A 134,915-nucleotide genomic window follows, 5' to 3' on the forward strand; every position below is an offset into this window, starting at 1 on the left:
GTGTTATGGAAGCCCAGGTTGCTTTGATAGCAGCCTTCAGCTGGTCTGCATTGTTGGGTCTGGTGTCTCTCCTCTTCCTCTTGACAATACCCCATAGATTCTCTATGGGATTAAGGTCACGCGAGTTTGCTGGCCAATCAAGCACAGTGATACTGTTGTTTTTAAGCCAGGTATTGGTACTTTTGGCCGTGGGGACAGGTGCCAAGTTCTGCTGGAGAATGACATTTCCATCTCCAAAAAGCTTGTCGGCAGAGGGAAGAATGAAATGCTCTAAAATTTCCTGGTAGACGGCTGAGCTGACTTTAGTCTTGATAAAACACAGTGGGCCTACACCAGCAGATGACATGGCTCCCCAAACCATCACTGATTGTGGAAACTACACACTAGACCTCAAGCAGCTTGGATTGTGTGTCTCTCCCCTCTTCCTCCAGACTCTGGGACCTTGAATTCCAAATGAAAATTGGAACTCTGGGACCTTGTGGAGTGTGTCAATGACTGCCTTCTGGACATCTGTCAAGTCAGCAGTCTTCCCCATGACTGTGGAGCCTACTGAAACAGGCTAAGGGAACTTTTAAACGCTTTGGAAGCCTTTGCAGATGTTTTTGTTAATAGAGATGAGCGTTGTTCTACTCGAACTGTTCGCCAATCTCAAATTCGAGCTGTTTTGGGCGGTGTTCGAGCCGTTCGGCGAACACGAACAATTTGAGAAAAATTCGGCTGTTCGAGGTTATGTTCGATAACTGTTCGTGCACCAAAATCATAACTGGATTTTTTCTCAGTAATGATGAAAATTAATGTTAATACGCAGTTTGAGTGTACAGCGGGGTGGGGGGAGGGGCAGGGGATGGATCTCTGCAGGAACAATGAAGATCTCCATTTTTTTTTCTCTTTCCCGCATTTGCAGTGGGGAGGTGCAATCTGTCAGCCTATCAGCAGCGCACACACGGAGCGAAGTGCTTTTTTTCACACAAGCAAGGGCATGTGTCATTGGCAGTGTATGTCACATGTCCTTGCCCTATAAGACCAAGCCATTTTCCCCGTCGCCACCATTTTCTCACTGCTGCAGCTGCGTGTTAGACGGCACCGCTGTTGCTGTGTGCGCTATACCTTGTTAATTTCAAGCCAATTTTCGCACAAATATACAGATAGCTTGGGAGTAGGGAATAGTTGTGATTGCAGTCCTTTTAAGGACTAGGTTACAGCATTTCCTACGACTTTTATCAGGGAGGTCTGTGCTCTTAAATAGATAGGTTGTGGGAGTAAAGACTAATTGTAATTGGAGTCCTTTTCAGGACTAGGTTACATGAGTTCCTATCAGTTTTTGCCAGGCAGGTCTGTGCCAGTGCTGTGCAAGTTTTTTTCACAGCATTTGGCTGAATCTAGCAAAGCTAATCCTTTTTGGCCTATTGCAGAGTGTGTTAGTCAGTGGAGTAGCCTATCTGTGTTGCAAGATATAACACCTGTGTATAGAATACCAATTTTTTTACTGCACCTAGTGAAGTAAAATCTTTTGGGCATAGCATCATTCTATTAGTCCATCTATACTGACCTCCATCAGGTTGCAAACTGAATATAATTTTTTTCTGCATCTAGCTCTGAAAAAATATTTGGGCTTCTAGCAGTGTGTGGGACTTGGTCTATTAGTCCATCTATACTGACCTCCATCAGGTTGCAAATTAAAAATAATTTTTTTCTTCATTTAGCTCTGAAAAAATATTTGGGCTTCTAGCAGTGTGTGGGACTTGTTCTATTAGTCCTTCTATACTGACCTCCAGCAGGTTGCAAATTGAATATAATTTTTTTCTGCATCTAGCTCTGAAAAAATAGTTGGGCTTCTAGCGGTGTGTGGGACTTGGTCTATTAGTCCATCTATACTGACCTCCATCAGGTTGCAAATTAAAAATAATTTTTTTCTGCATCTAGCTCTGAAAAAATATTTGGGCTTCTAGCAGTGTGTGGGACTTGGTCTATTAGTCCATCTATACTGACCTCCATCAGGTTGCAAATTAAAAATAATTTTTTTCTTCATTTAGCTCTGAAAAAATATTTGGGCTTCTAGCAGTGTGTGGGACTTGTTCTATTAGTCCTTCTATACTGACCTCCAGCAGGTTGCAAATTGAATATAATTTTTTTCTGCATCTAGCTCTGAAAAAATAGTTGGGCTTCTAGCGGTGTGTGGGACTTGGTCTATTAGTCCATCTATACTGACCTCCATCAGGTTGCAAATTAAAAATAATTTTTTTCTGCATCTAGCTCTGAAAAAATATTTGGGCTTCTAGCAGTGTGTGGGACTTGGTCTATTAGTCCATCTATACTGACCTCCATCAGGTTGCAAATTAAAAATAATTTTTATCTGCATCTACAGTACCTCTGAAAAAATATTTGGGCTTCTAGCTGTGTGTGGGACTATTTGTATTAGTCCATCTATACTGACCTCCATCAGGTTGCAAACTGAATATATTTTTTTCTGCATCTACCTCTGAAAAAATATTTGGCCTTCTAGTAGTGTGTCGGACTTTCTCTATTAGTCCATCTATACTGACCTCCATCAGGTTGCAAATTAAAACTAATTTTTATCTGCATCTACAGTACCTCTGAAAAAATATTTGGGCTTCTAGCTGTGTGTGGGACTATTTGTATTAGTCCATCTATACTGACCTCCATCAGGTTGCAAATTCAAAATAATTTTTTTCTGCATCTAACCCAGCCAATAGTTTTGGCCTAATACCACAGTTTGGCCACTCAGCTCTGCTCGGTTACCATCCATTGTTTTTTTGTGCAAACAACTCCAGAGTTGTGAATTAGTTAACCACCAAAATGAGTGGAAAAAGGCCTGCTGCTGGTGGAAAGGGGAATAGGCGTGTTGGGAAGGGGAAAAAAGGTTGTGTCCGTGGGGTAGGTGTTAAAGCAATAGTAACATCTGCAGAAGAAAGACCATCTTCCAGCCAAACTAAAATGTCTACTTCTTTTAGCGGACAATGTGATAAGATCCCTTTCTTACGGCCACGCCAATCGCTACAAATTCCAGATGAGGCACAAAAACAGCAGGTGCTTCAACGGATATCAAGTGCTCCTTTAAGTGGGCTCTCCTCCACATCAACTTCAACATCACAAATACTCCAGTCCTCAAAGGTGTCACCCAAATCGCACTTGCTTCCTCACAGCTCCCAAATCTCCAGCTGCCCGTCTGAGTATGAGGTAGAACAGATGGTTGAGTCTGCAGAGCTGTTTACTCATACTATAGCCTGGGAATCAGAGGTCGACTCCAGCGCTTCTGTGAATCCAGACGAGGAAATGATCTGCACTGATGCCCAGAATCTTTATGAGTCGGATCCAGGACCAGACGCAGAAGGTTCTGACCATAATGTAGACCCTCATTCCCAAACTGTAACTCCTGTTGGTGGAGACAATGAGGAAGACGATGATAAGACTCAAATACCTGATTGGAGCGACAACTTTAGTTTTTTGTCAGGGCAGGAACAGGTTGGCTCTGAGGACGACGGGTGTGATAACGCACAGGGTGATGATGATGAGGTCGGAGATCCCACTTACTGTCAACCCACAGTCAGCCAAGAGATGAGGTCAGCAGAGGAGGTGGAGGAAGATGCTAGTGACGACGAGGTCAGGTTGCGCCTTCCTGGACAGAGACGTAGTACTGGAAGCACGTCAACAACTGCATCCTCAAACACAACTCTGCCTCTCACCACAAGTCGTGGTGGCTCTTCAGGTCGCATGGGTGCTAAGCCTTGCATAGCCTGGGCATTTTTTCAGATCGATAAAGATGACCCAACTCGTGTTATCTGTAACATTTGTCAGCAAAAGCTAAGTAGAGGCCAAAAAATACATAGTTTGAGTACTTCATGCATGAACCGGCACATGGACATGAAGCATAAGTTGCAGTGGGAAGCTCAGTGTGCTACAATGCGGCCTAGCCGGCCGGGCCAATCACCGTCTGCCATATCTTGTGCATCCGCGGCCTCTTCATCCTCTGTGACTGGGGGGACAGCAGTCACACCTGTTTTGGGGCGCAGACCTGCCACCTCTTTACCCGCAACAGCCAGCGTGATTGGCAGGTCATCATTTTCTTTGGAAGTGGTAACACCAGCTGGTGTTGAGCGCTGTCCGACATCGATAGCACCACCTTTGGATCAAGGCAACCTAACATGTCCGCCTGCATCTTCCTCACAGACCGGCAGTTTGCCGGGGACACCCTTATCAACCCCGTCTAAGCACAATAGCCAGCCCTCGGTCCCTCAGATGTGGACAAGTAAAAGACCATTTCCTCCTAGCCATGAGAAAGCTAAGAGGTTGAATTTCACCATCTGCAAGCTCTTGGCTACAGAAATGCTGCCTTTCCGCCTGGTGGACACAGAGGATTTTCGAGACCTTATGTCCGTCGCAGTGCCCCAGTACCAGATGCCCAGTCGGCACTACTTCTCAAAGAAAGGTGTGCCTGCGCTCCACCAGCATGTCGCACACAACATCACCGCTTCTTTGAGAAACTCTGTGTGTGACAGGGTGCATTTCACCACAGACACTTGGACGAGTAGGCATGGACAGGGGCGTTACATGTCGCTGACTGGGCACTGGGTAACTATGGTGACAGCAGGACAAGGGGCTGCTGTCCAAGTCTTGCCGTCCCCACGAGTTGTGCGTCAATCCTCTTTATGTCAAAGTTCCTCCACTGCTTCTGCCTCCTCAACCTCCTCTCGGTCTTCCACCTGCACCCAAAGCCTGTCTGGTCATGCCACAAGCTTTCTAACTGCGCAGAAGGGATCCTGCACACCTCCTTACTATGCTGGCAGTAGGGCTCAACGTCATCAGGCAGTTTTTACATTGAAATGTCTGGGAAATGTGAGTCACACAGCTGAGGAGTTGTGGTCAGCTCTGGAGAACCAATTTCATGAATGGTTGTCTCCACTGGACCTGAAACCAGGGAAGGCCGTGTGCGACAATGCTGCAAACCTGGGTGCGGCCCTTCGCCGGGGCAATGTCACACACGTGCCTTGTATGGCTCACGTGTTGAACCTGGTTGTCCAGCAATTTTTAGCCCACTATCCCAGACTAGATGGCCTTCTGCAGAGGGCACGGTCGCTGTGTGCTCACTTCCGCCGTTCGCATCCCGCAGATCAGCGACTTACATCTCTACAGAAGTCGTTGGGCCTGCCACTTCACCGGCTAAAATGCGATGTGCCTACCCGGTGGAATTCAACTCTGCACATGTTGCAGCGACTGTGGCAGCACCGACAAGCCCTGGTGCAATACGTTCTGACGTATAGCCTGGGCCAACGAGATTCAGAGGTGGGGCAAATCACGCTGGAGGAGTGGTCTCAGATCAGGGACCTATGCACCCTTCTGCACAGTTTTGAAATGGCGACGAAGATGTTTAGTGCTGACGATGCCATTATCAGCATGACTATTCCGGTGATTTACATGCTGGAGCACATGTTAAACAGAATTCGGAGTCAGGTGGTGGCACAAGAGGAGGTGGAGGAAGTAGAGGAGGAGGAGTTGTATGCGGATGGGCTAACATCTGCAAGGTCCAGACGGTCGGCAGCACCAAGGCGGCAGGCATGTGAGGGTGGGGGAGATGGTTTTACCAGGGCGCATGGTAGCAGCCAAACTAGTGAGGAAGGTGCAGGAGCCCAGGAAGAAGTGGAGGACGAACTGATGGAAGACTCATCAGATGAGGGAGACCTTGATCACATTTCTGTTGTGCGAGGTTGGGGGGAGAGGACAGAGGAAGGAAGCATGATTGTTACCTCGCCACCAACACAACAGGGACTTGGTGCTCCTGGATGCGCAACACACATGAGTGCCTTCTTGCTGCACTACCTGCAACATGACCCTCGAATTGTGAGAATTAGAAATAATCCTGACTACTGGGTTGCCACACTGTTAGATCCCCGGTACAAAAGTAAATTTGCAGAAATTATTCCTGCCATAGAAAGGGATGCACGCATGCAGGAGTATCAGCAGAGACTGTTACAGAATCTTACATGTGCTTTTCCACAAAATACCAGTGGTGCACGTAGTGAATCTCACAGTTCCAACTTGCCAACCGTGGGACCGTCAAGTGTTCAGCACTCAAACCGTAACAGAACCACAGTATCTGCTGGTAACATCAATTTTGCGGAATCATTTCACCACTTTTTTAGCCCATCCTTTGCAAGGCCACAGGAGACAAGAAGTCTGACACATAGTCAACGCCTAGAGACGATGGTACAGGAGTATCTCCAAGTAAACATTGAAGCCACGACTGTGTCACTGGACCCTTGCTCTTTTTGGGCTTCCAATCTGGATAAATGGCCGGAGCTAGCCACTTACGCCTTGGAGATCTTGTCATGCCCCGCAGCCAGCGTTCTGTCTGAACGTGTGTTCAGCGCTGCTGGTGGTGTGCTGACAGATAAGCGCACGCGGCTCTCCACTGATAATGTAGACAGACTCACGTTCATAAAGATGAACAAATCATGGATCCGAAACGACTTTTCTACCCCTGTGTCATCCTGGGGAGAGTAAAAGCTTGAGGATTGGTTAAAATCACCCTACCAACCGTTTTAAGCTTTCAAATTACTAATCATGTTTATCTGTATCTTGACTGGAAAATAATTTGGGCTTTGTAGCAGTGTGCAGCACTGATCCTATTAGGCCATCTATACTAAAGCTTCACCAGATTTAAAATTAAAAATAATTTTTAGCTGCATCTAGCCCGGAAAATAATTTTGGGGCTCCGAGATGCGCAAGGCACATAAGTGCCTTCTTGCTGCACTACCTGCAGCATGACCCTCATATTGTCAGAATTCGAAGTAATCATGACTACTGGGTTGCCACACTCTTAGATCCCCCAAACTTTTCGATCAACCTTTTCATTTTAATAAAGACCAAAAAAATGGTCATTTTTGAAATTATAAGCATTAGCAGGTTGTTAGAAACTGAAATCAAACAGTTTTCAACTCAAAACTTTATTCTAGGTGATGTTACATTTTCACATAGGACCCCTTGTTCGAAAGGAGCTTCTGAACTCTCTCGTCCATTGAATTTGTCAGGTTTTGGATGGTTTCTGCTTCAATTGTTTTGCATGAGGACAGAATACCCTCCCAGAGCTGTTGCTTAGATGTGAACTGCCTCCCGCCATCATAGATACTCCTTTTAATGATGCTCCAAAGGTTCTGAATGGGGTAGAGGTCAGGGGAGCATGGGGGTCACACCATAAGTTTGTCCCCTTTTATGCCCATATCAGCCAGAGATGCAGATGTTTTATGTGCAGCATGAGATGGTGCATTATCATGCAGAAAAATGATCTTGCTGTGAAATACACGGTTCTTCTTGAACCATGGCAGGAAGTGCTGTTTGAGAAAATCCACATACATTATGGAGTTCATCTTTAGCGCCTTCAGGGATCCTAAAGGGGCCGACAATCTCTCTCCCCATGATTCCAGCCCAAAACATTACTCCACCTCCTCCTTGTTGGCGCTGTAGCCGTGTTTGCGTGGGGTGTCCATCAACCAGCCATCCTCCACTCCATCCATCTGGACCATCGAGCGCTGCACGGCACTCATCCGTGAACAAAACAGTTTTGAAATCAGTCTTCATGTAATGTTTGGCCCACTGGAGCCGTTTCTGCTTGTGTGAAGTGGATAGAGGAGGTCGACAGGATGGCGCATGCACAGCTGCAAACCTCTGAAGGACCCTGCATCTTGTTGTTCAGGGGACGTTGGAGGCACAAGCAGCTTCAAAAACTTGTCTGCTGCTATGACAAGGCTTTTTTGCCGCTGCTCTTTCAACCTGACGTAATTGCCTGTAGGAAAGAGTCCTCAATTTGCCCTTATCAGCACGCACACGTGTGTACTGTGAATCAGCTACATACTTCTTGATTGCCAAGACACTTCATCCTGATCATCGCACAATGTTGATTGTAGTCATGCCTTGACCTAAACACTCCACAATTTGTTGCTTCTCAGCAGCCGACACATCCTTTTTCTTTCCCATTTTGGCAGAAAATGTAGGCTGCTTAATAATGTGAGAGAGCCTTCTTAAGTAGTCTTGCCTTTCATTGGACACACCTGCCAAACTAATTAGCACAGGTGTCTGCAATTGCTTACAGTGATATAAAGAGCCCTGACACACATCACCATCAATGAGTTTAACTGACAAACAAACAAATTCTTCCCTTATCACTCCTAAACACTTTTTGTATAATAATTTGGAACGCAGTGTACATGTGCTTTTCAACAAAACACCAGTGGTTCACGTAGTGAATCTTACAGTTCTAACTTGCCAACCGTGGTCTGTATGGAGTTGTTCAATAAAGGGCCCAAAATTAAGATAACATAGATGGGAGAGGTCTCTATGAATAGGAATTCCTAAGTATTTGATACCCTGTGAGGGCCAGGCAAAGGGAAAGTTGGACTGGATGGAATCCTATATGGATTTGGGGAGGGAGACATCGAGGGCCTCAGACTTCGCTGCATTGATTTTAAAATTTTACCATGTAACAAAGTGATCTATTTCAGCCATAACAGCATGGATGGATATATGTGATTGAGTGATATATACTAGGACATCATCAGCAAATAGAGAGCACTTGTACTCGGTGCCTCCCACCTCAATCCACCTAATATTGGGGTTATGGCGAATTGATGAGAGCAGGTGCTCCGTCACTAGGATGTATAAGAGAGGGGACAGAGGACATCACTGCCTTGTCCCATTGGTGATTGTGAAAGGTGATGAAAATGTTCTGACGCACCCCCTGGGCCTTGGGACACCCGGAGCCGGACCCTTTTTGGTGGATGCTGGTGGTTGTAGTCTTCGTGGCGGTGACCCGGTTCCGTGGCTCAGGGCGGTCAAACCAGTGGCGGAACTATTTATGTGGTTTTCATGTTTAAATGTCCGACTACGCCACCCGTGGATTGCGGTCAGAGTGAACCGCCGCTACAGGGCAGACCACTGAGGCTGGTGTTGTGGGTGCAGCAGAGCGTAGCATAACTCCCCACGGGAGGAGTATAGCCTCAGGGCAGTGTATGCGGAGGATGGGGGTGATGGTGCAGGGCAGCAGCAATAACGACACGGAGTCAGTGATGCAGTTCAGGGCCTTTACTCACAGTTCTTATTATCCAGACCACGTCTGCAGGTAACGGCTGCCCATGTCGTACTGTGCTCACCAGGTGAGGGGCTCAGACAACTCCCAGATAACTTTGGAGCACTTCACAGGACCCCCTTTGTGTGTCCTTTGTCTGGCCTTTCTTACCAACACTTCTGTCCGGCTGCCTCGGGCCTCCTCTTGGTAAACTTGGCGCCAGTTTCCCTGACCCTATGTGGTGCCTTCCTAGCGGGTGTAGCGAGGGGCTGCGCCACATAAAATGTCAGAGCCTCCGGTTTCTAGCTGAGGGTCGTTTCCTGCCTCCACTAGTTCGGGGACCGGTCTCCCCCTTTGGCCTGACCCCTCCACCCAGGTGGATTCGGGCGTGCGGTGGCGACTCGCCCGTCCGCACCCCTGGGATCCCTTCATTCCTCGTTCCTGGAGCCTTCTCCGCTCCTCTTCCTTCCTTCTCCCTCTTCCAGGCCTGGGCCTCTGTTACTAGGCCCGCCTCCGGAGCAGAGCTCATGCAGAGCCCCTGCTCCCTGCCACTTCTGCTCAGACTTCTCTGCACTGAACTAAGATGGTGCCCACCTTTTATACTCCCTTCTCAATGCACCCAGGAACTGCTTCCTCCCTGCTCCTGCACTACAGGGTTCCCCTTCCTCAGTGTTCCCTCCCCCCACTCCAGCCAGGGACAGGGACTGTCGTGCCCATCTCAGGGGCATATTGGTCGCCCTGCCCCACGGCAATGTGGTGTAATGCATGCAGGTGTCGGGTCCTGATCCACACTCCATCCTTACCTGAGAGTGAGATATCACACCTCTGGGTGAGGTGCAATACGTCTGTAGCAACCGAGCCCTCAGGGTGCTACAGTTCCATTTATCTTCAGCCTAGGTGACGTATTGCGATACAGGGCCGTGATTTTGGCTATAAAAGGGTCCCCTAGACCCCTACCCCAAGCTTTTTAAGAGAATCATATATGGCGTGCCAGGAGACTCTATGGAATGCTTTCTCAGCATCCAACGAGAGTATCTAATTACAAATTTTTAACTGCATCTAGCCCAGGAAATACTTTGTGCCTAGTAGCAGTGTCTGCTAGTCAACGGATTATCCCGGCTGTTAAGCAAGCTGCACCACCTGTAGTTTAGACACTTAATTTTTTCAAAGGAAATGCTTCGGGACCATGGGATACTTAGTGAAGAGCATCAGGAGGCACCCCAAGGCATAGGGGCTGGGACTGGCAGTAGGATGCCTTGCGGTGGACAGCCGAGCTCGATCCTTATAAAAGCTTTTTAACTGCAGCAGCTTTAGTGGACGCTACTGGAGCTGGAATTACCGCGGCTGCTGGCATGAGACTTGCCCTCCAATAGATCCTTGTAAATGGATTTAAAGTGTATTCATTCAAATTAGAGAGACAATTTAAATTAAAAAGCTTAGAGCTGCCTCCACCACAGGGGGGCTCGCTCGACCCACCAGCGGACAGGCACCAGTATTGGGAGAGGGGGGCTGGCCGTCAGGGTTCACCGCGGCTCTGGCACAAACCCGGCGACACGGAGGTGGCACGGGCAGGAGCGGACTGGCCGTGTCGGCTTCTCACTTTTTGGATTTTAGAAGGGCATGACATGCCTATATCTGTGTCTCCCCCTCCTTTTACTCCTCCACCTCTTTTATTTTCGCATGACTATATGTACTTGTCACTTTTCCATGTGTTAGTTATGTCTTCTGAGCAGTTTGTCAGCTTTTGGACACCTTTGAAGGTGTTTTCTTTGTGTTTCTATGTGTTTTTGTTTGCCTGCCATTGGTTTTAACGGTGTTTGAAGGTGTTCGACGAACAGTTCGACGAACACACGGGTGTTCGACGAACCGAACCAAACTCGAACACTACGGGGGTGGTTCAACACTATTTGTTAATTATTTTAATTTACTGAGATAATGACTTTTCTGTTTTCATTGGCTGTAAGCCATAATCATCAACATTAACAGAAATAAACACCTGAAATAGATCACTCTGTTTGTAATGACTCTATATAATATATGAGTTTCACTTTTTGTATTAAAGAACTGAAATAAATTAACTTTTTTATGATATTCTAATTTAGTGAGTTGCACCTGTATATCTGAGTTGTTATGCGAAGAAATTTAACTCTCTCTAGTGATGTCCTGAAGAGATTTAAATTAATATTTGCTCTTGTATTCCAATTTTTTTAATTCATATGCAGAGAACAGTATGTCATAGAGGGTTGAAACCAGGTATAAATCCTTTGGAAGTGCTCGATTTACCTATGTGCCAAATTTGTGGCAGATTTGAGTTTCATTTTCTGGCGAATATTTCAAGAACAGTAGGTCCGAGAGAACTGAAATCTGGTGCAAAACTTTCTGAAGTGCCTGATTTACCCATGTGCCAAATTTTGTGAGATTGCTCCAGTCATTTGGCCATGCATAGAGAATGGACAGCAAACAACAGGAATTAATTTTTATATACAGCATGTACTAATAGAATTTACACAGCTTTGCATGGTTCTGTTTGGTTTAACTGTTTATTTTTTGTGTGTGGTTTAAAACGTTGCCATTAATATTTGCGTTGGTGTTTAATTTTCTTTGTCGAATATCTTGAGAATGGTAGCTCTAGAGAGCTGAAGTTGGATGCAAACCTTCGAAAGCACGTGATTTACCTGTATACCAAATTGGTGCAGAGTGGTTCCATCTTTTGGCCCTTGTAAGGTGGCTGCCAGGCACATAGTGAATGGGAGATATGTATCACATAGGTGCATGTCCTCTTTGATATAAACCTGGAGTAATGCTCTAGTACTCATAGTACTTAAGAGTGATTAATCGGCAATGTTTGGGCCAGGTCTTATTGTGAGCAGCTGAAGAGTTAGGGCGGAATGGCTGCTAACCATATCTCCACCCCTGGGTGTGGTTCACATGGTAAAATGAGACCTGTTTATCTGACATAGGGTGCTGTGTATGGAGGTGTGCAGATCTCCTGGATTGTGTGACTTTGCTAAAGGACTAAGAAGCTGGACTTTAAGCCAAGTGGGCCAAATAGCACTATTGTATGGACTGTTTACTTTATGTTTCACTTTATGCTGGACAAGGGCTGTATTTAAAGGGGTATTCCCATCTCCAAGATTATATCCCAACATGTAGTAGGTGTAATAATAGTAATATTAACAAATACATCCAATTAGAAATGTAGTATATTTCTTCTGATTCGCTATCTCTCTTTCCTCATGTGCAGTCATCGCAGGACCTTAGGTATCCATGGTTATGTCCACTGATAAAGTCAGTTAGTTAGCTAGTTGCTAGTGGTCGTAACTATGGATACCTAAGGTCCTGCGATGCCTGCATATGAGGTAAGAGATAGCGAATCAAAAATACTATACTACATTTCTAATTGGATGTATTTGCTAATATTATTATTATTATTATTACACCTACTACACATTGGGATAGGATCTTGGAGATGGGAATACCCCTTTAAGTTTTCCTGTTATGTGATTTATGAAGACTGAAATAAAGCAGCCGAACTAATAGAAACAGTTGATGTGATACCTCATATCGCTCCCAAGTGAGTAGCATTGTTACACCCTAAATTAATATTTTTTGTATTCCATTTTTTTGGCAACTATCTCGAGAAACTGTAGGTGCTAGGGAGTTAAAACCCAATATAAAACCTTTCAAAGTGCCTGATTTACCTACTGCATGTGGCAAATAGGTGCAGTTGTTTGACTATAAATTAACTAGCTATTGAACCCATTCTATGCCTGGGTGGCGAGCATTTTTATTGGTACATTTCCGGCGCCATTTTTTTTTTGAAGACACTGTATCTGCAAATTCACGTATACAGTGTCTTCAATAAAATGGTGCCGGAGATCACGGTATGCGCATACTATTTTATTGAAGTAATATGCTATAATGTCAACAAAGTAATGTGCACGCGTCGGCCGTAGGGATAATGGTGATGGGTGGTGCATGCGCACTGCTATGCTGACTTTGCAGTACATTACTTCAATAAAATGGCGCCGGAGTCAGCTCGTTCGCATACCGCAATTTCTGGCGTCATTTTATTGAAGACACTGTACATGCAAATTCACAGACACAGTGTCTTTAAAAAAATGGCACGGTATGCACACGTGCTGACTCCATTGCCATTTTATTGAAGTATTGTATTATTAAAAGGGAACCTGTCACCAGAGACAATGCTGTTAACCTGCAGATATGTGGTTAATCTGCAGGATAATAGCATTATTATGCTGCCTGGTGCCAGCATGCAGCTGAATGCAGCAGGGAGAAAATGAACTTTATTCTTCACGGCAACATTCGGTTTCAGTCATGGGGACGGGGACAGTTCAGTCACCGCTCTGAGAATACAGAGCACCACTGTATCCGTGCCCCCCGCACTGACTGACACTGGCTGGACATTGAGGTTGGCTGTCAGTCAGGGTCAGGGGCGCGGTTACAGTGGCTCCTCTGTATTCTTTGAGCTGAACTGACACCGTCCCTGACAACATGACTGAAACTGAATGCTGCAGGGGAGAATAAAGTTAATTTTCTCTCCGCTGCATTTGGCTGTGTGCAGTCGCCGGACAGAATAATAGCACTGTTAACCTGCAGATTAACCGCATATCTGCAGGCTAACAGCGTTATTTCTGGTGATAGGTTCCCTTTAGCATAGCACAAAAATGTACCAATAAAAATGCTCGCCACCCGGGCGTAGAACAGGTTCAAAAGCAAGTCGTGGTATATACTCCCTCAGCCTGGTATATGCTCTGACCATCCTGGTCTTCCATCGTATTATATGCTCCCCCATCCTGGTCCCCCATCCTATTTATATGCTCCCCCATCCTGGTCCCCTATTGTATTATATGCTCCCCCATCCTGGTATATATGCTCACCCATCCTGGTCCGCCATCCGATTATATGTTCTCCCATCTTATTATATGCTCCCCTATCCTGGTCCCCATCCTATTATGTGCTCCCCCATCCTATTATATGCTCCCCATCCTGCCTGTGCTGCTGTTGCTCCATATATACTGTGGTAGATTGACTCACTCAGTTTCTTAAAGAGGCAGAAGCAAGAACTGTTTCTATTTAAAGTGTGTCTGGTTTATTGCAGTCCTCATAGTCCAGAAAACATAAATACAGCCTTTGTCCAGCAGAAGGTAAAACATAAAATAACAAGGCCACACAATAGTGCTTGTTAGCCCACCTGGCTTAGAGTCCAGTTTCCATGTCCTTTAACAAAGGGATACACACCAGGAGACTTGAAATCTCCATACATCCAGCATGTCTGAAACAAACAGCTCCAGAGCTTTCACCTCCAGGCCCACCCCACACAAAGTGCTTTCAAGTCTGTGAATTTTATCCTCTGACCTCCTCCCTTTCTACAAGTGTTCAATCATCCTAGCACTAAAGATGACTGATTAACCCCTTTGTGTGCTGGAACCTTTTTCCTATGTTTAATTACTGGAGTTAATAATCTCAGTGTTACATATCTCCCCTCCAGTACTTTGCAAGTGATTTTGTCACAATACATACAGTACATACAAAAAACACCACTCCTACTCACCTTTCCCCCGCTCTCCTGCAGCGCATCGTCTAAATAAAATATTTAAATAAAATGGCGCCGGAGGCAGTGCGTGATCATACCGACATTTTGTTGAAGACATTGTGTGTGAATTTGTCTTCAATAAAATGGCGCCGGAGATCACGCTATGCATAGACACTGACTCAGGTGCCACACTCCTCCTCCAGCCTCGCCAGAGATTGCGGTATGTCCTCATGGCACTGGTGATTGTGGTATGTGGTCAGCGCCTACGCATACCGCGATCTCTGGTGCCACACTCCTCCTCCATCCTCGTCCTCCTCCTGGTCTATTAACGCTGGATGTATCCTTCTGACTCCGGCCACACTGCGCAGGCACAGCTTATACAGGCTTCGGACAGGACGCATCGGGCGTAATGTTATAGATATTGGCAGTTGTGTTCTATGTTTTTGCGAATATTTAGAAAACAGGAGATCCTAAAGATCTGAAACCAGGTCTAAAACTTTTCAAAGTGCCTGTTTTACCTATATACAAATTTAAGTCAGATTGGTAGTTTTGGCTGCAAAATAACATTTGCTTTCGTTTTTCATTTTTGGGTGAATATTTCAAGAACACTTTCATATTATGATTTTGGGCCAGTAGGTCCTAAAGAGCTGAAACCTGGTGTAAAACCTTCTGAAGTTTCTAATTTAGCTATCTGACAAATTTGGGGAAGATTGGTGCAGTCGTTTGGCTGTAAATAAATATTTGTATTTGTGTTGTTTTTTTGTTTTTTTTTAATGTTTCACCGCAAAACAAAAATGTTCTACTTATTCAGAAGTAGTCTGAAATATGTCTAGACATATAGACATCGGAGGCTTGTCTGACAGTAAAAGGGTTATAGGGCATTTCTAAAAGAAAACTAGTAGTAGAGTGCTTGAGTAGCCCTTCCCTTTTCTGTTTCTGGGACTATGTTCACGCCACAGTATTTTTGTCAGTATTTTCTATCAGTATTTGTAAGCCAAAACCAGAAGTGGGTGATAAATACAGAAGTGGTGACGTGTTTCTATTATACTTTTCCTCTGATTGTTCTGTGACACCCCAGGGGTCTGGTTGCCACTGTGATAGAGATATTACGTCTGAGAGCAGGTGGGAGGTCTCTTGGTCAGGGATCCTATGCATGCCACACCTCCTGCCCAGTCCTGGGAGGGGAAGAACTTCCCCTATATAAACCTAGGGCTGAGGCAGGGTTAGTGAGTAGAGAAGAAGTAGAGAAGAGAAGCAGCATAGGAAGAAACTACAGGAGCTCTGTAGGAGCAGTGCAACAAGGAGTCAGGGGCTGGCAGCTGCAGAGCTCGCCCTGACTGAGAAGATTTCTCACCGGACCCGGAGTCCGAGGCTGTGGGGACTAACTCCTATCCAGCAGCAGAAACCGACCGGCAGGGGATTGCAGGTCCTCTGGCCCAGAAACCCGAAGGCACGGTCACACGCGTGGGACCAGCACCGCCGTCGTGGAGCGGAAGCTACTAGAAGGCCCCGAGTCACCGGCCATACGGGTGAGCACCACACGGTACACTCAGGGACGTGGGCTACTTATACCCGCCTCTAGCAAGGTAGCCAGAAGAGTACAGTCAGTTTGGGAGGCCTACAACTCCGCCTGGCCAGGGGAGATCCCATCTGCTCAAGGACTGACCAGGCCCCAATCGCTAGCCAGTACTCCGGGAGGGTCTATCTTTGTCACCAGTAAAGACCCTGAACTACACCGTACCGTCTCCGAGTGGTTCCTGCTACCCCCATCGTCCACGTCGGCTGCCTTGAGGCCATACCCCTTCCATTGGGGGTTATGCTATCACGCTGCACAATCCTACCACCGGCCTCAGCGGTCTGCCCTGCAGCAGCAGCTCCTTAGCTGTACTCAACGGGTGGCGTAGTCGTCCAACATCTACCGCTGATACAGCGCCACTTAGTCTGACTCCCTGGGCACGGACCGGATCACCGCCACGAGACTACAACCCTCAAGAGATCCGGCTCCGGGTAAGCTCCCGCGTGCGCAACGCAGCGCGACACAGGCCCAGGGGCGCGTCAACTTTTGGCGTAGTCGGCAGGATCTCGTGCCCGCAACCACCGGGTACTGCGTGCCTGAAAAAGACTGTTCAAACTTACCTGTGGTGAAGATTCCCGCCATCCGGCGCCATCTCCCGCTTCCTTCCCGCCATCGGTGGAGTTTTCCCGCCATCCGGCGCCATCTTCAGCCTTCTTCCCGCCATACGTGGAGTTTTCCCGCCATTGGACGCCATCTTGAGGACGCCGCGCGGGAAGAAGAGGGGCGTGGACTCCGAAAGCGCGCGAGAACTGAAGCCCCGCCTCACGTCCAGACGTTGCGTAAGGTCCTGGAAGGAGCCCAGCAGACGCCGACGTCACAGGAGCGCGACGGAAGGTCCTCAACCCTGACGATCCACTGCGGAGCCGCGGCCTACGGAAGAGGATCATCGCAAGGTAGGCCACGGTCCACTAGGGGGGAGAAGGATGTCGGATACGGAGGAGAGCTTCACCGCTTCAACCCCCGCCAGCGCCACCGCTGTGGCGGTCATGCCTTTCACCATGCCCTATATCCCGGGGGCAGCCTGGCTACCCCAGTACTCAGGGGAGTCACATACCCTGCATGACTTTAGAGAAAAGCTGGATAGCCTCTTCCAGGTGTACCCCCTCACAGAGGAGCAAAAAGTGAGCATCCTGGTGGCCCAATTAACCGGGGCAGCCCAAAGGGAGGTAAAGTCCTGGCCACCTGGGGGGAGGACTGTCGCAGGGATACTAACCCGGCTGAGGGACACCTTTGATACCCGCACCTCAGCCGAGATCAAGCTTAGATTCTACGGGTGCAAACAGCGGGCACATGAGAGTATAAGGGACTATGCCCTAAACCTACAAGAGGCCCTGAGAGCCATTAAGCAGACCGACCCTGACGGCGTGGGAGACGAGGACAGGCTGTTGACTGAACAATTTATAGAGGGTTTATATTGTAATGCCCACCGAACCCAGTTGCGGGCAATGGCCTTACAGGACCCTCATCTGGGATTTGCACAGTTCAAGGACAGAGCCATCCGGGTGCTTCGAGAACCGGCACCAGGTGGCGTTGTGACCCACAGATGCCCCACTACCACTTACCACCAGGAGGCGGCGCCCTTGTCGGCAGGGCCTGTGGGAGCTGATGCGCAGGCTTTGAACAATGACCCGGCTCCAGACCTGCAGCATCAGGTCCAAGAGCTAGCTAAAAGCGTTGCTGCGCTAACCCGAACTGTGCAGTCTTTACAGGTTTCCACTCCAGGGAAGATCCAGCTGGCATCCGGACCGGAGGACATCCCGTGGCGTCGACCAAGGAGGACCCCACCGGCCAGAGGAAGACCCAGCGACCGATACAACGAGGACGGACGACCCATCTGCCGCCGCTGCAATCAACCCGGACATATGGCAAGGTACTGTCCTTTAAACTGGCACAACCTGGGGTAGAGGGCCAACCCCCAGGAAAAAGATCACCAGGCCCATCGAACTGGCGCGACAAATATGTGGGAGGACGTCCAGTCTTACCCGTGGTACTGGATGGCATTCCTATGAGTGCCCTGCTGGACACCGGGTCACAGGTCACCACCATCCCGTACGTGCTCTTCAAGCAGTACTGGAATGACTCGGATATCACCCGCTACCCTGACGACGACTTGAGTATCATCGCCAGCAATGGTCAGCCCGTGCCACAGATTGGATTTAAAGAGGTGACCATTAAAATCGGTAGAGTCGAATTGGCAGCACAGGGACTGATCATTGTAGACATTGACAAACACGAGAGTCACCCAAAGATAACTCTAGGAACTAATGTAATTGAAAATTGTCTTGCAGAGGTGATTTTCCTTTTACAGCAGGTTGCCAAGAACGCCAGCTCCGGCCAGCAGCGAGTGCTCCAGAAAGAGATCCGGGCACTGATGCGACGGCAACAGCTAGAACTCTCCGGTGGTGAGATTGGTAGCGTGCGAATGTGTGACCCTTTCCCTATTGCCATGCCCCCAAAAAGTGAAATGATGATTTGGTGCCGGGCAGCTATTGGTCTGAGAGGTAGAGATTACCAGGCAATGGTAGAACCAGTTTACTCAGACAGTAGGCCCACCATTTTGACAGCACGGGGGGTGGTCAATGTACGCCATGGGAGGGTGCCCGTTCGCATAATAAATATCGGGAAGAGGGAAGTGTACCTGCCCCGGTATGCCACGCTAGCCAAATTGTATACCATCAATCAAGATTCCATACAGTCCGTAGAACCCTTGCCTCCATCTTCCCCGGAGGAAGGTAACGGCTCTAAGAAAACGATGGAGGACTGGTGTCAGCAACTACATTTGGGTACTGACTCCACTCCCTCACACCAGAAACAGGGAGTCTATCGGGTGGTTCAAGAGTACGAGAGAGTGTTTAGTAAACACCCGTTAGACTTCGGGCGAGTCAAGGGGGTAGAACACCACATCCCCACGGGAGACCATCCTCCCATAAAAGAGATGTATCGACCCGTACCCCCTGCACACTACCAACACGCCAAGGGGATGCTTAGAGACATGAAGGAGGCTGGGGTGATCAGGGATAGCTGTAGCCCCTGGGCAGCTCCACTAGTCTTAGTCAAAAAGAAAGACAACACCATGAGGATGTGTGTAGATTACCGGAAAATCAACCGTATCACACACAAGGATGCGTACCCCTTACCAAGGATAGAGGAGTCTTTGGCTGCTTTAAGATCTGCTAACTTCTTCTCTACCTTGGATCTCACTAGTGGGTACTGGCAGGTTCCTGTAGCAGAGGCGGACCGGGAGAAGACCGCATTCACCACCCCGATGGGACTTAGCGAGTTTACCTGCATGCCGTTCGGACTCTGCAACGCACCAGGAACCTTCCAACGATTAATGGAGTGCTGTCTGGGCCACAGAAACTTCGAGACGGTCTTGTTGTACCTGGACGATGTCATCGTATATTCCAAGACGTATGAGGACCACCTGAAACACCTGGCGGAAGTGTTCGAAGCTCTGGCAAGCTACGGCCTAAAGGTGAAACCCTCCAAGTGTCACCTCCTGAAACCAAAGGTGCAGTACCTGGGACACGTGGTGAGCGCTGACGGAGTGGCTCCCGACCCTGATAAGATCACCGCAATTAAGGAATGGCCAAGTCCCTCCAGTGTAAAAGAAGTGCGGCAGTTCCTCGGGTTGGTAGGCTATTACCGCAGATTCATCCCCGGTTTCACCAAAAAGGCAGCTCCTATGCAGGACCTCCTGATAGGCCAGTCCCGGAAGGCCAAGAACCAGAAGCCACCCTTCAGATGGGAGAAGTTAGAAGAAGAGTCCTTCCGCCAGCTGAAGATGGCCCTCACGGGGGATGAAATCCTGGCGTACCCTGATTACAGCCAGCCCTTTATCCTCTACACCGACGCAAGTAACATCGGGCTAGGAGCCGTGCTGTCCCAGATCCAGCAGGGGAAAGAATGAGTAATCGCTTACGCCAGCCGAAAACTGCGACCCACCGAGAGAAACCCTGAGAATTACAGCTCATTTAAGCTAGAGTTCCTGGCAGTGGTGTGGGCAGTCACCGAACGCTTTAAGCACTACCTCGCTTCTTCCCGGTTCATCGTGTACACGGATAACAACCCGTTGACACACCTGGACACGGCAAGACTCGGTGCCCTAGAGCAGAGATGGATGGCCCGTCTGTCCAACTACGAGTTCACAATCAAATACCGGGCAGGACGCTCCAATACCAACGCGGACGCCCTGTCCAGGATGCCAAACCTACCGGACGTAGGAGAAGATCCAGAGGGACTGGAAGAAGTTGAACTCCCCGCGTTCCACCGTCATGGGACTATCCAGTATTCCCATCGGGTAAAGAGTAAGCAAGCCGCTACGTTTAACCCCTTGCCTCACTACAACTGGGAGGAAACGCAAGACAGTGACCCTGCCGTCCGACTGGTGAAGGAGATGCTGACTCGGCCAGAGGCTCGCCTTGACCCAGACGCTCCGGAGGAAGCCAAGCAACTATGGACTGAGAAGAGTCGACTGTTCCTTTACAAGGGGAAGTTGTGCCGCAGAATGGTTAACTCCCGGACGCATGAACTAATCTGGCAAGTAGTGGTGCCACGAAGAGACGCAGCCATGGTGATGGAGGCATACCACGACGGGGCTGGACACTTCGGATGGAAGAAGCTGGAGTTCCTGCTGCGCGAGCGGTTCCACTGGGTAGGCATGAGGGGAACCATCGAGAGGTGGTGCAGAGACTGTGGCCCGTGCAACCTAAGAAGGAAGGACCGTGCCAGCCAGAAGACTCCCCTGCAGTCCATCGTCACCCGGCAGCCGTTGGAACTGGTAGCCTTGGATCATGTAAAACTGACCCCAAGCAGAAGTGGCTACGTCTACGCACTAACCATCGTGGATCACTACTCCCGGTTCTTGGTTGTCGTCCCCGTCAAGGACTTAACAGCTCAAACAGCAGCTAGAGCCTTCCAGCAGCATTTCTGCCGTCCACACGGGTACCCGGACCAAGTGTTGACAGACCAGGGACCTGCCTTTGAAGCGGAGGTCTTCCAAGAATTCTGCACTCTGTATGGCTGCCGGAAGATAAGGACAACACCCTATCATCCGCAAACTAATGGACTTTGTGAGAAAATGAACCAGGTGGTAATGGATCTTCTGAAAACGTTGCCCCTGGAAGAACGCAGTCTGTGGCCTGAGAAGCTGCCCGATCTGGTGGACCTATACAACCATATCCCGGTAGGTTCCACCAACTGTACCCCGGCTTACCTAATGAGGGCGAGACCTGGTAAGTTACCTGTTGACCTGGAAATGGGTGTCCTGACACCCGAGGACACTTCACCAGAAGCAGACTGGGACACAGAGAGGCAGCAGCAGTACCGGAGAGTACAGGAGAGTGTGGAGCGAAGTCTCTGTCAGGCTAGGGAAAGACAAGAGAAAACTTACAACCAGTATTCTCCCGCTGTTCCCCTGGTACCCGGAGAGCAGGTCTTGAAGAGAAAAAGACGGCTCCACAAGTTGGACGACCAGTGGGAGAAGGACCCGTACACCGTACTGCCCTCAAGCCACGACAACCCAAAGGTCTGTACCATCAGTAAAGACGGATGGGAAACCACGACCATTGTATCCCGGGATCACCTGAAGAAGTGTCCCGAACAGCTACGGAACCCTGAAGAGAAACAAGAAGACCCTCGACCCGTAGAGGAAAGGGAAGACATGGTTAGTACTGTGCTCGGAGACTTCCCTCGGTCTTGGACTCAAGTCAATGGCGCAGTTGTGGTACCCGTACTCACCTTCCTCCAACCAGCATCCCAAGCACCTACGGAGCGACAGGTAGAGCTGGAAGAGCAGCCGGTCCAGGAGGCAGAAGACTCCACACAAGCAGAACAGGAGGATCAACCCTCTGCTTATAGTGAGCCTGCCGTACCCCTAGTGAGCCAAGGAGCCGGTAGACAGCTGCCCAGTTTACCCTTGACAGCTCCTACACCCTGTAGTTCAGGGCTAGACAGTCAGCTCCGTAGGTCCACTAGGGCCACTAGAGGCCAGTTACCCGCACGTTGGAGGATTTGAAGTGTATAAATTGTTTTATTTGTGGTTACCTGTTTTTCTTGTTGCTTGTGTATAATTATGTGTTTCCAGTTGTTTATAGGAGTCTTTGGTGGATTTACCGGGAATCCTGTGTACATAGTTGGAGCGTAACCCAGGACGGACTAAAGACTGTTAAGGACTCGGGGCAGGACAGACCCCTACCTGTTTACGTCTCCCTGTTTTGGTGAAATGGACACCTTGCTTTTCTTCAAAGACTGCACCCGGTTACGGACATGCCGTGACCACCTTTATGTGTTTTTCTTATTGTATCATTATTGTTATACCTTGTTATGTTTTTCCAAAAATATGTTTAGTCCCGGAGTACTAAATTTCACTAGGGGGGAATGTGACACCCCAGGGGTCTGGTTGCCACAGTGATAGAGATATTACGTCTGAGAGCAGGTGGGAGGTCTCTTGGTCAGGGATCCTATGCATGCCACACCTCCTGCCCAGTCCTGGGAGGGGAAGAACTTCCCCTATATAAACCTAGGGCTGAGGCAGGGTTAGTGAGTAGAGAAGAAGTAGAGAAGAGAAGCAGCATAGGAAGAAACTACAGGAGCTCTGTAGGAGCAGTGCAACAAGGAGTCAGGGGCTGGCAGCTGCAGAGCTCGCCCTGACTGAGAAGATTTCTCACCGGACCCGGAGTCCGAGGCTGTGGGGACTAACTCCTATCCAGCAGCAGAAACCGACCGGCAGGGGATTGCAGGTCCTCTGGCCCAGAAACCTGAAGGCACGGTCACACGCGTGGGACCAGCACCGCCGTCGTGGAGCGGAAGCTACTAGAAGGCCCCGAGTCACCGGCCATACGGGTGAGCACCACACGGTACACTCAGGGACGTGGGCTACTTATACCCGCCTCTAGCAAGGTAGCCAGAAGAGTACAGTCAGTTTGGGAGGCCTACAACTCCGCCTGGCCAGGGGAGATCCCATCTGCTCAAGGACTGACCAGGCCCCAATCGCTAGCCAGTACTCCGGGAGGGTCTATCTTTGTCACCAGTAAAGACCCTGAACTACACCGTACCGTCTCCGAGTGGTTCCTGCTACCCCCATCGTCCACGTCGGCTGCCCTGAGGCCATACCCCTCCCGTTGGGGGTTATGCTATCACGCTGCACAATCCTACCACCGGCCTCAGCGGTCTGCCCTGCAGCAGCTCCTTAGCTGTACTCAACGGGTGGCGTAGTCGTCCAACATCTACCGCTGATACAGCGCCACTTAGTCTGACTCCCTGGGCACGGACCGGATCACCGCCACGAGACTACAACCCTCAAGAGATCCGGCTCCGGGTAAGCTCCCGCGTGCGCAACGCAGTGCGACACAGGCCCAGGGGCGCGTCAGTTCCACTCCTGGTTTTGGTTTACAAATACTGATGTAAAATACTGACCAAATACTGAACATGTGAACATGTGCCTTAGTAGTATCTGTTTCTGGGAAGCATGGGTGAAACCCTATGTAGCTACTATCTTAGCTTTGTTGAAGTTGTTTCTTTAACGTGTATGGGGAACCTAAATAAACCTAAAGTCAGCTGAAACCCTCAAAATTAAAATGTTTGTAATTGGTGGCTGTGGACAAGTAGATTTTATTATGTGCTTCTTTATATTATCTCATTATGGACAATTACATAAAACATATTTGCAAACATTGTCATATCCTTTATTGTTTGCTTTGTATCAGTTTGTACCTAACACTGTACCATAGGGTGTATTATCTGTAGCATTCTCCTTTTCTGATAACATCAGTCTTTTCTAGAAAATGAGAACTTAGCAATTACAGAAATCCCCAGTCAATCAGATCAGTCAATGGGATTTTCCCATGGTGATTTCTGAAGTCAGTGGGAGGTGATGTAGGATATTTATATAGGATTCACTCCCTGGACTGTTAGTTACAAATCTTTTTCCTGTGCAGCTTCAGGGAAATCCTCTATCATATCTATTCCTAGTCATCCATTACAATGTACAGACCAGTCATTGTTGTCCTCTGTTCTCTGTTCCTTCTTCAGTCATGTGTGCAAGGTAAGTAATTCTGAATACAAAAGGCTCAATGTATTTTTTTATAAACAAATCTAAAATTCTAATTGTAATAAGAAATGATGCAGCTTCTAATAATGCATTATACTATTGGATTTGTGGTGTTTGCACAATGGCATTCAGAATTGATTGTTCCACAACTGTTCCATAATGTAAAAATCAATAGGATACCATTTTTAGGGCGCGTAAAAATTGCATGTTTTGAATTTACTGTATTCATGTGGATTCACAGTCACAAGTAAAAAGCAATTAATTATTGATAAAGGAATACTCTATATCAGGGGTCTCAAACTCGGCTAAGTATATGGGCCGCACATAGAAAAAATGTGAATTTGAAGGGCCGCATTCTTTGCAGGATGATATGAAATTTTTAATGATACCATATTGTTTTTTCTATACACCTTTTGGATCATTTTTTGAACATTTTTGGCTTTTTTTATTTTATTATTTTAAATGGCATTCATTTTATGGGCTATGGTATAGTTTTATAGTTTTTACAATTTTACAGTTTTTACAATTTTTATTTCCTTTTTATGTCCCCTAATTGGCCACATAGTGATTTTTTTCTTACAATTAGCACCATATAGTAATTCTGACCAACTTCTTATAGTAATGTGCCCATCTTGTAGTAGTTTCCCCATCTTGTAGTAATGTGCCCATCCTTGTCCGCATCTTGTAGTAATGTCCCCCATCTTGGTCTTCATCTTGTAGTAATGTGCCCATCCTGGTCCCCATCTTGTAGTAATGTGACCATCCTGGTCCCCATCTTATAGTAATGTGCCCCTGCTGGTCCCCATCTTGTAGTAATGGCCCATCCTGGTCCCCTTCTTGTAGTAATGCCTCATCCTGGTCCTCGTCTTGTAGTAATGTGCCCAGCCTGGTCCCCATCTTGTAGTAATGTGCCCATTTTGGTCCCCATCTTGTAGTAATGTGCCCATTCTGGTCCCCATCTTGTAGTAATGTGCCCATCCTGGTCCCCATCTTGTAGTAATGTGCCCATCCTGGTCCCCATCTTGTAGTAATGTGCCTATCCTGGTTCTCATCTTGTAGTAATGTGCCCATCTTGGTCCCCATCCTGTAGTAATGTGCCCATCTTGGTCCCCACCTTGTAGTAATGTGCCCACCCTGGTCCCCATCTTGTAGTAATGTGCCCACCCTGGTCCCCATCTTGTAGTGATGCCTCATCCTGGTCCTCGTCTTGTAGTAATGTCCCCATCTTGGTCCCCATCTTGTAGTAATGTGCCCACCCTGGTGCCCATCTTGTAGTAATGTGCCCACCCTGGTGCCCATCTTGTAGTAATATGCCCACCCTGGTCCTCATCTTGTTGTAATGTGCCAATTCTGGTCCACATCTTGTAGTAATGTGCCAATCCTGGTCCCCATCTTGTAGTAATGTGCCCATCCTGGTTCCCATCTTGTAGTAATATGCCAATCCTGGTCCCCATCTTGTAGTAATGTGCCCATCCTGGTCCCCATCTTGTAGTAATGTGCCCATCCTGGTCCCCATCTTGTAGTAATGTGCCAATCCTGGTCCACATCTTGTAGTAATGTGCCAATCCTGGTCCCCATCTTGTAGTAATGTGCCCATCCTGGTTCCCATCTTGTAGTAATGTGCCTATCCTGGTCCCCATCTTGTAGTAATGTGCCCATTCTCATCCCTAACTTGTAGTAATGGCCCATCCTGGTCCCCGTCTTGTAGTAATACCTCATCATGGTCCCCATCTTGCAGAAATGGCCCATGCTAATCTCTAACTTGTAGAACATTCAACTGAAAAGAATCACTGACTTCGGCGGCCCTCAGGACCAGGCCGGAACAATTATGGGGGCTCTGGTGCCTGCGGGACGCATTAAGCAGCCTCAGGGGCCGCATGCTGCCCTCGGGCCACGTGTTTGAGACCCCTGCTCTATATTGTTATCTTCATGTAACACTGAAATATCCTAAATTCATGGCAAAATAGGAATAGCCATACCTGGAACCAAGTAACAATGTGTTGACCTTCTATTTTCTATATTCTCTATATTTACACACTTAGATATTGTCCTGTCGTGGTAAGAACTTCAACTGTAAAAGCTCTCCCATGTCATAAAAACAGACACATTCATTGCTGACTCAAAGTTTCGTTTTGGTTTATGAAAGCAAAAGGTGAATCAAGATCATGAAACCAGTGACCTAAATACCTGCATTGTGCACATGGGCGAGACAAGCTCTCTCAGAGCCCAAGGCAATGGTTTCAAAATGTGCCCTCTACGCTAATCTTTATGATATTCAATGTGATAGCCTGTACCTATGCCATGTCACAAAATAGTAGAGTATTGTAGTTTAATTACTGTATACATTGGATATAAAAAATCTGCACAACCCTGTTAAAATGTCAGGTTTTTGTCATGTAAAAAAATTCATACAAGAAAAATAATTTCGGAAACTTTTCCACCTTTAATGTCATTCATGATCTGTAAAAGTCAATTGAAAAAGAAACTGAGATTGTTCCAGGTGGAAACAGAAAATAGAGAACTAAATTAATATGGTTGTATAAATATACACACCCTTAAACTAATATTTTGTTGAAGTACACTGTGAATTTATGACAGCGTTCAGGTTTTTGGGTAGGAGTTTATCAGCATGGCATCTAGAATTGGCAATCTTGGGTCACTCTTCCTTGCAGTAGCGCTCCAAATCTGTGAAACTGTGAGGGCATCTCCTGTGTACAGGTCATCCCACAGATTTTCAATTGGATTCAGGTCTGGACTCTAGCTGGGTCATTCCAAAGCTTCAATCTTCTTATGGCAAAGCCAATGTTTTATCATTTTGGAGGTTGCTTAGTGTCGCTGTCATGCTAAAAGTTGAAATTCCTCTTCAGGCCTCTGCAGAAAAGCTGAAGATGGAGGTCTTGAATAAAAAATGACTGATATTTGGAACTGTTCATATTTCTCTCTACCTTGATTAAAGCTCTAGTAACAGCGGCTAAAAAATAGTTCAATCTTGGTCTCATCAGGCCACATGGTTTTGGCAAAACATATCTGACTTGGATGTTTTTATTTGCAAGAAAAGGCTTCAATCTTCTTGCCACCCTACCCCACAGGCCAGACATATGAAAAATATGGGAGATTGTCACATGCAGTACACAACCAGTACTTGACAGAAATTCCTGCAGCTTCTTTAATGTTGCTGTAGGCATCTTGAGAGCCTTCCAGACCAATTTCTTCATGTCTTTTCTATTTTTGATGGATGCCAGTTCTAAATAATGTCACAGTTTTCTCAAATTTAAGCCACTTCTTGATGACCGACTTAACAGTGTTCCATTTGATATCTAATGAATTGGAAATTTCTTTATACCTTTCTCCTGACTGATAACTTTCAACAATGAGATCCCTTTGCTGTGTTGTAAGCTGTTACAGACCATGGCTATTGCTGTAAAATGCAACTATGAATACGTCACTTAAATCCCACTAGAACTGTTAACCTTTATATGGAGTTAATCAGAATCACTGTAAATGATGGCGGCTGTGTACTGACTACTATTTGATGAGTTTAAATATGATTGGCTAATTCTAAACACAACCACATTCTTAATTATAATTTGGTGTTCAAACTTACGCAACAAAATTATTTTAGTTTTGTTATTTTTATTTTCTACATCAAAATAATTTCAGTTTCATTAAAGTTCTGAAAAGATTCTTCCTGGTATGATTTTTTATTACATTTCAAAAACCTTGCATTTTAACAGGGTAGACTTTTTATATCCAGTATATATATATATATATACAGTACAGACCAAAAGTTTGGACACACCTTCTCATTTAAAGATTTTTCTGTATTTTCATGAATATGAAAATTGTGCACTCACACTGAAGGCATCAAAACTATGAATTAACACATGTGGAATTATATACATAACAAAAAAGTGTGAAACAACTGAAAATATGTCTTATATTCTAGGTTCTTCAAAGTAGCCACCTTTTTCTTTGATGACTGCTTTGCACACTCTTGGCATTCTCTTGATGAGCTTCAAGAAGTAGTAACCGGAAATGGTCTTCCAACAATCTTGAAGGAGTTCCCAGAGATGCTTAGCACTTGTTGGCCCTTTTGCCTACACTCTGCGGTCCAGCTCACCCCAAACCATCTCGATTGGGTTCAGGTCTGGTGACTGTGGAGGCCAGGTCATCTGGCGTAGCACCCTATCACTCTCCTTCTTGGTCAAAATAGTCCTTACACAGCCTGGAGGTGTGTTTGGGGTCATTGTCCTGTTGAAAAATATATGATGGTCCAACTAAACGCAAACCGGATGGAATAGCATGCCGCTGCAAGATGCTGTGGTAGCCATGCTGGTTCAGTATGCCTTCCATTTTGAATAAATCCCCAACAGTGTCACCAGCAAAGCACCCCCACACCATCATACCTCCTCCTCTATGCTTCACAGTGGGAACCAGGCATGTAGAGTCCATCCATTCACCTTTTCTGCGTCGCACAAAGACACGGTGGTTGGAACCAAAGATCTCAAATTTGGACTCATCAGACCAAAGCACAGATTTCCACTGGTCTAATGTTTGGGCTAAAGAACACAAGCAATGGACAAGTCTCTTCTGCTTGTTGCCTGTCCTTAGCAGTGGTTTCCTAGCAGCTATTTTACCATGAAGGCCTGCTGCACAAAGTCTCCTCTTAACAGTTGTTGAAGAGATGTGTCTACTGCTAGAACTCTTTATGGCATTGACCTAGTCTCTAATCTGAGCTGCTGTTAACCTGCGATTTCTGAGGTTGGTGACTCGGATAAACTTATCCTCAGAAGCAGAGGTGACTCTTGGTCTTCCTTTCCTGGGGCGGTCCTCATGTGAGCCAGTTTCTTTGTAGCGCTTGATGGTTTTTGCAACTGCACTTGGGGACACTTTCAAAGTTTTACTTGATGGCCACTCGTTTTTCTTTACTTAGCTGCTTTTTTCTTGCCATAATACAAATTCTAACAGTCTATTCAGTAGGACTATCAGCTGTGTATCCACCAGACTTCTGCACAACACAACTGATGGTCCCAACCCCATTTATAAGGCAAGAAATCCCACTTATTAAACCTGACAGGGCACACCTGTTAAGTGAAAACCATTTCCGGTGACTACCTCTTGAAGCTCATCAAGAGAATGCCAAGAGTGTGCAAAGCAGTCATCAAAGCAAAAGGTGGCTACTTTGAAGAACCTAGAATATAAGACATATTTTCAGTTGTTTCATACTTTTTTGTTAAGTATATAATTCCACATGTGTTAATTCATAGTTTTGATCCCTTCAGTGTGAATGTACAATTTTCAAAGTCATGAAAATACAGAAAAATCTTTAAATGAGAAGGTGTGTCCAAACTTTTGGTCTTTACTGTATATCTATGCATATATAATACTGTTATTAAGGGACATTTTTATTTTCCTATAACCCCCTGCTCCCAGGCTCAGCTTGTTTTTAAAAAAACACAAAACAAACAAGCAAAAAAAAGCTCCACTTTATTCACCCTCCTTGGGTCCAACAACCTGCCTGTGTCTGTTATTTTCTGCAGCACTGACCTGACGTTGAGATAGGTTAATCAGTGGACTTAGTGGCTCTGCATGAGTTGTCAGCAATAGTCACTTAAAGGCACTGAGCTCACTAATTGGCTGCAGCACTGTTGACATCGGGATCAGTGGTGGAGACTCATCACTGGACTGTGGAGGGTGAGCAAGACAACTGTGCCTTGGGACATAAGTTTTTGGAAATGGCAAAACCCCTTAATATATTATATTAATAGTATAATATTAATATATTGCAATATAATTATGATAGCGTTACATTGTTACTAGTGGATGACCCCTAAGTACATGGACCATGTTACTGCTTCTTTATCTATCTATCAATCTATCTATCTAGCTATCTATCTATGTATCTATCTATCTATCTACACATACACACACGGGTTTAACAATTGAGACCGCAGAGGGTATGACTGTAACTGGGTCAGTGGAGAAAGTGGGCCACCAATACTAGCACCTTTTTCAGCTGGATGTGTGTCCTCGGACGCACATTCAGATAAAATTAATTGTGGAGGAGAGAGCCTTTGCCTCCCTGCAACTTAATAGCTATACATGCCACCAGCTTATCGTGTGTGTGTGTGTGTGGGGGGGGGGTTGGACAGGTTAAAGACTATTTGAACCATGACCATGAATAAGGCTGAATAAGCTGAAACGTGTTGGTCGTTCAGTGTGTCCGCTGGATGTGTAGTATTACTACAAATTTATAAAAGATTTTTTCAATAAACAAAAGATTTTAAATATATTTCTTCATTGGATCCTCTACTTCTCTTTCATCAATTTTTGGCCTTGTTGTCTTTGGGAAGGTAACAAATTTCCTGCTGCTTTGACATTTGGAATGCTGGCTTCTAACTGGGCTAACAAGCAAGGGGTTTCTATCGGGTTCCTATCCTTCCAGGGTTTTAGCAGTTTGCCATAATATATGGGAAAGGGCTTCCTTTTCCATGGTCGGTTTACTTTATAGCTGATCTCTCCCACCTTTTCCACCACTTCATAGGGTCACTGCCACTTGATAAGGAACGTGTTCTCCCCTGTGGGCACTAACACAAGTACCCGAACCCCAGGCCTTAAATTGTCTCACTGGAGCCAACTGATTACACCCCCTGGATTTCTTCTCTTGGGCTTTGAGGAGGCACTCTTTTACCTGTCCCTTTACTTTGTTCCCACGACACAACCCATCATTATGCCTGGCCCAGTAGTGGACACAGACAGCAGAGGACCTTTGTGCCAGAACAGTCTATGGGGTCTTTTCTTTTGCAGTCCAATAGCTCTTTATAATGCACAATTCCACCTGATTTGAAGTTGAAAGTGGACCCCCTCACCTCTTGGATCCCTGTGCAGCCGTACATGCTGCACCAATGATATGTCCGCCCCTGGCCTGGCCGCTATTATTGGCTCCCATTTAACACACTTTTTCCAGAGTACCTTTTACTGTTAAGTTCCTGAGCTGGGCAGTCCCATAGTTGTCCTGGAACTCCTCCAGGTCACAGATATTGACTTCAAGGGATGCGTCCTCATCCACCTTTCTAGCCAGTGCAGTGAATGGAAATTCATTGTTTACATCATGTGACTTTGTTACCATAGCCAATTCCTGATGGCATACTGGACAACTGGGTGCTACTGCTTTAGCCCATAAGTCCCAGTACAAAGGAAAATCATAAATATAAATCCCTAGCCTTGTCCAGGCGCTAACTAAACAGTATAGACCTTGATTACTTCAGACACCGCTGAGCTAGCTCCAGTTCAGTCAAACAAAACTGCTATTGTTCATAGCAACCAACGATACTTGCGGTTTGGTGCACATGGTCCGTGCAGACTCTTCTCAGAGAGATTCTGGCTGGTCTGTCTCTCTCTTCCATCCTGGTATATACAGGTGCATCTCACTAAATTAGAATATCATCTAAACGTTCATTTATTTCTGTTCTTCAATACAAAAAGTGAAACTCATATATTATATAGTTATTACAAACAGAGTGATCTATTTCAAGTGTTTATTTCTGTTAATGTTGATGATTATGGCTTACAGCCAATGAAAGCACAAAAGTCATTATCTCAGTAAATTAGAATTCTTTATAACAACAGCTTGAAAAATGTTTTTAAAATCCAAAATGTTGGCCTACTGAAATGTATGTTCAGTAAATGCACTCAATACTTGGTCGGGGCTCCTTTTGCATCAATTACTGCATCAATGCGGCGTGGCATGGAGGCGATCAGCCTGTGGCACTGCTGAGGTGTTATGGAAGCCCAGGTTGCTTTGATAGCAGCCTTCATCTCGTCTGCATTGTTGGGTCTGGTGTCTCTCATCTTCCTCTTGACAATACCCCATAGATTCTCTATGGGGTTGAGGTCAGGTGAGTTTGCTGGCCAATCAAGCACAGTGATACTGTTGTTTTTAAACCAGGTATTGGTACTTTTGGCATTGTGGACAGGTGCCAAGTCCTGCTGGAGAATGAAATTTCCATCTCCAAAAGGCTTGTCGGCAGAGGGAAGCATGAAGTGCTCTAAAGTTTCCTGGTAGACGGCTGCGCTGACTTTGGTCCAGATAAAACACAGTGGAGAAACACCAGTAGATGACATGGCTCCCCAAACCATCACTGATTGTGGAAACTTCACACTAGACCTCAATCAGCTTGGATTGTGTGCCTCTCCACTCTTCCTCCAAACTCTGGGACCTTGATTTCCAAATAAAAATTGGAACTCTGAGACCTTGTGGAGTGTGTCAATGACTGCCTTCTGGACATCTGTCAAGTCAGCAGTCTTCCCCATGATTGTGGAGCCTACTGAAACAGATTAAGGGACCTTTTTAAACACTTAGGAAGCCTTTGCAGGTGTTTTTTGCTAATTATTTTAATTTACTGAGATAATGACTTTTTTGTTTTCATTGGCTGTAAGCCATAATCATCAACATTAACAGAAATAAACACTTGAAATAGATCACTCTGTTTGTAATGACTCTGTATAATATATGAGTTTCACTTTTTGCATTGAGGAACTGAAATAAATTAACTTTTTGATGATATTCTAATTTAGTGAGATGCACCTGTATATGTGCCCTCCATATATATACTAGCTGTACCCGGCCATGTGTTGCTGTGGCTCAGTCTGGCTAAGTGGAAAAGAAAGAAAAGAGAAAGCACACGTTTCTAAAATATTTAATTTCACAATGCTTGTGGGCAAACATGCGTGTATTCGAATGCAACGTTGTGTCAAAATTTCAAAGCAATCGGTGAAGAGATTTAAGATTTTGAACAAACGAACATTTACATTTTTATTTATATAGATATATATATATATATATATAACACACACACACTGGGGAAAATAAGTATTTGATACTCTACCAATTTTGCAAGTTTTTCCACCTTCCATTGGAGAGGTCTGTAATTTTTATCGTATACACACTTCAGCTGTGAGAGACAGAATCTTAAAAAACAATCCAGAAAATCACATTGTATGATTTTTACATAATTAATTTGCATTTTATTGCATGAAATAAGTATTTGATACAACAGAAAAGCAGAACTTAATATTTGGTGCAGAAACCTTTGTTTGCAATTACAGAGGTCAGATGTTTCCTGTAGTTCTTGACCAAGTGTGTGTGACGCCCCCCCTGAGCTCCTCCAGACTCGCTTCGGTGGGATTAGCAAAGTCTTTCACCCGGAGCCAGGCCAGAGTGCGGTAGTGGTGTTTGTAAGTCGTGGCCGTGACCCGGTCCCGTGCCCAGGTTTGTCAAATAAAAACAGTGGGCTTTCTGAGTGGTAAATGTTCGACTACACCACCTGTGGATTCTGGTGATGGCCACCAGCGCTGCCGCAGTCCGCTGAGGCCGGTGTTTGTTTCAGCTTGGGTGGTATAGCTCCCCACAGGTGGAGCTAGGCCTCAGGGCAGTGATGTGGGATGAGGTGCACGATATGGAGGTGACCCAGCCGAGTCCAAGGAAGAATGGGAGACACACTCACGTTTGGCTTCAGTACCTTTTACTGGTGGATTTGTGGTACCGTCCGGAGCACTGTAGGGTGAGGGGTGCATTGCAGGACTCTCCCCAATGAGCAGGTATAGAGCCTCCTGTATCCTTGCCGCTTCGTGATAGTCTATGGCCTGTCTGAAACTAGGCCCAACTTGGTCCTTGTGATGCGCCAGCTGACTTGGTGTTAGGGCCTTTTGTTGAAGAGCATGCTCCCAGTATGGCGGAGCCTCCGTGCCTCCTGGTCCTGCTACGTGTCAGCTCCTGGGCTATCCTGAGACCTGAAGTCTTCCAGGAAAGATCCGGCTATTTTCTACAGAGGATACACTGCTCTGCAGACTCGGACCTGGTGTCCGGTATATTTCTGGGGTGAGCTTATGAAGCTACTCTGCCCCCGATGCTACTGTTCCACTAGCCTTCGGCCTACTCTGGGCCCTTGCTAGCCTATGCACGCTGGCAGTTAGTGGGCTGCCTCTTCTGCCGCTCTTTAGAGCGTCGGCAACGCTCCTAGCTCTCTTAGCCTGAGCTACTTGAGTCACTTCTGCAGGAGCCTGGTGCTCCACTGCTGAGCTGCTCTGCTAGACTGCTTGCAGGAACTCACTTGCTAGACTGACCTGCTTTCTGGCTGCAGCAGACTCCTCTCACTTCCTGCCTCCACCCTCCTTTATATATCCCTATCAGGGCTCCCTCTGGTGGTTCTGAGGTAGGGTGGAGGTGTGTGTGCGCGCTGAGGGCCTCTTGTGGAGGAATCCTTTCGTGCACCCCTCTAGGATCTGTGGTACCTAGCGGACCAGGGCGCCACATCCCCCCTAGCAAAGGTCAGCACTCCGGGCTGAAGTACAATTTGAATAACAATAACAATGGAACATAAACAATCTTCCCTTTACGGGAGGCTCGGCTCTTAAACGTTGCATAACAAGTTAGTAATAAATACATATATACAATGCAATAAGTAATTGGCAATGAGCAACTAGAAAGTCCCAGTCTCTTTCAGGAAAAGTTGCTCAAAGGGGGCACTCCAAGGAGCGCAAGTATGTACAAATCAGAAGTCTTTGGGCTGCACAAAGTCCTCAGCCTCAGAGTTCATATATGAGGAATAAATACTGTAGATTAGGGTTAAAGTGTCCATTTCACTCAGATTGTCCATTCAAAGGGAAGAAATCTAAGTTAAATACACACATGAATACAATATGCAGTATAATACACAATACCTCATGGATAACTATCTACATGAATCATTGCTTCTATTTTTAGATTCTATACCTAGCAGGGGTTTGACCCTGTGTGGTGTGTGTAGACCTGCGCAGAAATGGGATGCGTGAGACACTAGTGTTTGCACTATTTCCCATGTGGTCATTACTAGATGTAGATGGACTGCTGGTGTGGTTTGACCTCCCTAATGGACTGGCAAGTGTACCGTTTGCTGGGCCTTCCTGCTCTGCTCCCGCCGGTGATCCTTCTTGAGCAGGCTCTTCTTCAGCATTAGCAGGTTCAACTTGCTGTGGAGGGTCTTCTGGTTGTTGGAAGAAGTAGAGTACTGGGACGATTACTGCTCCTCCTATTTGAGGCCAATCTGCCAGGAAGTCTCCTAAGTCAGTATGGATTACTGCTTCTTCAGGTTCCTCCTGGATGATGAGAGGCACTTCTTCTTGGGGTTTTAGCAGATCTGGACACAACTTCAGGTGGTCCCGAGATACTGTTGCAGTGGTTCTCCCTCCATCTTTGCTGATCAAACACGTCTTCCTGTTATCAAACTTTGAATTCAGCACAGTATAGAGTTCTCTCTCCGACTGGTCATCAAGTTTGTGGTTTCTCCTTTTTCTTTTTAGCACTACTTCACCAGGTGTGAAGGGTTCTGCTGGTGCACTTCTGTTGTATTGTGCTTCCTGCTTGTCTCTCACCCGAGTGAGACTGTCCTCGACACAGGCTTGTACTCTTCTGTACTGCTCCTGTCTGGTCGTGTCCCAGTCTTCAGTGGTCACATCTGCTTCTGGTTCTACAACACCAAGCTCCAGATCCATGGGCAGCTTTCCTGGTCTTGCCCGCATGAGATAGGCTGGGGTGCAATTGGTGGAACTCACAGGTATGTGATTGTACAGATCTACCAGGTCAGGCAGTAGGTCTGGCCACCGGTTTCTCTCCTCAAGTGGTAAGGTCTTCAGCAGGTCGATGACAATGTTGTTCATCTTTTCACAGAGACCATTGGTTTGTGGGTGGTACGGTGTAGTTCTTATCTTTTTACACCCGTACAGATGGCAGAACTCTTTGAACAATTCAGCCTCAAAGGCCGGGCCTTGGTCAGTCAGTACCTGCTCAGGGTATCCATGGGGTCTGCAGAAGTACGCTTGGAACGTCTTTGCTGCTGTCTCTGCTGTCAGGTTTTTGACAGGGGCGACCACCAGGAACCTGGAGTAGTGATCCACCATGGTCAGGGCATAGGTATATCCTGACTGACTGGGTGACAACTTGACATGGTCCAGGGCCACGATCTCCAGGGGACGAGTCTTCTTGATGGGTTGCAGGGGTGCCTTCTGGCTGCTGTAGTCTTTCCTTCCGAGGTTACAGGGCCCACAGTCTCTGCACCACCTCTCAATGGAGCTGCGCATCCCCACCCAGTAGAAGCGACACTTCAGTAGGGTTTCGAGCTTTTTCCAGCCAAAGTGCCACGCCTGATCATGGTAGGCCTCCAACACCATTTGGATGTCTGTCTTGGGGACCACTATCTGCCATACTATCTCGTGGGTCTTGGGATTGATGTACCTCCGGCACAGCTTCTCACGGAAGATAAACAGCCGGCTTCTCTCATTCCACAGCTGCTTTGCTTGGAGAGACGCATCCTTCTCCAGGGAGGAACCTTCTTGGGTTATCTGCTCCTGAATACGGCTGACAACCGGGTCGCTGTCCTGGGTCTCCTTCCAGCTGTGGTGAGGCTGGGGGTTTAACGTCTTACCACGCTGCCTCCTGGAGGCTCTTTGCTCGTGGATCATCCCGTTCCGGTGAAAGGCAGGTAGCTCAATCTATTCCAGGTCATCCACTTCTTCTGTGTCTGACTGGTGAGGCATCTTGGACAGGGCATCGGCGTTGGCGTTCTTGTGGCCCGCCCGGTACTTAATTGTGAACTGGTAGTTTGACAGCCGAGCCATCCATCGCTGTTCCATGGCTCCTAGCATGGCTGTTTCAAGATGAGTCAAGGGGTTATTGTCAGTGTAGGCAGTGAACTTGCTGGAGGCTAAGTAATGCTTGAACCTTTCAGTGATGGCCCAGACTAAGGCCAGGAACTCTAACTTAAAGCTGCTATAGTTCTCTGGGTTCCTCTCGGTAGGGCGGAGCTTCCTGCTTGCATATGCGATGACTTTCTCCTGGCCATTCTGCTTCTGACTTAGAACAGCTCCCAATCCTTCATTGCTGGCATCAGTATACAGCAGGAACGGTTGGCTGTAGTCAGGGTAGGCTAGGATCTCATCACCTGTCAGGATCTCCTTCATTTCTTGAAATGATTCAGCCTGTTCTTTATCCCAGTGGAATGGGGGATTTCTGCCCTTGGGGGACTGTCCTATCAGGAGGTCTTGCAGAGGCGCTGCTTTCTTAGTGTAGTCTTGTACAAACCTCCGGTAGTATCCTATCAGTCCCAAGAACTGACGCACCTCTTTGAGGTTCATCGGCTCCGGTCATTTCTGTATGGCAGTGACCTTCTCCGGGTCTGGTGCTACCCCTTCTGGGCTGACAATGTGGCCCAGGTATTGTACCTTTCTCTTGAGCAGGTGGCACTTTGAGGGTTTCAACTTCATCTCATACTGGGACAGTGACTCAAATACCGCCGCCAGGTGCTTCAAGTGGTCCTCATACGTCTTGGAGTACACTATCACGTCATCCAGGTATAGCAACACAGTCTCGAAGTTGCGGTGTCCCAGGCAGCTCTCCATCAATCTCTGGAATGTTCCAGGGGCGTTGCAGAGTCCAAACGGCATACTGTTGAACTCGCAGAGTCCCATCGGGGTGGTGAAAGCCGTCTTCTCCCAATCCTCCTCAGCCACAGCTACTTGCCAGTAACCACTAGTGAGGTCAAGGGTGGAAAAGTAATTTGCAGACTTTAAGGCAGCCAGGGATTCCTCAATACGTGGTAAAGGGTATGCATCTTTATGTGTAATGCGATTTACTTGTCTGTAATCTACACACATTCTCATGCTCCCATCCTTTTTCCTGACTAAAACTAGGGGAGCAGCCCAGGGACTACAACTATCCCTTACTACCCCTGCCTTCTTCATGTCATGCAACATCTCCTTGGCTTTCTGGTAGTGTGCTGGAGGTATAGGCCTGTACCGTTCTTTGATGGGTGGATGATTGCCTGTGGGGATGTGATGTTGTACCCCCTTAATCCTCCCAAAGTCAAGTGGGTATTTGCTGAATACCTGCGCATATTCCTGAACCACCCGGTGAACCCCCTGTTTCTGGTGAGCAGGAGTGGTGTCTGTCCCAAAGTGGATCTGTTGACACCAGTCCTCCACCTGGGTTGCCGGGTCATTCTCCTCCACTTGGTCAGGTGAGGCTAATGACTCCGCTGTGTGAATGGAGTTATTATTTACAGTGTATAATTTAGCAACAGTGGCATAGCGTGGTAATCTGACTTTGCCTTCCCCATAGTTGAGGAGACGGACGGGCACCCTCCCATTGCGTACATCCACTACCCCTCTGGCAGTTAAGAGTGTAGGTCTGTGTTCTGAACCAAGGGGCTCTACTACCGCCTGATAGCTCTGTCCTCTAAGACCTATTGCTGCTTTACACCAAATAAGCATTTCACTCATTGGGGGAATCACAATAGGTATTGGGTCTGTCACCCGCACATTACCAATCTCACCACCGGTCAGCTTCACTTGCTGCTGGTACATCAGGACTCGAATCTCCTTCTGAAGGATTCTCCTCTGACCCGGTCTGGCAACATCGGCGAGCTGTTGGAGTAAAAACACAACCTCCTCCAAACAGTTACCAACAATGTTAGTGCCTACATTGTGTTCCAAATTATTATGCAAATAATATTTTCTCAGATTTTCCCAAATTACCTATATGAATTGCAGTCATTGTAATTTTCCAGTCAAATAACTATTACAGTACAATTGAAAGGTTTTTGTACAAACTGCCTATGATAACAGTATATTTTTTAAAAAATAAAACACTCAAACTGCACTCAAAATGCATGTTCCAAATTATTATGCACAGCAGAGTTATCAACCTTTTCATTTTAATAAAGAAAAAAAAAAAGGTCATTTTTGAAATTCTAAGCATTAGCAGATTATTACAAACTGAAATCAAACAGTTTTCAACTCAAAACTTTATTCTAGGTGATGTAACATTTGCACATAGGACCCCTTGTTCGAAAGGAGCTTCTGAACTCTCTCATTCATTGAATTTGTCAGGTTTTGGATGGTTTCTGCTTCAATTGTTTTGCATGAGGACAGAATACCCTCCCAGAGCTGTTGCTTAGATGTGAACTGCCTCCCGCCATCATAGACACTCCTTTTGATGATGCTCCAGAGGTTCTCAATGGGGTTGAGGTCAGGGGAGCATGGGGGCCACACCATAAGTTTGTCCCCTTTTATGTCCACAGCAGCCAGAGATGCAGATGTGTTATGTGCAGCATGAGACGGGGGCGCTGCTTGCACTTTAGCTTCAGCAGCCAGCGGGGAAAAGGTGGGCGCTGCTGGCGTTGGAGTAGCCCCACCCTGATAACGTTGGATTGCAGTATCTGCTGTTTCCAGGGGTTGCAGTCCCTTGATAGCCATGTCCTTGAGGGTGTCAAAGGTAGCATCTGGATGATCACCAACGCACAGTCCTGCTCTCCTCTTGGGACCTTAGCCCCCGTTCTTTTAGCATCTTGTTTTCATCGGTTATGCTGGTTGGACTGAACTGTTTCAGAGCCCGCAGGGCCCCTTGCAAAAGGCATGCATAATCCCGAACACTATCCTCTGGTTTCTGTGAGCAGTGATAGAATCTCATGCGGTCCTCAAATACAGTCTGTAATTTCTTAAAGATTGCGGACACTGACTCCTGGTCTGCGGCCAACCAATTCTCTACCTCTCTCTCCGCAGCACCAGTCAATTGTCCCACAACTACTGCAGCTCTTTGTTTGCCGGTCATAGCGTACATATACAGTATGCTGCATATCTTGCGCTTGAACCCAGCCAGTGTGTCTGGCTTGCCGCTGTACTGGGGGAGCCACTTTGCTCCCAGGATATACGGTAAAGTCATGGGTACAATGGGGGCTACTGGCCCTGGTGATGGAGCGTCTGCTCCGTCCGGCGCGGCGCCGTCCGCGGGTGGATTATCGGGGCTGTCAGCCTTGGCCGTGGCGTTCGGCTGTTGCTGCAACATCTTGGCGCCCCCCTAACGAACCGTGACCTACCTTCTTTTTGTAGGCCGCAGCTCCGCAGGTGACGGTCTTCTGGTAGGACCTTGCGTCGCTTGCGTTCCATGTCAGAGCGTGCGCTGGGGCTTCCCGCCAGGACCTGACGCTGCGTCCGTGCGTGGGTCGTGTCTAAGACTTCGCGGCCTTTTACAGGTACGCCTCCAAGTTTCCCGCGGTTACGCCCTTCTTCCCGCGCGGTGACGTAATAATGGCGGCAATCTTCGCCACTTTACAATATACAGTTTGTTAGTAAGGCACACTGTACCCGGTGGCAACGGGCACAACTTCTTCCGTTGCCACGGGCAAGCGATCCTGCCGACTACGCCACGTTGTGACGCCCCCCCTGAGCTTTTCCAGACTCGCTTCGGTGGGACTAGCAAAGTCTTTCACCCGGAGCCGGGCCCGAGTGCGGTAGTTGTGTTTGTAAGTCGTGGCCGTGACCCGGTCCCGTGCCCAGGGTTGTCACATAAAAAGAGTGGGCTTTCTGAGTGGTAAATGTTCGACTACGCCACCTGTGGATTCTGGTGATGGCCACCAGCGCTGCCGCAGTCCGCTGAGGCCGTTGTTTGTCGCAGCTTGGGTGGTATAGCTCCCCACAGGTGGAGCTAGGCCTCAGGGCAGTGATGTGGGATGAGGTGCACGATATGGCGGTGACCCAGCCGGGTCCAAGGAAAAATGGGAGACACTCACTTTTGGCTTCAGTACCTTTTACTGGTGGATTTGTGGTACCGTCCGGAGCACTGTAGGGTGAGGGGTGCATTGCAGGACTCTCCCCAATGAGCAGGTATAGGGCCTCCTGTATCCTTGCCACTTCGTGTTAGTCTATGGCCTGTCTGAAACTAGGCCTAACTTGGTCCTTGTGATGCGCCGGCTGACTTGAAGAGCATGCTCCCGGTATGGCGGAGCCTCCGTGCCTCCTGGTCCTGCTACGTGTCAGCTCCTGGGCTATCCTGAGACCTGAAGTCTTCCAGGAAAGATCTGGCTATTTTCTACAGAGGATACACTGCTCTGCAGACTCGGACCTGGTGTCCGGTATATTTCTGGGGTGAGCTTATGAAGCTCCTCTGCCCCCGATGCTACTGTTCCACTAGCCTTCGGCCTACTCTGGGCCCTTTCTAGCCTACACACACTGGCAGTTAGCGGGCTGCCTCTTCTGCCGCTCTTTAGAGCGTCAGCAACGCTCCTAGCTCTCTTAGCCTGAGCTACTTGAGTCACTTCTGCAGGAGCCTGGTGCTCCACTGCTGAGCTGCTCTGCTAGACTGCTTGCAGGAACTCACTTGCTAGACTGACCTGCTTTCTGGCTGCAGCAGACTCCTCTCACTTCCTGCCTCCACCCTCCTTTATATGTCCCTATCAGGGCTCCCTCTGGTGGTTCTGAGGTAGGGTGGATGTGTGTGTGTGCGCTGAGGGCCTCTTGTGGAGGAATCCTTTCGTGCACAACTCTAGGATCTGTGGCACCTAGCGGAGCAGGGCGCCACATGTGCACACACTGCAGCAGGGATTTTGGCCCACTCCTGCATACAGATCTTCTCCAGATCCTTCAAGTTTCGGGGCTGTTGCTGGGCAACATTAAGTTTCACCTCCCTCCAAAGATTTTCTATTGGGTTCAGGTCTGGAGACTGGCTAGGCCACTCCAGGACATTGAAATGCTTCTTACAGAGCCACTCCTTAGTTTCCCTGGCTGTGTGTTTCGGGTCATTGTCATGCTACAAGACCCAGCCACGACCCATCTTCAATGCTCTTACTGAGGGAAGGAGGTTTTGAGCCAAAATCTCGATACATGACCCCATCCATCCTCCCTTCAATATGGTGCAGTTGTCCTGTCCCCTTTGCAGAAAAGCATCTCCAAAGTATGATGTTTCCCCCACCATGCTTCACGGTTGGGACGGTGTTCTTGGGTTTGTATTCATCCTTCTTCTTCCTCCAAACACGGCGAGTGGAGTTGAAACCAAAAAATTCTATTTTGTTCTCATCTGACCACATGACCTTCTCCCATGCCTCCTCTGGATCATCCAGATGGTCATTGGTAAACTTCAAATGGGCCTGAACATGTGCTGGTGTGAGCAGGGGGGCCTCGCGTGCCCTGCAGGATTTTAATCCATGACGGCATAGTGTGTTACTAATGGTAATGTTTGAGACTGCCGTCCCAGCTCTCTTCAGGTCATTGACCAGGTCCTCCCATGTAGTTCTGCACTGATTAGTGACCTTTCTCAAAATCATCCTTACCCCACGAGGAGAGATCTTGCATGGAGCCCCAGGCTGAGAAAGATTGACAGTCATCTTGTGTTTCTTCCATTTTATAATAAACGTGCCAACACCACCAAGCTGCTTGCCTATTGTCCCGTAGCCCATCCCAGTCTTGTGCAGGTCTACAATTTTGTCCCTGGTGTCCTTGGTCTTGGCCATGGTGGAGAGGTTGGAGTGTGATTAAGTGTGTGGACAGGTGTCTTTTATACAGATAACAGCTTCAATAATGTGGAATTAATACAGGTAATTAGTGCAGAGTTACTCCTCTGAAGGGAGTAGTACACACCGTTGTAGGAAATCTTCAGTTTCTTGGCAATTTCTCGCATGGAATAGCCTTCATTTCTAAGAACAAGAATAGACTGTCGAGTTTCACATGAAAGTTCTCTTTTTCTTGCCATTTTGAGAGTTTTATAGAACAAACAAATGTAATGCTCCAGATTCTCAACTAGCTTAAAGGAAGGTCAATTTTATAGCTTCTCAAATCAGCCAAACCGTTTTCAGCTGGCCTAACATACTTGTGCAAGGGTTTTCTAGGGTTTTCTAAACATCCATAAGCCTTCTTACACAGTTAGCAAACACAATGTACCATTAAAACACTGGAGTGGTGGTTGCTGGAAATGGGCCTCTATATACCTATGTAGATATTGCAATAAAAACAAGACATTTGTAGCTAGAATAGTCATTTACCACATTAACAATGTATAGAGTGTATTTCTGATTCATTTAATGTTAGCTTCATTGAAAAAAAATGTGCTTTTCTTTCAAAAATAATGAAATTTCTAAATAACCCCAAACTTTTGAACGGTAGTGTATATATATATATATATATATATATATATATACAGTACAGACCAAAAGTTTGGACGCGCCTTCACATTTAAAGGTTTTTCTGTATTTTCATGATTATGAAAATTGTACATTCACACTGAAGGCATCAAAACTATGAATTAACACATGTGGAATTATATACTTAACAAAAAAGTGTGAAACAACTGAAAATATGTCTTATATTCTAGGTTCTTCAAAGTAGCCACCTTTTGCTTTGATGACTGCTTTGCACACTCTTGGCATTCTCTTGATGAGAACCACTCTGCATGAGCTCTGCTCCAGAGGTGGGCCTAGTAACTGAGGCCCAAGCCTGGAGAGGAAGAGGAAGGAAGAGGAGCGGAGAAGGCTCCAGGAACAAGGAACGAAGGGACCCCAGGGGTGTGGACCGGCTGGTAGCCACCACACGCCTGAATCTACCTGCGTGGAGGGGTCAGGCCAAAGGGGGAGACCGGTCCCCGAAACTAGTGGAGGCGGGGAACTACCCTCAGCTAGAAACCGGAGGCTGTGACATTTTATGTGGCGCAGCCCCTTGCCATACCCGTTAGGAAGGCACCACATAGGGTCAGGGAAACGAAGGCCAACGTTAACCCGCCGAGGCAGCCGGACAGAAGCGTGGTCACTGGTGGGGTATGACAGGCCAGAGGAAGGACACACAAAGGGGGTCCTCTGAAGCGCTCCAAAGTTATCTGGGAGTTGGTCGAGCCCCTTACCTGGTGAGCACAGTGCGACGTGGGACGTTATGACCAGCTGAAGTAACTTGGATAAAGAACTGTGAGTAAAGATCCTGAACTGCATTACAGAGACTCTGAGTCATTACTCCCGCGCACCATCACTCCCAACATCCCCACTTGCTGCCCTGAGGCTATACTCCGCCCGTGGGGAGTTATACTACACTTTGCTGCGCCCACGACACCTGCCTCAGCGGTCTGCACTGCAGCGGTGGTTCACTCTGACCGCAATCCACGGGTGGCGTAGTCGGACATTCAGAACGAATAGACTATCCCCTCTGGTTTGACCGCCCTTGGCACGGACCGGGTCACCGCCACGAAGACTACAACCCCCAGCATCTCACTGAGGCCCGGCTCGGGGTATTCCCCTACACACACGGCCCAGGGGGCGCGTCAACTTTAGCGTAGTCGGCAGGATTTAGTGCCCACCACCAACGGGTTCTGCGTGCCTGAAAAGAGACTGTTTCACTGTATTAAATATGGCGCCCGCCCCAGCAGAACGGACGCCATAATGTGCGCGCCAAAAGACAACAAAAAGCAACCTCCCATCGTGGGCCAGGTCCCAGAATGGCACCAAAGAAGGAGCCCACCCCCAACAGCCATGAGTGCGGCTGTAGAGATGTCCATCAATGTGGGGGGGCTGCCCCTGAGAGTGATTGTCAGCAGATTGTCCCGGGACCACCCCCAACAGGGGCGGAAAGAGAAGAAAACCGAGGGGCAGGGTGTGGTTTGGATCAGTCTCACCAGACCACAGCCGGAGATGGAGAGCAGCACCAACTTCAGCACCCTGGCAAGTGGCCTGCTGCAGGCCGAGGTGGCCTCGTACAGCCTCAGGGAGCTGATGGCGCAGCTCCCAGGAGGAGACCCGGAGTTCCTCCGAACGGTGTTGGAGGATTTGGACCGGAGGATGGTCCAGACGCAGCGAGAAGCTGTAACAGAGTGGAGAGAGGAGATGGCCCGGCGGGTCGCGGCCCAGCAGCACAGGACGTCGCCAGCCCCGGCCAGCGAGTCAGCCCCTGAGGACAAGGAGCGGAGGCAGGAAGCTGAGAGCAGCGCAGCCCTGGAAGCAGGTAAGGGGGGCACCCCTGCCACCAGTCATAATGCCACCAACCTGCCTCTGGACCCTGTCACGGAGCCAGACGTTCCAGGCATCGCTGCGCCTCCCCCGCTCCCGCCGCCGGTACGCAGGCCCCAAGCTGTGAGCACCGTCGTCGGATCAAGCCCCAGGCCGTGCCCCCTGACCCCGGGTGCAGTCGGAAGCGGCCCGCACCAGGCCCGGTCGTGAGGCCTGACCTCCCCAGGTGCCTCCGAACCGCGTGCGCCCCAGGTCCCGAAGCCACCACCCCTTGGGACCGACCTGTACAGCCAGCTCGCCGGACCCGATGGAGAGCCGGTCCCTGTGCCAGAGGGATCTGTTCACCCCAGTCAGCGTAAGAACCTGTCCGCAGAGGCCGAGGCCCCGCTTGCTCCGCTCCTGCCCGCACCACAGCCAGTCGCCATCCCCCAGCTCCCGGAGTAAGAGGTCCAGATCGAATGGGACCAGACCGGGGAGGAACTGATGGGATTTGCGCAGGAGACGCGGGCGGCCGCAGCTCGCAGGCAGGAGTTCTGTGAGCAGCTTGAAAAGGAGGAGCGGGCGCGGCGCCAGAAGAGGGAGCAGCTGCAGGCCCGGAGCGCGGAGGAGAAGACGCGGACTCGTCGAAACCTCCAAGCTGCACGCAGTCCCAGGATCATAGGGACCGTGATAAAATTCCAACAAGAAAGGGGGTGCGGTTTCATCAGAGACCCGACAACAGACACGGATGTGTTCGTTACCCGGAGGGACGTGGAGAGCCACCTGCCAGAAGGTCACCGGGGGCGGGATCTGTTCCCGGGAGATCGGGTGTCCCACACCAGACACAGAGGTCTGCGGGGGTGGTATGCCCTTAACATCCGGAGGGTAGAAGAGGAGCAACACTACCCCGAACCCGGCTATTCAGAGGACCCGGACGGGTCTGAAGAATACTATGAGGAGGAAGAAGGTGCGCAAGGAGGACACCGCTACTGATGAGCGGCAGCGTACAATGTACATAGTTACCCGTCAGGGTAAGGAGAAAAAGTTGGCTACTGTTACCTGACTGTTGTCTGACTGTTACCTGTTGTTCTACCTAAAGTTACCCTAAAACGGGTCAGTTAAAACCGGCTGAGGACTGGGAGCAGCCAACTCTTTGTTTGTATCCGGCTGAGGACTGGGAGCAGCCAATTTCTTCTGTTTTGTCCGACTGAGGACTGGGAGCGGTCAACCCTGTAAATAGTTGCGCTTCTTAAAGCGCCCCCTACTGGTTTTATAAAGTACTACAACAACTGACCTCAGAACAAATACCCGTTTGGCGTGGCAGAAGACGTGGTCCAGCTACTGGATCACCAATGCCCTGCAGCCACGCCCAGGGCCTACGTTGAGGGTTTACGAACGGGTCCCTCCTGTTAAAAGTTTTACATATAGAATTGTTATATATGCTGCTAGAAGAGTTACATGATAGCATAAATGTAGTATATGATGTCTACCAAAAGAGTTCCAGTGATATTAAAATGCACTAAAATGTTGAGTAAAGAAAAGTGGCTGAAAATGTTGAAAAAGAGAAAGTGTTTCCCATAAAGGGAATTGTATAATGTTGGCTGTTTTAAAAAAAAAAAATAAAAAAAGTTTTTGCATGTCTTGTAAACCAAATGTCTTTTACTCTGTTCCAGCCCGCGGACGTGCTGTGATTTACCAAGGGGGAATGTAGCACCCCGAGGGCTCAGTTGCTACAGAGGTATTGCATCTCATCCAGATGTGCGATATCTCACTCTCAGGTAAGGATGGAGTATGGATCAGGACCCCGACACCTGCATGCATTACACCACATTTCCGGGGGGCAGGGCGACCGATATGCTCCAAGCAGAGCACGACAGTCCCTGTCCCTGGTTGGAGTGGGGGGAGGGAACACAGAGGAAGGGGGAACCCTGTAGTGCAGGAGCAGGGAGGAAGTAGTTCCTGGGTGAACCTAGAGGGAGGTATAAAAGGTGGGCACCATCTTAGATCAGTGTAGAGTCTGAGGAGAAGTGACCGGAAGCAGAGGCTCTGCATGAGCTCTGCTCCAGAGGCGGGCCTAGTAACTGAGGCCCAAGCCTGGAGAGTAAGAGGAAGGAAGAGGAGCGGAGAAGGCTCCAGGAACAAGGAACGAAGGGACCCCAGGGGTGTGGACCGGCTGGTAGCCACCACACGCCCGAATCTACCTGCGTGGAGGGGTCAGGCCAAAGGGGGAGACCGGTCCCCGAAACTAGTGGAGGCGGGGAACTACCCTCAGCTAGAAACCGGAGGCTGTGACATCTTATGTGGCGCAGCCCCTTGCCATACCCGTTAGGAAGGCACCACATAGGGTCAGGGAAACGGAGGCCAACGTTTACCCGCCAAGGCCCGAGGCAGCCGGACAGAAGCGTGGTCACTGGTGGGGTATGACAGGCCAGAGGAAGGACACACAAAGGGGGTCCTGTGAAGCTCTCCAAAGTTATCTGGGAGTTGGCCGAGCCCCTTACCTGGTGAGCACAGTGTGACGCGGAACGTTATGACCAGCTGAAGTAACTTGGATAAAGAACTGTGAGTAAAGATCCTGAACTGCATTACAGAGACTCTGAGTCATTACTCCCGCGCACCATCACTCCCAACATCCCCACTTGCTGCCCTGAGGCTATACTCCGCCCGTGGGGACTTATACTACACTCTGCTGCGCCCAGGACACCAGCCTCAGCGGTCTGCACTGCAGCGGCGATTCACTCTGACCGCAATCCACGGGTGGCAAAGTCAGACATTCAGAACGAATAGACTATCCCCTCTGGTTTGACCACCCTGGGCACGGACCGGGTCGCCGCCACGAAGACTACAACCCCCAGCATCTCACTGAGGCCCGGCTCTGGGTATTCCCCTACACACACGGCCCAGGGGGCGCGTTACAAGGACCCAACGGATCTCCTCACAGCAATACACTTCAACTGAATTTGCGTACAAGGACGCACATCCAGTTGACGTTTGTGCTGGTGTTAGTGGGCCTCCATCCACATGGGCCAGGTCACAACCGTGACCTCTGAGACCACGGTTGTTATGATGACGCCTATGTAATTCAATCCTGTGATAGAATAGAGCAGAGAGTCACGAGCTCCCTGCCCTGTCACTCTATATCTTATAGGCCTGCAGCTTATAAGACGTCAGCATCCTGGCGCCTGCGCCAGCCCACTGTTTATACAAGTCAGGAGAGGAGAAAGAGGCAACAGTGGACAGGGAATCAGGATTATGTGGTTATACGCATTATTGTTTTTTTAGATTATGGGGCCCATGAGTTGGGGGATGTGGGGGCATCATACTGTGTGTTGGAGACTGTGGGAACATCATACTGTGTGGGGAGCTATGGGGTCATAATAGTTTGTGGGAGGCTGTTGGGTCATCATATTGTGCATAGGGGCCGTGTGGGCCATTATATTGTGTGTGGGGGACTGTAGGAACATCATACCGTGTGAGAAGCTGTGAGATCATTATACCATGTGGGGGATGAGGGGCATCATAATGTTTGGGGGGGCTGTGCGGACATCATAAAGTGTGGTGGCAGGGGCAGCATCACACTGTATGGAGATCCGTGTGGCCATCATACTTTTTTTTTTTAAGGGGGGGGCAGTGGGGACATCATACTCTGTGGGGTGCTTGGATGACATATTATTATGTGGGGAGCTTTTAGGACATCTTACTGTGTAGAGAGGCACTGTTGGGGCATTATACTGTTTGAGGGGCTGTGGTGGCATTATACTATTTGGAGGGCTGTGAAGGCATCATACTGAGTGGGGGCTGTGGGGTAATCATACTATGTGTGGGGATTGTGGGGCATCATCCAATTTCCCCCCCTTTTAAAAAATAAAGACATTAAAATAAATAAACATTTCACATTGCTGTGTCTGCATAAGTCGAGCCTATCAAAATATGAAATTAATTATCCCATAGTAAATAGAAAAATTCCAAAAGCAGCATTCCACCCTATAAAATGCAGTAAAAAGACAATCAAAACATCTATGTGACGCGCCCCCTGGGCCATATTCGTTAGTGGGAATATCCGGAGCCGGATCAGATGGGGGTTGTAGTCTTCCGAGTGGCTGTGACCCGGTCCGTGCACAGGGTGTCAAACTCAGTTGTATGTGGCAGTCCTACAGATGTTATAAGTTCTTAATGTCGACTACGCCACCCGTTGTGTTGCGGTCACTATGGCCGCCGCTGCAGCAGGGTCCGCTGAGGCTGATGGTGTAGGTGCAGCTTTTGGTGGTATAACCCCCAACGGGTGGGGTATAGCCTCAGGGGGTCAGGTGCAGAGGATGGGGGTTGTGGTGGTGCAGCATAGGTGTTAAAGGAAGACAGAGTCGGGTTGTGCAGTTTTAGGGTATTTACTCACTGCTGATGTTCCGGTCACTCCAGCTTCAAGTGACCTCCCGAGCCGTGCTGCGTCCACCAGGTCCTGGATCCAGCCAACCCCCAAGCGAGTCCGGAGCGTGACCCTGAGCTCTCCTTCTGTCCTTTCTCTGGCCGTCCCCACTATTGATCCACCCAGGTCCAGCTCCCTCGGGCCTTCTGTTGGGTGACCCTTGGCCTGGGGTTCCCTGACCCTCCACGTGGTATGCCTTCGTGGTGGATGTGGTGGGTGGCCGTGGCAGACGCTGCCCACGGCCTCCGGTCTCTGGCTGGGGTGTGTTTTTGCCCCCACCAGCTTGGGTTCCGGTACCCTAATGCCGGCTCTTCACCCGTTGTTTGAATTTGGGGTCTTAGAGTCCTCTCTTCTGCTTCCCCCTCTGGGTCTTTCCTTCTTTCTCCTCTCTCTCTCTGGATCTGCTCTGCTCCTCTTCCTGATTCTGACAGACTGACCCTGATCTCTGATGGTGCCCACCTTATATACACCCTCTATATGTGAGCTCAGGTGGCCAGCACCCAATGAGCTCCTATCTTTACCCAGGCTGCTCCCCCTATCTGCCCCTACACTACTTGGGATGTACCACCCCCCTCCCACTCCAGCCAGGAACAGACTCGGTCGTACCTGCACATTTCTAAGTGGGAGTACCGTCGGCCTGTTCCTCGGAAATGGGATGTATGTAGTGCATGCAGCCTACCGAGCTCAGGTCCACACTCCATCCTTACCCGGGAGTGGAATATCACACCTCTGGGTTGAGGTGCAATACCCCTGTAGCAGCCGAATCCTCAGGGTGCTACATATGTATCCCAAATTTATATCAATAAAACCAAAAGCTCTTGATGCAAAAGACAAGTTCTCACACAGCTCTATTAACGTGAAAATAAAAACATTACAGTTTTTTTTACCATATTTTTACCATACAATGAACGCTGTGAAAACAGACCCCAAAAACTAAGGTGGAATTTTTTTTTACCATTTCATCTCACTCGGAATTTTTTTTCCTGCTTTTTGAGTACATTGCCTGGTGGTTTCATTTCCAAAAACAAGCCCTCGTATGGATATTTAGATGAAAACTAAAAATGTTATGGCTGTTAAAAGAAGGGGAGGGGAAAATGTAAAAGTGAAAATTGGCTGCAGATCCAAGAAAAAGATGGACAACAAAAGAATGAGTCAAACAAGTATGTGAACTCAACCTTAAACTGGTTAACTATGCTTTAAAGGCGTTGTTCAGTAACATTTAAAAAATGAATCAAGGTTATTTATGCTTTAAAGTAAAAAAAAAGTATTACTTACCTACTGCTGCTCCAAACTCTTTGGGGCGATTCATCAAAGTGTTTTTTACCAGAAAACTGGAGTAAAACAGTTCAAAATATTGATACAACTGTTGGCATATTCACGACAGTTTGAAGCAGCTCCACCAAAATGAAAGGAGCTGGGAAGGAGTGTGGCTGCACCTGCCCATCAAATTCAGGAATAGTGGCCGCGTTTTGTTTGCCAGAAATGCTACTCCATTCCTTGAATTAGGTTGCATTTCAGGAAAGGTGCACGCCACTGAGAAAGTGTGCCAAATTCATTAAAGGGGTTGTCCACTACTATTTAAAATATGCCAAAGCATTTTTATGATGAAAAGCAGCTTCTTTGTAATTACCTCCCTCTGCCTTTTCTGCCTGTGAGCGGCTCTATTGACACGCTCCCTGGGCCATGGGGTACTCGGTAGCCGGGCCGGTCGATGCTGGGAGATGTCACGGTGGCGGTGACCTGGTCCGTGACCCAGGGCGGTCAATTAAAGGGGAATAAAGTAAAAGGAATAAAGTTTTTATATATAATGTTCGTGACGCCACCTGTTGTATGGGGCCGCCGCTGCGGAGCAGATCCTTTGGAGCTGATGGTGTCGCAGCAGAGTTGGTACAGCTCTCCACAGGCAGAGCTTAGATTCCGGGCAGCATATAGTGATGTTATGAGGTAGATGTTGCTATGCTGTGTAGTGCAGAGCTGGTGATGGCGCAGCATTAATTCCAGGACACAGTGGGGTGCAGTCTTCAAGGTTTACTCACAGTTATCACGCTGCTCCAGGTTACAACTGCCAGCTTATAACCTCCCATGTCGTCTTGCGTTCACCAGCGAAGGGGTTCAGCAATCCCTCAGGTATTTCAGGAGCACTTAACGGGACCCCATTCTGTGTGCCTTCCTCAGTCGTCTTCCTGCGCTGGCTCTCACCCTCCTGCCTTGCATCTCGCAACCAGTATCCCAAGCCAGTAACCTCGGATCTTGGCGGGCAATGTGTAGTCCCCTGAATCCTATGTGGCTACCTTTTTAGCGATTTAGTTGCGGTTGTGAGCAGCTGCACCCTGAAAGTGCAGTAGCCTCCGGTTTCTAGCTGAGTCTTGTAGTTCTCCACTAGTTAGGGGCCGGTCCCCTCCCATCCTCTTCCAGCCTGTCCTCCTGGGCCTCTCAATCTAGGCCCTCTCCTCTGAGCAGAGCTCCTACAGAGCTCCTGCTCCCACTCCTTCTCCTCTCAGACTGTCTGCTTCTAGATGGTTCCCTGCTTTCTTATACTCCTACTGAAGATGCGTCCCTGAACTACTTCCTCCACCCACACCCACTACATGGTTCTCCCTCTCTAGGTTCCCCCCACGTCCAACCAGGGACAGGGCTCAGCATAAGCCAGTGCATCTTGCCCCGCCTGCTGGTCTGGAAGGGTGTAGTGTTGGATGCAGGTGGGTGGGTCCCAGGCAGTACTCCTTCCTTACCTGAGAGTGGGGCACCACACCTCTGGGTGAGATGCAGTACCTCTGTGGCGACTGAACCCGCAGGGGCGCCACACTATCACTATCACTGGCATCACGTAACCCCCGGCTGCAGCCGGCTCTGACATCCGCTGACGTCACGACAAGTCCAGGCTGCAGCCAGGGGTCTCTCTCTTCCGTGTTCCACGGTGGCTGCTGGGTTGTGGGCGGGGTTATCCCTGCGCGTCACACCCAGCTTCCACCGCGCACTCTCCCTCTTCCCATTCATTGGGAAAGCACGTGGTGGATGCTGGGTGTGACATGGTGGGGTAACCCTGCCCACAACTCAGCAGCCACCGCGGGGACCCCAGCGCTGAGTCACGCCTCAATAGACGGGACGTCAGCGGGGGGTCACGTGCTGCCTGTGAGCGGCCAGTGATTGCGCCGCTCACAGGCAGAAAAGGCAGAGGGAGATAATTATAAAGAAGTTGCTTTTCATCATAAAAACGTTTTGGCATATTTTAAATAGTAGTAGACAACCCCTTTAAGTGGAGCCAGACTTAATGAATTTGCCGTTATCTCCATGACCTCTATTGCTGATCTGTGTTAACAGGGCTGCAGAAGTGACATCATGTCTACAACACATGCCTCTAACGGCAATTGCTGGGCTCAGGAATGTTGCCTAGATAGATGGCACCAAACTACTGAGGCCAGTGATTGGCTGCAGCGGCCGCATATACTAGATGTGACCTCACTCCTGCAACTCTGTCAACAAAGACCGGTAGGGATCAGTGGAGAGATGACACAGGAGCAGTAAGGGCTTCAGTAGGTAAGTAGTGACGCGCCCCCTGGGACATATTCCTTTTTGAGGGGAATACCCGGCACCGGATCAGATGGGGGGTTGTAGTCTCCGAGCGGCCGTGACCCGGTCCCGTGCCCAGGGCGTCAAGCTAAGTGTTATGTGGCAGCTTTACAGATGTTACTAAAGTTCTTTTGTGTCGACTACGCCACCCGTTGTGATGCGGTCACTGTGGCCGCCGCTGCTGCAGGGTCCGCTGAGGCTGATGGTGGATGCGCAGCTTGGTGAGATAACCCCCAACGGGAGGGGTATAGCCTCAGAGGGGACAGGCGCAGAGGATGGGGGTTGTGGTGGTGCGATGCAGCCGGCAATGAAGACAGACTCGGGTTGTGCAGTTAAGGGTGTTTACTTACTGCTGATGTTGTACTGGTCACTCCAGCTGCTAGTGACCACCCGAGCCGTGCTGCGTCCACCAGGTCCTGGATCCGGCCAACCCCCAAACAAGTCCAGAGCGTGGCCCTGAGCTCTCCCTCTGTCCTTTCTTCAGCCGTCCCCACCAGTGATTCACCTAGGTCCAGCTCCCTCGGGCCTTCTTTTGGGACACCCTTGGCCCTGGGTTCCCTGACCCTTCATGTGGTGTGCCTTCGGGGTGAATGTGGTGGGTGACCGTGACAGACACTGCCCACGGTCTCCGGTCTCTGGCTGGGGAATGTCTTTGCCCCCACCAGCTTGGGTTCCGGTACCCTCTTGCTGACTCCTCACCCGGTGCTCTAATTTGGGTTCTTGGGTCCCTTCAGTCTTCCCCCTCTGGGTCTTTCTCTGCTCCACTCTCTCTCTCTCCAGGGCTGCTGTTTCCTTCTCTCTCCTCTCCAACTGACTTGTTCTCAGCGTCTGACCCTGATCTAAGTTGGTGCCCTCCTTATATATCCCTCTATGTGTGAGCTCAGGTGACCAGCACCCAATGAGCTCCTATCACTACCCAGACTGCTCCCCCTATCTGCCCCTACACTACATGGGATGTACCACCCCCCTCCCACTCCAGCCAGGAACAGGCTCGGTTGTACCTGCACATTTCCAAGTGGGAGTACCGTCGGCCTGCTCCTCTGGAATGGGATGTATGTAGTGCATGCAGTCTATCTGAGCTCAGTTCCACACTCCTTCCTTACCCGGGAGTGGAATATCACACCTCTGGGTTGAGGTGCAATACCCCTGTAGCAGCCGAATCCTCAGGGTGCTACATTCCCCCCTGGTAAATCACAGCACGTCCTCGGGCTGTAAGACATAAAACACCAAAACATACAAAATTTTTATATGAACATATAAAACATATAAACTTTATATATATATAAAACTTTTTATATAAACATTCTCGTAGACTTCTCTTGTCTCTGCTTCCTCCTCCGGACACTGTGCAACGTGTGTCCGGGAAAAGTGCGACAGTCTCTTAGAAAAATCTGGTTTTCTTATAAAACCGGTAGGGGGCGCTTTAGGACGCGCAACTATATACAGGGAAAGTTGAAAGTTGGCCGCTCTCAGTCCTCGGCCAGGTAGAGGGTAGGGAATGGCTGCTCACAGTCCTCAGCCTGTAGGATGAAGGGGTTAACGGGTAAACAGTTCCTTGGTCCCAACGGGGACTATTTTAGCAGCAACAGTTTCAGTTTCTATATACCCCGATTGGGTAACTATTTACAGCTCCTGCTCTGCCGCACTCAACGGCGTCTTCCTCCTGCTCTTTCTTGATATGATGTTTCTTCAGACCCGTCCGGGTCCTCTGGCTCCTCCTCCCCGTACCGCAACTCCTCCTCCGTCAAGCGGTGTACGTGGAGGGCGTAAGGTCCTTTGGCACACTTGTGCCGGGTGAAAGTGACCTCGTCTCCGACGTAGAGGTCACGGCCTTTGTGACCTTCCGGCAGGTGGGACTCGACGTCTCTGCGGGTCACAAAAACGTCACCGCGGTTGTTACGGTCCCGAATAAAGCCCCACCCATGCTGCGGGTTGAACTTTATCACTGTCCCGATGGTGCGGGGACAATGCGCTGCACGGGGGTTCCTCCTAGTCCGGCTCTTCTGCTCCGCGCTCTGGATTTGGGCCTGTTGTTCTCTGACCCGCCTCTCCTCCCGTTCTCTCTTAAACTCTGCCAGCTGTTGACGGCAACACTCTGTACGTTCAGCTGCGGCTGCCCGAGTTTCTCCGGTGAACCCCATCAAATCTTCTCCCGTGGGGTCCCACACGAATTGGGCTTCTGCTAGAGGAGGCGAGACCCGAGCCACGGGCTTCGGAGCCGGGATTAGGGGCTCACACAAGGGCCCTAGTCTTTGCTGCCGCTCCAGCTCAGGGTACCCTTCGGGCCAGATGAAGGGCCGCCCGTCCGGCCATGTGAGCTGGCCGAAGAGGTCCTCCCCCAGGTGTGGCACCCTAGGTATTGCGGGCGCGGGCGCGGTGGTGGTGGCGCCCGGGTTGCCCAGGCCTTGCGACCAGGCCTGGGGCACCTGGAAGGTGAAGGGCACCGTTAGGACGGCGGCGCCCTGGGCTACCTGGCCTTGCGGCCAGGCCGGAGGCTCCGCGGAGGTAGGGGGCGCTGTTGGTGGTGCGGCGCCCGGGGGTACTAGGCCTTGCGACCAGGCTGGTGGCAATTCCTGCTTTGTCACGCTCCGGGTCGGGGCGCGTGACGTCACAGGGGTCGCTGCGGCGGCTTCCGGTCGGGGCCTAGTCCATGGCGGTGACCTGGCGGCTACGGGCACAGCAGGGGGACTTTCGGGCTCTGCGACGGGGAGCTGGGGCAGGTAAGCGGTGTCACGGCTTGGGGTATAGGCGTCCCCTTTACCTGCCTCCATGCGTTCGGCTCCCTCCTCGGCGCCGTCTCCGGCCTTGGGTCCTCCCGCGCCATCCTCAGAGGCAGTCTGCTTCCTCTTCCAGGGTAGCGTGCTCCGTTGACTGGTCTCTGCTTGCTGGGTCATCTCCCGGCCCCACTCCGCCAGTATCTCGCGCTGTACCCGGGCCATCCTCCTTGCGAGGCCCTCCAGGGCAGTTTGTGCACACTCCCGGTCTCGGGGGAGCTGCGCTAGGATCTCCGCTAGACCTAGCGGGGTTGTGGACTCTAGCAGGCTCCTGACCATCGGGTCGGTGCTGCTCTGCTCGGCTTCCGGCAGGCTCCTGGCCAGCGGGCCGGTGCTGCTCTGCCCTCCTTCCTCGGTCTCTAGCAGACTCCTGGCCAGCGGGCCGGTGCTGTTCTGCTTTCTTTCCATCTACGGGTGAGCTTCTCCGCTACTCCTTGTTAGACCTCTTGCCTCCGGGTGCGCTCGCTCCAGACTGCTCCAAGCGACACCCATCTTTTCTCTTCTCTTTCGTCCCCTCCCACTTCGAGGGCGGTCCCGGGGCAACTCGGTGACTGTCAGCTCCAGGGGGAGTTCTTTCACGCTGACAGACACCTCCAGCATCACAGTCTCTGTTGGTGGGGGCGGTTTCCACTTTTGGCGCCATTTTCTGTCCCGGCCCACGATGGGAGGTGGCCTCTTGCCCTCCTTTGGCACGCCCATAATGGCGTCCGCTGCTCTTCCAAGGCGGGAAATCTGCGGTTTTGGCGGGAAGCGTCGCCCAGTGGCGGGAAACTCGGCAGATGGCGGGAACAAGCTGGAAATGGCGGACAATCGGCGGGAAACGACTGGTGATGGAGTCCGATGGCGTGGACCCTCCGGAACCGGCGGGAGACTTCTTTCTGAGGTAAACTTGCACTTTTCTTCAGGCACGCAGTACCCGGGTGTTGCGGGCACGTAATCCTGCCGACTACGCCAAAGTTGACGCGCCCCCTGGGACATATTCCTTTTTGAGGGGAATACCCGGCACCGGATCAGATGGGGGGTTGTAGTCTCAGAGCGGCCGTGACCCGGTCCCGTGCCCAGGGCGTCAAGCTAAGTGTTATGTGGCAGCTTTACAGATGTTACTAAAGTTCTTTTGTGTCGACTACGCCACCCGTTGTGATGCGGTCACTGTGGCCGCCGCTGCTGCAGGGTCCGCTGAGGCTGATGGTGGATGCGCAGCTTGGTGAGATAACCCCCAACGGGAGGGGTATAGCCTCAGAGGGGACAGGCGCAGAGGATGGGGGTTGTGGTGGTGCGATGCAGCCGGCAATGAAGACAGACTCGGGTTGTGCAGTTAAGGGTGTTTACTTACTGCTGATGTTGTACTGGTCACTCCAGCTGCTAGTGACCACCCGAGCCGTGCTGCGTCCACCAGGTCCTGGATCCGGCCAACCCCCAAACAAGTCCAGAGCGTGGCCCTGAGCTCTCCCTCTGTCCTTTCTTCAGCCGTCCCCACCAGTGATTCACCTAGGTCCAGCTCCCTCGGGCCTTCTTTTGGGACACCCTTGGCCCTGGGTTCCCTGACCCTTCATGTGGTGTGCCTTCGGGGTGAATGTGGTGGGTGACCGTGACAGACACTGCCCACGGTCTCCGGTCTCTGGCTGGGGAATGTCTTTGCCCCCACCAGCTTGGGTTCCGGTACCCTCTTGCTGACTCCTCACCCGGTGCTCTAATTTGGGTTCTTGGGTCCCTTCAGTCTTCCCCCTCTGGGTCTTTCTCTGCTCCACTCTCTCTCTCTCCAGGGCTGCTGTTTCCTTCTCTCTCCTCTCCAACTGACTTGTTCTCAGCGTCTGACCCTGATCTAAGTTGGTGCCCTCCTTATATATCCCTCTATGTGTGAGCTCAGGTGACCAGCACCCAATGAGCTCCTATCACTACCCAGACTGCTCCCCCTATCTGCCCCTACACTACATGGGATGTACCACCCCCCTCCCACTCCAGCCAGGAACAGGCTCGGTTGTACCTGCACATTTCCAAGTGGGAGTACCGTCGGCCTGCTCCTCTGGAATGGGATGTATGTAGTGCATGCAGTCTATCTGAGCTCAGTTCCACACTCCTTCCTTACCCGGGAGTGGAATATCACACCTCTGGGTTGAGGTGCAATACCCCTGTAGCAGCCGAATCCTCAGGGTGCTACAGTAGTGCTTATTTTTATTTTATATCATAATAAGTCTTGGCTCAATGCATAGTCCTAAAAAGATGTTCAGATGTGGTGTTTGCATATAGAACTGGGATATTTTGTAAGTAAGGAACTGAAGATATAAATGTAGGGATCTTGGCAGGTAATTAAAATAATTTAGGGATCTAGGGTTTGCGTTAATTTTGGGATCTGGTTTGTTGTTAGAATTATTTAGGGTTCTAATCTAGAGTCGGAATTGCTGAGGGTTCTGATAGTTATCTGGATTAATTTAGGGGTGTGGCCTACATTGTGAATTAATTTTAGAGTATTTTCCAGAGTCTTAATTAATGTGGTAGTCTTGTCAGGTTAAAAGCAAAGCCACAGAAAGAGAAATTCAAATTTACCCAAAAATTCAAGATCTACATGAATCTCTTCAGCCCTGTTAATGTCACCAGCCAAGATACTTCTATCGACATTAGAGTGTTCCCATTAAACGGCAAACTGTGTGCCCCTTAAACAATAGTGCCAGCAAAGTACTCCACATGAATGTTACCAGCAGAGCACCATCCATGAACCATTATACTGCAGGCAGTATTATCTATTGAGAGAACACTGCTCTCACTGCCTGACAAACACACTTGTCTACACTCCTGGGTTGTCCAGTAGTCTTCCATTATGAAGAGAACCTACAGATTCTCTTAATGCAATATTATGATACATTACAAAATTTTGGCTGTGAATGAACAAAAATGTTTAAAAGGCTTGAATAAAAAGAAGCTCTTCCTACTACATTTTATTTTATTCAAGAGAATACATCAATGCACCATACGTCGTTCAGTGTTGATAGCAACTGGATACATTTCTCCTTCACTGTAAATTAGGAACACAGCAAGGACAATGTTTTAACCACATATTGGTTTTTATGAGTCTCTCACGGTGTTGGTGGACTCCTGGACAATAGTTGCACTGACACTATCATGGATAAAATATGTTTTATTACGTTTATTATTTGAAAGGGTTTGAGGGAGGTTTTTACATATAAAGTTATGTAAAATGTAGAGGTGGTTGTCTTCAACATCTATATAAAGAGTTATATAATTTCTTTCATTTCTAGGCATGTCTCTTTTGGGGAAGAGACGCTGTTTGTGCAAGGGAGTTGGTGCCAATAATGTGGACCTTAAGCAAATCAAGAAATTTGAATTTTTTCCACCAAGTTCCAAGTGTGAGAAAATGGAAGTCATGTACGTTACATTGTATCATATTAACACTAAGTTTATGTTGAATTAAAGGAATAAGGATTTGTTCACATGGAGTCACACATATTCTAGTGCAATCTAGGTGCCTTCTGCCTTTCATTGATTTTTGTCATAGTTCATATGGGGGGATTTTTCCACTGTGATATCCTGTCTTTTGTTTAACTATGCAAAACACAAATACATCGGGATCCACTTCTATCAGTCAGGTGAAATAATCTATCTTCTAGACCCAGCCCTCCCATACATTGCAAGAATTACCATTTACCGTATTTGAATGGTTGCTATATAATGCCTACACAATTCATAACACTATCACTTTAGGTGTGTTTACTATATTTAATATTATATCAGTATCAATATATTTAATATATCAGTATTTGTGCTATTTTAATGGGCTACATTTCGTTCATTGAGTGCTAGACACAGCTCAGAACTACTGTGGTTTTTTACTTTCTTCTGTGTTTTGTACTTCAGCTCAATCCCACTGATTTGAGTTGGAAAAATCTGTAATAAATTGAAATACCAATCATGGATGTCCCTTTAAACAGCTAATTAGCAGGAGGGAGGGTCAGACCCATACTTCCTTAAAATAAATGTTATAAGGATAGGCCATCTCTTTCTTGGATAAAGGTATATGCACAAGAAGTCTTTTAAACTCAAGCGAGCCCGCCAGGTTTTTCAAGAAGAAGACATTTCAGGACATGTCCGTGTTTTTGGTCCTGAAGTGTCTTTTTTAATGTCTTTTTGGTTATTTCTTGAGTGCTTATTGGACAGCGCCTCTCACCAGAGCGCTACGTAATACCACCACCCACTGAACTCTTAATCTACATTGTAATCAGCTCCTGCTATCCAATGTTTCAGAAAAGTCACATATTTTGACCGAAACATGACATTTTTGGATTGCTGAACAATAAACCGAACTATACCTTGCAGTTTGAAAAAAGTGTGCAGAGTTATTTTTACCATGTTCAACATTTTTGACAACAAGAATTTTTTTTGAGTGTTTTTCCAATGTTTTGGGGGTGTTTTTTGTACTGGCGTTTTCCAGTCGTTTTTTTTTTCCATTCAATAATTAAGAAGCTATTAGCGGTTTCTGAAGCAAAACCACAGGGAATTTGCTCAAAAAAAATTCTGGACCTCTTTTGAGCTTTCCTACTGACTTGTACCTTCAGTGCAGAAAACGCTTTAAGAATGGTCAGCTCACTTCTTTTAACCGCTTGGCGTCTCTGGATATCTGAAGCTGTAATAAGGTGCTCAAAAGCCTGAAACACCTAAACAGCAAATCATTTTTAAATAGAAATACATATGTTCCTTCTTTTGAAGGTTTTCTGAGTGCCTTTTCAGGCGGTTTACAGAGCAGACCAGCCCGAAATAGATATCCAGTGGACATACCCAAATTCTGCTTTACCAGAAGTCCAAGAAATTTCCTCTATGGCCTCTTTCACATGTCCTGATATTACCAGTACTCGAAAAAACAGTACCGGTAAAACCTGTGTCCGTGTGCAACATACGTGTGCCATCCATGTGCCGTCCATGTGCTGCATCAGTATGAGATGTATCAGTGCCTGGGAAAAAGCAGTACAGGTAGCGCTGTTCCCAGGCGCCGGGTGCTGAATCCTACTGTAATCATTGTCGCCTGGTCTCCCTGCGATCAGCGAGACCAGGCGAGTCTGGTGACAGTTGTAGTCAGCAGCCACCTTCTGTGTATAGCGCTAACTACAACCATCATCATTGTCGGCTGGTCTCCCTGCGATAAGCGAGACCAGGCGACCCTGATGATAGTTGTAGTCAACGGCCTCCATCTTTGTCTAGTGCATATTAAATAATTAATAATAATTTAAAAAAAAATTACGTCGGGTCCCCCATAATTTTTCTAACCAGCTGAGGGAAAGCCGACAGCTGGGGGCTGAAGTTAATATTCTGGGAAGGGGCCAATAGCCTTAAAGGTTCCCAGGCTATTACTAACAGCTCACAGCTGTTTGCTTAACCTTTACAGGTTAGTAAAAGGGCTACCCCACAAAAAAAGATATGGGGTCCCCCTATTATTTTTGCCAGCAAAGGCTAAACAGATAGCTGTGGACAGATATTAATAGCCTGGGAAGAAGCCATGGATATTGGCTCCCTCTCAGACTAAGAACATCAGTGCTTAGCCTCAGCTCTTCTTACTAGCCTTGGTGCGGTGGTAAGTGGGGTAATATTTGTGGGGTTGATGTCAGCTTTGTAATGTCAGTTGACATCAAGCCCAGGGGTTAGTAAGATGCCCTTATTACTAACCCTGTAAGTTTAAGTTAAAAAACACACACACAGAGTAAAGTCCTTTATTTGAAATAAAAACTCCACAACCCCCATTTATTATTATCCAAATAAAAATAAAAAACACAGTATTCCTCACCTGTCCGCTGATAATCCATATGATTCACTGAGCTGAGAGTGAGAACGTAGCTTCAGTGACCAGAGGTGACGTCATTGAGGTTACTGCCGGTCACAGGCACCCGCATTCTCACACTCAGCTCAGTGTATCCTGGATGTAGGGCTGAGCGGTCGCATCATGTAACTGCTCAGGAATGCATCCAGATGTAGCTGAGTTGGGCTCTTCATGGGACATATGGACTATTGGCGGGGAGTTGAGGGAATAATGTGTATTATTTTTATTTGGATAGTAATAATAATAAATAATAATAATTTTTATTTATATAGCGCCAACATATTCCGCAGCACCTTACAATTAAGTAGGGACATGTACAGACAATAAAATGTATCATATTTCAACAGTTACTTGAGGAGTGAGGGCCCTGCTTACAATCTATATGGAAATGGGGGGGACACAATAGGAAGAACATGGTCATCAGCCAGTATCTGTCTAAAAGCTGTTACCGTGTGCTATTGGGAGCAGGGAGGATGTGCAGACAGATGACTAGGCAGGATCAAATTAAGATTAACATTTAGGAGGGGACAAGGGAGAGTTAGGTTAGTGAGTTGAGGTGATAGGCTTGTCTAAACAGATGTGTTTTTAAAGCACGTTTGAAGACATGGGGGCTAGATATCAGTCGGATCGTTTGAGGTAGTGCATTCCAGAAAACTGGAACAGCACGAGAGAGGTCTTGGAGACGGAGGTGTGAAGTTCGGATTAAGGAGGATGTTAGTTTTAGATCAGTTGCAGAGGGCACAGGAAGGGTGATAGACAGAAATGAGGGAAGAGATATAGGGCAGTGCAGAGCTGTGGAGAGCTTTGTGGGTGAGAGATGAGCTTGTATTGTATTCTGTGGTGAATGGGTAACCAGTGCAATGACTGGCACAGGGTAAAGGCGACGGTGAAGCGGCCTGATAGAAATACGACCCTGGCTGCTGCATTCAGAAGGGATTGGAGAGGGGAGAGTTTGTTTAGAGGGAGACAGATTAGAAGAGAGTTGCAGTAGTCCAGACGAGAGTGAATAAGAGCGACAGTAAGAGTTTTTGCAGTATCAAAGGTGAGAAAAGGTCAGATTTTGGAGATGTTTTTAAGGTGCAAGTGACAGATCGCAGTGAGACCAGCCGACAATGATGACAGTAGGATTCAGCACCCAGCGTCTGGGAACAGCGCTTTTCCCAGACGCCGGTACATGTCACAATGATGACACACAGATGTGATCCACGTGTCATCAGTGTGCGGGACGTTTTGTGGCCCACATGCGGGGTGCAAAAAACGGACATGTCAGCGTGTTTTGCCCATGAACACACGGTCGGTGGAAACACAGTGACATGTGCACAGACCTATTGATTTGAATGGGTCTACGTATAGTAACATAGTAACATAGTTTGTAAAGCCGAATAAAGACTTGCGTCCATCAAGTTCGACCTGTTAGTTCTGTAATTGCTAAAGTTGATCCAGAGGAGGGCAAAAACCCCAAATGATTTAGCCAATCTTCACCTGAGGAAAAATTCCCTCCCGACTCTGAAACCAGCAGTCAGAATAAATCCCTGTATCAACCTACTATTTTATTTTTAAGTATATGCTGAAATCTGCCTGGTATTTAGAAATGCATCCAGTCCCCGCTTGAACTGGTGTAGTGAATCCGACATTACCGTCTCCTCATTTAGTGAATTCCATATTCTCACTGCTCTTACCGTAAAGAACCCCTTCCTATGCTGGTGCTGAAACCTTTTCTCTTCCAGTCTTAGTGAATGCCCTCTTGTTACCGTAGTATCCCTCCTTTTGAACAAATCCCGGGCAAGATCTCTATACTGTCCCCTAACATATTTGTACACATTTATTATGTCCCCCCTCAACCTTCTCTTTTCCAGGCTGAATAGTCCTAGTTTTGCCAACCTCTCTGGGTATTGCAGTCCCTCCATTCCCTTTATTAATTTTGTTGCCCTCCTTTGTACCTTTTCAAGCTCAATTATATCCTTTCTATATATTGGGGCCCATAACTGAGCACAGTATTCCAAGTGTGGTCTGACCAGTGCTTTGTACAGTGGAAGAACAATGTTCTCATCCTTTGCAGCTACAGTGCCTACAAGTAGTATTCAACCCCCTGCAGATTTAGCTGGTTTGATAAGATGCAAATAAGTTAGAGCCTTCAAACTGCAAACGAGAGTAGGTTTTATGAACAGAAGCGTAAATCTTACAAACCAAAAAGTTATGTTGCTCAGTTGAATTTTATTAAATTTTAAACATAAAAGTGTGGGTCAATTATTATACAACCCCTATGTTTAATATTTTGTGGAATAACCCTTGTTTGCAATTACAGCTAATAATCGTCTTTTATAAGACCTGATCAGGCCGGCACAGGTCTGTGGAGTTATCTTGGCCCATTCCTCCATGCAGATCTTCTCCAAGTTATCTAGGTTCTTTGGGTGTCTCATGTGGACTTTATTCTTGAGCTCCTTCCACAAGTTTTCAATTGGGTTAAGGTCAGGAGACTGACTAGGCCACTCCAACACCTTGACTTTTTCCCTCTTGAACCAGGTCTTGGTTTTCTTGGCTGTGTGCTTTGGGTCGTTGTCTTGTTGGAAGATGAAATTACGACCCATCTTAAGATCCTTGATGGAGGAGCGGAGGTTCTTGGCCAAAATCTCCAGGTAGTCCGTGCTATCCATCTTCCCATGGATGCGGACCAGATGTCCAGGCCCCTTGGCTGAGAAACAGCCCCACAGCATGATGCTGCCACCACCATGCTTGACTGTAGGGATGGTATTCTTGGGGTCTTATGCAGTGCCATCCAGTCTCCAAACGTCACGTGTGTGGTTGGCACCAAAGATCTCGATCTTGGTCTCATCAGACCATAGAACCTTGAACCAGTCTGTCTCAGAGTCCTCCAAGTGATCATGAGCAAACTGTAGACGAGCCTTGACATGACGCTTTGAAAGTAAAGGTACCATACAGGCTCGTCTGGAACGGAGACCATTGCGGTGGAGTACGTTACTTATGGTATTGACTGAAACCAATGTCCCCACTGCCATGAGATCTTCCCGGAGCTCCTTCCTTGTTGTCCTTGGGTTAGCCTTGACTCTTCGGACAAGCCTGGCCTCAGCACGGGAGGACACTTTCAAAGGCTGTCCTGGCCGTGGAAGGCTAACAGTAGTTCCATAAGCCTTCCACTTACGGATGATGCTCCCAACAGTGGAGACAGGTAGGCCCAACTCCTTGGAAAGGGTTTTGTACCCCTTGCCAGCCTTGTGACCCTCCACGATCTTGTCTCTGATGGCCTTGGAATGCTCCTTTGTCTTTCCCATGTTGACCATGTCTGAGTGCTGTTCACAAGTTTGGGGAGGGTCTTAAATAGTCAGAAAAGGCTGGCAAAAGAGATCTTTAATCCACACATGTGAAGCTCATTATTCTTGGTGCCTGAACTACTTCTTAATACTTTAGGGGCACCAAACAGAATTCTTGTGGTTTGAGGGGTTGAATAATAAATGACACTCTGAATTAACTTTTTACGTTTTAAAAAAAAAAAAAAAATTTGCTGCAGTGCATTTCCCACTTCCAGGCTGATCTACAGTACAAATGTCACAATGCCAAGTTAATTCCGCATGTGTCAACCAGCTAAATCTGCAGGGGGTTGAATACTACTTGTAGGCACTGTATACCTCTTCTGATACATCCCATTACCCTGTTTGCCCTTACAGCAGCGGCCTGACTTTGGGCACTCCAGTTTAGTTTGCTATCAATCAAGGTGCCCAAGTCCTTCTCCATCTCTGAATTCCCCAATGATTTCCCATTCAGTGAGTACTGGTGACTTCCATTTTTCCTTCCCATATGTATGACCTTACATTTCTCCTCATTAAACCTCATTTGCCATTTAATGCTCCACCTACCCAGCTTATCCAAATCCCTCTGTAGGTCTGCACTGTCCTCTTTTGTATTAATTGTTTTACATAACTTTGTGTCATCTGCAAATATTGACATTTTACTATTTATCCCGTTGACTATGTCGTTAATAAAGATATTAAATAACATTGGGCCTAGTACAGACCCCTGTGGTACCCCACTAGTGACGCTTACCCAATCTGAGTATATTCCATTTATAACCACCCTCTGCCTTCTATCCTTTAGCCAGTTAGCTACCCACTTGCAGACATTTTCCCCCAGCCCCATCATTCTCATTTTGTATACCAACCTATTATGTGGCACGCTATCGAACGCTTTTGAGAAGTCGAGATACACGACATCCACTGGTTCCCCCTGATCTACTCGAGAGCTAACCTCCTCGTAGAAGTCAATCAGGTTTGTTTGGCAGGAGCGATTCCTCATGAATCCATGTTGGTTCGGGATTAAAAGATTATTAGCATCAAGATGCTCCGTAATTGCCTCTTTAATGAAGCTTTCAAAAATTTTGCCCACAACGGACGTCAGACTCACCGGCCGATAGTTTCCGGCGTCACTTTTCGCTCCCTTTTTGAATATTGGCACTACATTCGCCTATCGCCAATCAAGTGGTACAGACCCAGTCTCAACAGAGTCCTTAAATATAAGATATAACAGTCTGTCTATCACATTACTTAGTTCCCTTAGTACCCGTGGGTGTATGCCATCAGGTCCTGGTGATTTGTTTATTTTAATGTTACTGAGGCGTTTCTGTACCTCAACTTGGGTTAGATTTGTCATACTTAGTGGAGGATTAAGCTTGTCACTTCTCATTTCTCCTGTTAGTTCTATTTCCTTTGTGAAAGTTGTCGAAAAAAAATTATTTAATAGATTAGCTTTATCCTCATCTTTCTCTATGATTTTGCCTTCCTCACTTTTTATCGGTCCAATATTATCCAATTTAATCCTTTTACTATTTATATACGTAAAGAACAGTTTGGGATTTGATCTACTTTCCCTAGCAATACGTCTCTCTGTTTCCTCCTTCGCTATTTTTATTTGTTTTTTACAGGTTCTCGTTTTTTCCTTGTTAACACTTTAGTGCCTCCTTACTGTTTTCCTGTTTTAATCTCTTGAATGCCTCTTTTTTGCTATTTAACGCCCCTTTTACGTTCTTGTTCAACCATATTGGTTTCCTCTTATTTCTGGCCCTTTTATTCCCATACGGTATATACCTCTCGCACTGAGTATTCAGAATTCTTTTGAAGGTTTCCCATTTACTATTCATATTCCATTGATTAAGTACTTTGTCCCAGTCAATAAGTTGAAGGTTTTCTATCAGCTGATCAAACTTCGCCCTCCTAAAGTTTAATGTTTTTGTTGTTCCCTTATTGATAACCCTACTGAAGGGCATTTTGAAGTCGATAATATTATGATCGCTATTACCTAGGTGCCCCCCTATCTGTACCTCAGTTATTCTATCAGGCCTATTAGTCAATATTAAGTCCAACACGGCCTTCCCTCTCGTTGGTTCCTGCACTAGTTGGGAGAGATAATTATCCTTAATATTTGTCAAGAACCTTTTTCCTTTCTGAGATCTACAGGTTTCTGTTTCCCAGTCAATATCCGGGTAGTTGAAATCCCCCATTACAATCACTTCATTATGTTTTGCTACTTTGTCTATTTGTCCTAATAGCAGATTCTCATTCTCCTCTGTTATATTTGGTGGCTTATAGCAGACCCCCAGTAATATTTTATTATTATTTTTTGCCCCCTCTATCTCTACCCACATGGACTCGACCCCCTCTTCTCCCTCTCCTATATCTTCCCTTAGTCTGGGTTTTAGACATGACTTTACATATAAGCAGACTCCTCCGCCTTTCCCCTGTTTCCGGTCCCTTCTAAATAAACTATAATCTAATAAATTTACCGCCCAGTCATAGCTATCGTCTAGCCAAGTCTCTGTTATACCTACGATGTCATACCTCTCCTCCAATATAAGCGCCCGCAGCTCATCCGCCTTATTGGTCAGGCTTCTTGCGTTGGTCAGCATGCAAGATAAAACTTTGGGGTTATTTAGCATCCTATTCTTCTCTAACGATCTAACTGTACTATCCCCACCCCCCTCTCCACCCTCATTATATTCACTTCTCCCCTTCCCCCTTGCTTGCCTCACATCCCACCTATTTCCTTGGTTTCCCCCCCCGTCTCTAGTTTAAAAACTCCTCCAACCTATTAGCCATCTTCTTCCCCAGCACCGCTGCACCCTCCCCATTGAGGTGCAGCCTGTCCCTACGGTAGAGCCTGTAGCCGACCGCGAAGTCGGCCCAGTTCTCCATGAACCCAAACCCTTCTGCCTTGCACCAACTCTTTAGCCACTTATTCACCTCCCTAACTTCCCGTTGGCGCTCCTGTGTGGCTCGCGGGATTGGTAGTATTTCTGAGAAAACTACCTTGGAGGTCCTTGCCCTAAGCTTCCTACCTAGGTCCCTGAAATTATTTTTAAGGACCCTCCATCTACCACTCACTTTGTCATTGGTGCCGATGTGGACCATGACCGCTGGGTCTTCGCCAGCCCCACCCAGTAACCTGTCAACCGGATCCGCGATGTGCCGGACTCGAGCGCCAGGGAGGCAGCACACCGTTCGGCGATCCCGGTCTTTGTGACAGATTGCCCTGTCTGTCCCCCTAATAATAGAGTCACCCACTACCAGAACCTGTCTTGCCTGCCCTACACTTCCCCCCTCCCCCTCATTACTGGAGCATACACTCCCCCGGCGGTCAGAGGATCTGTCGTGCTCCAATAATGCCGGTTCTGAACCAGCCTTCCTATACTTCTTCCCTCTATCCCTCCTAACTGTTATCCAGCTCCCTCCCTGCTCAGCCTGCACTTCCCCTCTATGCTCCACCCCCAGTATTGACTCATTGAGTGTCTGCTCGGTGAGCAGCAAACTCCGTTCCATGTTGTCGATGCTCCTCAGTATCGCTATCTGAGCACTTAGATCCAGAATTTGGGCTTCCAAGTGCACGATATGCTCACATCTCTAGCAACAGTATGGATCCTCGAGCGGTTGCTCACGGAATGCATACATTGCGCAAGATGTACACTGCACGGCTCCGGCCAACATGGACGTCATTCTAAATATGGGGATACAGTCAGTATATATATACAAGTACAAAACACAATTATTTATATATAGGTGTATGGACGGGGATCAATTAGGGATGTGCAAGTGTATCAATTAGATATCGGCGGGGGATCAGTTAAGTATGGACGGGGGATCAATTAAGTATCAAGTATGGACGGGGGAATCAGCTAAGTAGGTCAGGTGGATTAATTAAGTAAAAAGTAAAGTAAAGAAAGAATGAAATACAGTCAGCAATTCAGTCCTAAGTCCTCCCTTCCAAACTCCCTGAATCCAAAGTCGCACTTACTCTCCGGACACACGCAGCTCGTTCACACTCGCAAACTAAGAGATTTAAAGAGTTTTTTTTTTTTTTTTTCCTTCCTTTTCCAGCAATGTACCCTTCACCTCAATGCACTTCCAAAGGACTTGATGCCCAACCAGCTGCCCCTTATAAACCCTTAATTATGACCCCTTCCCCTTAATTAACCCCTTGTGAGTAAATCTACACCTCAGGATTTTAGTGCAATGTAGTTAACCCTTAAATACACAGGTAGTAAACTAAGAAACTAAAACTGTAGTGAGAAAATAGGTTTTAAAAAGCCCAATAAATCTAAACAGGTAGAAAAGCACTCAGCAGGTCACAATGCAGCACTCACCGAAATTCACACAGGTATTTTCTGCAGGATTCCCAATACCTCTTCACTGAAAAACAAGTCACACACTTACTTTCGTTCGCACTTACGCTCCGGACACACGCAGCTCGTTCACACTCGCAAACTAAGAGATTTAAAGAGTTTTTTTTTTGTTTTTTTTTTTCCTTTTCCAGCAATGTACCCTTCACCTCAATGCACTATAAGAGTCTCCAGTACGTGTGAAAACTGTCACCACATATACTGGAGACACTGACTTGTGAAGGAGGCCAAAGCCAGTGTTTCATGCCAATTTTGGCATGTTTTTTTTTCCACTAGCTGTAAATTCAAGTATTAAACAGTTATATGAACAGAAAAGAAAATATAGAGACATACAGTATTTTAGCGTTTCTTGAATACTAAACAAATGTCATAAAAGATCAGCTATAGGAAAAATCTCAGTACAAATATTTTTCCATAAAATGTCTAGTATATGTTTTCAAAAGATAAAAATGACTACCATATTTATGTTTTCCTTTTATCTTTATAAATAAATATTTCTAGTGCTAAATTCAAGCATGAGAAAAGAGGACTGTGCCTCAATCCTGATTCCGATGTGGTGAAGTCAGTTGTTGCACTGTCAAAGAAAAAGTAAGACTTTACCACTTGAACACCACAGAATATTTTTCATTATTATGATTACATAGATCATACAAAAAGACATGCAATAAACTATAATGCCTGATCCACTTAACATCAGATCCCTAGCCTGTTATCTATTCTAGTCTTTGATGAAGACCTGTCACTTGCCATAAATATGTAGTTTTGTTATCCTCGTGTAGAATGCCACTTTTCTCCTTAACCTGGTGTATTTTTTGTACCAGAACCTCTCCATTCCTGATATAACTTTCTCTTCCCATTATGCAGATCTAGTCTTCTTTAGATAAGTGGACATGGTCCTCAACTCTATGAGAGTCTTCTTGAGGACCATACCCAGTTATATAAAAAAGACTAGATATAGGTAAAGGCCCATTATATTTTTCACAAATGAGTTCTATCTTTTGTTTTTTACCAATTGAATTCATACTATTATTTAATTTATTTACTCACTTATATAGCGCCATTAATGCCACAGCACTTTACAGACATTATCAGCACTGTCCCCATTGGGGCTCACAATCTACATTCCCTATCAGTATGTCTTTTGAGTATGGGAGGAAACCAAAGAACCTGGAGGAAACCCAAGCAAACATGGGGAGAACATGCAAACCTTGCAGATGTTGTCCTTGGTGGGATTTAAACCCAGGACACCAGCGCTGTAAAGCTGCAGTGCTAACCACTGAGCCACCATGCTGCCCTATTATTGTCTACTGGATGGTGGCCCGATTCTAACGCATCGGGTATTCTAGAATATGTATGTAGCCGACCGGGCGCGACCAATCAGCGAACCGTGTTAATGAGGACCGGGCAGCGGCGCTGCCTGTGCGGGTACTTCCGCTGCAAGCAGCCGGGAGATGACCGGCTAGCGCCGGTCATCTCCCGGCTGCATCGCCGCTGACCTCCATGCGGCTACCGTCGGGAGATCAGCGGCTAGGGCCGCTGATCTCCCGACGGCAAGTGTGAAGGGAGGACCGGGGAGCGGCGCCGCCTAGGCCGCCGGTCGGGGTACTTCTGCTGCGAGCAGCCGGGAGATGACGCTGACCTCCGTGCGGCAGATGAGCCACTAACGGCCGCCATCTTGTTCCGAAATCCCGCGTCCCTGATTGGCCGCGGCCGGACGAATCAGTGACGCGGGATTTCCTGGATGGACAGACAGACGGGATAAGCCGATTATATAGTAGATGAGTCTGTTCACATGTCTGTGTATTTTTGTAGACCGGGTGCTCTGCACCGAAACACATGGCCAATTTCGATCCGAGTCAAGGTTCAATCTCATCAATTCAAGTGTCTGGGTTCATGAAAAAAAATCAGACAGCACTTGGATGCCATCCATATGCTGTCAGTTTATCAATGACTGTTTGTTTGGAGAAACTTTTATCAGGTTTTTTTTCCATACGAGAAAAACTGATGAAACACTGATGGGAAAAACAGTCACGACCAAACATTAATGAAAATCTGATCCAAAACTGTGGTGAAAATCAGTCAGTTTATTGTGTACCAGAAAATCACTGACATCTGAATGAGCCCGTAGGCTAAGGATTTTTTAGCTGTATGCAATCCATAATATATTCATTTTTATACTTCGGTATCAAATAAAATTCAAAAGATCAAAATACAGTTTTGTGAACGTAGACTAAGAAAGAGCCATATCGCAGCAATGGAGAAGTGCAAGAGCACAAATGAAAATTCCATGTTCAATAAAGACACCAACCAAAAATGATCACATATTTATGGCAAGTGACAGGTCTTTTTTAAGAGAACCCAAGCATTATAAATTATCTTTTTTGGTCATCTACTACATAATCGGCTTATCCCGTCTGTCTGTCTGTCCAGGAAATCCCGCGTCGCTGATTGGTCCGGAAGTACCCGCACAGGCAGCGCCGCTCTCCGGTCTTCACTAACACGGTTCGCTGATTGGTTGCGGCCGCGACCAATCAGCGATATTGGCACGAAATTTAAAACACCGCTGTCCTGTCCAATCAGCAACGAGCGCAGTCCGGCCGCGAATTGGCGCCGGATTCGAAACACGCTTCGCTGATTGGTCACACCCACCCGGCTGCGACCAATCAGCGATATTGGCGCGAAATTTAAAACACCGCTTCTCTGATTGGTCACGGCCAGCCGGCCGCGACCAATCAGCGACTGTCGCAGGCCGGCCGTGAATTGGTGCCGGATTTGAAACACGCAGGCCACCGTCGGGAGATCAGCGGCGACGCAGCCGGGAGATGACCGCTGCTAGCCGGTCATCTCCCAGCTGCTCGCAGCAGAAGTACCCCGACCGGCGGCCTCGCTCCCCGGTCCTCCCTTCACACTTGCCGTCGGGAGATCAGCGGCCCTAGCCGCTGATCTCCCGACGGTAGCCGCATGAAGGTCAGCGGCGATGCAGCCGGGAGATGACCGCTCCCCGGTCCTCACTAACACGGTTCGCTGATTGGTCGTGCCCAGTCGGCCGCATACATATTCTAGAATACCATATGCGTTAGAATCGGGCCACCATCTAGTGTGATATATTCACTTAAACAAACTGCTTGGGGCAAAAAAACTAAAATTCCTAAAACAGTGAGCTTTTTACTCTATTCATGGGAGAACCAGGCTTTGCAGTGTAACATCTTCAATTGAGCGGAGGTGACCTCTGCTCCATTCATTGTCTATCGGACTGCTGGAAAAAAGTCAAACACACCTCCATTCAAGACAGGGCTCTGAGGAGTTCAGTTCCTGGGATTGCTGGAGGTCCAGGCAGTTGTACTATGCTTTGGATTGGGGGTCATTTACTACTTTAGGATTTAATTATTTGAAATAAGCTTTTTATCACACTGAGTATATCCTAGCCTATATGACATATCGAGTGCACTAAATATTCTTTTTTTTCACAGGTCTTCTGAAAAGTAAAGAGAAATATGATGACAACACTGCAAACCCTTCTCAATATAATCCAATGCAAATATCAATTTTAGATTACATCACTTACCCCTCCCCTGGTTGAACTTGATAGACAATTGTATTTTTCAACCATGCTAACTATGTAACTATTAATTCTTGCTTAAGGGTTATGAAGTGAGACTGTAAATTGAAACTTTTGACATTTACCACTTTTACTATATCAAACTAGTAATTCTATACAATAAATGTGAATGCAGCATGATAAAAGGCAGCACGGTATGGATTAGCATTTGTGAAAAAGAAAATATATGAATTTATAATGGACAGCAAAGACCGATATTTTTTGAATAATTAGAGGGGTTTCCAGAAAAGAACATTGATATCTTACTTTTGGATATGTGAATGGTGAAAGTTAGATAACTTGAACTCCACCAGAAAGAAGAATGAATTACCATATTTTTCGGACTATAAGACGCACCAGACCATAAGACGCACCCCAAATTTTAGGGTCGAAAATAGGAAAAAAATATTTTTTATGGGGGTCCGTCTTATAGTCCAAATGGGTATCTTACCTGGGGGGCGGCGGCGGTGTAGCAGGGGTCACAGGAGGCAGGGTCCCTTAGGAAGCCGGCGGTGGCAGAAGTGGAGCAATGCTGCGGGCCCTGGGTGGGAGAAGGGGGTGCTCCAGGGGCAGAGGGGGTTGCGGCGGTGGTGGAGCGGGATTGCAAGAAGCAGGGTCCCTAACTCAGGAACCCGGCGTCAGCAGAAGTGGTGAGATGCTGCGGGGCCGGTGTCGGTGGTGAGGCAGAAGGAGCGCATTGCTTTTCTGGCGGCCATCTTCCTGAAGTCTACAGGGAAATGGCCACCCAAGCCGGTGCGTGCGACTGGGATCTCAGCAGCCATTTCTCTGAGGCCCACAGCATGTGTGGTTGATATCTAAGCTGGGCCAAGAGACCCTACTTCCTGCGATCACGCTCCACCACCACCACAACTCCTCGGTAAGCTATATTGGGACCATAAGACACCCCCTCATTTTCCTCCCAAATTTTGGGGAAAAAAATGCATCTTATGGTCTGAAAAATACGGTAGGTTCAGTCAAAGTACCAAGCACAACCACAGGATCTGATGTGCCTGGATAAACAAAGAAGAGACCGTGGCATCCACTGGCATGTTACAATTCTCCAGTTATTATTTATTATTTATTATAACAGCGCATTTATTTCATGGCACTTTACATGTGAAAAGGGAAATACATAATAAAAAATAAGTACAGTAATCTTGAACAAAATGAGTCACTGACTGGTACAGGAGGAAAGAGGACCCTGCCCGCGAGGGCTCACAGTCTAGTTCTGTAGTTCCCATAGATCACACATAAAAAGAACAATTTTTACATTACTATTTATATGCATATGATTTCATAAGCAATAAACAGAGTTTATTCTATTATACATTGGCTTTAAGACATTCTAATTATCTAGACCATGAAAATTAATTTTATGTCTTAGAGGCTAAAAACACCTGTCTAAATCCTCTGTCTGCCTTGATGATATCATCACTAACTGCCATTATGCCTTAAGATATTTTGTTCACAGGGGAGTAATGAATGCCGATCAAAGTAAATGCAGAATTTTTTCAATACAACATACTATCTATTTGATGACTAAATGGAAATGTAGACAGCAAGCAGCCTAAGTAAGGCAGTTGCAGATATACATTTTATTTTTAGTGATACTGGGATGCATTCAGCTGGTAGTGTAATAAGCATTATGTTTAGAATGGCCACAGATCTCCTGACCCAAACTCAGCAGCCTAATACTGTATATGCCTATGAGGCAGTTGAGTTCAAGAGAGGAGACTTGCTGTCTCTCCATTCCATACAGCCTTTAAAGGTTTGTTTCACTGTGGTCAGAGCTCTACAAAAAACTGACCAGCACCTCTGAACGAAATAAAGCTAGTGTTAACAGGTGCAAGCTGCTATGACTGCTTAATATACAAACAAAAGAATACAGCAGAACTTGGTGAGCGTTGAAATGTATGCAAATATTGAATATATTATATTTGAATTGCATTACTGCGATATAGAATATAATTATAAAAATGAAGGCATATATTAGCCAATTCATGAGAGCCCATCAGCCACTTCAAGTCGACTTTTCTTTGATGGGACCCTAAACCTAATATTTATCAAATATGCCTCTCCTGGGCTATAAGCCTACAAATTTAAAGGGCAGATGAGTTCCAGCATTAATTAAAAAAGTCTTAGGCTGATAGGAGATGTGTATTGACTGCCGGAGTAGTCCTAACTCCAGCTTAAAAGTTTCTGGGATTCAGTCGGCACCAGTGAGAACAAGGAAATACACAAGCATGTGATATCCAAAACTCTCCATTGAAATCTTGTGTGTCTCTTTAATTTGTACGGTTTAATGAATATAGATATTCCATGTATACGTTTAGGTGGTTTTAACATGATTGCAAATAACAGAACACATAGCTGCTTAATAATTAAACACAGTCACTGTATCCACCCAACTTATTCACCTTCCCTTCCTCAGTACCGCCGGCATTTTCCTGAAATTTCTGCTTCAAAAACTCAGCAGGTAAGCTGGAGTCTAAAAGACATCATGTGCACATACCCTTATGGTGGTCATACATATTAGGTAGAAGATGGTTGAAGTTTGAACAACAGGTGAACGAATGATCGTCTGGTGGATGATATGCAGGCACAATCATCCACAACCTGTACTGCACAACCCTGATAAAGAAAGATGCTTCATGGAAGAAAAATCTTTCAACAACAAAAGATCTTTGGTCAAACTATCTGATAAAAAGTTCAAACATGGCCAATTTTAAGCAGTAAAGTGGCTCAGTGGTAACACTGTTCCTTTGCAGCTCTTGGGGTTCTGGGTTCACATCCGATAAAGCATTCCATCTGCAAGGAGTTTGTATCTTCTCCTTGTGTTTGTGTGGGTTTCCTCCGCTTTTTTTTTGCCACACTCTATAGACATACTGATAGGGATTTTAGATTGTGAGCCCCTTGAGGACATTGATGATGATGTCTGTAAAGCACTGTTCACTATGATGGCACAATAAGAGTGAGTAAAATAGATAAACTTCATTTCAGAAGATAATGGTCTGTATGGGCACCTTAAGTCTGGGATTACACATGCTGTTTTTCAGTCAAAGAGTAATGGATCCAAAAGACACAAGAAATATAAGTCTTTCTATTTTACTTTCCTTTTTTTTGGAACCACTACTGTCTATTTTCCAGGATATCCAGGAAAAAAATTGGACCAAAGGTGGGGAATGTTATAAAATAGGGAGATAATTATTTACCATTAAAATAATTAATCTCTGCCATTCCAGTTCCACCATTCTATTGTTTTCCACTAGTACTAAGTGGTGATGTCCAGTCCATCAGTTACCTGACCACTGCAGCCAATCTCTCTCTCGTAAAGTAAGCTTATTATATCAATGTTAAAAGTTATTTGTGAATATTTCTGAATATAAAAAAGGAAAATAAAGTTGACCTATATATTGTTTAAAACCTTCACTTTAATGTTAAAAATTTTAGACTTTGAGGGATTGAAGTTATATTCAATGTATTATGTATTCTGTTTAAATGAACCATGTATCAGACAGCAGATTTGCAAACATTTCCTAGAAGCACAACACAAAGCCTAAAACATTTAAACTAACCAATAATGGTGAACTGTTAATCAGTCCTGATGTCTTATCTAGCTGGAGAGTCCTTTAGATTTTTCTGCTCCATGTATATGTTCTCCCAGGTTGTAATAATATGACTTTTGCTTTGTATATGTAATCAATTAATCAATTGTATATCTTGTTCTAGATCAGTGTTTTTTGTTTTGCAGCACGTTAAATAAAAACAAATTAGTGTATCATACAGTACTACCAGAGTGCCTGAATATACAGTATATGAATGTCAAAAGAATCCTTTAAGTTCTCAAAGTATACAGTACAGACCAAAAGTTTGGACACACCTTCTCATTTAAAGATTTTTCTGTATTTTCATGACTATGGAAATTGTACATTCACGCTGAAGGCATCAAAACTATGAATTAACACATGTGGAATTATATACTTAACAAAAAAGTGTGAAAAACTGAAAATATGTCTTATATTCTAGGTTCCTCAAAGTAGCCACCTTTTGCTTTGATGACTGCTTTGCACACTCTTGGCATTCTCTTGATGAGCTTCAAGAGGTAGTCACTGGAAATGGTCTTCCAACAATCTTGAAGGAGTTCCCAGAGATGCTTAGCACTTGTTGGCCCTTTTGCCTTCACTCTGCGGTCCAGCTCACCCCAAACCATCTCGATTGGGTTCAGGTCTGGTGACTGTGGAGGCCAGGTCAACTGGCGTAGCACCCCATCACTCTCCTTCTTGGTCAAATAGCCCTTACACAGCCTGTAGGTGTGTTTGAGGTCATTGTCCTGTTGAAAAATAAATGATGGTCCAACTAAACGCAAACCAGATGGAATAGCATGTCGCTGCAAGATGCTGTGGTAGCCATGCTGGTTCAGTATGCCTTCAATTTTGAATAAATCCCCAACAGTGTAACCAGCAAAGCACCCCCACACCATCACACCTCCTCCTCCATGCTTCAAGGTGGGAACCAGGCATGTAGAGTCCATCTGTTCACCTTTTCTGCGTCGCACAAAGACACGGTGGTTGGAACCAAAGATCTCAAATTTGGACTCATCAGACCAAAGCACAGATTTCCACTGGTCTAATGTCCATTCCTTGTGTTCTTTAGCCCAAACAAGTCTCTTATGCTTTTTGCCTGTCCTTAACAGTGGTTTCCTAGCAGCTATTTTACCATAAAGGCCTGCTGCACAAAGTCTCCTCTTAACAGTTGTTGAAGAGCTGTGTCTGCTGCTAGAACTCTGTATGGCATTGACCTGGTCTCTAATCTGAGCTGCTGTTAACCTGCGATTTCTGAGGCTGGTGACTCGGATAAACTTATCCTCAGAAGCAGAGGTGACTCTTGGTCTTCCTTTCCTGGGGTGGTACTCATGTGAGCAAGTTTCTTTGTAGCGCTTGATGGTTTTTGCAACTGCACTTGGGGAGACTTTCAAAGTTTTCCCAATTTTTCGAATGATGGCCACTCATTTTTCTTTACTTAGCTGCGTTTTTCTTGCCATAATACAAATTCTAACAGTCTATTCAGTAGGACTATCAGCTGTGTATCCACCTGACTTCTGCACAACACAACTGATGGTCCCAACCCCATTTATAAGGCAAGAAATCTCACTTATTAAACCTGACAGGGCACACCTGTGAAGTGACAACCATTTCCAGTGACTACCTCTTGAAGCTCATCAAGAGAATGCCAAGAGTGTGCAAAGCAGTCATCAAAGCAAAATGTGGCTACTTTGAAGAACCTAGAATATAAGACATATTTTCAGTTGTTTCACACTTTTTTGTTAAGTATATAATTCCACATGTGTTAATTCATAGTTTTGATGCCTTCAGTGTGAATGTACAATTTTCATAGTCATGAAAATAAAGAAAAATTTTTAAATGAAAAGGTGTGTCCAAACTTTTGGTCTGTACTGTATATTAAAAGTCACTATCTCTCAAGACCATTTTCTATCTAAACTCTGATTTTCCTTTGTCACCTGTGATGTCATTAATTTGTATTCTACTATCCCATATTTCCTAGTCATCACAGCTATACAGCATTAATTGGATACATATAGTACATTTACTAGTGAACTAAAACAGTTTATTATCACAGTTTTGGAACATCTTTTGAGCCACCACTATTTTATGTTTGATAATACATTTTATTTACAAACAGGAGGTGCCCCTATGGGTTCAAAATTTTCTCCGTCCCATGGCATGGTGAAAGGAAAAATGCATTTTTAATGCAACAAACCATTTTTCTTTGGTGACATCATTTGGTACGGCCGCTGCGTTGACGACCTACTCGTAGTTTGGTCGGGCCACGTGCAGGTCATGCCAAACTTTTTCACCTACTTGAATAATAACAAATATAATTTACGGTTTACCTATTCATCTCTTCTGAATATTTGCATATCACCTGTTAAACAATCAAGTAAAGTTCATGCATAACTTTACATGAAGGATATTTCAGGTTATACCATTTTGCAATCAACCGGTTGCCATCCTCACCATACCATCAAAGCTATTCCATATGGTGAGTTCACCCGTGCCAGGCGCATTTGCTCTGATGACGAGGCCTTCCTCTGGGATTTTACACCATTTTTACCCCAGATTTTACACCAGGGGTTATAGCAGACAGTCCATCAAATCTGCTTTTGTTAGAGCCAAAACCTAACCTAGAGAGACCAGAATTATAAAGATGATGTCAAAAGCGTGAACCCAGATCTGCCCATCACTTTCAGTACTCCATACAGTTTACAGCTTAATTAATTCAAGAGTATTATTTGCAAATATTTACTGGTTATTAACCAGGATAATATTTTAAAACAAGTGATCAACAAGGAATGTAGATACAGTATGTAGCTAGGAGGGATTGTTCGTTGGCCAAAATTCTTTCCCCCAGTCTGTTCCAAACACATTGACCCAATCAAACCTGGTTGGCATCAAAGGGATTTTTCGAATGCGCTGGTAATCGAAGTAATGTTTGTCTTTGTGCTGGTAACGATACAATTTAAGATGGCTTCTTTGGTCTAAAAAAATTATGCCTAATTTATGTTTAACTGAGTCCTAACAAAAATGTTCATCTTCATGCTACGATACTGCATTTGAATATTAATATATATTAACAGCTATTATATGAAAGGAATATAATGCATTTCTTGATCCTTATATTGTGGGCTTTACAAAGTATCCTTCTTTCCCCCTTTTTTCCTATTTGTCCCTTGTTTCCCCATGCTTCTCCTAATGACTTCCCCTTTTCTTTTCTCTACCCCCATCCCCCATAATATTTGAAAAAACTTTCAATAACAAAGATTTTAAACACCTGGTAGCAGCCAAATAATTGATTCCTTCATCAACTGTGATTCACATCATGTGGTATACTGTATTGAATGCATTGTCTGTGACATGCGATATGTAGGGTGCACTACCCACAAGCTCAAAAGACGCATCGTGGAGCATATTCTCAATATTAATAACAAAAACAGATCTTATACAGATGCAGTTAGAAATTTCGTTAATGTACACAATGATGATAGATCTAATGTTTCTTTTTATAGTATTGAAAGTAAGGTATGCAAACAGGGGAGGAAGTTGGCAAAAACAACTTATGATGCTGGAGGCATTTTGGATTCTAACCATGGATACAAAATCCCCTAATAGAATGGACTTTAAAAATGATTTATTTTACATTTATTAGCTTATACAGCTGATCCATTTTGCAGACATTGCATTCAGTTATATTGGCCAATCCAAGTGGTCTATTTTGTTGAAGCAGTATACAGGTTTAGTGGTCACTCCAGATGGTGCATATGCTTAAGCTAATTACAGGTTAATGTGATTGTTCTTCACATGCTATAAAATGTCTCTACTTATTCATCATTGTATCCTACGACTAAGGGCATTTACTGCCAGAAACGTGTCAGGTTTTAATTATTTTTTCCTGGTTGGATCCATTCTTTTTAAAGATGTTTGAATAAGCTAAGAAGTTTTAATTACCGGATGTTGTGCTGTGCGACTTCCTCTTCATTTCCTTGGTTTGCTGCACTCCACCATCAGGAATCGGCAGCCACCCGACTCAAGCTCCTCGGCATTTTATTGCCATGCCAGCATGGACGCTCTCACCTTCCCCCTTGTATCATAAGGTACTGCAAGAGTACCTGCATACATATTAATTAGTGATGATCGAGTATGCCTCATTAACCCTTTCAGCGAGCACGCTTTGGTGCTCGCCGAGTATTTTGGCGTGCTCGGCGTTTCATTCATTGTCGCCGCGCTTGCAAGTGTCATGGCTGTTATAAAGCTGTGACACATGCAGACATAGCCTGTTTGCCGAAAGGGTTAATGAGGCATACTCGATCATCACTAATTACCCATGGATTGTGAACGAAACTAGGGTCCAGCTGACATTTGATAGTATAAAGGCTCATGCTGCTCCCCCACACCCTTTTTCTCAGACAGGAATGGAGGGGGGGTGAAATGACCCTACCTGACATTAGAGTAAATCAAGACTAATATTTCCAATAATACTTCGATATGAAGTTAAATAAAACTGCCACTCTATGTCCACTAACACCTCTATATAGTGATGGAATAATGTGACGCGCCCCTGGGCCTGTGTCGCGCTGCGTTGCGCACGCGGGAGCTTACCCGGAGCCGGATCTGTTGAGGGTTGTAGTCTCGTGGCGGTGATCCGGTCCGTGCCCAGGGAGTCGGACTAAGTGGCGCTGTTATAGCGGTAGATGTTGGACGACTACGCCACCCGTTGAGTGCAGCCAGGGAGCTGCTGCTGCAGGGCAGACCGCTGAGGCCGGTGGTAGGATTGTGCAGCGTGATAGTATAACCCCCAACGGGAGGGGTATGGCCTCAGGGCAGCCGACGTGGATGATGGGGGTAGCAGGAACCACTCGGAGACGGTACTGTGTAGTTCAGGGTCTTTACTGGTCACAAAGATAGACCCTCCCGGAGTACTGGCTAGCGATTGGGGCCTGGTCAGTCCTTGAGCAGATGGGATCTCCCCTGGCCAGGCGGAGTTGTAGGCCTCCCAACTAACGATACTCTTCTGGCTACCTTGCTAGAGGCAGGTATAAGTAGCCCACGTCCCTGAGTGTACCGTGTGGTGCTCACCCGTATGGCCGGTGACTCGGGGCCTTCGGGTTTCTGGGCCAGAGGACCTGCAATCCCCTGCCGGTCGGTTTCTGCTGCTGGATAGGAGTTAGTCCCCACAGCCTCGGACTCCGGGTCCGGTGATCACTTCTCAGTCAGGACGAGCTCTGCAGCTGCCAGCCCCTGACTCCTTGTAACACTGCTCCCACAGAGCTCCTGTTGTTTTGTTCCTATATTTGCTTCTTTCCTCTGCTTCTTCTCTACTCACTAACCCTGCCTCAGCCCTAGGTTTTTATAGGGGAAGTCCTTCCCCTCTCAGGACTGGGCAGGAGGTGTGGCATGCATAGGATCCCTGACCAAGAGACCTCCCACCTGCTCTCAGACGTAATATCTCTATCACTGTGGCAACCAGACCCCTGGGGTGTCACATTCCCCCCTAGTGAAATTTAGTACTCCGGGACTAAACATATTTTTAGAAAAACATAACAAGGTAAAAACAATAATAATACAATAAGAAAAACACATAAAGATGGTTACGGCGTGTCCGCAACCGGGTGCAGTCTTTGAAGAAAACACAGGTGTCCATTTCACCAAAACAGGGAGACGTAACCAGGTAGGGGTCTGTCCTGCCCCGAGTCCTTAACAGTCTTTTAGTCCATCCTGGGTTACGCTCCACCTAATTGTACAAGGATTCCCGGTAAATCCACCAAGGACTCCTAAAAATAACTAGAAACACATAATTATTTACAAGTAACAAGAAAAACAGGTAACCACAAATAAAACAATTTATACATTTCAAATCCTCCAACGTGCGGGTAACTGGCCTCTAGTGGCCCTAGTGGACCTACTGAGCTGACTGTCTAGCCCTGAACTACAGGGTGTAGGAGCTGTCAAGGGTAAACTGGGCAGCTGTCTACCGGCTCTTTGGCTCACTAGGGGTACGGCAGGCTCACTATAAGCAGAGGGTTGATCCTCCTGTTCTGCTTGTGTGGAGTCTTCTGCCTCCTGGACCGGCTGCTCTTCCAGCTCTACCTGTCGCTCCGTAGGTGCTTGGGATGCTGGTTGGAGGAAGGTGAGTACGGGTACCACAACTGCGCCATTGACTTGAGTCCAAGACCGAGGGAAGTCTCCGAGCACAGTACTAACCATGTCTTCCCTTTCCTCTACGGGTCGATGGTCTTCTTGTTCCTCTTCAGGGTTCCGTAGCTGTTCGGGACACTTCTTCAAGTGATCCCGGGATACAATGGTTGTGGTTTCCCCTCCGTCTTTACTGATGGTACAGACCTTTGGGTTGTCGTGGCTTGAGGGCAGTACGGTGTACGGGTCCTTCTCCCACTGGTCGTCCAACTTGTGGAGCCGTCTTTTTCTCTTCAAGACCTGCTCTCCGGGTACCAGGGGAACAGCGGGAGCATACTGGTTGTAAGTTTTCTCTTGTCTTTCCCTAGCCTGACAGAGACTTCGCTCCACGCTCTCCTGTACTCTCCGGTACTGCTGCTGCCTCTCTGTGTCCCAGTCTGCTTCTGGTGAAGTGTCCTCGGGTGTCAGGACTCCCATTTCCAGGTCAACAGGTAACTTACCAGGTCTCGCCCTCATTAGGTAAGCCGGGGTACAGTTGGTGGAACCTACCGGAATGTGGTTGTATAGGTCCACCAGATCGGGCAGCTTCTCAGGCCACAGACCGCGTTCTTCCAGGGGCAATGTTTTCAGAAGATCCATTACCACCTGGTTCATTTTCTCACAAAGTCCATTAGTTTGCGGATGATAGGGTGTCGTCCTTATCTTCCGGCAGCCATACAGAGTGCAGAATTCTTGGAAGACCTCCGCTTCAAAGGCAGGTCCCTGGTCTGTCAACACTTGGTTCGGGTACCCGTGTGGACGGCAGAAATGCTGCTGGAAGGCTCTCGCTGCTGTTCGAGCTGTTAAGTCCTTGACGGGGACGACAACCAAGAACCGGGAGTAGTGATCCACGATGGTTAGTGCGTAGACGTAGCCACTTCTGCTTGGGGTCAGTTTTACATGATCCAAGGCTACCAGTTCCAACGGCTGCCGGGTGACGATGGACTGCAGGGGAGTCTTCTGGCTGGCACGGTCCTTCCTTCTTAGGTTGCACGGGCCACAGTCTCTGCACCACCTCTCGATGGTTCCCCTCATGCCTACCCAGTGGAACCGCTCGCGCAGCAGGAACTCCAGCTTCTTCCATCCGAAGTGTCCAGCCCCGTCGTGGTATGCCTCCATCACCATGGCTGCGTCTCTTCGTGGCACCACTACTTGCCAGATTAGTTCATGCGTCCGGGAGTTAACCATTCTGCGGCACAACTTCCCCTTGTAAAGGAACAGTCGACTCTTCTCAGCCCACAGTTGCTTGGCTTCCTCCGGAGCGTCTGGGTCAAGGCGAGCCTCTGGCCGAGTCAGCATCTCCTTCACCAGCCGGACGGCAGGGTCACTGTCTTGTGTTTCCGCCCAGTTGTAGTGAGGTAAGGGGTTAAGCGTAGCGCCTTGCTTACTCCTTACCCGATGGGAATACTGGATAGTCCCATGACGGTGAAACGCGGGGAGTTCGACTTCTTCCAGTCCCTCTGGATCTTCTCCTACTTCCGGTAGGTTTGGCATCCTGGACAGGGCGTCCGCGTTGGTATTGGAGCGTCCTGCCCGGTATTTGATGGTGAACTCGTAGTTGGACAGGCGGGCCATCCATCTCTGCTCTAGGGCACCGAGTCTTGCCGTGTCCAGGTGTGTCAACGGGTTGTTATCCGTGTACACGACGAACCGGGAAGAAGCGAGGTAGTGCTTAAAGCGTTCGGTGACTGCCCACACCACTGCCAGGAACTCTAGCTTAAATGAGCTGTAATTCTCAGGGTTTCTCTCGGTGGGTCGCAGTTTTCGGCTGGCGTAAGCAATTACTTGTTCTTTCCACTGCTGGATCTGGGACAGCACGGCTCCTAGCCCGATGTTACTTGCGTCAGTGTAGAGGATAAAGGGCTGGTTGTATTCAGGGTACGCCAGGATTTCATCCCCCGTGAGGGCCATCTTCAGCTGGCGGAAGGACTCTTCTTCCAACTTCTCCCATCTGAAGGGCGGCTTCTGGTTCTTGGCCTTCCGGGACTGGCCTATCAGGAGGTCCTGCATAGGAGCTGCCTTTTTGGTGAAACCGGGGATGAACCTTCGGTAGTAGCCTACCAACCCGAGGAACTGCCGCACTTCCTTTACACTGGAGGGACTTGGCCATTCCTTAATTGCGGTGATCTTATCAGGGTCGGGAGCCACTCCGTCAGCGCTCACCACGTGTCCCAGGTACTGCACCTTTGGTTTCAGGAGGTGACACTTGGAGGGTTTCACCTTTAGGCCGTAGCTTGCCAGAGCTTCGAACACTTCCGCCAGGTGTTTCAGGTGGTCCTCATAAGTCTTAGAATATACGATGACATCGTCCAGGTACAACAGGACCGTTTCGAAGTTTCTGTGGCCCAGACAGCACTCCATTAATCGTTGGAAGGTTCCTGGTGCATTGCAGAGTCCGAACGGCATGCAGGTAAACTCGCTAAGTCCCATCGGGGTGGTGAATGCGGTCTTCTCCCGGTCCGCCTCTGCTACAGGAACCTGCCAGTACCCACTAGTGAGATCCAAGGTAGAGAAGAAGTTAACAGATCTTAAAGCAGCCAAAGACTCCTCTATCCTTGGTAAGGGGTACGCATCCTTGTGTGTGATACGGTTGATTTTCCGGTAATCTACACACATCCTCATGGTGTTGTCTTTCTTTTTGACTAAGACTAGTGGAGCTGCCCAGGGGCTACAGCTATCCCTGATCACCCCAGCCTCCTTCATGTCTCTAAGCATCCCCTTGGCGTGTTGGTAGTGTGCAGGGGGTACGGGTCGATACCTCTCTTTTATGGGAGGATGGTCTCCCGTGGGGATGTGGTGTTCTACCCCCTTGACTCGCCCGAAGTCTAACGGGTGTTTACTAAACACTCTCTCGTACTCTTGAACCACCCGATAGACTCCCTGTTTCTGGTGTGAGGGAGTGGAGTCAGTACCCAAATGTAGTTGCTGACACCAGTCCTCCATTGTTTTCTTAGAGCCGTTACCTTCCTCCGGGTGAGATGGAGGCAAGGGTTCCACAGATTGTATAGCATTTTGGTTAATGGTATATAATTTGGTTAGCGTGGCATACCGGGGCAGGTACACTTCCCTCTTCCCGATATTGATTATGCGAACGGGCACCCTCCCATGGCGTACATTAACCACCCCCCGTGCTGTCAAGATGGTGGGCCTACTGTCTGAGTAAACTGGTTCTACCATTGCCTGGTAATCTCTACCTCTCAGACCAATAGCTGCCCGGCACCAAATCATCATTTCACTTTTTGGGGGCATGGCAATAGGGAAAGGGTCACACATTCTCACGCTACCAATCTCACCGCCGGAGAGTTCCACCTGTTGCCGTCGCATCAGTGCCCGGATCTCTTTTTGGAGCACTCGCTGCTCGCCGGAGCTGGCGTTCTTGGCAACCTGCTGTAAAAGGAAAATCACCTCTGCAAGACAATTTTCAATTACATTAGTTCCTAGAGTTATCTTTGGGTGACTCTCGTGTTTGTCAATGTCTACAATGATCAGTCCCTGTGCTGCCAGTTCAACTCTACCAATTTTAATGGTCACCTCTTTAAATCCGATCTGTGGCACGGGCTGACCATTGCTGGCGATGATACTCAAGTCGTCGTCAGGGTAGCGGGTAATATCCGAGTCATTCCAGTACTGCTTGAAGAGCACGTACGGGATGGTGGTGACCTGTGACCCGGTGTCCAGTAGGGCACTCATAGGAATGCCATCCAGTACCACTGGTAAGACTGGACGTCCTCCCACATATTTGTCGCGCCAGTTCGATGGGCCTGATGATCTTTTTCCTGGGGGTTGGCCCTCTACCCTAGGTTGTGCCAGTTTAAAGGACAGTACCTTGCCATATGTCCGGGTTGATTGCAGCGGCGGCAGATGGGTTGTCCGTCCTCGTTGTATTGGTCGCTGGGTCTTCCTCTGGCCGGTGGGGTCCTCCTTGGTCGACGCCATGGGATGTCCTCCGGTCCGGATGCCAGCTGGATCTTCCCTGGAGTGGCAACCTGTAAAGACTGCACAGTTCGGGTTAGCGCAGCAACGCTTTTAGCTAGCTCTTGGACCTGATGGTGCAGGTCTGGAGCCGAGTCATTGTTCAAAGCCTGCGCATCAGCTCCCACAGGCCCTGCCGACAAGGGCGCCGCCTCCTGGTGGTAGGTGGTAGTGGGGCGTCTGTGGGTCACAACGCCACCTGGTGCCGGTTCTCGGAGCACCCGGATGGCTCTGTCCTTGAACTGTGCAAATCCCAGATGAGGGTCCTGTAAGGCCATTGCCCGCAACTGGGTTCGGTGGGCATTGCAATATAAACCCTCTATAAATTGTTCAGTTAACAGCCTGTCCTCGTCTCCCACGCCGTCAGGGTCGGTCTGCTTAATGGCTCTCAGGGCCTCTTGTAGGTTCAGGGCATAGTCCCTTATACTCTCATGTGCCCGCTGTTTGCACCCGTAGAATCTAAGCTTGATCTCGGCTGAGGTGCGGGTATCAAAGGTGTCCCTCAGCCGGGTTAGTATCCCTGCGACAGTCCTCCCCCCAGGTGGCCAGGACTTTACCTCCCTTTGGGCTGCCCTGGTTAATTGGGCCACCAGGATGCTTACTTTTTGCTCTTCTGTGAGGGGGTACACCTGGAAGAGGCTATCCAGTTTTTCTCTAAAGTCCTGCAGGGTATGTGACTCCCCTGAGTACTGGGGTAGCCAGGCTGCTCCCGGGATATAGGGCATGGTGAAAGGCATGACCGCAACAGCGGTGGCGCTGGCGGGGGTTGGAGCGGTGAAGCTCTCCTCCGTATCCGACATCCTTCTCCCCCCTAGTGGACCGTGGCCTACCTTGCGATGATCCTCTTCCGTAGGCCGCGGCTCCGCAGTGGATCGTCAGGGTTGAGGACCTTCCGTCGCGCTCCTGTGACGTCGGCGTCTGCTGGGCTCCTTCCAGGACCTTACGCAACGTCCGGACGTGAGGCGGGGCTTCAGTTCTCGCGCGTTTTCGGAGTCCACGCCCCTCTTCTTCCCGCGCGGCGTCCCCAAGATGGCGTCCAACGGCGGGAAAACTCCACGGATGGCGGGAAGAAGGCTGAAGATGGCGCCGGATGGCGGGAATCTTCACCGATGGCGGGAAGAAGGCTGAAGATGGCGCCGGATGGCGGAAATCTTCACCACAGGTAAGTTTTAAAAGTCTCTTTTTCAGGCACGCAGTACCCGGTGGTTGCGGGCACGAAATCCTGCCGACTACGCCAAAAGTTGACGCGCCCCTGGGCCTGTGTCGCGCTGCGTTGCGCACGCGGGAGCTTACCCGGAGCCGGATCTGTTGAGGGTTGTAGTCTCGTGGCGGTGATCCGGTCCGTGCCCAGGGAGTCGGACTAAGTGGCGCTGTTTTAGCGGTAGATGTTGGACGACTACGCCACCCGTTGAGTGCAGCCAGGGAGCTGCTGCTGCAGGGCAGACCGCTGAGGCCGGTGGTAGGATTGTGCAGCGTGATAGTATAACCCCCAACGGGAGGGGTATGGCCTCAGGGCAGCCGACGTGGATGATGGGGGTAGCAGGAACCACTCGGAGACGGTACTGTGTAGTTCAGGGTCTTTACTGGTCACAAAGATAGACCCTCCCGGAGTACTGGCTAGCGATTGGGGCCTGGTCAGTCCTTGAGCAGATGGGATCTCCCCTGGCCAGGCGGAGTTGTAGGCCTCCCAACTAACGATACTCTTCTGGCTACCTTGCTAGAGGCAGGTATAAGTAGCCCACGTCCCTGAGTGTACCGTGTGGTGCTCACTCGTATGGCCGGTGACTCGGGGCCTTCGGGTTTCTGGGCCAGAGGACCTGCAATCCCCTGCCGGTCGGTTTCTGCTGCTGGATAGGAGTTAGTCCCCACAGCCTCGGACTCCGGGTCCGGTGATCACTTCTCAGTCAGGGCGAGCTCTGCAGCTGCCAGCCCCTGACTCCTTGTAACACTGCTCCCACAGAGCTCCTGTTGTTTTGTTCCTATATTTGCTTCTTTCCTCTGCTTCTTCTCTACTCACTAACCCTGCCTCAGCCCTAGGTTTTTATAGGGGAAGTTCTTCCCCTCCCAGGACTGGGCAGGAGGTGTGGCATGCATAGGATCCCTGACCAAGAGACCTCCCACCTGCTCTCAGACGTAATATCTCTATCACTGTGGCAACCAGACCCCTGGGGTGTCACAAATGCAACCATATTGATCATTACCAAACTGTACTGTACCAAGAGTAATATTACCATCAATACTGTAATATGAAAGGCAAATTATACTGCCAGGCCATAGCTACATATCACCAGCATATAGAGTAGTGATAATACCAAAACTACTGTACTAGAACAAATATCACCGCAATATAGAGTTCATAAATGGAACCCATGGAACCTTCAGAAACAGTGCTTGTGTAGAAGAAAAGGCCAAAATAACACCTGAGCAATGCATGCGACCAGTTTCTCCATACAGGAGGCTTTTGTACAAAGTATTCATTCAATTTCAGTAAGCGTGTTCAATACTTTTTCCCTGTGTCATTTCTCATATTACACATAATTTATGGACATCTATAGTTTGATTTCTTTGCCTGTGTGGATTAGATGGGTTGATATCGACATCTGGAGAGAATTTAATGTCAATAGCACCTTTAGAAATATATTTACTTAGAAAATTTTTGACATCTTCAATACTTATTTCACCCACTGTAGCTTTATAACAAGTGCTCAATACAGTAATGATAAAAACAGGTAACTTTATGCTGGGCACACTTGGTTGCTGACAACTGGGAGTTCTTAAGAGAATATTGTCTTTTTTTAAACCATGCTGTGTGCCATCGCAAAAGTGTTGAGTTGTAGTCTGATTCTGCACTTATATGTTACTTTCTCCTATCTGGGATGTAACGGGTGACGTTTCTCCTTGTGGAGAGTGACAAGCCAGGCCTGGCATATCAGAATGGGGAGACTTATGCGTCGTGCATGCTCCTCTGGAAAATTAAATATGCAAATTACCTCTTCAGAGAGGAAGAGAACTAGAACTCTAGTGCCATCGTTAGGAAGTAGCGATCCTAAAAGTCAATATCGGCCCTTTAATAAGCCTTACCATATGCCTTAGAATAAGCCCAAACCAGAATATCAATTTGCAGAAAGTGTTTCGGAGCATTGCCCCCATCAGTGCAAAGTATGTTATCTGATTTGGCTAGTTGAGAGGCTTACAGTGGCTTGCAAAAGTATTCCCCTCCCCTTGGCTTTTTACCTATTTTGTTACATTACAACCTGTGTTTAAATATTTTTGTAATCCAATTTGTGTGTGATGCATCAGCACTAAATAGTTTAAGTTGGTGAAGTGAAGTACGAAAAATATAGGCATAAATTACATTTATGGGATCAAATAACTGAAAATTGGCATGTGCATATGTATTCACCCCTTTTGCTATGAAGCCCCTAAAAATTTCTGGTGCATGCAATTACTACATTCATAAGTAACATGCTTAGTGAAAGGAAGTCCACCTTTTCTGAAAGGCCACAGTGGCTGCAACACTATAAAGCAAGAGGCACCACTAACCAAACAACACCATAAAGACCAAGGAGATGTGATGGTTGAACCTGAACAGTAAAGTTCAAGGTCCATACATAGTGTTTGGTCATGGACCCAGAACACGGACTTCTCCAAGAAGTCCATGTTACTGTTGATATCTGTGTGACAGCGCAAAAAACATTGGTGGCTCTGATGGGAAGTAGCATCTTTACTAGTGTTGAGCCACCCCCGTAGTGTTCTAGTTCGGTTCGGTTCGTCGAACACCCTTGTGTTCGCCGAACTGTTCGTCGAACACCTTCGAACACCGTTAAAACTAATGGCAGGCAAACAAAAACACATAGAAACACATAGAAAACACCTTCAAAGGTGTCCAAAAGCTGACAAACTGCTCAGAAGACATAACTAACATGGAAAAGTGACAAGTACATATAGTCATGCGAAAAGAAAAGAGCTGGAGGAGTAAAAGGAGGCGGAGACACAGATATAGGCATGTCATGCCCTTCTAAAATCCAAAAAGTGAGAAGCCGACACGGCCAGTCCGTTCCTGCCTGTGCCACCTCCGTTTGTGCCAGTGTCGCGGTGGACCCTGACGGCCAGCCCCCCTCTCCCAATACTGGTGCCTGTCCGCTGGTGGGTCGAGCGAGCCCCCCTGTGATGGAGGCAGCTCTAAGCTTTTTAATTTAAATTGTCTCTCTAATTTGAATGAATACATTTTAAATCCTTTTACAAGGATCTATTGAAGGGCAAGTCTCATGCCAGCAGCCGCGTAATTCCAGCTCCAGAAGCGTCCACTAAAGCTGCTGCAGTTAAAAAGCTTTTATAAGGATCAAGCTCGGCTGTCCACCGCAAGGCGTCCTACCGCCAGTCCCAGCCCCTATGCCTTGGGGTGCCTTCTGATGCTCTTCACTGAGTATCCCGTGGTCCCGAAGCATTTCCTTTGAAAAAATTAAGTGTCCAAACTACAGGTGGTGTAGCTTGCTTAACAGCCGGGATAATCCGCTGACTAGCAGACACTGCTACTAGGCACAAAGTATTTCCTGGGCTAGATGCAGTTAAAAATTTGGAATTAGATACTCTCATTGGATGCTGAGAAAGCATTCCATAGAGTCTCCTGGCACGCCATATATGATTCTCTTAAAAAGCTTGGGGTAGGGGTCTAGGGGACCCTTTTATAGCCAAATTCACGGCCCTGTATCGCAATGCGTCACCTAGGCTGAAGATAAATGGAACTGTAGCACCCCGAGGGCTCGGTTGCTGCAGAGGTATTGCACCTCACCCAGGGGTGTGATATCTCACTCTCAGGTAAGGATGGAATGTGGATCAGGACCCCGACACCTGCATGCATTACACCACATTGCCGTGGGGCAGGGCGACCAATATGCCCCTGAGATGGGCACGACAGTCCCTGTCCCTGGCTGGAGTGGGGGGAGGGAACACTGAGGAAGGGGAACCCTGTAGTGCAGGAGCAGGGAGGAAGCAGTTCCTGGGTGCATTGAGAAGGGAGTATAAAAGATGGGCACCATCTTAGTTCAGTGCAGAGAAGTCTGAGCAGAAGTGACAGGGAGCAGGGGCTCTGCATGAGCTCTGCTCCAGAGGCGGGCCTAGTAACAGAGGCCCAGGCCTGGAAGAGGGAGAAGGAAGGAAGAGGAGCGGAGAAGGCTCCAGGAATGAGGAATGAAGGGATCCCAGGGGTGTGGACGGGCGAGTCGCCACCGCACGCCCGAATCCACCTGCGTGGAGGGGTCAGGCCAAAGGGGGAGACCGGTCCCCGAAACTAGTGGAGGCGGGAAACGACCCTCAGCTAGAAACCGGAGGCTGTGACATTTTATGTGGCGCAGCCCCTCGCTACACCCGCTAGGAGGGCAGCACATAGGGTCAGGGAAACTGGCGCCAAGTTTACCAAGAGGAGGCCCGATGCAGCCGGACAGAAGGGTTGGTAAGAAAGGCCAGACAAAGGACACACAAAGAGGGTCGTGTGAAGCGCTCCAAAGTTATCTGGGAGTTGTCTGAGCCCCTCACCTGGTGAGCACAGTACAACGTGGGCAGCCGTTACTTGCAGAAGTGGTCTGGATAATAAGAACTGTGAGTAAAGGCCCTTGACTGCATCACTGACTCCGTGTCGTTACTGCTGCTGCCCTGCACCATCACCCCCATCCTCCGCATACACTGCCCTGAGGCTATACTCCTCCCGTGGGGAGTTATGCTACGCTCTGCTGCACCCACAACACCAGCCTCAGCGGTCTGCCCTGCAGCGGCGGTTCACTCTGACCGCAATCCACGGGTGGCGTAGTCGGACATTTAAACATCAAAACCACATAAATAGTTCCGCCACTGGTTTGACCGCCCTGAGCCACGGAACCAGGTCGCCGCCACGGAGACTACAACCACCAGCATCCACCAAAAAGGGTCCAGCTCCAGATGTCCCAAGACCCAGGGGGCGCGTCAGAACATTTTCATTATCTTTCATAATCACCAATTGGACAAGGCAGGGATGTCCTCTGTCCCCTCTCTTATACATCCTAGTGACGGAGCACCTGCTCTCATCAATTCGCCATAACCCCAATATTAGGTGGATTGAGGTGGGAGGCACCGAGTACAAGTGCTCTGCATTTGCTGATGATGTCCTAGTATATATCACTCAATCACATATATCCATCCCTGCTGTTATGGCTGAAATAGATCACTTTGTTACATGGTCAAATTTTAAAATCAATGCAGCAAAGTTTGAGGCCCTCGATGTCTCCCTCCCCAAATCCATACAGGATTCCATCCAGTCCAACTTTCCCTTTGCCTGGCCGTCACAGAGTATCAAATACTTAGGAATTCGTATTCATAGAGACCTCTCCTGTCTGTTATCTTAATTTTGGGCCCTTTATTGAACAACTCCATACAGACCACGGTTGGCAAGTTAGAACTGTAAGATTCACTACGTGAACCACTGGTGTTTTGTGGAAAAGCACATGTACACTGTGTTCCAAATTATTATGCAAAAAGTGTTTAGGAGTGATAAGGTAAGAATTTTTTTGTTTGTCAGTTAAACTCATTGATGGTGATGTGTGTCAGGGCTCTTTATATCACTGTAAGCAATTGCAGACACCTGTGCTAATTAGTTTGGCAGGTGTGTCCAATGAAAGGCAAGACTACTTAAGAAGGCTGCCCCACATTATTAAGCAGCCTACATTTTCTGCCAAAATGGGAAAGAAAAAGGATGTGTCGGCTCCTGAGAAGCAACAAATTGTGGAGTGTTTAGGTCAAGGCATGACTACAATCAACATTGTGCGATGATCAGGATGAAGTGTCTTGGCAATCAAGAAGTATGTAGCTGATTCACAGTACACACGTGTGCGTGCTGATAAGGGCAAATTGAGGACTCTTTCCTACAGGCAATTACGTCAGGTTAAAAGAGCAGCGGCAAAAAAGCCTTGTCATAGCAGCAGACAAGTTTTTGAAGCTGCTGGTGCCTCCAACGTCCCCCGAACAACAAGATGCAGGGTCCTTCAGAGGTTTGCAGCTGTGCGTACGCCATCCTGTCGACCTCCTCTATCCACTGCACACAAGCAGAAACGGCTCCAGTGGGCCAAACATTACATGAAGACTGATTTCAAAACTGTTTTGTTCACGGATGAGTGCCGTGCAACGCTCGATGGTCCAGATGGATGGAGTGGAGGATGGCTGGTTGATGGACACCCCACGCAAACACGGCTACAGCGCCAACAAGGAGGAGGTGGAGTAATGTTTTGGGCTGGAATCATGGGGAAAGAGATTGTCGGCCCCTTTAGGATCCCTGAAGGGGTAAAGATGAACTCCATAATGTATGTGGCATTTCTCAAACAGCACTTCCTGCCATGGTTCAAGAAGAAGAACCGTGTATTCCGCAGCAAGATCATTTTCATGCATGATAATGCACCGTCTCATGCTGCACATAACACATCTGCATCTCTGGCTGATATGGGCATAAAAGGGGACAAACTTATGGTGTGACCCCCATGCTCCCCTGACCTCTACCCCATTCAGAACCTCTGGAGCATCATCAAAAGGAGTGTCTATGATGGCGGGAGGCAGTTCACATCTAAGCAGCAGCTCTGGGAGGGTATTCTGTCCTCATGCAAAACAATTGAAGCAGAAACCATCCAAAACCTGACAAATTCAATGGACAAGAGAATTCAGAAGCTCCTTTCGAACAAGGGGTCCTATGTGCAAATGTAACATCACCTAGAATAAAGTTTTGAGTTGAAAACTGTTTGATTTCAGTTTCTAATAACCTGCTAATGCTTATAATTTCAAAAATGACCATTTTTTTGGTCTTTATTAAAATGAAAGGGTTGATCGAAGAGTGTGGGGGATCTAAGAGTGTGGCAACCCAGTAGTCAGGATTACTTTGAATTCTGACAATCTGAGGGTCATGTTGCAGGTAGTGCAGCAATAAGGCACTTATGTGTCTTGCGCATCTCGGAGCCCCAAAATTATTTTCCGGGCTAGATGCAGCTAAAAATTATTATTAATTTTAAATCTGGTGGAGCTTAGTATAGATGGCCTAATAGAATCAGTACTGCACACTGCTACAAAGCCCAATTTATTTTCCAGCCAAGATACAGATAAAAATGATTAGTAATTTGAAAGCTTAAAACGGTTGGTGAGGTGATTTTAACCAATCATCAAGCTTTTACTCTCCCCAGGATGACACAGGGGTAGAAAAGTCGTTTCGGATCCATGATTTGTTCATCTTTATGAACGTGAGTCTGTCTACATTATCAGTGGAGAGCCGCGTGCGCTTATCTGTCAGCACACCACCAGCAGCGCTGAACACACGTTCAGACAGAACGCTGGCTGCGGGGCATGACAAGATCTCCAAGGCGTAAGTGGCGAGCTCCGGCCATTTATCCAGATTGGAAGCCCAAAAAGAGCAAGGGTCCAGTGACACAGTCATGGCTTTAATGTTTACTTGGAGATACTCCTGTACCATCGTCTCTAGGCGTTGACTATGTGTCAGACTTCTTGTCTCCTGTGGCCTTGCAAAGGATGAGCTAAAAAAGTGGTGAAATGATTCCGCAAAATTGATGTTACCAGCAGATACTGTGTTTCTGTTACGGTTTGAGTGCTGAACACTCGACGGTCCCACGGTTGGCAAGTTGGAACTGTGAGATTCACTACGTGCACCACTGGTGTTTTGTGGAAAAGCACATGTAAGATTCTGCAACAGTCTCTGCTGATACTCCTATATGCGTGCATCCCTTTCTATGGCAGGAATTATTTCTGCAAATTTACTTTTGTACCGGGGATCTAACAGTGTGGCAACCCAATAGTCAGGATTATTTCTAATTCTCCCAATTCGAGAGTCATGTTGCAGGTAGTGCAGCAAGAAGGCACTCATGTGTCTTGCGCATCCAGGAGCACCAAGTCCCTGTTGTGCTGGTGGCGAGGTAACAATCATGCTTCTTCCTCTGTCCTCTCCCCCCAACCTCGCACAACAGAAATGTGATCAAGGTCTCCCTCATCTGATGAGTCTTCCATCAGTTCGTCCTCCACTTCTTCCTGGGCTCCTGCACCTTCCTCACTAGTTTGGCTGCTACCATGCGCCCTGGTAAAACCATCTCCCCCACCCTCACATGCCTGCCGCCTTGGTGCTGCCGACCATCTGGACCTTGCAGATGTTAGTCCTTCCGCATACAACTCCTCCTCCTCTACTTCCTCCACCTCCTCTTGTGCCACCACCTGACTCCGAATTCTGTTTAACATGTGCTCCAGCATGTAAATCACCGGAATAGTCATGCTGATAATGGCATCGTCACCACTAAACATCTTCGTCGCCATTTCAAAACTGTGCAGAAGGGTGCATAGGTCCCTGATCTGAGACCACTCCTCCAGCGTGATTTGCCCCACCTCTGGATCCCGTTGGCCCAGGCTATACGTCAGAACGTATTGCACCAGGGCTTGTCGGTGCTGCCACAGTCGCTGCAACATGTGCAGAGATGAATTCCACCGGGTAGGCACATCGCATTTTAGCCGGAGAAGTGGCAGGCCCAACGACTTCTGTAGAGATGTAAGTCGCTGAGCTGCGGGATGCGAACTGCGGAAGTGAGCACACAGCGACCGTGCCCTCTGCAGAAGGCCATCTAGTCCGGGATAGTGGGCTAAAAATTGCTGGACAACCAGGTTCAACACGTGAGCCATACAAGGCACGTGTGTGACATTGCCCCGGCGAAGGGCCGCACCCAGGTTTGCAGCATTGTCGCACACGACCTTCCCTGGATTCAGGTCCAGTGGAGACAACCATTCATGAAATTGGTTCTCCAGAGCTGACCACAACTCCTCAGCTGTGTGACTCACATTTCCCAGACATTTCAAAGTAAAAACCGCCTGATGACGTTGAGCCCTACTGCCAGCATAGTAAGGAGGTGTGCAGGATCCCTTCTGCGCAGTTAGAAAGCTTGTGCCATGACCAGACAGGCTTTGGGTGCAGGTGGACGACCGAGAGGAGGTTGAGGAGGCAGAAGCAGTGGAGGAACTTTGACATAAAGAGGATTGACGCACAACTTGTGGGGACGGCAAGACTTGGACAGCAGCCCCTTGTCCTGCTGTCACCATAGTTACCCAGTGCCCAGTCAGTGACATGTAACGCCCCTGTCCATGCCTACTCGTCCAAGTGTCTGTGGTGAAATGCACCCTGTCACACACAGAGTTTCTCAAAGAAGCGGTGATGTTGTGTGCGACATGTTGGTGGAGCGCAGGCACACCTTTCTTTGAGAAGTAGTGCCGACTGGGCATCTGGTACTGGGGCACTGCGACGGACATAAGGTCTCGAAAATCCTCTGTGTCCACCAGGCGGAAAGGCAGCATTTCTGTAGCCAAGAGCTTGCAGATGGTGAAATTCAACCTCTTAGCTTTCTCATGGCTAGGAGGAAATGGTCTTTTACTTGTCCACATCTGGGGGACTGAGGGCTGGCTGTTGTGCTTAGACGGGGTTGATAAGTGTGTCCCAGGCAAACTGCCGGTCTGTGAGGAAGATGCAGACGGACATGTTAGGTTGCCTTGATCCAAAGGTGGTGCTATCGATGTCGGACAGCGCTCAACACCAGCTGGTGTTACCACCTCCAAAGAAAATGATGACCTGCCAATCACGCTGGCTGTTGCGGGTAAAGAGGTAGCAGGTCTGCGTCCCAAAACAGGTGTGACTGCTGTCCCCCCAGTCACAGAGGATGAAGAGGTCGCAGATGCACAAGATGGGGCAGACGGTGGTTGGCCCGGCCGGCTAGGCCTCATTGTAGCACAGTGAGCTTCCCACTGCAACTTATGCTTCATGTCCATGTGCCGGCATGAAGTACTCAAACTATGTATTTGTTGGCCTCTACTTAGCTTTTGTTGACAAATGTTACAGATAACACGAGTTGGGTCATCTTTATCGATCTGAAAAAATGCCCAGGCTGTGCAAGGCTTAGCACCCATGCGACCTGAAGAGCCACCACGACTTGTGGTCAGAGGCAGGGTTGTGTTTGAGGATGCAGTTGTTGACGTGCTTCCAGTACTACGTCTCTGTCCAGGAAGGCGCAACCTGACCTCGTCGTCACTAGCATCCTCCTCCACCTCCTCTGCTGACCTCATCTCTTGGCTGACTGTGGGTTGACAGTAAGTGGGATCTCCAACCTCATCATCATCACCCTGTGTGTTATCACACCCGTCGTCCTCAGAGCCAACCTGTTCCTGCCCTGACAAAAAACTAAAGTTGTCGCTCCAATCAGGTATTTGAGTCTCATCATCGTCTTCCTCATTGTCTCCACCAACAGGAGTTACAGTTTGGGAATGAGGGTCTACATTATGGTCAGATCCTTCTGCGTCTGGTCCTGGATCCGACTCATAAAGATTCTGGGTATCAGTGCAGATCATTTCCTCATCTGGATTCACAGAAGCGCTGGAGCCGACCTCTGATTCCCAGGCTATAGTATGAGTAAACAGCTCTGCAGACTCAACCATCTGTTCTACCTCATACTCAGACGGGCAGCTGGAGATTTGGGAGCTGTGAGGAAGCAAGTGCGATTGGGGTGACACCTCTGAGGACTGGAGTATTTGTGATGTTGAAGTTGATGTGGAGGAGAGCCCACTTAAAGGAGCACTTGATATCTGTTGAAGCACCTGCTGTTTTTGTGCCTCATCTGGAATTTGTAGCGATTGGCGTGGCCGTAGGAAAGTGATCTTATCACATTGTCCGCTAAAAGAAGTAGACATTTTAGTTTTGCTGGAAGATGGTCTTTCTTCTGCAGATGTTACTGTTGCTTTAACACCTACTCCACGGACACAACCTTTTTTCCCCTTCCCAACACGCCTATTCCCCTTTCCACCAGCAGCAGGCCTTTTTCCACTCATTTTGGTGGTTAACTAATTCACAACTCTGGAGTTGTTTGCACAAAAAAACAATGGATGGGAACCGAGCAGAGCTGAGTGGCCAAACTGTGGTATTAGGCCAAAACTATTGTCTGGGTTAGATGCAGAAAAAAATTATATTCAAATTGCAACCTGATGGAGGTCAGTATAGAAGGACTAATAGAACAAGTCCCACACACAGCTAGAAGCCCAAATATTTTTTCAGAGGTAGATACAGAAAAAAATTATATTCAAATTGCAACCTGATGGAGGTCATTATAGATGGACTAATAGAACAAGTCCCACACACTGCTAGAAGCCCAAATATTTTTTCAGAGCTAGATGCAGAAAAATATTATATTCAATTTGCAACCTGATGGAGGTCAGTATAGATGGACTAATAGAACAAGTCCCACACACTGCTAGAAGGCCAAATATTTTTTCAGAGCTAGATGCAGAAAAAAATTATATTCAATTTGCAACCTGATGGAGGTCAGTATAGATGGACTAATAGAACAAGACCCACACACAGCCAGAAGCCCAAATATTTTTTCAGAGGTAGATGCAGAAAAAAATTATATTCAATTTGCAACCTGATGGAGATCAGTATAGATGGACTAATAGAACAAGTCCCACACACTGCTAGAAGGCCAAATATATTTTCAGAGCTAGATGCAGAAAAATATTATATTCTATTTGCAACCTGATAGAGGTCAGTATAGATGGACTAATAGAACAAGTCCCACACACTGCTAGAAGCCCAAATATTTTTTCAGAGGTAGATGCAGAAAAATATTATATTCAATTTGCAACCTGATGGAGGTCAGTATAGATGGACTAATAGAACAAGTTCCACACACTGCTAGAAGCCCAAATATTTTTTCAGAGCTAGATGCAGAAAAATATTATATTCAATTTGCAACCTGATGGAGGTCAGTATAGATGGACTAATAGAACAAGTCCCACACACAGCTAGAAGCCCAAATATTTTTTCAGAGGTAGATGCAGAAAAAAATTATATTCAGTTTGCAACCTGATGGAGGTCAGTATAGATGGACTAATAGAACAAGTCCCACACACTGCTAGCAGCCCAAATATTTTTTCAGAGGTAGATGCAGAAAAAAATTATATTCAATTTGCAACCTGATGGAGGTCAGTATAGATGGACTAATAGAACAAGTCCCACACACTGCTAGAAGGCCAAATATTTTTTCAGAGCTAGATGCAGAAAAATATTATATTCAATTTGCAACCTGATGGAGGTCAGTATAGATGGACTAATAGAACAAGTCCCAGACACAGCTAGAAGCCCAAATATTTTTTCAGAGGTAGATGCAGAAAAAATTATATTCAGTTTGCAACCTGATGGAGGTCAGTATAGATGGACTAATAGAACAAGTCCCACACACAGCTAGAAGCCCAAATATTTTTTCAGAGCTAGATGCAGAAAAAAATTATATTCTATTTGCAACCTGATGGAGGTCAGTATAGATGGACTAATAGAACAAGTCCCACACACTGCTAGAAGCCCAAATATTTTTTCAGAGCTAGATGCAGAAAAATATTATATTCAATTTGCAACCTGATGGAGGTCAGTATAGATGGACTAATAGAACAAGTCCCACACACTGCTAGAAGGCCAAATATTTTTTCAGAGCTAGATGCAGAAAAATATTATATTCAATTTGCAACCTGATGGAGGTCAGTATAGATGGACTAATAGAACAAGTCCCACACACAGCTAGAAGCCCAAATATTTTTTCAGAGGTAGATGCAGAAAAAAATGATATTCAGTTTGCAACCTGATGGAGGTCAGTATAGATGGACTAATAGAACAAGTCCCACACACAGCTAGAAGCCCAAATATTTTTTCAGAGCTAGATGCAGAAAAAAATTATATTCTATTTGCAACCTGATGGAGGTCAGTATAGATGGACTAATAGAACAAGTCCCACACACTGCTAGAAGGCCAAATATTTTTTCAGAGCTAGATGCAGAAAAAAATTATATTCAATTTGCAACCTGATGGAGGTCAGTATAGATGGACTAATAGAACAAATTCCACACACTGCTAGAAGCCCAAATATTTTTTCAGAGCTAGATGCAGAAAAAAATTATATTCAATTTGCAACCTGATGGAGGTCAGTATAGATGGACTAATAGAACAAGTCCCACACACTGCTAGAAGCCCAAATATTTTTTCAGAGCTAGATGCAGAAAAATATTATATTCAATTTGCAACCTGATGGAGGTCAGTATAGATGGACTAATAGAACAAGTCCCACACACTGCTAGAAGGCCAAATATTTTTTCAGAGCTAGATGCAGAAAAATATTATATTCAATTTGCAACCTGATGGAGGTCAGTATAGATGGACTAATAGAACAAGTCCCACACACAGCTAGAAGCCCAAATATTTTTTCAGAGGTAGATGCAGAAAAAAATTATATTCAATTTGCAACCTGATGGAGGTCAGTATAGATGGACTAATAGAACAAGTCCCACACACTGCTAGAAGGCCAAATATTTTTTCAGAGCTAGATGCAGAAAAATATTATATTCAATTTGCAACCTGATGGAGGTCAGTATAGATGGACTAATAGAACAAGTCCCACACACTGCTAGAAGGCCAAATATTTTTTCAGAGCTAGATGCAGAAAAATATTATATTCAATTTGCAACCTGATGGAGGTCAGTATAGATGGACTAATAGAACAAGTCCCACTCACAGCTAGAAGCCCAAATATTTTTTCAGAGCTAGATGCAGAAAAAAATTATATTCAATTTGCAACCTGATGGAGGTCAGTATAGATGGACTAATAGAACAAGTCCCACACACTGCTAGAAGGCCAAATATTTTTTCAGAGCTAGATGCAGAAAAATATTATATTCAATTTGCAACCTGATGGAGGTCAGTATAGATGGACTAATAGAACAAGTCCAACACACTGCTAGAAGGCCAAATATTTTTTCAGAGGTAGATGCAGAAAAAAATTATATTCAATTTGCAACCTGATGGAGATCAGTATAGATGGACTAATAGAACAAGTCCCACACACAGCTAGAAGCCCAAATATTTTTTCAGAGGTAGATGCAGAAAAAAATTATATTCAATTTGCAACCTTATGGAGGTCAGTATAGATGGACTAATAGAATGATGCTATGCCGAAAAGGTTTTACTTCACTAGGTGCAGTAAAAAAATTGGTATTCTATACACAGGTGGTGTAGCTTGCAACACAGATCGGCTACTCCACTGACTAACACACTCTGCAATAGGCCAAAAAGGATTAGCTTTGCTAGATTTAGCCAAATGCTGTGAAAAAAACTTGCACAGCACTGGCACAGACCTGCCTGGAAAAAACTGATAGGAACTGATCTAACTTAGTCCTGAAAAGGACTGCAATTACAATTAGTCTTTACTCCCAACCTATCTATTTAAGAGCACAGACCTGCCTGATGAAAGTCGTAGGAAATGCTGTAACCTAGTCCTTAAAAGGACTGCAATCACAACTATTCCCTACTCAGTGAGAAAATGGTGGCGACGGGGAAAATGGCTGGGTCTTATAGGGCAAGGACATGTGACATACACTGCCAATGACACATGCCCTTGCTTGTGTGAAAAAAAGTACTTCGCTCCGTGTGTGCGCTGCTGATAGGCTGACAGATTGCACCTCCCCACTGTAAATGCGGGAAAGAGAAAAAAAAAAATGGAGATCTTCATTATTCCTGCAGAGATCCATCCCCTGCCCCTCCCCCCGCCCGCTGTGCACTCAAACTGCGTATTAACATTAATTTTCATCATTACTGAGAAAAAATCCAGTTATGATTTTGGTGCACGAACAGTTATCGAACATAACCTCAAACAGCCGAATTTTTTTCAAATCATTCGTGTTCGCCGAACGGCTAGAACACCGCCCAAAACAGCTCGAATTTGAGATTGGCAAACAGTTCAAGTCGAACACCGCTCATCTCTAATCTTTACCACCAGACAGAGCGCTGCAGTTCCCACGCTGTCAGATGACAGCGTGTGAGCCAGCAGCTCTGACACTACTACTCCCATCAGCGTACGCCTACTATCGCTGATGGCAGCAAGAGCAGGCACCGCTGATAGGAGTATTCAACAGCCGATGGCTATGCTCGAAATAAATAAATAAAAAAACCTGACATGCGGTCCCTATATTTTTGATAACCAGTGCATGCAAAAACCGATGTTATCTGCGTGACAGCTTGACAAATCAGGGATGTTCATGGGCGGAGCCGATATTTTGGCGCGAACAAGCCAGAACCCTGAACACGAACCCGATTTGAAATGCCTAACAAATTCGCTCAAGACTAGCGGCAACAAATTGATGTTCGGGCTCCCCATGGGGTCTGAGTTTGGGTTCTGGTAACCCAACCAAACTTTTTTACAATAGAGTTCAAAATAATAGCAGTCCGATATAGCCTAACCAGATTAATCACTGTTTTGATATGAATTATATTACCAAATGTCAAACAATTTACCAGTTGGTGCAGTAGATTCTAGGAAAACCACTAGAATCAGCATTCATGATCTGCATGTTTTTGAGTCTGTGTATTTGAAAAATTAATTGAAAGGGGGTGTGTTCAAAATAATAGCAGTGTGGAGTTCAATTAGAGAGGTCAATCATTCTGTGAAGAAACAGGTGTAAAATAGGCGGCCCTTTTTAAGGGTGAAGCCAGCACATGTTGTACATGCATTTCTCCTTGAAAGCGTGAGAAATATGGGTCATTCGAGACATTGTTCAGAAGAACATCATACTTTGATTGAAAAGTTAATTGGAGAGGGTAAAATTTTTTAAAAAGTGCAGACAATGATAGACTGCTCAGCTAAAATAATCTCCAATGCTTTAAAATGGAAAGCAAAACCAGAGAGACGTGGAAGAAAGCGGAAGACTACCATTCGAATGGATCGAAGAATAGTCAGAATGGCAAAGGCTCAAACAATGATCAGCTCCAGGATGATCAAAGACAGTCTCAAGTTACCTATGAGTACTGTGACAGTTAGAAGATGACTGTGTGAAATTTGTTAGTAAGAAGTCCCCGCAAAGTCCCACTGTTATAAAAAATACATGTACTGAAGAGGATACAATTTGCAAAAGAACACATCAACTGGCCTAAAGAGAAGTGGAGAAACATTTAAACATTTTGTGGACTGATGAAAGTAAAATTGTTCTTTTTGGGTCCAAGAGCCGCAGACAGTTCGTCAAACGACCCCCAAACTCTGCATTCAAGTCACAGTACACTCTGAAGGCAGTGAAGCATGGTGGTGTAAGCATCATGATATGGGCATGTTTATCCTACTATGGTGCCGGACCTATTTACTGCATAACAGGGATCATGGATCAGTTTGCATATATTAAAATACTTGAAGAGGTCATGTTGCCTTACGCTGAAGAGGATATGCCCTTGAAATGGGTGTTTCAGCAAGAAACATATACCAGTAAACGAGGAAAATCTTGGTTCAAGTCCAACAAAATTGAGGTTATGGAGTGGCCAGCCCATTTCCCGGACCTTAATCTGATAGAACACTTGTGGTGTGATATCAAAAATGCCGTTTGTGAGGCAAAGCCAACAAATGGCAAAAAATTGTGTGATGTAGTTAAAGCATCCTGGGCTGGAATAACAGTTGACAGGTGCCAGAAGTTGGTTGACTCTATGTAACATAGATGTGAAGCAGTTCTAAAAAAAACTGTGGGTATACAACTAAATATTAGGTTAGTGGTTCACAGGAATGCTAAATCCTCAAAAAAAAAGAGTACATATTGTGAGTTTGTAAAGACAAATGCAGACAGTGCTATTTTTTAGAACAGCCCAAGGTTCTTTTTTTGCTATCTTCTGTAAAGTAATTAAAAATTATATACATTTCTCTTCATATTTTTAATTAGTAAACAATGTGCAGTGTTCCCAATGCATGGAAATAAAAACTAGTATAAAGATTTTGTGCTTAACTTATGTTTGTGAACACACTGCTATAATTTTGAACATTACTGTAGCTGTTCGGACAAACCTGCTGGAACCGAACATCCATGGGTACGACCATCACTACCAAGGAGGCCTCCAAACAAGTCAGTGACAAAGTTGTTGAGAAGTACAAGTCAAGGTTGTGTTATAAAAAAAATATACCAATCTCTGAAGATCCCATGGAGCACCATCAAATCCATTCTCATCAAATGGAAAGAACATGGTACCACAACAAACCTGACAAGAGAGGGCCGCCCACCAAAACTCTCAGCCGTGGCAAGGAGGGCATTAATCAGAGTGGCAGCACAAAGATCAAAGGTAACCCTGAAGGAGCTGCAGAGTTCCCAAGCAGAGACTGGAGTAACTGTCCATATGACGACAATAAGTCGTACACTCCATAGAAGTGGCCTTTTTGGAAGAGTGGGCAGAAAAAAAGCCTTTACTTACACATAAAAATTGTAAGGCTCATTTTGAGTTTGCCAAAAGACACGTGGGAGACTCCCCAAATAAATGGGGGAAGGTGCTGTGGTCAGATGAGACCAAAATGTAACTTTTTGGCCACCAAGGTAAACGTTACGTCTTGCACCAAACCAACACAGCTAATCATCCCAAAAACACCGTCCCCACAGTGAAACGTGGTGGCAGCGTCATGCTGTGGGAATGTTTTTTGCCAACAGTGACAGGGAAAATGGTCTGAGTTGAGGTAAGATGCATGGTGCAAAATACAGGAATGTTCTTGAGCAAAAGTTGTTTCAGTCTGTTTTGATTTGACATTGGGACTGAATTTCACATTTCAACAAGACAATGAACCAAAGCATACTGCTAAAGCAACACTCGAGTGGTTTAAGGGGAAATGTGTAAATGTTTTGGAGTGGCCTAGTCAAAGCTCAGACCATAATCCAATTGAGAATCTGTGGTCAGACTTAAAGATTACTGTTCACCAGAGGAAACCATTTAACTTGTAGGCGCTGGAACAGGTTTTACTTGAGGAATGGGCAAAAATCCCAGTGTCAAGATGTGGAAAACTCAGAGACTTATCCAAAGTGACTTGCAGCTGTAATTGCCACAAAAGGAGGCTCTACAAAGTACTGACTTTAGGGGGGTGAATACTTATGTACATTGAAGTTTTCAGTTATTTTGTCCTATTTGTTGGTTCATAGTTGTACGCATGTTCTTTACATGAACCGATGCAAACCCTAGAAAAACCTGTGAAATTCCAGGTTGTGAGGCAGCAGAACACAAAAAAATGCCAAAGGGGTCAATACTTTCACAAACCACTGTAAGACTGGAATCTAAGGGGTAACATTTCACCTTGTGGAGAGTGACAAGCCAGGCTTGGCATGTCGGAATGACTAGACTTATATGCCGGAATGACTAGACTTATATGCCGTACCAGCTACTCTGGGAAATTAAATATGCAAATTGCCTATTCAGAGAAGAAGAGGACTTTAACTCTAAAGCCACTTATTGGACGTTATCCTTTTGATCCCAGTGTTAAACCTCTCACCTTCTTTCCTGTTTAGGTCTGTGCAGAGGTGGGACAAGCTTTATTAGTACCCAGGACAATGCTTCAAAATGTGCCTCCCTCCCAATTTAGTGTGAGACTGGTGGCATATGTTTAAGCCAACTGGAACCAAGGTGTGCTTGTGGATGGTAGAAAACTGCCCTGACCTGCAGATTGGCTAATTTTGTGAATGATAGCACCAGAGGCATAGCTAGAGGTTCAACTTGGGGAGAAGGGAGAGGGGACGAAACATCTGAGTGGGCCCCTAACCAAGTAACCCTGATTACAACTATGGTGGTGCACCTCAATTGTGGGTAGAGTGGGACCTCAGCAGATGACCATGGTGTTACTGAAAACGAATCTCTATACAAAGACCAACACTGATGTTACCGTTATATGGTCACCATATAGTGGTAGATACCAGTCTGGCAGAACATGTAAGAGATAACAGTACAGTTAGAAATAGTGACTTATAGCTGACGATCTTTCTCATGGAGTCGTTCACCTTTACTGTCTTTTCCATCTTGCCTAGACCACCATACCATCTACTTCCAGCCAGGACACGTCTGCAGAGATTACAGCAAAGAAATAGGGGCAGGCAGAATTCTTAAAGAATTTGGTATTATTATAGTTATTTCCCATTTTAGTGACTATTTCCATATAGGGAGAGGAGATTAGGGATCGAAAGAATATGTTTCATTGTGATAATGTAATAGTGGGGAAGGGCGTAGCCTTCACTTGGCACTGAGATAGTTAAAGGAAGTGTTCCTGAAGTCAGACCTCTCTGAACTGTTGGTAGACCAAGCTAAGGGGTTAGCTTTAGTGGTCCAGTCAGTAGAGTAGAGGGGGAACTTAGTGCCCTGATCAAGCCTTGAGTGACATAGAGCTTGTTCCTGGCATAATTCCTTGTGGGCTGCAGTACCTGAAAACAGCCACAAGATGCCACTGTCCTGGGTGCAGATGTCAGGTTGAGTCTGCTAGCAGTGTTACAGACAGTGATGAGTTAATTCTGTGTGATGACAGCTCACTGAGGGTGGGCACATTAGGAAAATCTCTGTTTAGTTTCCAGAATCAGGAAGTGATTCTTCAGTAAGAGATAGGACAGAGAACCATACAGGCAGCCTGAATATATATTGGCTGCTAGGGTAGACGAGAGCTCCATACCCTCACACAGTGGGATCACCAGTGTGAAAGTCTCCCTACGCAAAAGCAAGAGTCCTGTTAGCCGGCCGGAGAAACTCATCAAAGGTAGTGAGGACCCAGGGCACTTCTGACGCGCCCCTGGGCCTGTGTCGCGCTGCGTTGCGCACGCGGGAGCTTACCCGGAGCCGGATCTGTTTAGGGTTGTAGTCTCGTGGCGGTGACCCGGTCCGTGCCCAGGGAGTCAAACTGGACGGCAGTCTGATAGCGGTAGAAAATGGTTGATGACTACGCCACCCGTTGAATGCAGCCAGGGGGCTGCTGCTGCAGGGCAGACCGCTGAGGCCGGTGGAAGGATGGAGCAGCGTGATAGTATAACCCCCAACGGGAGGGGTATGGCCTCAGGGCAGCCGACGTGGATGATGGGGGTAGCAGGAACCACTCAGAGACGGTATGGTAGCGTTCAGGGTCTTTACTGGTAACAACGATAGACCCTCCCGGAGTACTTGCTAGCGAACGGGGCCTGGTCAGTCCTTGAGCAGATGGGATCTCCCCTGGCCAGGCGTAGTTGTAGGCCTCCCAAGCTGACTGTACTCTTCTGGCTACCTTGCTAGAAGCTGATGTAAGTAGCCCACGTCCCTGAGTGTACCGTGTGGTGCTCACCCGTATGGCCGGTGACTCGGGGCCTTCTAATGGCTTCCGCTCCACGATGGCGGTGCTGGTCCCACGCGTGTGACCGGGCCTTCGGGCTTCTGGGCCAGGGGACCTGAAATCCCCTGCCTGACGGATTCTGCTGCTGGGTAGAAGTTAGTCCCCACAGCCTCGGACTCCGGGTCCGGTAAAGAATCTTCTTAGTCAGGGCGAGCTCTTTAGCTGCCAGCCCCTGACTCCTTGTGACTCTGCTGCTTCCTATGCTGCTCTTGTCTCTACTCTTCCTGGACTCTCTAACCCTGCCTCAGCCCCGGGTTTATACAGGGGAAGTTCTTCCCCTCCCAAGGCTGGGCAGGAGGTGTGGCATGCACAGGATCCCTGACCAAAGGACCTCCCACCTGCTCTCAGACGTAATATCTCTATCACTGTGACAACCAGACCCCTGGGGTGTCACACTCCCCCCTAGTGAAATTTAGTACTCCGGGACTAAACACTTTTTAGAAAAATATAACAAGGTATATCAAAGAACAATAAAATACAATAAGGAAACACAATAAGATGGTCACGGATGTCCGCAACCGGGTGCAGTCTTTGAAGAAAAGCAAAGGTGTCCATTTCACCAACACAGGGAGACGTAACCAGGTAGGGGTCTGTCCTACCCCGAGTCCTTAACAGTCTCTAGTCCATCCTGGGTTACGCTCCAACTATATACAAAGGATTCCCGGTAAATCCACCGAAGACTCCTAAAAACAACTAGAAACACAAAATTACACACAAGCAACAATAAACAGGTAAACATTGTAAAACAACTTAAACATTTAGATCCTCCAACGTGCGGGTAACTGGCCTCTAGTGGCCCTAGTGGACCTACGGAGCTGACTGTCTGGCCCTGAACTACAGGGTGTAGGAGCTGTCAAGGGTAAACTGGGCAGCTGTCTACCGGCTCTTTGTCTCACTAGGGGTACGGCAGGCTCACTATAAGCAGAGGGTGGATTCTCCTGTTCCGCTTGGGTGGAGTCTTCTGCCTCCTGGACCGGCTGCTCTTCCAGCTCTACCCGTTGCTCCGTAGGTTCTTGGGATGATGGTTGGAGGAAGGTGAGTACGGGTACCACAACTGCACCATTGACTTGAGTCCAAGACCGAGGGAAGTCCCCGAGCACGGTACTAACCATATCTTCCCTTTCTTCCACGGGTCGATGGTCTTCCTGTTCCTCCTCAGGGTTCCTCAGTTGTTCGGGGCACTTCTTCAGGTGGTCCCGGGATACAATGGCTGTGGTTTCCCCTCCGTCTTTACTGATGGTACAGACCTTCGGGTTCTCGTGGCTTGAGGGCAGTACGGTGTACGGGTCCTTCTCCCACTGGTCGTCCAACTTGTGGAGCCGTCTCTTCCTCTTCAAGACCTGCTCTCCGGGTACCAGGGGAACAGCGGGAGCATACTGGTTGTAAGTCTTCTCTTGTCTTTCCCTAGCCTGACAGAGACTTCGCTCCACGCTCTCCTGTACTTTCCGGTACTGCTGCTGCCTCTCTGTGTCCCAGTCTGTTTCTGGTGAAGTGTCCTCGGGCGTCAGGACTCCCATTTCCAGGTCAACAGGTAACTTACCAGGTCTTGCCCTCATTAGGTAAGCCGGGGTACAGTTGGTGGAACCTACCGGGATGTGGTTGTATAGGTCCACCAGATCGGGCAACTTCTCAGGCCACAGACTGCGTTCTTCCAGGGGCAACGTTTTTAGAAGATCCATTACCACCTGGTTCATTTTCTCACAAAGTCCATTAGTTTGCGGATGGTAGGGTGTCGTCCTTATCTTCCGGCAGCCATACAGATTGCAGAATTCCTGGAAGACCTCCGCTTCAAAGGCAGGTCCCTGGTCCGTCAGCACTTGGTCCGGGTACCCGTGTGGACGGCAAAAGTGCTGCTGGAAGGCTCTAGCTGCTGTTCGAGCCGTTAAGTCCTTGACGGGGACGACAACCAGAAACCGGGAGTAATGATCCACGATGGTTAACGCGTAGACGTAGCCACTTCTGCTGGGGGTCAGTTTTACATGATCCAAGGCTACCAGTTCCAACGGTTGCCGGGTGACGATGGACTGCAGGGGAGTCTTCTGGCTGGCCCGGTCCTTCCTTCTCAGATTGCACGGGCCACAGTCTCTGCACCACTTCTCGATGGTTCCCCTCATGCCTACCCAGTGGAACCGCTCGCGCAGCAGGAACTCCAGCTTTTTCCACCCGAAGTGTCCAGCTCCGTCGTGGTATGCCTCCATCACCATGGCTGCGTCTCTTCGTGGCACCACTACTTGCCAGAGTAGTTCATGCGTCCTGGAGTTAACCATTCTGCGGCACAACTTCCCCTTGTAAAGGAACAGTCGACTCTTCTCTGCCCATAGTTGTTTGGCTTCCTCCGGAGCGTCTGGTTCAAGGCGAGCCTCCGGCCGAGTCAGCATCTCCTTCACCAGTCGGACGGCAGGGTCGCTGTCTTGCGTTTCCGCCCAGTTGTAGTGGGGTAAGGGGTTCAACGTAGCAGCCTGCTTACTCCTTACCCGGTGGGAATACTGAATAGTCCCATGACGGTGGAACGCAGGGAGTTCAACTTCTTCCAGTCCCTCCGGATCTTCTCCTCCGTCCGGCAGGTTGGGCATCCTGGACAGGGCGTCCGCGTTGGTATTGGAGCGTCCTGCCCGGTATTTAATTGTGAACTCGTAGTTGGACAGACGGGCCATCCACCTCTGCTCCAGGGCACCGAGTCTTGCCGTGTCCAGGTGTGTCAGCGGGTTGTTATCCGTGTACACGGTGAACCGGGAAGAAGCGAGGTAATGCTTAAAGAGCTCAGTGATTGCCCATACTACGGCCAGGAACTCTAACTTAAATGAGCTGTAATTCTCGGGGTTCCTTTCGGTGGGTCGCAGTTTTCGGCTGGCATAGGCGATTACTCGTTCCTTCCCCTGCTGGATCTGGGACAGTACGGCTCCTAGCCCGATGTTACTGGCGTCGGTGTAGAGGATAAAGGGCTGGCTATAATCCGGATACGCCAAGATTTCATCCCCCGTGAGGGCCATCTTCAGCTGGCGGAAGGACTCTTCCTCTAGCTCTTCCCATTTGAAGGGCGGCTTCTGGTTCTTGGCCTTCCGGGACTGGCCTATCAGGAGGTCCTGCATAGGCGCCGCCTTTTTGGTGAAACCGGGAATAAACCTTCGGTAGTAGCCTACCAACCCTAGGAACTGCCGCACTTCTTTTACGCTGGAAGGGCTTGGCCATCCTTTGATTGCGGTGATCTTATCGGGGTCGGGAGCCACTCCGTCAGCGCTCACCACGTGTCCCAGGTATTGCACCTTTGGTTTCAGGAGGTGACACTTGGAGGGTTTCACCTTTAGGCCGTAACTCGCCAGAGCTTCGAACACCTCCGCCAGGTGTTTCAGGTGGTCCTCATACGTCTTGGAATATACGATGACATCGTCCAGGTACAACAGGACCGTCTCGAAGTTTCTGTGGCCCAGACAACACTCCATTAATCGTTGGAAGGTTCCTGGGGCGTTGCAGAGTCCGAACGGCATGCAGGTGAACTCGCTAAGTCCCATCGGGGTGGTGAATGCGGTCTTCTCCCGGTCCGCCTCTGCTACAGGAACCTGCCAGTACCCGCTAGTGAGATCCAAGGTAGAGAAGAAGTTAGCAGATCTTAAAGCAGCCAATGACTCCTCTATCCTTGGTAAGGGGTACGCATCCTTGTGTGTGATACGGTTGATTTTCCGGTAATCTACACACATCCTCATGGTGTTGTCTTTCTTTTTGACTAAAACTAGTGGGGCTGCCCAGGGGCTACAGCTATCCCGGATTACCCCAGCCTCCTTCATGTCTCTAAGCATCCCCTTGGCGTGTTGGTAATGTGCAGGGGGTACGGGTCGATACCTCTCTTTTATGGGAGGATGATCTCCCGTGGGGATGCGGTGTTCTACCCCCTTGACTCGCCCGAAGTCTAACGGGTGTTTACTAAACACTCTCTCATACTCTTGAACCACCCGATAGACTCCTTGTTTCTGATGTGAGGGAGTGGAGTCAGTACCCAGATGTAGTTGCTGACACCAGTCCTCCATGTCTTTCTTAGAGCCGTTACCTTCCTCCGGGTGAGATGGAGGCAAGGGTTCCACAGATTGTATAGAATTTTGATTAGTGGTATATAATTTGGCTAGCGTGGCATACCGGGGCAGGTACACTTCCCTCTCCCCGATATTTATTATGCGAACGGGCACCCTCCCATGGCGTACATTGACCACCCCCCGTGCTGTCAAAATGGTGGGCCTACTGTCTGAGTAAACTGGTTCTACCATTGCCTGGTAATCTCTACCTCTCAGACCAATAGCTGCCCGGCACCAAATCATCATTTCACTTTTTGGGGGCATGGCAATAGGAAAAGGGTCACACATTCTTACGCTACCAATCTCACCGCCGGAGAGTTCCACTTGTTGCCGTTGCATCAGTGCCCGGATCTCTTTCTGGAGCACCCGCTGCTCGCCGGAGCTGGCGTTCTTGGCAACCTGCTGTAAAAGGAAAATCACCTCTGCAAGACAATTTTCAATTACGTTAGTTCCTAGAGTTATTTTTGGGTGACTCTCATGTTTATCAATATCTACAATGATCAGTCCCTGTGCGGCCAGTTCGACTCTACCGATTTTGAGGGTCACCTCTTTAAATCCGATCTGTGGCACGGGCTGGCCATTGCTGGCGATGATACTCAAGTCGTCGTCAGGGTAGCGGGTAATATCCGAGTCATTCCAGTACTGCTTGAAGAGCACGTACGGGATGGTGGTGACCTGTGACCCGGTATCCAGTAGGGCACTCATGGGAATGCCATCCAGTACCACAGGCAAGACTGGACGTCCTCCCACATATCTGTCGCGCCAGTTCGATGGGCCTGGTGATCTTTTTCCTGGGGGTTGGCCCTCTACCCCAGGTTGTGCCCGTTTAAAGAACAGTACCTTTCCATATGTCCGGGTTGATTGCAGCGGCGGCAGATGGGTCGTCCGTCCTCGCTGTATCGGTCACTGGGTCTTCCTCTGGCCGGTGGGGTCCTCCTTGGTCGACGCCACGGGATGTCCTCCGGTCCGGATGCCAGCTGGATCTTCCCTGGGGTGGAAACCTGTAAAGACTGCACAGTTCGGGTTAGCGCAGCAACGCTCTTAACTAGCTCTTGGACCTGATGGTGTAGGTCTGGAGCCGGGTCATTGTCCAAAGCCTGCGCATGAGCTCCCACAGGCCCTGTCGACAAGGGCGCCGCCTCCTGGTAGTAAGTGGTAGTGGGGCGTCTGTGGGTCACAACGCCACCTGGTGCCGGTTCTCGGAGCACCCGGATGGCTCTGTCCTTGAACTGTGCAAAGTCCAGATGGGGATCCTGTAAGGCCATTGCCCGCAACTGGGTTCGGTGGGCATTGCAATATAAACCCTCTATAAATTGTTCAGTCAACAGCCTGTCCTCGTTTCCCACCCCATCAGGGTCGGTCTGCTTTATGGCCCTCAGGGCCTCTTGTAGGTTTAGTGCATAGTCCCTTATACTCTCATGCGCTCGCTGCTTGCACCCGTAGAATCTAAGCTTAATCTCGGCTGAGGTGCGGGTATCAAAGGTGTCCTTCAGCCGGGTTAGTATCCCTGCGACAGTCTTCCTCCCAGGTGGCCAGGATTTTACTTCCCTTTTGGCTGCCCCGGTTAGTTGGGCCACCAGGATGCTCACTTTTTGCTCTTCTGTGAGGGGGTACACCTGGAAGAGGCTATCCAGCTTTTCTCTAAAGTCATGCAGGGTATGTGACTCCCCTGAGTACTGGGGTAGCCAAGCTGCTCCCGGGATATAGGGCATGGTGAAGGGCATAACTGCAGCAGCGGTAGCGCTGGCGGGGGTTGGGGCAGTGAAGCTCTCCTCCGTATCCGACATCTTCCTCCCCCCTAGTGGACCGTGGCCTACCTTGCGATGATCCTCTTCCGTAGGCCGCGGCTCCGCAGTGGATCGTCAGGGTTGAGGACCTTCCGTCGCGCTCCTGTGACGTCGGCGTCTGCTGGGCTCCTTCCAGGACCTTACGCAACGTCCGGACGTGAGGCGGGGCTTCAGTTCTCGCGCGCTTTCGGAGTCCACGCCCCTCTTCTTCCCGCGCGGCGTCCTCAAGATGGCGTCCAATGGCGGGAAAACTCCACGGATGGCGGGAAGAAGGTCGAAGATGGCGCCGGATGGCGGGAAAACTTCGCGGATGGCGGGAAGAAGGTAGAAGATGGCGCCGGATGGCGGGAAACCTCCACGGATAGCGGGAATCTTCACCACTGGTAAGTTTGAACAGTCTTTGCTTTTCAGGCACGCAGTACCCGGTGGTTGCGGGCACGAAATCCTGCCGACTACGCCAAAGTTGACGCGCCCCTGGGCCTGTGTCGCGCTGCGTTGCGCACGCGGGAGCTTACCCGGAGCCGGATCTGTTTAGGGTTGTAGTCTCGTGGCGGTGACCCGGTCCGTGCCCAGGGAGTCAAACTGGACGGCAGTCTGTTAGCGGTAGAAAATGGTTGATGACTACGCCACCCGTTGAATGCAGCCAGGGGGCTGCTGCTGCAGGGCAGACCGCTGAGGCCGGTGGAAGGATGGTGCAGCGTGATAGTATAACCCCCAACGGGAGGGGTATGGCCTCAGGGCAGCCGACGTGGATGATGGGGGTAGCAGGAACCACTCAGAGACGGTATGGTAGCGTTCAGGGTCTTTACTGGTAACAACGATAGACCCTCCCGGAGTACTTGCTAGCGAACGGGGCCTGGTCAGTCCTTGAGCAGATGGGATCTCCCCTGGCCAGGCGTAGTTGTAGGCCTCCCAAGCTGACTGTACTCTTCTGGCTACCTTGCTAGAAGCTGATGTAAGTAGCCCACGTCCCTGAGTGTACCGTGTGGTGCTCACCCGTATGGCCGGTGACTCGGGGCCTTCTAATGGCTTCCGCTCCACGATGGCGGTGCTGGTCCCACGCGTGTGACCGGGCCTTCGGGCTTCTGGGCCTGAGGACCTGAAATCCCCTGCCTGACGGATTCTGCTGCTGGGTAGAAGTTAGTCCCCACAGCCTCGGACTCCGGGTCCGGTAAAGAATCTTCTTAGTCAGGGCGAGCTCTTTAGCTGCCAGCCCCTGACTCCTTGTGACTCTGCTGCTTCCTATGCTGCTCTTGTCTCTACTCTTCCTGGACTCACTAACCCTGCCTCAGCCCCGGGTTTATACAGGGGAAGTTCTTCCCCTCCCAAGGCTGGGCAGGAGGTGTGGCATGCACAGGATCCCTGACCAAAGGACCTCCCACCTGCTCTCAGACGTAATATCTCTATCACTGTGACAACCAGACCCCTGGGGTGTCACATATAAATACACATGTTTTTACACAAAATACATTTACTGCTTATACTTTCTTGGGAACATGGAACAGCTATTTTCATCAGCCCCGTAGAAGTGAATGGTGTGCTTATTGAACATGTGCACCATTACTCTATTCAAACAGTAGACTTTTCATATGTGGGGGTATCAACGCTCAAATCTCTAGAGATCATAAGATCATACACCCATCATTTAGATAGGTGATGATGAATATATTTATTTGGAAAAACACTTTAAGTCACAGAGGAAGTTTTAAAATATTTCACAAAAATCACATTCTTTATGAAACATTGACACTTACCTATTTCTTCCTCCCAAAAGAGCCTTTACTTCTTTCAATTCAGGATTGACACATATTGGAAGACTTCGGTTTTTTAAAGTTGCGCTGTTAAAAGGGAAACAACAATAAGCATAAAAAAAACCTTTGTATAAGGTAGTGTTAGTGTAAATGTGCACAAAAACTTTAGGCATCTACTTACATATGTTCAATATTATCACATGTGGAACTTCTAGGGTAAATCTCCAACTTTTCCATTGCCTTTATGTTAAGCTTGTCTGAAAATTTTGTGCACAGACAGCGACTTCCTCGAGGTACAGCAGCTCCTAGGAAAGGAATATTAATAAGTGATCATCCAGACATAATGCAATAATAGTAGATAGTCATATAACTTTATATTACTGTACCTTGTATTAGAGTAGCGGATAACAGCACAGCGCAGATGATGGCAGCAATCTTGCAGTCCATAATAAGTGGATTAAGTATCTTGTGAGCTGGTAATGTAGACACTACAGGAGTAGGACCTGACCGTATATATAGATCTTTAATGCTTTGCGTCATCAGAAGTGGGAAATCCTGACTACCTCAATTTCCTTCACATCATATCAACTTAGAAGAAGAGAAAGTACAATTCAAGACTTTCTTCAATCTAAATAAAACTCATTGCTTAGGAGTTCCATATCCTTGTTTGGGCTACACTTCCTCCTTTGTGAAATAATAAGAAAATACTAATACACTGGCATAGCTTTTATTTAATGCAAAAAAAAATATTCAGACTGTATTATTTTTGTGGAATCCCTTTGGTTGAAATATATAATGTCAATGTCAGAAGTATCAAAATGATATACAGTACAGACCAAAAGTTTGGACACACCTTCTCATTTAATGATTTTTATGTATTTTCATGACTATGAAAATTGTACATTCACACTGAAGGCATCAAAACTATGAATTAACACATGTGGAATTATATACTTTACAAAAAAGTGTGAAACAACTGAAAATATGTCTTATATTCTAGGTTCTTCAAAGTAGCCACCTTTTGCTTTAATTACTGCTTTGCACACTCTTGGCATTCTCTTGATGAGCTTCAAGAGGTAGTCACCGGAAATGGTTTTCACTTCACAGGTGTGCCCTGTCAGGTTTAATAAGTGGGATTTCTTGCCTTATAAATGGGGTTGGGACCATCAGTTGTGTTGTGCAGAAGTCAGGTGGATACACAGCTGATAGTTCTACCGAATAGACTGTCAGAATTTGTATTATGGCAAGAAAAAAGCAGCTAAGTAAAGAAAAACGAGTGGCCATCATTACTTTAAGAAATGAAGGTTAGTCAGTCCGAAAAATTGGGAAAACTTTGAAAGTGTCCCCAAGTGCAGTTGCAAAAACTATGAAGTGCTACAAAGAAACTGGCTCACATGAGGACCGTCCCAGGAAAGGAAGACCAAGAGTCACCTCTGCTTCTGAGGATAAGTTTATCCGAGTCACCAGCCTCAGAAATCGCAGGTTAACAGCAGCTCAGATTAGAGACCAGGTCAATGCCACACAGAGTTCTAGCAGCAGACACTTCTCTGCAACAACTGTTAAGAGGAGACTTTGTGCAGCAGGCCTTCATGTTAAAATAGCTGCTAGGAAACCACTGCTAAGGACAGGAAACAAGCAGAAGAGACTTATTTGGGCTAAAGGACACAAGGAATGGACATTAGATCAGTGGAAATCTGTGCTTTGGTCTGATGAGTCCAAATTTGAGATCTTTGGTTCCAACCACCGTGTCTTTGTGCGACGCAGAAAAGGTGAACGGATGGACTCTACATGCCTGGTTCCCACCGTGAAGCATGGAGGAGGAGGTGTGATGGTGTGGGGGTGCTTTGCTGGTGACACTGTTGGGGATTTATTCAAAACTGAAGGCATACTGAACCAGCATGGCTACCACAGCATCTTGCAGCGGCATGCTATTCCATCCGGTTTGCGTTTAGTTGGACCATCATTTATTTTACAACAGGACAATGACCCCAAACACACCTCCAGGCTGTGTAAGGGCTATTTGACTAAGAAGGAGAGTGATGGGGTGCCACGCCAGATGACCTGGCCTCCACAGTCACCAGACCTGAACCCAATCGAGATGGTTTGGGGTGAGCTGGACCGCAGAGTGAAGGTAAAAGGGCCAACAAGTGCTAAGCATCTCTGGGAACTCCTTCAAGATTGTTGGAGGACCATTTCCGGTGACTACCTCTTGAAGCTTTGAAGAACCTAGAATATAAGACATATTTTCAGTTGTTTCACACTTCTTTGATAAGTATATAATTCCACATGTGTTAATTCATAGTTTTGATGCCTTCAGTGTGAATGTACAATTTTCATAGTCATGAAAATACAGAAAAAAATTTAAATGAGAAGGTGTGTCCAAACTTTTGGTCTGTACTGTACATGTATTTCATGCTGTCATTGTCAGGAGATTTTTATTTAAAGGAGTTGTCCACTACTCGGACAACCCCTGCTTAAGTACTATATTCCTCATTGTAAAATAAGAATGCCCTAAACTCAACTCCTATACCGATGGCTAGGTTAGCCAAGTCTCATATGACATTGTTATGCCCCGTGATCCTTGAGGCCGATTAGCGGCTGCAGTTGAGGAACCTTGAACGTCCTGGGGATGTTTAAGAACTTCAGCCCATTAGCAAACACTGATTGGTTGCAGGGTTCATGTGGTATGACAATGTCATGTGAGCTTCAGGAGACCCTGCACAGACATTACTGGCATCGGTGCACAAGGTTGATATAGTTTTTTTTATTTTACATTGGGAAATATAGTATTTAAAAAAAACTCTAAAGACCACTGATATAGCTGTGAGAAGTCTGAGAATGTTAGCAGGCGTGAGGGGAACCTTTGCTTTGGTTTGTGGTTGATATCCAATAGGGCTATTTGATCTTGTAGGCTGGAGTAGGAGGTGGTAATATAAATTGTGCTTTGTCCCCTCTAAATGATTTACCATTTGGTGCTTGTGCTGTCTGGTCTTGGAGTTCCTGGGGTGGCGAACAGCAGCATTCTGATGGCATTGCTCAATGAGAAGATAGAGCAGAAAGAACATAGGTCCCGATTCATCAAAACCAGCGTGAACAACACTTTGATGAATTAGGGCCTTATTCTTGTAGACTGGGATCATGTTCTGGTTTATGGGGTTTCTGAACATAAATGGGGAGTGTTTAAAGATTTATTTCAATAATCCTTTATTATAAGATTCCTATAGTAAGTTCATGCCCACTGGTAACAAAATGTCCAGTATTAAAATGAAACCATTATGAATTAAAAAGTAAGTACTAAGTACAATACCAGAAAAAAAAACAAAAGATCTCAATAGGAAATGTAAAAATGATATCAAGTTAACAAATCTAGCCACAGAAAAATTCATTAAAAGTAAACACATAAACACAAACTAAACCAAAATAAGTTTGGTTTAATATACAAATGCAAAAAACAAACAAACAACAATTGTATAGGCCCGCTAAAAGATGGCGAAAAGAATTTAATTTTAGAGGACAAAGAAATATATGACAAGTGTAGCGCCACGAGGGCTCGGTTGCTACAGGGGTATTACACCTCACCCAGAGGTGTGATATTCCACTCCCAGGTAAGGATGGAGTGTGGACCAGGGCTCAGTTAGCTGCTCACACACTCACCCCATTTCCGGGGGACAGCTCGACGGTTCTCCCAGCTGCGGGCACAGCTGACCATGTCCCTGGCTGGAGTGGGGAGGGGGGAAGAGAACCCAGTGGTGTAGGAGCAGAAAGGGGGCGGTTTCTGGAGCACAGGAAGGAGCTCATTGGGTGCAGGTCACCTGAGCTCAGGCACAGAGAAGCAGATAAAAGGTGGGAGCCATCTTAAGTCGGAGAGCAGAGTGGCAGTTCAGTCAGAGCAGAAGGGAGAGAGAGCTGACAGGGAGCAGCGGTTCAGGTTGAGCTCAGCTCCACAAGGCAGGCCTAGAGAAAAGGCCGGGGCCAGAGAGGAGAAGAGAAGAAGGAGAAGGAAGGAAGGAGAAGAGACAGAGGAGTGGAAGGGCTCCAGAAACAAGAAGGCAGAAGGGACCCTAAGAGTGCAGAATGGTCAGCAACCGTTGCATACCCCATTATACCGGGTGGAAGGGTCAGGCTGTGGAAAGGTACCGGATCCCTAAGTTGGTGGAGGCGAATCTACCCTCAGCCAAGAACCAGAGGTTGTGACCATTTATTGGTGCCACCCCCCGCTAAACCTGCTAGGAAATCACCATATAGGATAGCGGGAAGTGAAGGCCAACGCTCACCCGACACAGTCCGCTGTAGCCGGACAGAAGTCAGGACACTGGTGGGGCACGAGAGGCCAGAGAAAGGACAGAAGGGGGTCCTGTGCCATACTCCTGAATTGCCTGGGGGTTGACCGAGATCCTCACCTGGTGGACGCAGCACGGCTCGGGCAGTCCTTGCTGACAGAAGTGACTTGGATAACAACTGTGAGTAAAAGACCCTGGACTGCATCATTGGACTCTGTGTGATTTCTGCTGCGCCTGTACCATCACCCCCAGCATCCACTTACACTGCCCTGAGGCTACACTCTTCCCGTGGGGAGTTATCCTACCCCTGTGCTGCACACCAACACCAGCCTCAGCGGTCTGCCTCGCAGCGGCGGTTATCCCTGACCGCAATCCACAGGTGGCGTAGTCGGACATTTAAAGCACTGATTGATAGACTGCCACAATTTGGTCTGACCACCCTGAGCCACGGGATCGGGTTGCCACTACTACCCCCATCAGCACCATACACCAGAAGGCCCGGTTCTGGGTACCCCACGGCCCAGGGGGCGAGTCACAAGTATTTTTCACAAGTTCACCAGTGAGCAGCTGATGAAAGATATAATTCAGTGAGACAGTGATCAAGGTTCACCCTCCGTTATCATTATTGGCTTATTTACACTCGGCGTTTCCTAATTATCCGCCTGTCTAAACAGGCTGGCAATCACCATTTGTCAGGTGAATTAAACTTTCATTCTCTTTTTTAAATATTTTTTCAAGCATGGAAAGTTTTGAAACTTTGCAATTCACTTTATTAAGGGATTTGTCTTCAATGCTGTAAAAAAAAGTGCATGTAAGAGGCTTTTAAATCCCTTCTTTTCCCCATTTTATTTGCCTGTGTTTATCAACATTCATATCAGAACATACTCATTTGGGTTACTTACGCTGGCAGTGAAAGGGTTAGTACCTGTCTCCTCCTCTGAGTGTTCTGTTTAGGGCTCGCTCACACCAGCGTATAACTTGGATGAGTGCTATCCGATACTTTATCGGATAGCACTTGCACCAATGTTATATAATGGGGCAGTGCAGATCTATGCTTTTTCCACAGATCGAAACTGTATGAGGAAAAAATCACAGCATGGTGCAATTTGCTCCAAAAATCAGATGACACGCACCCATTCAAGTCTATGGGTGCATGCAAAACATCAGAGTGCACTCCGATGTCATCCGAGTGCAGTCCGACATCCGCAGACTCAGACAATGGAGAAGATGGAGAAATTAAATTCTCTATCTTCTCCTCACCTGTGTTACAATTTTCTCATCTGAGAGAATCAGATCACAGTAAGCTGACATTCTGATCAGAGTTTGATCAGAGTATCATTAACATAATCGAGCCAATTCACTTGCATGAGAGAATCAACATTCATGTGACCCCAGCCTTAGCAGAGCAATATCTTGCAGCCTGTGCCCAGAGTAAGGCTAGGCTCACACCAGTGCATAAAAAAATCATTCAGATTTTCATCCAGAAAACGTCGGCAATTTTTTTCTTGCTTGACATCCTGTGCCGTCTGTATACAATCCATTTTTTGCAGCAGCAGTTATTGATCATTTACAGTTTCCTATCTTAGAGATCTGCAATGTATTTATAAAAATCAAATGCTTTACTGTGGCTCCATAAGGCATCAGATTTTTTGTGCATTGGATTTACTTCTACAAGCACCCTAAACACTGGGGGGACGGGGGATTAACTATAATGAGAACATTATGCTTTTGGAAGTAAATCCATTGCTTCCATTGCAATATACTGTACTATACAGGTGGCATCTCCTCAAGGAGATGTTCTGAAAAGTAGAGTATTCAAAGGAGGAGACATGTGCTGACCCTTTCACTGCCATCATCTGTACTCCAAATGAGTTTTTTTATATAAAAATAGAGAGGTGAAAAAATCCACGCAACTACCTGCCAAAAGCTTGACTCCAGTGTTGTTCAAAATATTAGAAGGTGTTATCAGAGATGACGTGAAAAAGTATATAGTGGAGAAAAATCTGATAACTGATAACACAAGGATTTTTGGACAAGTCATGTCTAACTAAAAGGATGAGGAGGTACGTACAAGGCAATTCAGACATCTAATAATGATAAGGGTCTTCAGAATCAAAGTCGTCAGACTATAGAGTGGCCAATCACAAGAAATAGTAATGGCAGATACTATGTCAGCAGCGAGACTTTGCTCAACCCTGATGGGGAAAACCAAAGAAATGAGCCAGAGGATAAGCTGGTATACGGGGAGTGTGTAACAGCATGTTAACACTATGGCCATTTCACAGGCAAACCCCCCCCCCAAAAAAAAAAATACGCATATACCCTGTAGTAAGTGAATCTGTAAATAGTAATAGTGCATTTAAATAATATAGGGTACATAGCCAATGCTATTTTAATAAAAAAAAATGTAAAAGCCATCCCACGGTGACAAGATGTACCCAACCAGGACGGTTCTATCCTGTCTCTAGTATTAAAACCTTACCTTGCGTCAGCCGACCTCCTCAATGTGAATAAGGGCAGAGCAGGCCAGGGGCCCCACTGTTCAGACACTTGTCTATGGGAATCTTTATAGATGAAATGCTTAGCTCAGAAAGGGGGATTTGTACAAAGTACACTGATGGGGGGCAAACACCTCAAAACAGGCTGTAAGTATTTGAGTTTCTGGCTTGGCAGTTATCCATGGCCATGTTAGCTGGCTAAAGAATCAGACAGGGATTTATGGGGTAGCTAGTGCTACCTCTTTTAGGTGGTAATTGTAAGTTAGTAGATTACACTAATTTGCAACCTTTTTAAGTAATGTACAGTATGTAATGCACTGCATGGCTCTCCTAGCTCAGTAACAAGGTTGACCATGCTGCCTCAGTGGTTACGCCTTCTTCTTATACAATTTAACTCAGCTTCAGCTAGACCCAACTCCCGGCATTCATGTACAGCATTTTCCTTAAAACTTACTGAAGTTGGTCTAGAATAGTTTTTTTTTCTCATCTGGATTCAAGATTATGAGTTTTCAGATTGCAAATGGTCGCATATGGAGAATATTTTAAATAAATATTGCTGTAAGTTTGCCCTATGAGCCAAGGTAGACATGACATGAAAAGCCATGGATTTTTGGATACAGCATATACTGTCTCCGTGTCTATCCACGTTTTTTCAGCCATCCAATGTCACTGGTGTTGCTGCTTGAGCTACTAAAAATTTCCTTCCCTAGCTAACGCCTTGAAATTTTGCTCCAAAGTAAAGTTGCAAATTTTGTGACTTATGGTATTTTCACACCATTTTCACCTAAATCTGACAAAGTGGGCAAAGCTGAGGCCGGACAGAGGTTTTGCAACCCCAGCTTGCCAAATTCATTACGAGTAGTGGCGTTCCTTGCACAACAAATCTTACTCCACTCCTAGACTGGAGTAAGATTTGTTCTTTTGCTCACACGGAAGTGCAAGCCACTTGTCAGACAAGCCAGATTCACTGAGAAGTGTGCGCCTCTTAATGATTCAGTAGGATCTAACTCCAGCACACTTTATCATCAAGACCGAGGTGAACAATGAGGGTCTTGAGGAATTGGGGGCCAATGACTGCTACTTATTTATAGTTCATGAAAACATTGGGTCTTGCAGCCAGACATAGGCTAATAATGCAGCACCTAGTAGCGTTTCTGAGGTTAATAACATTTTGGATAATGAGTGACAAGATAATGACAAACTGATATTATGCTTTCCCTAAGAGAACAACCATTTGTTGATCAGGTTCAATATTACTTTTTTTTTATCCTAAATAGGAATGTGAATGATTTATTCTCTTAGACTTTCTTCCTGGAAATTACATATATCAGTCTCACTTCCTAAAATGCAATGTGAAAACTTAGATTGCACAATAACTCTTGTACACTAGGATCTGATCGTGAATTGCAATTTATCCTCAACTCTTTATTTTTGTTATAGAGACTATTTGTATTGACCTGGCAACACTTAAAGGGGTTTTCCCACAAACAAAAGTATATTTTAATCAATAGATCTTGGAGTAATAATAATTTCCACAATTGGATGTGATTAAATAAAATGTTCCTGTGCTGAGATAATCTTATACATGTGCCCCTGCTGTGTACTGTGTAATGATTGTGTCTGACTGTACAGGAACATGGTCTGATCATACCACAGCTCCTGGGCAGGGGAGACGCAAAAGAGTATACAGACAGGGCGGCACGAGATCACAACTGATTCTTTTTGTGAGTTAAAACATTTCCCTGCCTGTTTTTAAACCATATTTCACCTCAAAGAAAGAATCAGCTGTGATCCCCTGCTGTAATATCTGTATACTCTTTTGCTTCCTCCCCTGCCCAGGAGATGTGGTATGATCAGACCATGTTCCTGCACAGTCAGACACAGCCATTACACAGTACACAGCAGGGGCACATTTATAAGATTATCTCAGTACAGGAACATTTTATTTAAACACATCCAATTGTGGAGCTTATTTTTGTTGTTAGATCTGTTGATTAAAATATACTTTTGTTTGTGGGAAAACTCCTTTAAGAGGGCTTCCATTGACAGTCTTTGCACAATACAATCCGTGCAATAGGTTGTTGGAAATTCATGATTTTTCACCCATTCACCCTTATACAGGGATGTGACCTTTGATGCCAAAGCCCCTAGGCCTATGTCTATGGCGCACTTGCTACCTGAAGGAGCCTGCTGGAAGTAGACTAGTCGTGAAGCCAGGTCAAAATCAGAGGGACGCGAACAAGGATAAAATTAGCTGGCAGAGACGCTGACAAGTGAATAGCTGATGTAAAAACCAAGATGATAAAATCAGAGATAAAAAAGAAGGCATGATAATGGTTAATGTGTCAAAGGCCAGCAACATAAAGCAGTCCAAGCATCTTACAGAAGAGGTATTGAAGACTAGTTGGGTCAGGTATCAAAATCAGTATACAGTAATACTGCACCAGAGTGTAATTAAACCTAACTGGCAAGACGAAGACCTAAAAGGAATGCCATAACTATTGACTACCGAACAATGTACAGTAATTGATCCTGCTGACTGACTCAACCATCAGTTGACCAATATGATCTTGTATGCATAAAAAAGTAAGCAATAGCTGGATGGCGATATCGCAGTCCGATAGAAGGTGCAAAAAAGAGCCCTTAGCTAGGCTGTGAGTGTGCCATCCAACAGATTATGAAAGTTCCCCTACCAAACCAGTAGCTGAGTGATTGATGCATTGTCTAGCAATGACATCAGCTCCACTTCCAGCACTGTTATAATGCAACCCTGTGCAGCAACTGAGACAAATACTGCTGAAGCATGGCAGCGTAAGTGTGTAACAGTTCTAATGAGGTTTAAGTTCACAGCTCCTATACTGTATATAAAGACATCTGATGTAGCATGTGTAAAATATTAAGATTTACACAGCAAAGCTCCTAGCTTATACAACAAATGTCATAGGCCTCTGTCAGGCCTGTATACGTTGGTATAAATTTTATTTGTTGCTTTAGAGTTTTTAAACTAGAGACGGGGGGGGGAAACCAAGGAAATAGGTGGGATGTGAGGCAAGCAAGGGGGAAGGGGAGAAGTGAATATAATGAGGGTGGAGAGGGGGGTGGGGATAGTACAGTTAGATCGTTAGAGAAGAATAGGATGCTAAATAACCCCAAAGTTTTATCTTGCATGCTGACCAACGCAAGAAGCCTGACCAATAAGGCGGATGAGCTGCGGGCGCTTATATCGGAGGAGAGGTATGACATCGTAGGTATAACAGAGACTTGGCTAGACGATAGCTACGACTGGGCGGTAAATTTAACAGATTATAGTTTATTTAGAAGGGACCGGAAACAGGGGAAGGGCGGAGGAGTCTGCTTATATGTAAGGTCACGTCTAAAGCCAAGACTAAGGGAAGATATAGGAGAGGGAGAAGAGGGGGTCGAGTCCATGTGGGTAGAGATAGAGGGGGCAAAAAATAATAATAAAATATTACTGGGGGTCTGCTATAAGCCACCCAATATAACAGAGGAGAATGAGAAACTGCTATTAGGACAAATACACAAAGTAGCAAAACATAATGAGGTGATTGTAATGGGGGACTTCAACTACCCGGATATTGACTGGGAAACAGAAACCTGTAGATCGCAGAAAGGAAAAAGGTTCTTGACAAATATCAAGGATAATTATCTCTCCCAACTAGTGCAGGAACCAACGAGAGGGAAGGCAGTGTTGGACTTAATATTGACTAATAGGCCTGATAGAATAACTGAGGTACAGATAGGGGGGCACCTAGGTAATAGCGATCATAATATTATCAATTTCAAAATGCCCTTCAGTAGGGTTATCAATAAGGGAACAACTAAAACATTAAACTTTAGGAGGGCGAAGTTTGATCAGCTGAAAGAAAACCTTCAACTTATTGACTGGGACAAAGTTCTTAATCAAGGAAATACGAATAGTAAATGGGAAACCTTCAAAAGAATTCTGAATACTCAGTGCGAGAGGTATATACCGTATGGGAATAAAAGGGCCAGAAATAAGAGGAAACCAATATGGTTGAATAAGAACGTAAAAGGGGCGTTAAATAGCAAAAAAGAGGCATTCAAGAGATTAAAACAGGAAAACAGCAAGGAGGCACTAATGTGTTACAAGGAAAAAACGAGAACCTGCAAAAAACAAATAAAAATAGCAAAGGAGGAAACAGAGAGACGTATTGCTAGGGAAAGTAGATCAAATCCCAAACTGTTCTTTACGTATATAAATAGTAAAAGGATTAAATCGAATAATATTGGACCGATAAAAAGTGATGAAGGCAAAATCATAGAGAAAGATGAGGATAAAGCTAATCTATTAAATAAATTTTTTTCGTCAACTTTCACAAAGGAAAAAGAACTAACAGGCGAAATGAGAAGTGACAAGCTTAATCCTCCACTAAGTATGACAAATCTAACCCAAGCTGGGGTACAGAAACGCCTCAGTAACATTAAAATAAACAAATCACCAGGACCTGATGGCATACACCCACGGGTACTAAGGGAACTAAGTAATGTGATAGACAGACCGTTATATCTTATATTTAAGGACTCTGTTGAGACTGGGTCTGTACCACTTGATTGGCGACAGGCGAATGTAGTGCCAATATTCAAAAAGGGAGCAAAAAGTAACACCGGAAACTATCGGCCGGTGAGTCTGACGTCCGTTGTGGGCAAAATTTTTGAAGGCTTTATTAATGAGGCAATCATGGAGCATCTTGACGCTAATAATCTATTAACCCCGAACCAACATGGATTCATGAGGAATCGCTCCTGCCAAACAAACCTGATTGACTTCTACGAGGAGGTTAGCTCTCGAGTAGATCAGGGGGAACCAGTGGATGTCGTGTATCTCGACTTCTCAAAAGCGTTCGATAGCGTGCCACATAATAGGTTGGTATACAAAATGAGAATGATGGGGCTGGGGGAAAATGTCTGCAAGTGGGTAGCTAACTGGCTAAAGGATAGAAGGCAGAGGGTGGTTATAAATGGAATATACTCAGATTGGGTAAGCGTCACTAGTGGGGTACCACAGGGGTCTGTACTAGGCCCAATGTTATTTAATATCTTTATTAACGACATAGTCAACGGGATAAATAGTAAAATATCAATATTTGCAGATGACACAAAGTTATGTAAAACAATTAATACAAAAGAGGATAGTGAAGACCTACAGAGGGATTTGGATAAGCTGGGTAGGTGGAGCATTAAATGGCAAATGAGGTTTAACGAGGAGAAATGTAAGGTCATACATATGGGAAGGAAAAATGGAAGTCACCAGTACTCACTGAATGGGAAATCATTGGGGAATTCAGAGATGGAGAAGGACTTGGGCATCTTGATTGATAGCAAACTAAATTGGAGTGCCCAAAGTCAGGCCGCTGCTGTAAGGGCAAACAGGGTAATGGGATGTATCAGAAGAGGTATAGCTGCAAAGGATGAGAACATTGTTCTTCCACTGTACAAAGCACTGGTCAGACCACACTTGGAATACTGTGCTCAGTTATGGGCCCCAATATATAGAAAGGATATAAATGAGCTTGAAAAGGTACAAAGGAGGGCAACAAAATTAATAAAGGGAATGGAGGGACTGCAATACCCAGAGAGGTTGGCAAAACTAGGACTATTCAGCCTGGAAAAGAGAAGGTTGAGGGGGGACATAATAAATGTGTACAAATATGTTAGGGGACAGTATAGAGACCTTGCCCGGGATTTGTTCAAAAGGAGGGATATTACGGTAACAAGAGGGCACTCACTAAGACTGGAAGAGAAAAGGTTTCAGCACCAGCATAGGAAGGGGTTCTTTACGGTAAGAGCAGTGAGAATATGGAATTCACTGAGTGAGGAGACGGTAATGTCGGATTCACTACACCAGTTCAAGCGGGGACGGGATGCTTTTCTAGATACCAGGCAGATTTCTGCATATACTTAAAAATAGAATAAAATAGTAGGTTGATACAGGGATTTATTCTGACTGCTGGTTTCAGAGTCGGGAGGGAATTTTTCCTCAGGTGAAGATTGGCTAAATCATTTGGGGTTTTTGCCCTCCTCTGGATCAACTTTAGCAACTACAGAACTTACAGGTCGAACTTGATGGACGCAAGTCTTTATTCGGCTTTACAAACTATGTAACTATGTAACTATGTAACTATGTAGAGAATAGTGGAGTTGAACATGGTGTTATACACATCATCTTCAAATAAAAGATAGTTTTCTTAATATGTGAAACTATACTACTGTATCCCTATTATCCAAAATAATGACTTCGGAATTTTAGTGGTTAAGCTGAGTAAGGGGTCTTTCTTTGTTTCCCCCTCATAACTACTGGGGACAGAGCGATTCCTCCAATTGCTCCTAATCCTTCATTTTAATCTATTTTCTAGTGCAGTAATGCAATTACAATTTCATATATGTCATGTTTGCATGCTATAGCATTACAGAGTGCATCTTTATTTCTTAGTTATAAATGGAGGTGGCTACTCTTAGCTTGCACCTGTTCACACCCGTTTTCTGTTTGGAAGTGACGGTCAGTCTTTTGATATCCAATTGCTCCTAGGTCTACCATCTTAATAAAAAATACTTCACTCTGCCTGAGGTTGGGTTTAAGACCATGTCTGTCAGCATTATGCAGACAGACATAATACTCTGCAATACAGTGTATTATACCAGTAATGAAGACTGCACTGCCTACTCATTTATTAAGACTAGAAAAAAGTCCAACAAAATGTCTAAATTGTAAAATTAAAAATAATTTGACATTTTTCCTGCCAACACTTTGGTTTTTGGTGCAGAAAAATCTGCTGCAAATACTCAACATGTGCAAATATCCTGTGAGTCATATATTTATTAGGGTAAGTTATTATCTGAATAGGGATTGCATGTCACAGAGACAACTATATATACAAGAAGCTATATGGCACTGCTGCTTGTTGGGAGCATGGTCGACACCCCAATTAAATCAAGGGCAAAAAAACTTGGCGCTCCTTTTGAAAGATGTAATATCTGATTTTATTGTGATAACATCCCATAGTCTCATGACATTTTGTTTTTTTATAACCAGACCTTCATCAGAAAATGGATTGTGAATGTGGAAATAGAGGGTAGAACATAAAAAGAAGAAAAGGTGCCTCAAAACTGCATGGATAAGTCCTACTCCCAGCACAATATTTTCTATTTTCTACTCTCTATTTCCACTTTCACAATCCAGTTCCTGATGAAGGCCTGGTTATAAAATATCAAAACTTCATATGCTTATGGGTTGTTATCACAATAAAATCTGATATTATGTCTCTCAATAGGGGTGCCAAGTTCTTTTTGTCTTTGACAGAGACAACTATATTGACTTAAAGGGAACCTACCACCAGGAAAAATGCTATTAACCTGCAGATATGGGGTTAATCTGCAGGTTAATAGCATTTCTAACCTGCCCGGCACCCACGTTTAGCCGAATGCTGCGGGGAAAAAATTAACTGTATTCCCACGACTGAACCCACGTCGGCGCCGCCCCCGTGAATGGAAGCTGAGCGCTGCTGGGGGGGAATAAAGCTAATTTTCTCCCCGTGGTGTTTGGCTACGTGCAGGCGCCGGGCTGGTTAATAACGCTATTAACCTGCAGATTAACGCCATATCTGCAGGTTAATATTGTTTTTTCTGGTGACAGGTTCCCTTTAAACATGTACAGTATGGAACTGATTGTCAATGATGGAAATTTCTGCAACAAATTTGTGTCTGAACATTTACATATACAATATACTGTAATGCCCTTTTGCATATAACTACCATTTATAGGAGAGGTGTTTTTATGGCAAAACCTGTGTAACCTAGGAACATACAAAAGACTTTCTCAGATTATTTTCTGCATTAAAATATTACATTAATTAGCTTACTCTCAAGAACATTTTGGCTTACTGTAGAATTTGGTCTTTAAAACAAATGTAGCCTCAAAAAGTTTGATATTATTTGGCTACATTAAGACAAGTGAAACTCGACAGAAGATTATGGATAAAATGTTTATGAAGCTATTCCTTTCCATTGTTCAAAACTAATGCTGTGCTTGACAAAAAAAATTGTACTTTCCATGAGAGAACAACGACTTCTTGTTTAGTATCCGTTGTCAGATTCCTAAAAAAGGAAAGGCAATATTAAATGCTTGCTTTATGCTCATGCATATGATTTCCAGGAAGAAAGTCTTTCAGTTTCACTTCTTATCAAACAATATTCTGCAATATCTGGTGGGATTATTATAAATGATAATGTATGTCAGGGAATGATTTTTTGCTTTTTGGTTTATGCTAGTACATGTGATTTGCAAAAAAAGCAAGTGTTTCAGTTGTTATTAAACAATATTCTCCAATATAGACAAAAAGGAGAATGGCACATCCTTATAGAGTAAAATGACAAAATCTTCTTTATTAGAAATCCAACGCATGGATAAAAATGAGTTCACAAGATCGCAAAGACTGTCATGTTTCTGGTAAAGGTGTCGCTCTTAGTCATAGTCTAAATTAGAGCATTATGGGAATGTATCTAAGAGGAAAGGAACCAATCATGTGTCAATACGTGATAGATTAGAATTAATATAAATTATACATAGCGCACATCTACACAAACTCACGTCAGTAAATAAATTTCAAATCATGTTTGAAATTCAGACCATTTGGTTATCGGTATCAAGCTCTAATATCCAATATGCTTCCCTCAAAGGGAATCTGTCACCCCCTGGGACTTATCTGACCTCTAATATGGGCATACAGGTGATAAAAATGTAAATCTATTCCTACCTGTATGCCTCATATTTAGTGTTGAGCGAGCATGTTCGACACTGATCGGTACTCGCCCGAGCATCTCACTACTCGGGATGTTCGGCGAGCACCGAGCATTTTCGGGTTACTCGGGCCGGAGCTCGGGTCTCCGCCCTGCATGTTTGGCGCTCTTTATAGAGCCAATGAACATGCAGGGATTGCCAGCCAGTCACTGTAATGCCGCAGCCATGTTGTTTGTGGGCATTACAGTGATTAGCTGGCCGCACAGCGTCACCTCGAGTATTTAAAACCGGGCGCCACCATCTTGGACACAATCGCTCCGGATCAGACAGTGTAGAGACAGCGCTGCTGAGCTAGGGAGAGATTTATACTGCGAAATAGTAAGTGTAGGGTCTCTAAAGCCTGCCAAATCAAACAAACAGTCCTTCTCAGGACTAATATCCATCCCAGATATCAGGCAGGCAGGCAGGCTGTATAGGAGACGCAGTGGTTATACCAGCAAACACTGCATTACAGACCTGTGTGCTCCTGCTGGTCAAATTGCTAGACTTACCCCAGGTCTCAGGGGCCAGGAAAAATCTTTTTTTTTTTTTCATCTAAATCCTGTTTGTTTGTTGTTTTCTTCAGTCAGACTGTACAAATACGCGTCTTATTAACCTTTTGGTATCCCCCCCCCCAAAAAAAAAAAATTGAGTGTGTCTGTGAGTGTTCAGACACCAATATATCTGTTTAAAAGAGTCTGGTATAGGCCAGATAACTAGAACTGTGTTTTTCCTCTTCTACGGTTCAAATCTGGGTGTTATCAACCTGCTTGCCTTTTTTCCATAAAAAAAAACAGTTTGAGAGTATCGCTGACTGTTCAGACACAAATATATCTATTTTAACAAGTCTGGTATACACCAGGAAATTATAGCTGTGGTTTTGCAGTTCCACGGTTCAAATCTATGTATTATTCACTTTTTGGTCTTTTTTCCATAAAAAAAACATTTTCAGTGTCTCGCTGACTGTTCAGACACCAATATATCTGTTTAAAAGATTCTGGTGTAGGCCAGAGAAATAGAACTGTGGTTTTCCTCTTCCACGGTTCTAATCTCCTTTTTATTACCCTTTTGCCATTGATAGTGCGAGTGTAAGCTATTTTACTTCATTTACAATGGGCAAGGTGCGTGGCAAGGGACGTGGAACTGGACGTTCTGGTGATGGTGCGTGCAGAGGACGGGATTGTGGCCAAGGTGAAAATGTGCCACAACCAACAGCCACATCTTCTCGCTCCCAGTTCTTGACCGAATTACTAGGGAAGCACACAACAGCACCACTATTGTGAACTGATCAGTGTAAACAGGTTATTAATTGGATAGCAGATAATACTTCCAGTCACCGGGGCACCACCACCTCCAGTCTGTCTTCCACACGGTCAAGTGTTAGTAGCCGTGAGTCTCGACTGCATACTCCTCCTCACCCTGATGCTCCTTCCTCCCACCATGCCGAGTGTCGTCAGACAGCAACTGATCCCACAGTTGGACACTCTGAAGAGCTGTTCACTGGTCCATTTCCAGAATTGGGCCCCTCGCCTGCTCCGCTTGAAGTGGTGGAAGAGGAGATCCCATGTAGCGATGCCCAAATATTTGAACAGCCACGGCCACAGGAAGGCGACCCTGGCAATTTGTCACAAGAGGTGGATGATGACGAGACACAATTGCCACGAAGTGAGAAGGAGGACTGTGGTGCGGAAGTGGAAGAGGAGGAGATGGTGGATGATCTAGTAACTGACCCAACGTGGCAGGAGGACACGCAGAGCGAGGCCAGCAGCACACAGGGGAGGGAGGCAGAGTATCCCAACAGGCAGGAAGAAGCAGTGTGGTGGCCGCAGACAGAAGGCGGGCAACCGTTCCCCGTAACACCAACAAGAGGGATGCTGCCAGTACAACCAGTAGGTCTTCCAGAGTCTGGAATTTTTTTAAAGACTCTGCTGATAACCCCAAAAAGGCCATTTGTACCACCTGCCAGGCCAGCATCGGCAGGGGTGACAAAACTACCAGCCTGACCACAACCAGCATGATCAGGCACATGTCAGCAAAGCACCCGACTTTGTCGGGCGAACCCCAGGGTCCACGACCAGTGTCAGCGGGTGTCACCACTGCTTCTTCCGCTGTTGTGCCTGTAAGAGAACCCCCTGTTGTGCGTGCAAGGCAATCCCCTGTCCATACTGCATGCAAAGATGCCCCCTCCTTTCAGTCTTCACTTGTTATGGCAGTTTCTCAAGAAACAGCATCAACGTCTACGTATATCCCAGACCTTTGAACGAAATTCGCAGCCAACGCCCCACAGGCCATAGTCCTAAATTCGCACATTTCACGACTGCTTGCTCCTTTTAGGCTGGTGGAGACGGAATCCTTCAGCAACCTTATGGCGGTGGCCGTCCCTCGGTACTCAGTCCCCAGCCGACACTATTTTGCCCGGTGTGCCATCCCCGCACTACACAAGCACGTGTCCCAAAACATCTGCCGTGCCCTCAACAATGCAGTTACTGGGAGAGTCCACCTGACACGACGGACAAGTGCTTGTGGCCAGGGATGGTACATCTCCCTGACGGCACACTGGGTAAACATAGTGGAAGCCGGGATCCAGTCGGACCTTGGGACGGAACACATCCTCCCCACACCGAGGATTGCGGGCCCTATGCCAGTCAGCATTGCCCCCACAGTGTACAGCTCCTGTGCATCATCCTCCTCCTCCTCCTCATGTTCAGCCTGCATCTCAGATATCACCACATTAGTTACAAGCTGGAAGCACTGCAGTACTGCCGCAGCCAAGCAGCAACAGGCTGTGCTGAAACTCATAAGCTTAGGTGATAAACGTCACACTGCTTGTGAGTTGTGGACAGCTGTGAAAGAGCAGGCCGATCTGTGGCTAAGACCGATGAACCTACATCCAGGCATGGTCATGTGTGACAATGGCCGTAACCTGGTGGCGGCTCTGAGGCGAGGCGAGATCACACACGTACCATGCCTGGCTCATGTGCTTAACCTCGTGGTTTAGCGGTTTCTTAAATCGTACCCCGAGTTGCCAGATCTGTTCGTCAAAGTACGCCGCCTGTCAGCTCATTTTCGGAAGTCGGCTACAGCTTCCGCCACCCTTGCTGTGTTGCAGCAGCGTTTGCAACTTCCAGCACACCGACTGGTGTGTGATGTCCTCACACGTTGGAACTCTACCTTCCACATGTTACAAAGGATTTGTGAGCAGAAGAGAGCAGTTGTGGAGTACCAGCTGCAACAAGGCCGTCGATATTCAGGTCAGACTCCACACATAAGACCTCAGGAGTGGACCTGGATGTCTGACATATGTACCATCCTGACAAACTTGGAGGAGTCCACCAAGATGGTGAGTGGCAATGACGCCATCATTAGCGTCAGCATCCCACTTGTCTGTCTTTTGCAACGCTCTCTGCAGAGAATTAAAGAGGAGGCATTGCAGCCAGAGTATGATGAGATGGATCAAGAAGCCATAGCGGGCGATTACACACAGTCCAGCCTCATCTCATCCCAACGTGCATTGGGGGACAATGAGGGAGAGGAGGAGGAGGAAGAACAGGAGCTGGTATCATACGCTGTAGACGGTAGTACCTGTACAACTGTCATACCATCGGTTCAGCGTTTGTGGCCTGAGGACAGGGGGGAGGAGGAGGAGGAGGAGGAGAGCATGGTAAGTTGTAATTTTGGTGAGGACATGGAAGTCTTGCCCGTTACCAGTCTGGCACGCATGGCTGACTTTATGTTACGCTGCCTTAACCGTCACCCTCGCGTTGTCAAAATGTTGGTTGACAGTCATTACTGGGTGGTGACACTTTTAGACCCCCGCTACAAGGAGAACTTTCACTCTCTTATTCCTGAGGTGGAGATGTCTACAAAAATGGGGCAGTACCAGAAGGCCCTTGCTGCAG

General features: G+C 46.9%; 2 protein-coding genes across 2 annotated transcripts; one reads left to right on the forward strand and one right to left on the reverse strand.

Annotated features, from left to right (window-relative positions):
- The first annotated feature begins 24,119 nt into the window (after window positions 1-24,119).
- Window positions 24,120-73,044, forward strand: LOC141152718 (C-X-C motif chemokine 10-like). The gene is made up of 4 exons (XM_073637332.1): window positions 24,120-24,253; window positions 59,049-59,175; window positions 69,798-69,884; window positions 72,767-73,044. Exons 1-4 carry the CDS (start codon window positions 24,193-24,195, stop codon window positions 72,780-72,782), a joined length of 291 nt encoding a protein of 96 aa, XP_073493433.1. The 5' UTR covers window positions 24,120-24,192; the 3' UTR covers window positions 72,783-73,044.
- A 42,151-nt stretch (window positions 73,045-115,195) lies between these two features.
- On the reverse strand, window positions 115,196-115,909 carry LOC141171539 (C-X-C motif chemokine 10-like). Its single transcript, XM_073655222.1, has 3 exons — window positions 115,810-115,909; window positions 115,605-115,728; window positions 115,196-115,510 (listed from the first exon to the last, which is right to left on the reverse strand). Exons 1-3 carry the CDS (start codon window positions 115,868-115,870, stop codon window positions 115,423-115,425), a joined length of 273 nt encoding a protein of 90 aa, XP_073511323.1. The 5' UTR covers window positions 115,871-115,909; the 3' UTR covers window positions 115,196-115,422.
- Between the last annotated feature and the right edge of the window lie 19,006 nt (window positions 115,910-134,915).

The sequence above is a fragment of the Phyllobates terribilis genome, unplaced genomic scaffold, assembly GCF_046119375.1.
Source record: "Phyllobates terribilis strain yellow unplaced genomic scaffold, ASM4611937v1 Scaffold_1__5_contigs__length_1240528914, whole genome shotgun sequence".
Classification (NCBI taxonomy): domain Eukaryota; kingdom Metazoa; phylum Chordata; class Amphibia; order Anura; family Dendrobatidae; genus Phyllobates; species Phyllobates terribilis.

Coding starts and splice junctions, on each gene's coding strand:
- LOC141152718 (XM_073637332.1), top strand. CDS start 24,193: ATGTACAGACCAGTCATTGTTGTCCTCTGTTCTCTGTTCCTTCTTCAG. Junction 24,254..59,048: donor TCTTCAGTCATGTGTGCAAG/GTAAGTAATTCT, acceptor TTTCATTTCTAG/GCATGTCTCTTTTGGGGAAG. Junction 59,176..69,797: donor TGTGAGAAAATGGAAGTCAT/GTACGTTACATT, acceptor AAATATTTCTAG/TGCTAAATTCAAGCATGAGA.
- LOC141171539 (XM_073655222.1), bottom strand. CDS start 115,870: ATGGACTGCAAGATTGCTGCCATCATCTGCGCTGTGCTGTTATCCGCT. Junction 115,729..115,809: donor ATCCGCTACTCTAATACAAG/GTACAGTAATAT, acceptor TTCCTTTCCTAG/GAGCTGCTGTACCTCGAGGA. Junction 115,511..115,604: donor TGTGATAATATTGAACATAT/GTAAGTAGATGC, acceptor CCCTTTTAACAG/CGCAACTTTAAAAAACCGAA.